Source organism: Miscanthus floridulus, chromosome 5 (assembly GCF_019320115.1).
Source record: "Miscanthus floridulus cultivar M001 chromosome 5, ASM1932011v1, whole genome shotgun sequence".
Classification (NCBI taxonomy): domain Eukaryota; kingdom Viridiplantae; phylum Streptophyta; class Magnoliopsida; order Poales; family Poaceae; genus Miscanthus; species Miscanthus floridulus.
The window spans coordinates 24,588,764-24,713,611 of record NC_089584.1 but is presented as its reverse complement, the minus strand read 5'-3'; the positions used below and the strand labels follow the sequence as shown (position 1 = coordinate 24,713,611).

General features: G+C 43.1%; 7 protein-coding genes, 1 non-coding gene and 1 pseudogene across 9 annotated transcripts; 3 read left to right on the top strand and 6 right to left on the bottom strand.

Annotated features, from left to right (window-relative positions):
• Positions 1 to 7,723: 7,723 nt before the first annotated feature.
• Positions 7,724 to 8,086, bottom strand: LOC136454422 (uncharacterized). Its single transcript, XM_066454853.1, has one exon. The coding sequence runs from the start codon at positions 8,084 to 8,086 to the stop codon at positions 7,724 to 7,726; it is 363 nt and encodes a 120-aa protein (XP_066310950.1).
• Positions 8,087 to 44,986: 36,900 nt separating this feature from the next.
• LOC136451801 (uncharacterized) lies at positions 44,987 to 47,262 on the top strand. The gene is made up of 5 exons (XM_066452483.1): positions 44,987 to 45,211; positions 45,310 to 45,360; positions 45,448 to 45,507; positions 46,747 to 46,818; positions 46,903 to 47,262. Exons 1-5 carry the CDS (start codon positions 45,058 to 45,060, stop codon positions 46,938 to 46,940), a joined length of 375 nt encoding a protein of 124 aa, XP_066308580.1. The 5' UTR covers positions 44,987 to 45,057; the 3' UTR covers positions 46,941 to 47,262.
• A 2,550-nt stretch (positions 47,263 to 49,812) lies between these two features.
• On the bottom strand, positions 49,813 to 58,944 carry LOC136449704 (1-deoxy-D-xylulose 5-phosphate reductoisomerase, chloroplastic-like). The gene is made up of 12 exons (XM_066449860.1): positions 58,574 to 58,944; positions 57,375 to 57,556; positions 56,952 to 57,038; positions 56,684 to 56,809; positions 56,536 to 56,598; positions 52,827 to 52,976; positions 52,565 to 52,632; positions 52,378 to 52,489; positions 52,193 to 52,297; positions 51,787 to 51,908; positions 51,054 to 51,200; positions 49,813 to 50,173 (listed from the first exon to the last, which is right to left on the bottom strand). Exons 1-12 carry the CDS (start codon positions 58,659 to 58,661, stop codon positions 50,005 to 50,007), a joined length of 1,419 nt encoding a protein of 472 aa, XP_066305957.1. The 5' UTR covers positions 58,662 to 58,944; the 3' UTR covers positions 49,813 to 50,004.
• Positions 52,984 to 56,522, top strand: LOC136449703 (uncharacterized; annotated as a pseudogene).
• Positions 58,945 to 59,634: 690 nt separating the features above from the next.
• Positions 59,635 to 60,991, top strand: LOC136451800 (protein ALP1-like). The gene is made up of 2 exons (XM_066452482.1): positions 59,635 to 60,276; positions 60,361 to 60,991. Exons 1-2 carry the CDS (start codon positions 60,035 to 60,037, stop codon positions 60,989 to 60,991), a joined length of 873 nt encoding a protein of 290 aa, XP_066308579.1. The 5' UTR covers positions 59,635 to 60,034.
• Positions 60,992 to 61,656: 665 nt separating this feature from the next.
• Positions 61,657 to 62,850, bottom strand: LOC136451799 (glutathione S-transferase T3-like). Its single transcript, XM_066452481.1, has 2 exons — positions 62,385 to 62,850; positions 61,657 to 62,304 (listed from the first exon to the last, which is right to left on the bottom strand). The coding sequence occupies exons 1-2, from the start codon at positions 62,838 to 62,840 to the stop codon at positions 61,939 to 61,941; spliced, it is 822 nt and encodes a 273-aa protein (XP_066308578.1). The 5' UTR covers positions 62,841 to 62,850; the 3' UTR covers positions 61,657 to 61,938.
• A 10,196-nt stretch (positions 62,851 to 73,046) lies between these two features.
• LOC136455803 (small nucleolar RNA R71) lies at positions 73,047 to 73,153 on the bottom strand. The gene has a single exon (XR_010759269.1). It is a non-coding gene; the product is annotated as a small nucleolar RNA R71 (small nucleolar RNA).
• A 24,671-nt stretch (positions 73,154 to 97,824) lies between these two features.
• LOC136449701 (peroxisomal membrane protein PEX14-like) lies at positions 97,825 to 104,412 on the bottom strand. 2 transcript variants are annotated; one of them, XM_066449859.1, is made up of 10 exons: positions 104,238 to 104,412; positions 103,108 to 103,307; positions 102,981 to 103,029; positions 101,942 to 102,126; positions 101,671 to 101,854; positions 101,420 to 101,569; positions 98,931 to 98,962; positions 98,799 to 98,844; positions 98,595 to 98,662; positions 97,825 to 98,411 (listed from the first exon to the last, which is right to left on the bottom strand). In XM_066449859.1, the coding sequence occupies exons 1-10, from the start codon at positions 104,269 to 104,271 to the stop codon at positions 97,977 to 97,979; spliced, it is 1,383 nt and encodes a 460-aa protein (XP_066305956.1). In that variant the 5' UTR covers positions 104,272 to 104,412; the 3' UTR covers positions 97,825 to 97,976. The 2 variants fall into 2 exon arrangements, with proteins under 2 accessions (XP_066305956.1, XP_066305955.1); XM_066449858.1 differs by having other exon boundaries at positions 97,825 to 98,414; positions 104,238 to 104,411.
• A 6,011-nt stretch (positions 104,413 to 110,423) lies between these two features.
• LOC136451798 (serine/threonine/tyrosine-protein kinase HT1-like) lies at positions 110,424 to 115,124 on the bottom strand. Its single transcript, XM_066452480.1, has 3 exons — positions 114,125 to 115,124; positions 111,786 to 112,241; positions 110,424 to 111,657 (listed from the first exon to the last, which is right to left on the bottom strand). The coding sequence occupies exons 1-3, from the start codon at positions 114,503 to 114,505 to the stop codon at positions 111,391 to 111,393; spliced, it is 1,104 nt and encodes a 367-aa protein (XP_066308577.1). The 5' UTR covers positions 114,506 to 115,124; the 3' UTR covers positions 110,424 to 111,390.
• Between the last annotated feature and the right edge of the window lie 9,724 nt (positions 115,125 to 124,848).

Genomic DNA, 124,848 nt, shown 5'->3' with positions numbered 1-124,848 from the left:
CTTTGCTCTAGCGTGGGCGAGAGAGAGCGGGGTGCGAGGGTGAAATGGAGCGAGCAATAGAGGCACGCGCCTTATCCCTCCACGCTGGCCTGACCAACTAGGCTGGTGCCAGCGTACGGCCACCACGCGGCGCGCCTAGCCTACCCTCGGTCGTCCACTTGCACCGGCATCGAAACGACATCAGGCCCCGATGAACACTATTGACAAAGCAATTTCACGCGATCGTTACTCCTAAATTGTTCATCCTTTGCAAAAACTTCTTTAACAAGAATTGTAAAGCTACACAAGATCTACAACTTTGATTAAATGAGTTTAGTCTAGATCGGCCTAGTTTACAAACTACAGCGCATCAAACACAAGTTCATTGAAACGGTAAACCAAATTTTCAAAGTCAAAAACAATAATTCTATTGCTACTTGTGGACTGTTTTTGAGCATGCTATGCACTGAATCAAGTCTTGACCCAAAAATAAAAGTTGTTACTCTAGTCAAGTACTATAACTTTGCTTAAGTGTGCACTACCATGCTAACACTCTATGATATAGTTCAACTTAGGTCAATCATGCAACTTGAAAATGATAACTTACACTATAACCATGACTTAGGGGCCAATTGGGTCCAAGTCATGAATACCAAAGTTGTTCCAAATGGCATTCTAAACATGTTAAAGGTACTCTTAGGGTCCCACAAAAATTTTATACATTGGTCACATGCAAACCCTAGCACATGTAAAGCATTTAGTAACAAACACATATGATATAAGCAATCATAGAGATAAATTTTGAGATGCTCATGCTCATGAATGATCAATGATACTTGTGCTCATACAATGCCAGTGCCAAATACATGCTTAACACCTAGGGTGTTACATGTTTGATCTTTGATGTCAAGTACTCAAATACCATGTATAGCACCAAATTACTAAGAATTATTAGATGCAGAATATAATGTGCTCCCCTGAGAGAAAAATCAATAGAAGCTCCCACCTGGTTTTTTTTATTTTTAACCTTTTTTAAAATCAAATTTTTTAAAATAGTTCCATTGTTTTTTATTTCTGAATTTAATCCGTTTGGCCACGTCTAAGTCCCTGGCATGACCAAAACATGCAGCCATGCCATATGTATCGTGAAAGCAGACCGTGACGCCTAAGAGGGGGCATGAATTAGGCAATTTAAAACTCTAGCTCTCAACTATGGCCTCTTTTTCTAACCTTAGCAAAACCTATGCAAAAGATAAACTATCTAAATGTGCAACTACGGTTTTGCTAGTGTGTTGCTATCTCTACCACAAAATGAGTTATGCAAATAATATAAATGCGGAAGCTAAAGAGTAAGATAGAGATATACAAACTCTCGTCAATGACTCTAGTATTTTTACCGAGGTATCAAAAAGCATACAAGCTTCCCCCTAGTTCTCGTTGGAGCCCCTCGCAAGGAATCCCTCACAAGGGCCAAGTTTTTGATCGGGTAATTCCGTGGATAGCCCCGGGCCTTCCCCACGAGCAAGTGGGTCTCTAGTGTGCCTTCCAGCAAGCCTCTCCCAGACCGCTCCCACCATCTTCACTATCAAGCTTTCGGCCGAACCGTTGTGGGTCTTGTTCCCTTTGGTACACGGTGACAGCCACACCACTAATGCGGTTGGTGTGATCTCACAAGGCGAGGCAGAGCTAGCCCAGGACATCAGGCGAGGTGGAGTCTACCCTTAGACGTCGAGAGAGGCGGAGCTAGCCCCTGGACGTCGGGCGAGGCAGAGTCTATCCTTAGACGTCGAGCAAGGCGGGGCCAGCCCCCGGACATCGGGTGAGACGGAGCCTGCCGTCGGATGTCGAGCAAGGCGGAGCCAGCCCCCGGACATCGGGCGAGGCGGAGTCTGCCCTCAGACATCGGTCGACACAGAGTCTGCCCTCGGATGTTGGGCAAGGTGGAGCCAACCCTTGGACGTTGGGCAAGGCGGAGTCTGCCCTCAGACATCAGGTGATGTGGAGTCTACCCTTAGACGACGGGCGAGGCGGAACCTACCCCCAGACATTGAGCAAGGCGGGGTCAGCTTGGGGCGGGGCCCATGGTCCCGATGGACGAACAAGAAGTGACCCGGTAAGCGATGTAGTCATGCTCTTGATTGTGCGAATGAGTTAGCATTCGATGGTTGTTAGCTCCTTCTCTTCGGGTACCCTAATATTGGTCCCCGACAGTAGCCCCCGAGCCCCCAGGCGATTCGAGCAGAATTGCCTGGGGGATTTTTGACTTGCTAGCGGGTGCGCGCGAGCACACCCGGTGGGTGTAGCCCCCAAACCTATGGAGGAATTGAGTACTCCTTCAAAGGGTTTTCTGAAAGAGAGGATTCTGAGGGCCCTAGCCCTCCATTGTTGCCCATGGCATGCCTTGACGATGTGATTTCTTCTTCACCGAGGTCGGACCCTTCGTGGGTATGGTCGTGAGATTTGGTGGTTGTTTAGCCGAATAGCTCAATTTGGATCCTGACATCCTGCTCATGGGGATCCGATCAGTGTTAGCCCGGCTGAGACTTGATCATGGGCCAAGACTCCCGTGAAGCTTGTGTGCCTGAGTTTTGGCCAATCTCGGGCCCATCCTTTGTCATAAGGGTGCCTTGGGACAGCCATCAAAACTGTTGATGGGCCAGCCCTTAAACTCCTGGGCCCAGCTGGGCTAGAGGAATGCTTTTTGACCTGTATCCTTTTGCTGGTAAAGAGTCCTAGTCTGCCTAGGGAGGCAAAATGTTAGGCATGACTTTAGAGGAAAAGGATAGGGATTGGGGGCGCATATCCCATGTGGTGTCATGGTGGTGAATCATGGCAAGTGTAGAGATCTAGGTGGATGGTTGCCTTCCTCGCATCCGTTGCCCCTATAAAACCAAAGGGTTCGCCCCTAGGGTTTCATACATTGCCTCCTTGCCTTTACATCTACAACCTCCACCGCCAATCACGTAAGCCTCCTGCATCTGCGTTTTAGCCATCATCGAATTCACATCCACCACTCCAATCCTCCAATGGAGCCATGTTGCCGCTCTGATATCACCCTCCTGTGCCTAGAGGGCCTCGTTCGCTGTGGTCTCCTTTGCGCATGGACCGCCATCGAGTTGTGGCGGCTTCCTAGCGATGAGGACACGCCATCGCCGCTCGATGGCTACGTCGTATCCTTCACTCACTTCCATGAGCGGGGATTCAGCACCCTGCCCACAAGTTTCTTTGTGGATTGCTATACTACTACAAGGTAGAGCTGTAGCATCTTAATCCCAACAGAATCCAGCACATTGCGGCGTTCGTCGCCCTATGTGAGAGGTTCCTAGGAATTATTCCCCACTTTGACCTGTGGTAGTACTTCTTCGCCATCACCCTCCTAAAGAAACAAGAGAAGAAGCAGGAGCTAAGCGTGCCAATGGCATATGCCAACATTCAGCTTTGCAACAACTACGTCAATGAGTATCCGCCGATGCGTCTGTCAACCTCCAACAACAGGTGGCATTCGCATTGGTTCTACGTCAAGAATGACGCAGCCACCCCCTTACCAGAGTTCACCGGTGCCTCATCGAAGAGGTCCTAGAATCGTGGAGGAGGTAGGGAGTCCCAAAGAAAGACAAGAAGAAAATCTAGGACCACCTCGCCGCCATAGCCGCTGGGGCATAGGGTCCTAGCGGTCCGACCAAGCCTACTCAAGGTTTGTGCCCACACATGGTGCCTCTAGTTTTTTAAACGTAAGGAGGGACCAGGCAAAGAAAATGTCTAGCGAATAGACACTCTCGCTAGCCCCCGAGCAATTCCTAACCCTCTGCCGTTGCTAGGGTCAAAAGCTCGGTAATGAAATTAATACGTAAAGTAAGCAAGTGAGAATGCTTATCTTTTAGCAGCGGTCTTGAGCTGTCCAATTGACCTGGGCACTGGTTTTACCTTGATGGTAAGTGTAGTGAGTACAGAAAGCTTCCCCCTAATATGAGCGTGACCCCGCTTGCTCCTTATCCGTTTCTTGTTAGTGGTCAAGCCATACGATCGACTTGTGTTACCTATTGAGACAAGATTTCCCTGCAAAAATAGAGGATGAGGATATTCCGAGCAAGAATTTAGTTAGGTAAATAGGCCAAGCGTTGAATTTGTGCAAAAATGGACGAGCTCTTTGTTATAGCAAATGGTTTTTTAGCTCTTCTCCCTCTTTTTATAAAACAGGTTTTAGTGTATTCCGGCCCTTCCCATAGTTGAGGTCATAAAGGCTGGGAGTGCTGGTGAGATAGCTCTGATCACGCCAGTGAGCAAAGGCACTGTAGCCGCTGGGGCATAGGTTTCTCGTAGTCCGCCTAGTTTTACTCAGAGCTTTTTCCCGAAAACCCATCTCCTAGGACTTAACGTATAGAGGGCAGGCATAGAAAATTTTTGTAGGATAAATGTACTTATATTAGCCCCTAGGTGAGGCCCGACCCCCTGGTATTTGCTGGGATCGAATGTCAAGAAGGATCGGGGAGTTTTGATAATGAAACTGATATGTAAAAAGTGTGCATTTATTAGGGTTAAAAGTGATGTAGTTGCTCGATGTTCCAGGCATTGGTGAAGACCTTGCCGTCGATGGTTTTCAGTTTGTAGGCGCCTGGCTAGAGTACCTCCATGATGACATATAGTCCCTCCCATGGTGGGGAGAGCTTGTGGTGGAGGACCAGGTCCCCAATGCTGAAGGCCCGACCCCACACTCGTCAGCTGTGGTACCGTCGCAACGCTTGCTGGTACTTGGTCGAATGGAGGAGGGTGACATTACGAGCTTCATCCAGCTAGTCCATGGTGTCCTCATGGGATGCCTTGGCTCCCTGTTCAGCGTACGCCCTAATCCTTAGCGCTCCATAGTCGAGGTCGGTTGGGAGGACAACCTTGGAACCATAGACCATGAAGAAGGGCGTGTAGCTGGTGGCTCGACTAGGGGTTGTCCTCAGGCTCTAGAGTACTGAAGGAAGTTCGGCGACTCAGCATGCACCGAATTTGTTCAACTGGTTGAAGATCCTAGGTTTGAGGCCTTATAGGACCATGCCATTTGCATGTTCCACTTGCCCATTCGTTCTGGGGTGTGCTATGGAGGCCCAGTCGACACGGATGTGATGTTCATCGCAAAATTAGAGGAACTTCTTCCCAGTGAACTATGTGCCATTGTCCGTGATGATGGAGTTCGAGACTCTGAAGCAATGGATGATGTCGAGGAAGAATAGCACGGCCTGCTTGGATTTGAGCACGGAGATCGGCCAAGCTTCTATCCATTTTGTAAACTTGTCAATGGTGACCAGCAAGTGGGTGTAGCCCCTGGGTGCCTTTTTGAGTGGTCCAACCAGATCAAGTCCCCAGACTATGAATGGTCAGGTGATGGGGATCATCTGGAGTGCTTGGGGCGGTAGGTGAGTCTACCGAGCATAGTACTAGCACCCTTCGTGGGTGCGTACGATTTGCTCGGCATCGGCTACCGTGGTAGGCCAGTAGAAGCCCTATCAGAATGCATTTCTGACTAGGGTTCGGAGCACGGCATGGTGATCATAGACCCCACCATGGATATCGCTCAGCAAATGCTTCCCCTGTTCGAAGGGGATGCGGCACTATAGGATCCTGGTGTGGCCTCACTTGTAGAGTCACCCTCCACAAGAACAAAGGACTTGGTACGACGTGCAAGCCATTGGGCCTATGTCCTGTCTATTGGTAGTGTGTCACAGAGGAGGTAGTTGAGGTAGAGCATTCTCTAATTGACTAGAGTGTCAGGCTCTATCGCTGGATCCTCTCCGAGCTCCATGACTTCAGAGCTGAATTTAGCCAATGGTTGTTCATTCCCTGGGCCGAGTTTGGACTGACCATCACCACCCTGTTCTAACTCCTTGTAGCGAACCAAGGACTTGTGCTGGTCACTGGCGAAGACACCCATTGGCACCGGCTCTCGGCTAGATGCAGCTTTCGCAAAGCGCGTCAGCTGCCTCATTGAGATGCCTCGGGACGTGATTGAGTTCAAGGCCATAGAACCTGTCCTCCAACCGTCAGACTTCTCGGCAGTACGTGGCCATCTTGGCATTGTGGCAACTTGACTCCTTCATGACTTGGTCGATGACCAGCTAGGAATCCCCTCGAACATTGAGGCGTTAGATGCCCAATTCGATGGCAACGCGTAGGCCGTTGATGAGCGCCTCATACTCGGCTATGTTGTTGGAGGAGGGGAAATAGAGATGGACCATGTACCTCATGTGTATCCTAAGGGGCGATACAAAGACCAGCCTTGTGCTGGCACCCTTCTTCATAAGCGAGCCATCGAAGTACATTGTCTAGTACTCTTGATCAACGACCGCTGGTGGCATTTGGACCTCAGTCCATTCCGCGACAAAATCAGCCAACACCTAGGACTTGATGGTTGTTCGGGAGGCATACGCAATGCCCTAACCCATCAGCTCGAGCGCCCATTTTGTGGTTCTCCTCGTGGCGTCCTAGTTTTGGACGACCTCACCAAGGGGGAAGGACATCATAACCGTCATTGGATGTGACTCGAAGTAGTGGCGTAGCTTCCTCCTAGTGATGAGGACAGCGTATAAAAGTTTCTAGATTTGGGGGTAGCAGGTCTTCGAGTCAGATAGGATCTCGCTGATAAAGTACATAGGGCGCTATACTTTGAGGGCATGCCCCTCTTCTTCCCGCTCCACTACCAGGGCAGCACTAACTACTTGTGTGGTGGCCACGATGTAGAGCAGAAGGGGTTCTCCCTTAGTGGGAGGAACCAGGATTGGGGCCTTTGTCAGGAGCTATTTAACCATGTCAAGTGCTTCCTTGGCCTCGGATGTCCATTCAAAGTGATCGACCTTGTTTAGAAATTGATAAAGGGGGAGACCTCATTTGCTGAGGCATGAGATGAAGCGACTAAGCACGATAAGGCACCCCGTAACCCGCTATACCCCTTTATGTTCTAAATCAAGCCCATCCTCATGATTGCTGAGATCTTCTTTGAGTTGGCTTCGATGCCACGCTCAGAGACAATAATACCAAGCAGCATGCCCCTCGGGACCTCGAAAACACACTTCTCGGGATTGAGTTTGATGCTGTTCACTCAGAGTTTTGCAAAGGTCTGCTCAAGATCAGCGACGAGATGGTTGGCCTATTTGGATTTAACCACGATGTCATCAACGTAGGCCTCAACGGTCTGCCCAATGAGGTCCCCGAAGCACCTAAGCATACAATGCTGGTATGTAGCCCCAGCGTTCTTCAGACCAAATGACATTGTGACATAGCAGAATGATCCGAAGGGGGTGATGAACGATGTTGCAAGCTGGTCAGACTCTTTCATCGCAATTTGATGGTATCCAGAGTATGCATCAAGGAAGCAGAGGGTTTCACACCTTGAGGTAGAATCAACTATCTGGTCCATGTGTGATAAAGGAAATGGACCCTTTGGGCATGCTTTGTTGAGACTCGTATAGTCAATACACATCCTCCATTTCCCACTCTTTTTTTGTACAAGAACAGGATTGGCCAACCACTCTGGGTGGTGCACTTCCTTGATGAATCTGGCCACCAAAAGCTTTATGATCTCTTCATTGATGGTCCTACGTTTCCCCTCATCGAAGCGACCTAGGCATTGTTTCATTGGCTTAGAGCCTAAATGGATCTTCATGGTGTGCTCGGTGACTTCCCTCGGGATGCCTAGCATGTTTGAGGGTTTCCACACAAAGATGTCTTTGTTGGCACAGAAGAAGTCGACAAGTGCGTTTTCCTATTTAGAGGAAAGCACGGTGCCAATGCGCACCACCTTGCCATCGGGGCTGCTGAGATCTATGAGGACCTCTTTAGAGCCCTCTATAGGCTCGAAAGACCCAGTCGACTTCTTGGGGTTGGGTGCTTCTTCGGTGACCTCCTTCTTGATGGCGGCGAGCTCTTCGGAGGTGACGATTGCTACGGTGTGATCGTAGCACTCGACCTCGCACTCATAGGCACACTGGAAGGAGGTGCCAACGGTGATGACCCTACCAAGGCCTGGTATCTTTTGCTTGAGGTAGGTATAGTTGGGGATGGCCATGAACTTTGCGTAGCATGGACATCCTAGGATGGAGTGGTAGGTTCCAGGGAACTCAACCATCTCGAAGGTGAGAGTTTCCATCCTATAATTAGACAGATCCCCGAAGGTAACGGGCAGATCAATCTACCCAAGTGGCATGGCTTGCTTTCCAAGCATGATGCCATGGAAAGGTGCTCTGGTTGGGCAGATGTGTGCCCGATCGATGCCCATTTCGTCGAGCGTCTTAGAATACAAGATGTTGATGCCACTGCCTCCATCCATTAGTATTTTAGTGAGCCGCTTCATGCCGACGATCGGGTCGACCATGAGCAGATATCTCCCTAGATGTGGGACGCTCTCTGGGTGGTCGGTCTAATCAAAGGTTATGGTAGACTCTGACCATCAGAGGAAGGCAGGTGTGGCTGGTTCGGTCGTATAGACCTCGTGGCATGTGACCTTCTAATAACGTTTGGAGTCATAGGCTACCAAACCTATGAAGATCATGAGGCAACCGTCTAGTGTTGGAAAGCCACCGTCCTTCCCCTCCATGTCGTTCATGGTGGGGTCAAGGTCCTTCCCATGCTCCCCTATGTTGGAGCCTCCGAACAAGAACCGCCTCATTAGGCTGTAGTCCTTGTATAGATGCTTAACTAGAAAGGCATGGTTCGGGTATGGCCTCTCGAGTAATTTTTTAGAATGGTTCGGAGTGCCCACCATAGGCTTCTGACCACCCTTGTGGTCAGCAGCGGCCACGAGCGAGCCCTCACACCATTGCTTCTTGTTCTTCCTTTTGGCAGAACGATTGGAGGCGCCTTCATCGGTGCCCTCATCCCGCCTTGCCTTGCCATTAAGAAGATCGAAGATCGCTCCGACCGCTACTTATCCTGAGGCATGGCTGGTGGCGATGTCTAGGAGTTCCTTGGTGGTTCGCAGGCCCTTATGTCCCAGCTTATGAACCAGAGACTTGTAGGTAGTCCTAGACAGGAAAGCTCCTATAACATCGACATCGACGACATTAGGTAGCTCATTGCACTATCGGGAGAAGCACCGGATGTACCCATGGAGGGTTTCATCAGCCTTCTATCGATAGTTCTTGAGGTCCCATGGGTTCCCAAGGCGCTTGTATGTGCCCTAGAAGTTCCCCACAAAGATCTCCTTCAAGTCTGCCCAACTCTAGATTCTGTTGGACGACAAGTGTTCCAACCACGCTCATGCCAAATAAACCAAGAACAGTGGAAGGTTGTGGATAATGAAATCATCATTATCCGCTCCACTGGCTTGGTAGGCAAGTCGATAGTCTTTGAGCCATAGTCTAGGCTTTGTTTCCCTAGAGTACTTCGGGATATTGGTTGGTGGTTGGTACCTAGGTGGGAAAACAGCGTTGAGGATGTGATGGCCGAAGGCCTGAGGCCCCAATTGGCTAGGGCTCGAGCTTCGATCCTTGCCGCTATCGTAGCGTCTGCCACGACGAGGATGATAGCCACGTCTGGCTCCCTCTCTTAGGTCATCGTAGGCACGTCTATGGGCGTTGAGGGTGTTGCATGTGTCATGGTTGTGGCTGAGATGCTGGCGCACCGAGACTGTGGTGTGCTGCCTACTTCCTTGTGGCTCCTAGTGGACCAATGTGTCCCTACCGAGGTGCTCTGAGGGCATGCGCTAGCTGCATTGAGCTTGCATCGCTGAGACAATGAGCTTTCGGCCTACTGCACCGCCGCACGCTCGAGTAGCATGCGAATCTCAGGGTGGGCCGATGGTCCTTGGGCGTCATGGCCTCTAGAAGACCATGGAGCAAGGCTGCCACACCGGTGATGTTCTGGCTTGCACAAGTGAAGCGAGGGAGGGCTTCATCGTTGGCGATGATCCTCTAGTTCACATCATGGGCCATGGCATGGGCACGCCCACCGACTCCATGACGCTTGATCTTCGATCGAGCTCCACACATTCCTGCTCTACCTAGAGTCGCGCTTCCTTGATCTCTTGGTGTTGGGCTTTCAATTGCTCCACCGACATGCATGGCAGAGCCACTGTCTTCCTCTTGGCTTCGTCATCGAGGTCATTTGTTGGGGTAGCCTCCCCCTCGCGGACGCTTTCGACGTGTCCCTTAGGGGTACCCGTCATGAAGCATTCACGAGAGGGGTGATGGCTACCCCTACTAGAGTCAGAGCCAATGGGTGATTTTGGCTCCTCGGCTAGGAGGTCATGGAAGGATTCCACGACGTGTTTGATCACCCCCACAAATTTGTCGTTCGTGGGAGGTGGAACCATGCGTTGAGCCACAAGGTGGCTAATGGTCGCCACGGTGTTGCAAAGACCAAATGGAAGCACTGTCGGGGCACTTTGTATGTGATGTTCCGAAGAGGGGTTCCCCTCCGGCGAGCCATGCCATGACATTGGCGTTAGAGAAAGCGAGGCGGCACGGGTCTTCCCTGGATGGCTAGGGTCCTAGGGAGACACCAAGCTGGAGCTCAAGCCTCCTAAAGTTGAGGCCGATGGAAGGGAGAGGTTGGATGGCGGCGTGAGCCAACGTCAACTCTCCTCCCACCATGGCAATGAAGTCCAGGTCCCCAAAGCGCACGTGTGCTCCCGAGACCTAGCTGATATTGTAGCTAGCCATCCGTGGCCTAATGTTAATGTCAGAACGCGCAAAGGTCCCCTACCTGATGTGCCAACTGTTGGTGTTTCGAGTAAACACCAACGAGTAAATTTGTATTATTGCGTGTTGGGCCTGAATGGTGTGCTAAAAGACACAAGGTTTATACTAGTTCGGGTAGAATATCCCTATGTCTAGTTTGTGGCTGTCGGTCGTGTTATTAGCACTGAAAGGTTCATAGTAGGGGTTACAAACGGGCGAGAGAGGAACAGGTCTCAAGTCTCTGATGGAAAGGTTGAAAGGACGCTAAGAGCTTGGTTGCTACTCATCTGTGTGTTATGTGATGCGTGATGTGTTCTTTTGATCCATCCCCTTAGTGGGGTGCCCTGCCTTCCCTTTTATAGACCAAGGGAAAGTGGGGTTATAGATGGGAAAAAGAAGAAAAACCAGAGGCAAAGAAGGTCCTTTGAAGGTGCCGGGTCTTCCTTTTCCTCTGAGCAAGCCCTGCTGACACGATAGATGGTGCCAGGGATAACTCTATGCTTAGAGTCTGTCCGATGATGATGCCATGCTCTTGCTTGATCAGCAAGTGGTCATGTCCCATCCTGCCCCGACGAGCGACATGATAGACCAGGGTGTTGATCCATGACCCTATGGGGAGCAGACGACATAGTGATTGCACGTTCATCACTATAGAGGATGTGAGTTTCCTCCTGGACCATAGTGGTTGTCGTATTCTTCCATCAGGATCCACGCCCGAGGCAAATGGTGGTGCCCACAACACTGTAAGATAAATGTTGGCGCCCACAATACTGTTTGGGCCCTGACATGTCCAGAAGGGCTTTAAAGCGCCTGTCTTGTCATATCCTGATGGTACTTTCCTACAGGCATATAGGGTATGGTCCTCGGTATTATGGTTGACTTGAGTGTCATGCCTTATCTGCGCACGTAGTTATGAAAGAGCAACGCATAGACGTCGGGTGAGGCGGAGCCAGTCCCCAGATGTCGAGCGAGGCAAAGTCTATCCTTAGACATCAGGTGAGGCAGAGCTAGCCCCTGGACATCGGGCGAGGCAGAGTCTGTCCTCAGACGTCGGGCGAGGTAGAGCTAGCCCTTGAGGGTCGGGCGAGGTGGAGCCAGCCCTTAGACGTCAGGCGAGGCAAAGTCAGCCCCCAGACATTGGGTGAGGTGAAGCCAGCCGCCGAACGTCGAGAGAGGCAGAGTCTGTCCTCAGACACCAAGCGAGGCGAAGCCAGCTCCCGGACGTCAGGCGAGATGGAGCCTACCCTCGGACGTCGGGTGAGGCGGAGCTAGCCCCCAGATGTCAGGTGAGGCGAAGTCTACCCTCAGATGTTGAGTGAGGCAGAGCCAGTCCCTAAGGGTCTAGCAAGGTGGAGCTAGCCCCTGGACATCGAGCGAGACAGAGCCAGCCCATGGACGTCGGGCGAGGCAGAGTTTGCCCTCAGACATTGGGCGACGTGGAGTCTGCCCTTGGACGTCGGGCGAGGCGGAGCCAGCCCTCGAACGTTGGGTGAGGCGGAGTCAGCTTGGGGCAGGGCCCATGGTCACGGAGGACGGATGATAAGTGACTCGGTAAGCGGTGTAGTCGCGCTCTTGATTGTGCAGATGAGTCAGTGTTCGATGGTTGTTAGCTCCTCCTCTTTAGGTACCCTAATATTGGTCCTCGACATCGGTCATCATCGATCGGATGCATCCGGTCACGTAGGCACCACTCTAGAACCTCTCTGGACTCGATCGGACGCTGCACTTTGTGCATCTGGTCGTCCACTGTGCTGTGTCCGGTCACACTAAAAATACTGTCATGACGATGAATAGTGTCACCGGTGCGTCCGATCACTGCTTCACTCAGCGTCCGGTCACTGCTGCTCAGCGTCCGATCACAGCTGAAAGCATCTAGGCCCCCAGTTGGATTTCGGTGATTAATGTCAATACAAGATTACTATGACTAACGTGTGTTTTGCAGAGGCAATTAAGTTAGGTCATGGTAATGGAGATCGATTGGGCAATCGAGGTTGTCATGCCCCTACGATGGAAATCGTTTCGGTTTTCAAAGGATGGACGACAAGGTTAAGGATAACTAGTTCTAAGTGTCGATTGAAGTTGGAGAGACACTTAGAGTAGTTTAGGACTTTGTTTTTTCCTTTGGCCGTACTATGAAGGGGGGTATGAACGGGTAGCTTGACCTAGTTGAGTCTAGTGAGTTAGGTGTGGTGCACACTTGTTAAAACTAGCTCTAGGTAGCTCCTATGAATGCCTAAGATCCTTTGGAGCAAACTTCATTCACATATGTTCGAAAGTTGGAAGTGAATGGAGGGTCAAACACTGACCGGACGCTGGCTCCGGTGCAACCGGACGCTGGCCGCAGGGTCCGGTCAGTTCATTTGACTAAGGTGATCAAGTCTGGTGTGACCGGACGCTGGAAGGTCATGTGACCGGACACTGAGGGCCAGCGTCCGGTCGACTCCAGTAAGGGTCCAGACTTGGAAAAGAGTGACCGGACGCGTCCGGTCAGTGTGACCGGACCCTGAGTATCCAGCGTCCGGTCGTTTCCAGTAAGCATCCAAGAGCGACCGGACGTGTCCGGTTGGTACTGATCGGACCCTAACAGCGTCCGGTCATCACTTGAATGCTGGTTCGCGGGTTGAACTGACCGGAGCGTCCGGTCATCACGACCGGAGCGTCCGGTCGTCCCACAGAAGCTCATAACGGTTAGTTTTTCAGGCTGCCTTATAAATAGAAGCCCCACTCGTGAGTGGAGTTACTTTTGCTTATTCCAACAGCTGAGAAACACGTTTGTGAGTGCCAAGAAGAGCAAGGTCCTAGTGAGGTGTTTGTGATTTGAGAATCCAAGAGAGTAGCCTCACTAGCAAATCAAGAGTAGCAAAGTGTGCATCCATCTTCTCATTAGGCTTCGCATGGTCAAGTGAGACTTCGTGCTTGTTACTCTTGGTGATCGCCATCACCTAGATGGCTTGGTGGTGATTGGGAGTTTGGTATTCACCCGGTGGAGCTTGTGGGTGACCCAACTCAAGTTGTGAGCGGTTTTGGGTGATTCACCGCGACGGAGTGTCGAAGAATCAACCCATAGAGAGCACTTGATCCTTGCGCGGATCAAGGGGGAGCTACACCCTTGCGCGGGTGCTCCAACGAGGACTAGTGGGGAGTGGAGACTCTCCGATACCTCGGCAAAACATCGCCGCGTTCCTTTCTCTCTCTACTTACTTTGAGTATTTACTTTGAGCAATTCAATACTTGTTTTACATCCATAGAATTGCTTGCTAGAGTAAGTTTGGAACATAGGTTGAGAGGTTGTTGTGCATTAGTTTGATACAAACACTTTTCTAGGCACAAGGGGTTAATTGGGCTATCCGTAGGATTTGATTATTGCAAGAGAATTTAGAATTAGCCCAATTCACCCCCCCTCTTGGGCATCTTGATCCTTTCAATTGGTATCAGAGCCTCGTGCTCACGTTTTTAAGCTTAATCGCTTAGAGCAAGATGTCTCACGGGGATGGACCTCCTCCTATCTTTGAGGGAAATGATTTTCCATATTGGAAAATCCGCATGGAGGCATACTTAGAAGCTCTAGATGTTGGAATTCTTAGAGCCGCCTCTCAAGGGTTTCCCGCACCTAGGAATGCCGCACAACTTCAAGGCGATGAAGTGAATTATGAGAAATGGAATGCAAAGGCTCGCAACACCATTTTTAGAGGCCTTTGCAAAGAGGTGTTCAATCGTGTAAGGAACCACAAAGACGCCCATGCTCTATGGTCGGACGTTTGTGCGCTCCATGAGGGAACCAAGAGTGAGCATGAGGAACGCTATCATCTTGTGATTAAAAAGCTAAATTCTTTTGAGATGTTTCCCAAAGAAAGTGCTAATGAGATGTATTCTCGATTAAATGTTCTTGTAGAGGAAGTCAATGGGCTTGGACTTACTCAAATGTCACCATCCGATGTTGTGAGAAAAATCTTGAGTGTCCTCCCCATTGATAAATATGGGCACATTGTGACCGTGCTACATCAAGGTGATCTTTCCACCGCTACACCGACACAAATCTTGGGAAAGATTAATGCTCATGAGATGTACATGCACATCACACCACAAGATGGCTCATCCTCTACAAAGAAGAAAGAGAAGGACTTAGCATTCAAAGCTAGCCAAGACAAGGGCAAAGCAAAACTTGAGTATGAGAGCTCAAGTGATGAAGATGATGAAGAGAGCCTTGCCCTCATGGTGAAGAAGACCACCAAGATGCTAAAAAGGCTAAATAAGAGTGGCATCAAGTTTGATGGCAAGAAGAAGAAGTTCTTCACAAGCTCAAGAAGAAAGCCAATCTCCGAGATGGATTGCTACAATTGTGGCGAACTTGGCCATCTAGCTCATCAATGCACAAAGCCCAAGAAAGACAAGTTCAAGAACAAGGGCAAGAAAGATGATTCAAGTGATGAAGATGAAAAGAAGAAGAACAAGCCATACAAGAAGAGAGATGGCAAAAAGAGGGACTTCTACAAGAAGAAGAAGAGTGGCAAGGCCTACATTGTCGGTGATTGGCTCACGGACATTGATTCATCAAGTGGATCATCCGATGATGAGAGTGACGATGAAAAGGTGGCCGCCATTGCTATTGATCTTGCATCTTCACCGCCACCATCGCCATCATCCTCTACACACCTATGCCTTATGGCCAAAGGTGAACGCAAGGTAACTAAGAGTGATGATAGTAGTGATGATGAACATGCTAGTGATGATGATAGTGATAGCGATGATGATGACTCACCTACATATGATGATCTTGTCAAAATACTAAGAAAATATACTAAGATCATTAGAAAGAGTAGAGCTACAAATGAAAAACTTGATGCTAAAAATGATTCACTCTTAGCTAAGTGTGATACATTAGAAAAGGCTAATGATGAGCTCAAAGAAACAAATGATTCTATATCATCCAAACTCAAGGAGCTCAAATCTTCTAAGAAAGAGCTTAAAGATAAAAATGATAAACTTGAGTGGGTGCACAATGAGCTTGTCACTAGTCACCATAAGCTAAAAGATGAATATACAACTCTAAAGATTAATTATGATACCCTTATTATTGCACAAGAATTCTTACCAAATGAGCCACATGATGCTACTAACCATGTTGTTAAGATTGATATAGCTACCTCATGTGATGATTTAATTGATGAAAGCATTGAGCATGGATATAGTAGCAAGGGCAAGCAAGTGGTTGAGTGCAATGACTATGATGAGTTTGTCAAGCTCAAGAGTGACAATGAGAAGCTCATGAAAGATCTTGAAGAGATGAAAAGTCATAACACCATTGTGCTAGAAACTCTTGATCATGACAAAGAGGTGATCCTTGAGAATGAGAAGCTAAAAGAAGAAATCAAGAAACTCAAGGAGGAGAAGAACAATGATATTCTCAAGGAAGAGAATAAGAAGCTCAAGATGGAGAAAGAGCATCTCAAGGTGGGATTGAGCAAGTTTGCTAGAGGCAAGCATCTCCAAAGTGAGCTACTCATGAATACCGTCATGAAGATGGATAGAAGTGGCATTGGATATATGGCAAGTGTAGAGAAGAAGAAGGCTCAAGTTCAACACCAACAATCAAAGCCAAAGCCAAAGCCAAAGAGATGTTTTGAGTGTGGACAAGAAGGTCACTTTGCTCATGAGTGTCAAACTCCACCACCACAACCCTTGCCCAAGCATGCTAGACCCTTTGCTTTCAATGCTCACTACATGCTTAGAAAAGATTCGAGTGGAAAGATGAAAGTCATGTTCTTAGGTCCCCCCAACAAGAGTAGGCCTAAGAAAGTTTGGGTGGCTAAGTCACTTGTTGAGAAGGTGAAGGGCCCTCAACAAGCTTGGATCCCTAAAGCTTGAATCTCTTGTGTGTAGGTGAACTACAAGACCGGTGGAAGTCATTGGGTTATTGATAGTGGTTGCACTCAATATATGACCGGTGATCCTCGTATGTTCACCTCACTAGATGAAGAGGTAGATGGACAAGAGAAAATAACATTTGGAGATAATTCAAAGGGCAAGGTTAAAGGATTGGGCAAAGTGGCAATATCAAATGATCATTCTATCTCCAATGTGCTCTATATTGCTTCATTGAGCTTCAACTTGCTATCCGTTGGGCAATTGTGTGATCTTGGCTGTCAATGCTTATTCACCGAGAAGGAGGTGGTTGTATCCAAGGTAGATGACAATCAAGTGATATTCAATAGATTTAGATACAACAACTTATATCTAGTTGACTTCACCTCCGAAGATGCAAACTTGAAGACTTGCCTATTCACCAAAACAACACTTGGGTGGCTATGGCATAGAAGACTTGCTCATGTTGGGATGAGCTCACTCAAGAAGCTTATGAAGAATGATTTGGTGAGAGGGTTGAAGGATGTGAAGTTTGAGAAGGACAAGCTTTGTAGTGCATGTCAAGCCGGCAAGCAAGTTGCAAACACTCATCCAACCAAAGCTTTCATGTCAACCACAAGAGTGCTAGAACTCCTACATATGGATTTATTTGGACCAACAACATACAAGAGTTTGGGAGGAAATCTCTACTGTCTTATGATTGTGGATGACTATTCAAGATATACATGGGTGTTCTTCCTTCATGACAAATCCGAAGTTGCATCTTGTTTCAAGAAGTTTGCCAAGAGAGCTCAAAATGAATTTGAAGTGAAGCTCAAGAAGATAAGAAGTGACAATGGCAAAGAGTTTGACAACACAAATATAGAAGCTTATTGTGATGAAGTTGGAATCAAACATGAAGTCTCCGCAACCTATACTCCTCAACAAAATGGTGTAGTTGAGAGGAAGAACCGGACTTTGATCACTCTTGCAAGGACAATGCTAGATGAGTACAACACCCCCGAAGCTCTATGGGCGGAAGCAATCAACACCGCATGTTATGCATCCAATCGCCTATTTCTTCAAAAGTTCCTTGTCAAGACTCCATATGAGTTGCTCAATGGGAAGAAGCCGGACGTCTCCTTCTTTAGGGTGTTTGGTTGCAAGTGCTACATCTACAAGAAGCGGCAACACCTAGGGAAGTTTCAAAGGCGTTGTGATATAGGTTTTCTTGTTGGTTACTCATTAAAGTCCAAAGCATATAGAGTATTTAATCATGCCACCGGCTTGGTTGAAGAAACATATGATGTGGAATTTGATGAATCTAACGGCTCCCAAGGAGCACATGAGAATCTTGATGATGTAGGTGACGAACCATTGAGGGAGGCTATGAAGAATATTCCGGTGGGAGACATCAAGCCAAAAGATGATGAAGATGATGTACAAGTCATTAATCAACCCTCTTCATCAAATGTACCACAAGATGGTGAAAAAGTTGGGAGAGTAGAAAATGAAGATACTCATATCTCCCATGAGCAAATGGTGGTACAAGCACAAGATGTTGATGCTCCACAACCTCCTCCTCAAGTGGTCAATAGAAGAAATACACCTCTCCTACAAGATCATCCACAAGATCTCATCATAGGGAGTCCAACAAAGGGGGTGATGACTCGATCTCAAAAACTTACCTCATTTATTGCTCATCACTCTTTTGTCTCTTGCTATGAGCCTACCAAGGTAGAAGAAGCTCTCAAAGATCTGGATTGGATCAATGCCATGCATGAAGAGTTGAACAACTTCACTCGCAATGAAGTTTGGAATCTTGAAGAGCGACCAAAAGGTGCAAGAGTCATTGGAACGAAGTGGGTGTTCCGCAACAAGCAAGATGATCAAGGTGTTGTTGTGAGGAACAAGGCAAGACTAGTAGCAAAGGGGTTCTCTCAAGTTGAAGGTTTAGATTTTGGAGAAACCTTTGCACCGGTTGCAAGATTAGAAGCCATACGTATCCTTCTTGCATATGCATCACATCATGAAATGAAACTATATCAAATGGATGTGAAAAGTGCATTCTTAAATGGCTTTATTAATGAACTAGTCTATGTTGATCAACCTCCCGGGTTTGAAGACCCTAGATATCCTAATCATGTTTATAGGTTGTCCAAGGCACTATATGGGCTTAAGCAAGCCCCAAGAGCTTGGTATGAGCGCCTTTGGGACTTCCTTATTGAGAAGGGCTTCACCATTGGGAAGGTCGACACCACACTATTCACCAAGAAGCTTGATGGGCATATCTTTATTTGTCAAGTATATGTTGATGATATCATCTTTGGATCATCAAATGAAGACTCATGCAAAGAATTTGGTGAATTGATGTCTAAGGAGTTCGAGATGTCAATGATTGGTGAGCTTACATTCTTTCTTGGTTTTCAAGTCAAGCAAATGAAAGAAGGCATCTTCATCTCTCAAGAGAAATACACAAAAGATCTTCTCAAGAGATTCAAGATGGATGAATGTAAGCCAATCAAGACCCCAATGCCTACCAATGGACATCTCAACCTAGATGAGGGAGGTAACTCGGTTGATCAAACTCTCTACCGTTCCATGATTGGTAGCTTGTTATATTTAACCGCATCTAGGCCCGACATCATGTTTAGTGTGTGTATGTGTGCTAGATTTCAAGCTAGTCCTAAGGAAACTCATTTAATTGCCGTAAAAAGAATCCTTAGGTATCTTAAGCACACACCAAGCATTGGCCTTTGGTATCCCAAAGGAGCTTTATTTGAATTAATTGGCTATTCCGATTCGGATTACGCCGGATGCAAAGTTGATAGAAAGAGCACATCCGGAGGGTGCCATTTGCTTGGTAGATCACTTGTGTCTTGGTCCTCCAAGAAACAAAATAGTGTGGCTTTGTCCACCGCCGAAGCGGAATACATTGCCGCGGGTGCTTGTTGTGCACAAATATTATACATGAAACAAACTTTACTAGACTATGGAATAGCTCTAGAGAAAGTACCTCTTTTGTGCGACAATGAAAGTGCGGTAAAACTTGCAAATAATCTGGTTCAACACTCTTGCACCAAGCATATAGATATCCGCCATCACTTTCTAAGAGATCATGTAGCTAAGAATGATATATCACTAGAAGGTGTAAGATCCGAAGATCAATTAGCGGATATCTTCACTAAACCGCTAGATGAAGCTACATTTTGTAGATTGCGGAATGAGCTCAATGTACTTGATTTTAGTAACTTCACTAAAAATTGAGCTTGTGTTGTCCCTTGCATTCATTGTAATATACAACATGTTTAATTTGTGGCAATGCATATAGGGCTTGTCTAACATGGTTAAGATAACCGCCGAAAAGCGTGTGAAGAAGCTTAACCTTGGATCAAACTTGACAAGCAACTAGATTTACTTACAAGTATTACATATGCATGAATGTTGTTTTGTCGTTTTGTTCCATTTGCCCTCTTGTTGCCTATTTTCTTAAAAAGAATTATAGCCTAAGGCAAAATATTTTGAAAAATATGAGGGTTTGAGAGAGGTCACTCACATCAGTCCCAATTGGTGTTTATTTGGATCTTATTCAAGTTGGGACTTGATTGGGAACAGGTAGCGCGAAGGAATGTTGAAGGATTGCTGTAAAAGGTGCACCGGACGCTGCACCGGACGCTGCAGTCCAGCGTCCAGTCAGTTCACAGGAGGTGAACTGCTGTTGAAGGAGTGACCGGACGCTGCGTCTGTGCGTCCGGTCAGAAAGGGCTCAGCGTCCGGTCGATCGGAGGATGACAAAGTTAAGCTGACCGGACCCTGCCTGCGTCCGGTCATGGACCACCGGACGCGTTCGGTCGCGATTCCAGAGGATTTGGACCTCTCTGGAATCGACCGGACGCTGGGTGGTAGTGTCCGGTCGCTACCATCGGAGCGTCCGGTTAGTGGATCTCGCGCGTCAAGGACTCTTTTCCCCTTTCCTTTTCTATCGCGTTTTGGGGGTTATTTATTCGAACCTTCGTTCTTCCTCCTTGACCTAGCCCGAGCCGCCGCCGCATCGCCACCGTGACCTGCGCCCAAGTCGCCGCCGCACTGTTGCACCGCCGCCTCCTTGCGCCTCACCTCGCGCCTGCGCCTCCGTACCGCTGTCCAGCCGCGCCGCCGCAGCCTCCCGTGCCCGCAGCCGAGCCTCGCGCCCTGGCCTAGCGCGCCACCAAGCCTCGTGGCTCGTCCCACGCGCCACCGCCTGCTCAGCTCCTCGCCGGCCTTCTCGCGCCCAAGCTCGTCGATCCACCATTGCCAGGCTGCTCGTTTTGCCCTATCCTCCCTTTGGTTGGTAAGGCGAGTTCTGCGTTTCAATCTTGATCTATACAATGGTGACCTAGATCAAATTCTAAATACATTGATTCACCATTGCATTCAGGGCGTTTGACCTAACCCTAATCGGTTCCGAGATCCCCCACGTAACGTCTTATCTATTCTCGGATCGCTGATCGTCAGGTAGAAAGCCACTCGATTCTATTTCGCATCTACATTGCTTTCTCTATTAGGGTGTCATATCTATTAGCAATATGGTATTTATTTGTATATCCATCTATTCTATCGTGCAGCGAGTCGGTTCCATTGTGGTTCAATTGGCAGTTGGCAGTCAACTTGGAGCCAAGCTCGCGAGTAAGGATCAAGGCCAAGCCTCGAAAGCGACAGTTTGACAGTTGATCTTCATCAGCGTCAGTTCACCATCTTGTCAGTTTAGATGGCTCGCACCAAGAATGTTGGTGGTGGCCCAGGTGAAGATGATCGGAGGCCCCCACCTCGTCAGCCAGCCGGATCCAAGGGCAAATCAACCAAGCAAGTAACATCCAAGAAGCAGAAGTACCCCGACGCAGAGACAGCCAGAGCAGCAGCTGTTGCAGAGGCCGCAGAGCGTGTCGAGAGAGGTGGCACCCGCAGCGGAATTGTCATTGCAGATCACCCAGTTTCACCCGCAGTCAGAGCTGCGATTGAGGAGGTTGAGCGTCGTCATGGTAGTCCAGCTAGGACTGCCACGTTTGCAGGACGACGGGTTGCCATTGAGGAGGGTCCGTCAGCACAGCAGCAGCCTCCACCAGCAGAGCCTCAGCCAGCCCAGGAGACTCAGGAGAGTCAGGAGACCGAGCCGGCACCTCAGCTACGCCACTCGAGTCGTACCAGTGCTGCAGTTCCACCGAGGCCAGCTACACGGCGCAGGGGTTCACGCCCTCCGCCCAGACCACAGGGTCCGCCTCCAGTGGTTCACCTCGACTTGAGGGCCGCTACAGCCAGGCAGGTTCAGCAGCTGCGGTTTGTTGAGTTTGAGGTTTGGTTCCCTCCGAGGAGGGATGAGAGAGCAGCTGAGGGGTTCTACACGCCACTGCAGGAGGATTTCTACAATGCATATCTAAACAGTGGGGCAGTGTTCAGATCACAGAGGGTCTGTCCGATAGAGTCCATTGTGGCAGCAGCCGGAGAGGGCATTCGGCAATACTTGTCATATTTGCCAGGACTGTCAGATCTGATTGGACGGACAGGGATATATGTACCTTCTTGGGTTCGTCAGTTTTATGCCTCGCTCTACATCGATCCTCATCACAGATTCATTCACTTTGCCTTCAACGGCAAAGACTATAGAGTGACGAGTAGCAGGGCCAGAGAGATACTGAGACTACAGGAGCAGCCTGTAAGGATGCATGAGGTTTGCTATGGACATCAGGAGCCACCCAGGCGTCCTCATGGAGGGTTGGTGCCCCCTACAGACTTAGTGCGCCATTGTTTCAAGGAGCTGTTTGGTGAGGGGTTGAGCAGGAACCCCAGTGACTTGACTCCTACAGCGAGGATACTAGAGGCCATCATCAGGAGGACATTGCTTCCCAGGTTGGGATACAGGGAGGGCCTGACTCGCTTACAGCTCTGGCTTCTCAATGCCATCATGCAGATGACGGTGTTTGACATCTGGGACCTCCTTCTTTCAGAGATGGAGGATACTATAGCTGAGGGATTCAAGGGTCGCAGGTAGCTTCCCTATGCTCACTGGATCACGTTCCTCATTCGTAGAGTTGTGATTGATAAGCCACCTGGCATGATGGATGAGTATACTGGTGCCACTACAGAGTTCCCAGCTTACAACCTATCACAGAGGATCAGACACGCCACTCCTCAGGCACCCAGTCAGCCTAGCCGTCGCCCCGATGTGCCAGAGTCTGCAGCTCAGCAGGACGAGATCATCAGAGGGATTGCAGCCACTGAGGAGGCGGAGCTAGAGGCACAACAGGAGGTGAGTGAGTACAGTGACAGCTCCGACGACGACTACCAGCCTATACCTCAGATGCCTCCACGCAGACACGATGCAGAGGCCGGTAGCTCCAGTTCTGCTCCACCTGCTCCACAGATAGACCCCGCTCTCATTGCTATTCTTGAGCGGATGCAGCAGGATCAGACACGACAGGCACAGGAGACAGCTACAAACTTCGCTCAGTTTCAGGCTCGTCAGGACGAGTTTCAGCGGCAGCAGCAGCTCCTTCAGCACCAGCAGTTACTTATGCAGCAGCAGCTCATGGGATTCATGCAGCATGTAGTGATAGCCATTGGGATTCCACTGCCATAGACTTCGCCCCAGCTTGCACAGCCTCCTACCACTTCAACGACTCCAGCAGTACAGCCCATCGGGCTTCAGAGTCAGGGACAGCCTCCAGCTCAGTTTACTTCACCTCCTGTACAGGTGTCTTAGTGGTTAGCCTCACCTAGTGTAGCCCCGCAGTTCACTCCTTATCACACGGGTTTCTCACCAGAGCAGACTTCCTCGCTATTCGTGCCTGAGTCGTCAGTCTCCAGGAGTCTTGGAGCATCATTTAGCGAGTTGACCGGCATGCCTACTCCGCCTCACATGCATACTGCCGGTCCGTCTACAGTAGCTCCAGCTATCATGACCACTCAGAGGCTCCCCTTGTCTGTCGCCTCGTCAGATCCTACGACAGACATACTTGCAGCTTCACAGGCAGCACCAGCCCCAGCTCAGACCCAGACCGCTTCAGCGACACTTCCTGCTTTAGAGGGTCAGTCAGTTCAGAGCTCAGGGTCAGATGATGATGGCGCCCAGTTCCACCTTGCTCCACGTACTTCAGCGCCCGACTCGTCCGCTGCAGCCCCGCCGACCGACCCTTAGGTTTTGGTGTTTGACGCCAAAGGGGGAGAGGGTTTGAGTATGTAGACGTAGAGGGAGCGAGTTTTAGGGGGAGCTAGTTATCTAGTATTAGCTTATTATATACGTTTGGAGTTTTATTTGTGTGATACACTATTACTTATGCATTCATGTGTTTTCTTGCATGCATACTATTATATATACATGTGATAGTGCTATCTACATGGTTGTGATATTTGACATGTGTGATTTCTACTTTGCTTTATCTATATGTCATATCACTTGTGGAATGCTCATTTGCTTTTGCTTCCGTGTTTTTACTTCGAAGCAAATGAGCTTTGTTATTTGTACTCATGCTTAATTCACATCCTTTGAGTACATTGTGTTGGCTTGGGTCATATAAGCTTGACTAACTCTTTTGTTCTTATTGACAAAAGCTTATATGAACCAAGCCCGTCAAAAACCTCACTCCATAACATACTCGAGGTGGTATTGTCATCAATCACCAAAAAGGGGGAGATTGAAAGCATCTAGGCCCCCAGTTGGATTTCGGTGATTAATGTCAATACAAGATTACTATGACTAACATGTGTTTTGCAGAGGCAATTAAGTTAGGTCATGGTAATGGAGATCGATTGGGCAATCGAGGTTGTCATGCCCCTACGATGGAAATCGTTTCGGTTTTCAAAGGATGGATGACAAGGTTAAGGATAACTAGTTCTAAGTGTCGATTGAAGTTGGAGAGACACTTAGAGTAGTTTAGGACTTTGTTTTTTCCTTTGGCCGTACTATAAAGGGGGGTATGAACGGGTAGCTTGACCTAGTTGAGTCTAGTGAGTTAGGTGTGGTGCACACTTGTTAAAACTAGCTCTAGGTAGCTCCTATGAATGCCTAAGATCCTCTGGAGCAAACTTCATTCACATATGTTCGAAAGTTGGAAGTGAATGGAGGGTCAAACACTGACCGGACGCTGGCTCCGGTGCAACCGGACACTGGCCGCAGGGTCCGGTCAGTTCATTTGACTGAGGTGATCAAGTCTGGTGTGACCGGACGCTGGAAGGTCATGTGACCGGACGCTGAGGGCCAGCGTCCGGTCGACTCCAGTAAGGGTCCAGACTTGGAAAAGAGTGACCGGACGCGTCCGGTCAGTGTGACCGGACCCTGAGTATCCAGCGTCCGGTCGTTTCCAGTAAGCATCCAAGAGCGACCGGACGCGTCCGGTCGGTACTGACCGGACCCTGACAGCGTCCGGTCATCACTTGAATGCTGGTTCGCGGGTTGAACTGACCGGAGCGTCCGGTCATCACGACCGGAGCGTTCGGTCGTCCCGCAGAAGCTCATAACGGTTAGTTTTTCAGGCTGCCTTATAAATAGAAGCCCCACTCGTGAGTGGAGTTACTTTTGCTCATTCCAACAGCTGAGAAACACGTTTGTGAGTGCCAAGAAGAGCAAGGTCCTAGTGAGGTGTTTGTGATTTGAGAATCCAAGAGAGTAGCCTCACTAGCAAATCAAGAGTAGCAAAGTGTGCATCCATCTTCTCATTAGGCTTCGCATGGTCAAGTGAGAGTTCGTGCTTGTTACTCTTGGTGATCGCCATCACCTAGACGGCTTGGTGGTGATTGGGAGTTTGGTGTTCACCCGACGGAGCTTGTGGGTGACCCAACTCAAGTTGTGAGCGGTTTTGGGTGATTCGCCGTGACGGAGTGTCGAAGAATCAACCCGTAGAGAGCACTTGATCCTTGCGCGGATCAAGGGGGAGCTACACCCTTGCGCGGGTGCTCCAACGAGGACTAGTGGGGAGTGGCGACTCTCCGATACCTCGGCAAAACATCGCCGCGTTCCTTTCTCTCTCTACTTACTTTGAGTATTTACTTTGAGCAATTCAATACTTGTTTTACATCCATAGAATTGCTTGCTAGAGTAAGTTTGGAACATAGGTTGAGAGGTTGTTGTGCATTAGTTTGATACAAACACTTTTCTAGGCACAAGGGGTTAATTGGGCTATCCGTAGGATTTGATTATTGCAAGAGAATTTAGAATTAGCCCAATTCACCCCCCCCTCTTGGGCATCTTGATCCTTTCAACAGCTGTCGACGCCTGGTGTTGCCGAGCACCGGTGCGTTCGGTCACTCATAGAGCTACATCCAGTCACATCTGCTAGGCTCGTTTCTTCGTGACCTTACATCCGGCTTGGTTTCAATCTTCGTGCTTGGACTTTACTTGACCTTGTATGTCTTCTATGCATCTTCACAAGTCTTTCTTGAGGTGTTGATTATCGGATCATCACGTCGCCTTCATCTAAGTCACGTCTTGCACCCTATTAAACTACAAAATAATCACTTACAAATTCATTAGTCCAATTTGGTTATATTGGTCATCAAACACTAAAATCCAAAGTAAATGGGTCTAGGGTCCATTTTTCTTACACATCAGTATGACACGATCTGCCACTGTGGACAACGATTTGCACGTGGAAAAGCTTAGCACGGCAACACTGTAGCACCAAACCAGCTAGACTAGCGTAGCAAACACAAACTTAGAAAAATTGTATCTTTTTTATATGATTTTGAATGAAGATGACGTTTCTATGAAAATTGTAACTCTCAATAAGATCTACAACTTTCTAGTTTTTAGTTTTTTTAATTTGAGGTCGCTAAGATGCTAAAAAAATTAAACAAAGTTTTAGCGTTCGTGACTCATATACTGCTGAAACTTTATTTAATTTTTTTAGCATCTTAACAACCTTAAATTAAAAAACTCAAAACTAAAAGGTTGTAGATCTCGTTGAGAGCTACAAGTTTTATATAAACATCATCTTCATCCGAAATCGTGTGAAAAGAATTCAAATTATCCAAGCCACACCAACGGGAGTGGTGCGACAAGTTTTTCCACGGGGAAATCGTTATCCACCGTGGCGGATGGTACCGCGCCGATGCATGTGACGCGGCAGTGTGTTTTGGCTGCGCCAGGGACTTACGCGCGGCCAAACGGGTTCGATTTGGAAATAAAAAAAGCAATTATATTAATTTTAAAAATTATTTAAAAAAGGTTAAAATTTTAAAAAAAAAATCCCACCCGGCCACCTCGCTGAGTTAGTCGTCGAAGTGCAAAAATCATCCTCGTCTTTTTTTTATCTATTCAGTAAGGAAAACTGCTACCTAATATTTTTTTATTTTCAATTAAAAGAAAGAATGTTCTGTACACAAGAGCAACAAAAGTAGAAAAAGTACAAGGCAATAAGGCCCAAAGGAGAAAAGAAACAAAAAACTAAGTGAAATTCTCCTTACAGTTGATTAGCGCAGCCTATCTACTTGGCTTGGCCTTTGTGCAAACATGGTCAAGCTCCTCCTTGAACTGTCTTTTCCAATTGTTGAGGTTGGCCTGTCCATTATCAAAGATTACTGCATTTCTTGTTACCCAAATGATCCAGCATGCCGTGATAAAAATTTCTCTAAAAATTGGACTTCCAAAGGATGTTCTGGCATCAATAATCATATCTAAAGGTAGCAAATTTTGGTTCCAACATATAGGGATGGTGGTCAGTTGGACTGAAGTGGCATTCAAAGAATAGATGCATGCTAGTTTCCTCACTATCAAAGTTACATAGGACACAATTGTAATTTTCTAGTTCCATGTTCTTACTCCTTAATAAGTTCCTTGGGTTGATTCTATCCCTAAGCAAGAGCCAAAAGAAAAACTTATGTTTATCAAGGTTGCTGGAGGCCCACATCCAATTGAAGAGTGGAGAGGATTCTGTGTGGCCAATCAAAATTTTATAAGCCTTCTTACTATTGTACTTGCATGATCCCCAAGAATAGCACCATATGTCCTTTGTATCTGCATTCCAAGTTCTCTGCTGAATGAGAGTTTGCACTTCTTCTAGCTGATTTGCAGCTTGTGTTGACAAGGGCAGGCTAAAAATTCTACTTACATGTTGATCCAGAAAAAATTGGATGGAACATTTCTTCTTTTTGGTAAAGGAGAAGAGTTGAGGGTAGAGGTCTTGAAGATTTTGATCTAACCATTTATCAGCCTAGAAAAGAACAGTCCTTCCATTGCTTGGATTACAGATGGCAAAATCTCTGAATTTATGAAAAAGAGTCATAATGTCTTTCCACCAAAAAGATCCAATTGGACTCCTAGCCTATGGTGGTGTCTGAGAATTGGAGTAGAATTTGGACCATGTCAGGGAGACCCAGGGTATTTCTGCCTCATTATAAAATTTGTCCAAAAATTTCATGAGTAAAGCACTGTTCTAACTCTTAATGTCAATAATACCTAGCCCACCTTGATTCTTTGGTTTACAGGCTGTTTCCCAGGCAGCAAGACAAGTTCCTCTAATGTTGATGTCACCCTTGCTCCATAAGCAATGCCTTCTCTAAATATCAATTTGCTTAATTACCTGAACTAGGATTTTGAGACTACACATGTAAAATGTAGGGAGAGCTGAAAACACAAAGTTCACTAAAAATAGTCTTCCATCATAAGATAAGTGTTTACTGACTCCACAAAGCCTTTTCTCAATCTTTGTCAAAATAGGTGTGAATTCTTGTATAGTAGGCTTAGTTAGTCCAAGTGATAGCCCCAAATATGTGAAGGGCATAGCTCCTATGCTGCAACCAAAATTTCTTGCTAAATGTATGGCCTTTTCATTTGTTAAGTTAATGGGCACCAAGAAAGACTTCCTAAAGTTCACATGTAAACCACTGGAATCAGAGAATGATCTTAATAAGCACTTGAGATTAAAAAGGGTTCTAGCATCTCCACACAAGATGAGAAGAGTGTCATCAGCATACTGTACAATTAGGAAGTCACCTCCAAAGGTGTCACTAAGAGGGTGCTTGAGGATGCCCATCTGTCAAGCTTTGTTGACAACAGACTATAGAAGATCAGCTGCTAAAACAAACAACAGGGGTGAGAGTGGGTCACCCTGCCTAACCCCTCTTTTACATTCAAATCCTTTTCTAGGAATACCATTTAGTAGAACAGAGGAAGTACTTGACCCCCAAAATGTTTTGAATCCAATGTATCCATCTTGAAGAGAATCCTATGTATTTAAGGATTTGCAGTATAACCTCATGCTCTAGTTTGTCAAAAGCTTTTTCAAAGTCCAGTTTGAGAATTATGACTTCCTTTTTTGAGTGATGACAGAGATGAAGAAATTGGAATGCCCATGCTAGACAATCTTGGATTGTTCTTCCCTTGATGAATCCATATTGATTGGTGTATACTAGTTGCAGGATCACAAATTGCATCCTAGCTAAAAGTAGCTTTGTGATGCACTTAGGGGTGTAATTTAGGAGAGGAATGGGCCTGTAATCATCAATTGTTTTAGGGTTGTTCTTTTTTAGGATTAGGGTAATGAAGGAGGAGTTCACACTCTTTAAGTCTGTATTCCAATGATAAAAATCTCTGAACAATCTTAGGAAGTCACCTTTGATTATATCCCAACTCTTTTTAATGAATAGTCCATTACCATCTGGTCCAGGGGCATGGTTGTTTGGCAGAGATTCGATGACAGCCTCAATTTTAGTTTGACTGAACTTAGTGTCTAGATGATCAAGATTATGCTCTATCAATAATGTGTTGAGATCATAGTGTATGTTAGAGAATTCACAAATTCCTAACCTTTGCTTATAAGATTCCCATAGCAAATTTGTCTTTTGTCCATGCTCTGTGACAACAGTACCATCAGGTTTTGTAAGAGAAAAAAAATGAAATTTCTCTTATGTGCTATAGTAGCCATAGTGTGAAAAAAGCTACTATTTTCATCCCCAAATTTAACCCATCTAACAGTGTTTCTCTATTTCCAGTAGATCCTTTTGGATTCCAGTAAGGATGCAAGGTGATCCTTGACCAGCCTTTTGAAGGCCTTTTCTAGATTCGAGAGTTGTCTTTGCTCCTCAAGACCATCCATGAGCAGTAGGACCCAATTGCAATTATAAATGAGCTTGCTTAGCTTAGAAAGGTTCTTGCTCCATTTTCTCAGACCAGCTCTAACATGTTTGAGCTTTGAAGACATATTTTTGGATGCATTGGCATATACTGGAGAATTATTCCAATGAAGAGCCATAGTGTTTAGAAAATTAACATGATCAACCCAATAATTTTCAAACCTAAAAATATTTGATTTGGGGATAGAGCTTCCAATGTGCAGCACATAAGGAATGTGATCTGAAATAGGCCTTGACAAAGGTTGTACATATGTAGCAGGATAGGAAAGGGTCCAACCAGAGGAAGTAAAAGCCCAATCCAACTTGACAAGGAGGGGATCAGATTGTATATTGGTCCAAGTGTAGCTTCTGCCATTGAAAGGTATTTCAACTAAATCCAAGTCAGAAATAATTTCATTGAACAAGTTCATTTCTGACAAATCACCTCCTGGTTTGTTCCTATTTTCAGGTTGCCTGATTAGATTGAAATCCCCAGCAAGTAACCAGTCATCAAACTCACTAGTGTCAAAGTTCATGAGCCAAGTGGCAAAAGCTTGCTTCTGATTGGACTGTGATGGGCCATATATGTTTGTAATATGAAATCATCCTCGCCTTGGCAGAAGGATTTGTTGGCTGCATCACAACTAGCATAGCTACAAACTGCTCAACGTGTCCTTAACAGCCGTTGGCATCACTAGAAGCCACCATCCTACCATGCCAGAAGCCCCGCCCAAGGCCTGCAACGTGGGAAGCTATCGACCTTGTGCTCGCTCCTACGACGCACACCGACACCCACGGTGGACAGCCTCAGGGAGAAGCTCATGGTGGCCACCCTAGCCACCACAAACGGGCGCCACCACCACCTGGAGGAGGAGCGGTGACTGTAGCGGTGTGTGTCTAACCATGGAGGCATAGAGGGAGCAGCCACGGTGTAGGGAGGTGGCAGACAGGACGGCGACAGAGTGAGCTATGATGTGCTGCTGCTTCTCATGCATGGTGTGCTGTTGCTGTTACTTCTCATCCGCCATGGTGTGCGGCTGCTTTGCGTGGGCACTAGCAGAAGCTAGGGCCTACGGTCTATTTTCTAAGGAAAAAGGGTCTAAATGTAAAAATACATACCATGCAGTCGTACCACATCAACAACAAATATCCGTATGGACCAGCGGTACACCATATAATACTATAATAATAAGAATAGAGATTTAGAAATACGTTATCAGAGTTCGTGACCTAACGACACCTCTTGACAAGTTCAGGAGCCACTTATACATTTAACTCTACTTTTTATTACGTATATCTAGACATAAAAAAAATCCGGTCGGTGGGGTATAGACCGCCCCCATGGCATTAGGCGCCTACCGGACCTAGGTTGTGCGGCACTCATAGCATGCACACACGGTCCACATGTCGGATCAGACTTGATAGGAGAAGATTCCCAGTCCCTGACCGAGAAAACCTCCCAAACCCTGCCTTCTGCAACGAGGGGTTTTTTCTTGACCCTAGCCTAAAATTTGCCCCAACCGAGGTTCGAACTCAGGACTGGGGGTGCCTCTAGAGTCACTAGACCAACTGGACTAGCATCCTTTGGCTATATATCTAGACATATTGTATACCTAGATGCATAGCAAAAGCTATGCACCTAGAAAACCCAAAACGACCTAAATTTGGGATAGAAGATAGTAACTACTTTTTAGAGATGGGCTTCCTTCAGATGTCCATCCCAGTTAATCGATTTTTAAAGACGGTCCCTTAGAATGTTAATAGAAAATTTTAGAGAGATGACCGTCTCTAAAAGTTGATTTCGGAGATGGACATCCTAAGACGACCACCTCTATGAATCTAAGACGGCCATCTTAGGATGTCCGTCTTTATAAATGATTAACAGAGGTGAATGTTTACATGGAGGTTCACTACTACAGAAACCATTTTTAGGGACGGCTCGTAACCCTTTGTAGGAGCGGTTTGGCTAGCCGCCCCTACCGAACTGTCTCTACAAATCATGCATTTATAGGGGTAGCTCGTATTACTAGCCGCCTCTACAAATATATTTATAGGGGCGGCTGTAGTACTAGCCGCCCCTATAAATCGATTTGTAGGGGCGGCTGTAGTACTAGCCACCTCTATAATACCTGTTTATAGGGGCGATTCAATCTAGAACCGCCCCTATAGTACGTTTTCCTGCCAAAAAAATTCAAATTCGACAAGAACACTGTTTGTTTTCACGTATTCCATCCAGCATTCGCGTTGCCGAATGCCCTGCGACCAATGTTCCAAACCATGTTCATGTTGCCGAACGCTCCATGACCAGCGTTCTGAACCGTGTTCACGTTGTTGAATGCCCCGCAACCAACGTTCCAAACCACGTTCGCGTTGCCGAACGTCCCACGACCAGCGTTCCAAACCTCTTAGACTACAAGCACAAGAGTATTATATAAACTACAATTACAAGTCCAATTCACAAGAATATATACAATCCATCATTAAATATACAAATTCCATACATATTGTTATCAATATCCTACAGCTAGCCTTTCAGTCTCACGAAGGTATTGGTACTGAGGATTTCTACCTAAGTCAGACTCTCGGTCATGGTAGGCACCTTTGACATGTACAATCTGGTCCAATATGAAGTTGCAAAGGTCATCGATGAGCTCTAAGAGTTGGTCATCCTTGTATGGGTCTCTTTTCATTCCTTTCTCTTCTTTCCACTATAAGAGAACAAGTTTCGGTTTAGTATTTCATACCATGTACAAAGTTTTTATACTATGGGTGAAGATGTTCAAACTTACCCTTAAGGGGTGTCTCCTATAGGCACCGGTGTTACTCATCATAGAACATATATAGTATCCATAATGTACACTCCTAGGCTTCTGCTTGGGGCACTGTGTATTTTGCATACAAAAATATTAAGTAATGCTTTTGACAGCCATGTAATGGAGTACTGAAGAAGTAAGTTACACTTACCGCACATAGTGTTTTTATAGCCAGCTTTTCCTTCCTTGCTGGATCATGCCTTCCATGATGATTAGTGACATAGAACCTAAATGCCCGGTTCGAATTATTTTAGCAAATACAACTTGTTAGTATCCAAAAGTGAACGTTACAAGTATGTATATAAACATATAAGCTAATAAGGATTGTCGATATGTATACGTCTTAAGAATTGATATGAAGTCTTTGTATGTCACCGGGTCCCTATCTATTGAATCAAAGACCCATGCCATGCTCCTCCCGACATCGACAGCTATACAAATCCAGTGGTTGCTGCATAGATTTAATCATAGAACTAGATAAGCTCTTTTACATCAAATAAAATATATCGAACAAAGCTTTAAGTATAGAGTTGAACTTACTCGAAGTTGTATGGTAGCCATATAGTAGAGTGTTGTTGGAGAGTTTTGAAATCCATGGCAATGTATGCCGCAACCTTAAGGGACTCTTCCCTTAGTTTTGTCGTACGGATGTGCTCTTTCTCCCAAAGAGTTTTTGCAGTAGCTAGCTCTTTGGCATCCAGTTTCCACTGTTTAGGGTAATTAAATTTTGTTTAGGCTATAGCTTGAGGGTCTAGATACCCAGCTTTCACACTTGGTATTTGTTTGACAATGTGCACTTGCATTCTACAAATCACGGCGTGGGTTAGTTACAACAAAATTCAAAGATTACATTCATATCATATCGGGAGGACAAGGACTTACAGGCACCACGTGCGAATTAGATTCATCTCTATTTCTCCCAGGTGAAAGCATGTGTGCATATCATTGAAGTCAAAGACAATTTTCCCAGCTGGGCTTCCAAATGTGCCGGTGGGGAAGCATGCTTGTATGAGGTCTATGTTTGTTGGGAGAACATGCAAGTACCAATCATGGAACCTTCTCATTCCAAGTGGTAGGCGCTGGATGTTCTAGTTTGGTAGGAAGGGCTTACCTCTTTCATATGTTTTTGAGCAATCCTTTGACCATTTGATGGCATCAACATTTGGATACTGCTTTGCAATTTGGTGGAGTTTGCTAGTGATGGCCTCCTCAGAACCCCATGATGGGACTTTTTTAACTTGGTTCTTAGGCTTGAACTGGTCATGGGAATACCACTTGGATACTGTTAAGACATCTTTCATTGGAACATAAATTGGCCTTATGGTGATTGGATGCTTCTTTCGAAGTTCCCATTTAGGCACATCCTCATCTTCTTGTGCATCACCTTCTTTAGGAGGCACTCGTTGTTCATGTATTGGCTGTGCTTGTTGAGAAGACTGTGGCATCTCATCATGCACTTGCTCGGTATGAGCTGAAGAAGGTTGTGGCATCTCATCAGGCACATGCTCGCTAGGAGGCGGGGAAGAATATGGCATCTCAGGAATGTGGTGGTCATAAGATGGTGAAAATATCTCCTCGACCTCAACAACTTGCTCCAAATTTGGGAGAGAGGGAGGCAGCGAAGAAGCAGTTAATATAATGTCCTATTTGTGCCAGAGGATAAACTACCCCATAACGTCTCCAAGTAACACCAGCCCCTCGGGAGTTGCGTAGTCTATCCTCCACTGCATGAACTCGGGCTTCATGATATGCACCTCGACCCTAGTGTAGTCCGACGATATCTTATTATTGTGGTGTAAGCCACCGGGAGGATGTGCCACACCCTTTGCCACCTCCATCACAGTGTTCTGCTGGTCGCTAAGAAACACCAAGGTGCAACTAGTTGGTTCTCGTATGCGATCGACAGGGGTTGTGGCTACAGTGGAACCTTGACTGCTAGGAACTTTTAGAGGGCTGCCAACTAATGTCAGTTCTCCCAGCGGCGTCACTAATATTCGTGGCTCCATAGACAATCCTTGCTCCTCCAGCGCCTTCGCAACTAAAGTCTTTACTTGGAGCTCAAGATTAGTCTCCCGGTCTCTGCCATGTTTCTTGTACATGTGCCTGTCCTCTTCGAATCCGTGCTTCTAGGTCATCCTTTTCCCTAGCCCCCTGGTGTAGCCTATGTGCTCCTTGTTTTCCAAGCCAAGGCTAAGCTTGTCCCTCTCTCTAGAAGGATTGAATAAGCCCTTCTCCTTGTCTTCAGTATATTTTAGTATCCTTGATATTGCCTCTTGGGTCTCTAGCTTATCAAACTTAAGATTACCGCCGAATGATTCTGTACTCCTCGCATATATCCAATTCCTTGAGCGTACCTTCAAATTCATCACATCGATATTCCCAGCAACTGCGGCCTCTTCATCCATCTTCCTAAATTGCTCTTCCTTGGCATAGTAGCCACCAGGGCCTAGATGATGGTGGTGTTTGTTCCTCTTCGCCAGCTCGGTATTACGGGCACTGAGCTCCAATGCCTTCGGTGAAGTCTTCTAAGTCACGAGCTCCTCCCATTGACTAAGAGTTATTTTGCTGAACTCGTTGAAGGGAGTTAACCCCTTTTGGATATACTTCTTGTTGAGCTCCGACCTTCAACATCGGAATGACTCTCCCATCATCCTGAAAGCATTTTTTTACCAGTTCTTGCTTACCCTCCAGAAATCTAAAATTGAGCTTCACTCGTCTATCCCATAGTTAATTCTTTTTGTTCTCTGGTACCTCTTTCTAGTTAGAGATTGCTAGGTTCAATTTATCTCTTACTAGGGCCCCGATCGTATTATAGAATTGTCCTCTTAATTTCTTCGACTCAAAAATCTCCCCTACTGGCCTGACCTCCATTATCACATAGCATGCCTTATCTGGATATAGATTTTCTTTTCTATCCCCTCATTTCCTCTTAGGCTTGGTAGTCGTGGTTGTGTCTTGAGGTTATGGAGCAGAGGCATCATGATCCGTCTTTGTGGTTGTTGCCTCTGCTCTCCTTTTCTCTACTCTGTCTTGTCCAGCGAGATGTCGCGGATGTCGACGTTATCTTTTCTAAGTTTTAGGAGGGACCTATATATACGATAGGTCAAAGTGTTAGCAGAGGTAACACAGCCAAAGCTTTAGCAAAATTTATAAGCTAAGGCTTTTTCCCTACCTCCTCGTTCGGGTCAAAATCCTTGTCCAAATCTTCCTCCGTTGGCCTCCTTCTGGCTTCACGTGGGAAAGGATCCTTAGGACTTACATATCCCTCTTCTAAGTCCTCATCATCATCATCATCAACTTCTTCACCTTCAGCAGCCTCTCCTACTCTTTCTTCTGCTCCCCCTTCCTCCTTGTCACACTGCTCCTGAGTAAGCATCACTTATAGATCCTTTTCTAACTCGTTATCGAACTGCTCCTGAGTAAGCTAGTCCTCTAGTGCTTGCTCCTCATAGGTTGGGTGCTCATCATGCTCGGGGCATCGGGCTGTACTGTCTGGTGTCCACGACATTATTTTGCGCTTTATTCTAATAGATGCAAGAAAGTGTGCTTTAGGTACGTGAGAAGGTATAAGAAATAAAAAAGGTCTATAAACCAAAGTAGTTCTATAAAACAATAATATATAAAAAAACAAGTAGTAGCAGTGGTAGAGGCCTTAGAAACATGTCAATCATCATCTGATCTTGAACTTGGAGCATCAAGGCATCATAATAGAGAAGAGAGGAGAAGGTAATGTAGGGGCGGCTACTAATGATGCCAAGTTCCTCACAAGTTCTTGATCATCAGCTCATATTCCATATAATGTATAGACATGGACAATTTCATCATCGACAAAATAGAGAAGAGGAGAGGAGAGGGGAGATTTGGCAAAAAAAAACCAACAGCTGCTTAGCAAACATAGAGCAGCAGTTGATAGCAAAAGATAGGACAACAAGTCCTAGGCGAGTCCTAGGAGATTTGGCAAAAAAAAAAGCAACAGCAGCCAACAGTTAGTAGCTAGAAGTAGCAAGTAGTAGTAGTAAGGAGAAAGTAGTAGAGTAGAGTAAGTGTAGCAGTAGAGTGGAAGTAGTAGAGTAAGAGCAGCACTTAGGAGTAGCAAGTAGTAAGAGGAGTAGTAGGAGTAGTAAGAGGAGTAGTAGGAGTAGTGGTAGGAGTAGTAGTAGTAGTAGTAGTAGTAGTAGTAGTAGTAGTAGTAGTAGCAGCAGCAGCAGCAGCAGCCACTACACACCAGCATTATATAAGCAAAAAAACAGAGAATGAGTGGTAGTAGTAGAGTAAGAGCAGCAACCACTTAGGAGTAGCAAGTAGTAGTAGTAAGTAGAAAGTAGTAGAGTAGAGTAAGTGTAGCAGTAGAGTGGTAGTAGTAGAATAAGAGCAGTAGCCACTTAGGAGTAGTAGTAGGAGCATCACTAAAAGAAGAGCAGCAGTAGGAGTAGCAAGTACATGGAGGAGGAGTAATATGAGTAGTAAGAGGAGTAGTAGTAGGAGTAGTAAGAGGAGGAGTAGTAGGAGAAGTAGTAGGAGTAGTGGTAGTAGTAGTAGCAGTAGTAGTAGTAGTAGTAGTAGTAGTAGTAGTAGTAGTAGTAGTAGTAGTAGTAGCAGCAGCAGCAGCAGCAGCCACTACACACCAGCAGTATATAAGCAAAAAACAAAGAAGGAGTAGTAGTAGGAGTAGGAGTACTAGTAAGAGTAGTGGTAGGAGTAGTAGTAGTAGTAGTAGTAGTAGTAGTAGTAGTAGTAGTAGTAGTTAAGTAGTAGTAGTAGCAACAGCCACTACACACTAGCATTATATAAGCAAAAAAATAGAGTAGTAGTAGGAGTAGTAGTGGTAGGAGTAGTGGTAGGAGGAGGAGTAGTCCAAGAAAATATCACAAATATAGTTAACAGTAGAAACCGGCCAATGTGAAAACATAGGAAATCACTTAGTGCTATAAGCAAAAGGCAGAAATTAGTAGTAGTAGGACAGTAGTAGAAGTAGTAGTAGGAGCAGTAAAATTCACAAAAGAAAGATCGGAGTATAACAACTTGATAGGCTACTACATACTTGAGCATAAATGATTATATTAGTATCAAAATGACTAAGCATGTAATGACTTCTGACAAACAGGTACCAGTGCTCAGGAGCCTAGAGTATTTGGCATGTTACTACATAACAGGCAGCTACATGACACAAGACTATGGCTACTACACAAGAGTTAAACACTTTAGAGACCTCGCTTATGCAGTATCCTTCCTGCCTTATTACTGGAGAGCCATGTAGGTATATAACCCCTTAGTACCACTCACCACAAAAGAATAATGTTATTTTGGACATTGACATGCTCTCCAAAAATTTATATTCAAATAAATAATTTAATTGTAGTGTAACAATAGAACCAAATGATATATAATATTATTACAGTACTTCTAGAGATACATCTTCTACTTATATGATTCTCATGTTTTAAACATGAAAATTTAGAAACATATCAATAGTCATGGTTTCAAACTATACTTATTTCAAAAATAACAACTTTTTCCATCTGGAGGAAGTAAGATTGAACATGACGACATGATAGTGCACTGACCTTCGAGAAGGATGGCGATGACGGACGATGAGTGAGGCGGTGGCGGTGGAGGAGCGCCCGAGAGCGACCCCCATGTCGACATCGGTGAGTTTGGTGGTCGAGGTCGGAGAGGGAGTGTTGGTGGTGGGGACACAAGCTAGAGCACGTGGCCAAGCCGACGGAGCTCAAACCCTAGCCCCGATGGCCTACGGAAAGGCGGCGGTTGGGGAACGGAGACAGTGGTGGTGGAGGAGCGCCCGAGAGCGACCCCCGCATCGATGTCAGCGAATTCGGTGGTTGAGGTCGGAGAGGGAGCGTCGAAAACCCTAGCACCGTCGGCCAGGTGCAGGGAGGGGGGGTGGGTGCGGGGAGGGGCACGGGCATCGGGAGAGGTCCGGGGGTGCAGAGAGGGGGCGTGGGCATCGGGAGAAGTCCGGGAGGCGGCGTCGGTGGGGCGCCGGGGAAGGAGTGGGCAGCCTAACGGCGTCAGAGGAAGAAGAGAGCGCCCTACAGGTTTTCACCCGTGCACCCTTGTATTTATACCCAGGCCGATTTCTAGGGGCGGTTCCTGATCCAACTGCCCCTATAAATACATTTGTAGGGGCGGTTCCTGATCCAACCGCTCCTACAAATATTTTCTATTTTTTAAATTATTAATTCTATATTTTTATATCACAAAACACAAAGTAATATAAAAACAATTGTATATATGCACAAATATAATGTTTTGTATTATTCTATATATGCAGAAATATATATAAACAATTATAGTCAAAACAATATAGAAAACAAAAAAACAAAAATTAAAAATTTGAATTTTAAAACTTCGACTATAATTTTATGACATTAAATGAAATAAAATGAAAATATTGTAAACATAAAAGTTGCATAACCTATCAACATGTATAACTTTTATTTTGGTCATCTTGTCATGTGACTTTGTTTGAACGATTGAAAATTTGAAATTCAAATAATTTCAACTTGAAACAAAATTTTGAAAGAGTAAATGATTTCAGATGAAAAACTCATGAGTATCAAAGTTGTAGAACTCATCAATATGTACAACTTTTATGTTGATCATATTTTCATTTGACCAAATTTGAATAGTTGAAATTTTAAATTTTAATAAATAGCAACTTCAAACAAGATTTTGAAACCTTAAATGATTTCAACAATAAAAGTCTTGAACATAAAAGTTGTTGAACTCATCACTATCTACAACTTTTATTTTGGTCACTTCTTCATGTGACAAAGTATTAGTAAATATTGTTCATAAATTCACATATGACTCAGTTTTATGAACTATACGAGAAACATGTTGATTTATGAACAATGTTTACTATCACTTTGTCAGATGAAGAAATGATCAAAATAAAAGTTGTAGATCTTGATGAGTTATACAACTTTGGTATTCATCACTTTTTAGTTGAAATCATTTAATGGTTGAAAATCTCATTCGAACTTGTTATTTTTTTAAATTTAAAAATTTGAAGTGCTCAAACTTTGTCAAATGAAAAGGATGACCAAATCAACACACTAACTTGATAGGGCATGATTTTAGAAAATTTTAGGAAAAAAACCATCACATTTGGAGTTAGTATGAGGGAGAAAGACTAGTTATAAATTTTACCCAGAGATTAAAAAGAAAAATCACAACTGTTTATGATGATCAATGATGAACAAGTGTGATTTCTCTTTTTAATCTGTGGCTAAAACTTCTAACTAGTTTTTCTCCCTCATACTAACTCCAAATGTGATGGTTTTTTTCCTAAAATTTTCTAAAATCATGCTCTATCATTTTAGTCTAGTCATCTATCTTTGTCACTAATTTTGAATAATTCAAATTTTGAATTTCAGAAAATGACAGCTTCAAACCTAATTTTCAAACACTAAATGATTTCAGCTGTAAAGGTGATGAATATAAAAGTTGTATAACTCGTCAAGACCTCCTACTTTTATTTTGGTCATTTCTTCATTTTATAAAGTGTTAAGTAATTTCATAAAGTTTTAGTAGTAATAGAGTGGTTGCTCAAATAGATTCATTTGGATGTTGCAAAGCGTAGTCTCACACACATGAATAAATGTAGTCTCACACACATACAAAAATATATAGTCTTACACACATAAATAAATATATAGTCTCACACGCATGCATAAATGAAGTCTTACAAACACACACTTACACAAATACTCCACGTTCAACAACTAGCTAGCCCGCTATAACGACTTTCCCCTTAACACCTTTTTGTTCCCATGGCAATATGTCTTTGGGTAGGTTCTTTTCCACAACACTGATCTTCTTAGGAAAGTCTGTGAATAGCGGCATCTCATTGTAGTTATTGTAAGCTTCAACATCATCTACGCCATCAACTCCAATAATGTGCTGTTTCCCAGAGGCAACCACGTGCTTTGTCTTTTTCTTTCGGGGGGAGGTTACTTTGTGGGTCAGACATATAGAAAACTTGTACGACACGTGAAGCGAGTACCTAAGAATCATCTTGGTAGCCTAGATTCTTGAGGTCTAGGACTCTCAGTACGATCTCGTTCAGTTGGTGTTGTTTGATCCAATGACATCAAAACAGGGCCACCGTTATATCACTTCCATAGTCAAGTTCTCATATCTCTTTAATGATACCAAAGTATTGGATTTTTCGCCCCAATCCATCGAGAGCCTCTATTCAAACGCCATTGTTTTGGTTCACATATTTACTATCCTTTGCATGGGTATAATACGTATACCCATTGATATCATAAGCATTCCAAGATATCACTTGTCTCGATAGCCCCTCTGCCAACCTAATAATGGTAATAGAGTCTATGGTTTCTCCAGGCGGTATGTTTTGGTCATTCAACCATGTAGTTAGTCGTTGCTTATGTTATTTCATGACTCAATCATCCGAACAGCCATTTCTCTCCGCCATAATGATAGCCAAGTGTTCATCAATGTACGGTTGCATCAGTTGTGTACTCTGCAAGACACTGTAATGCGCCTGACTCACCTCTTTGTAATCATGGTCGATGAACACTTTTCTACCACTGGTGCCCTTCCCAGCTAGCCTACCCTTGTGACAAGATATATATTAATATAAATCTAATATAATTACATGAAGCATACAAACACACCATGGTAGAGGAAAATTAATTAATAGTCCATTTATCCATAAATAATTAAAATACATATTTATTGATTACAATAAACAATTTCAAAGACAACAATTAGCAACAATTATACTTTACCCAATATCTTTCATATAAACCCTAGTCCAATTTTATCAAACATAAATTTACAAAAACGATATTAATAAAAAACCAAACCATAGATCTAGATCTACATACACATGAAACATGCATAAAACTAACTAATTATTCACTAAAATCAAGAAACATGGACCAAATAATGGTATGACCTTGTTCCCCTCCCTAATTTACCCTAGTACATTTAAAACTTAGGTCTAATTTGCTTCATAAGTAGCTCAAGCACCATAGAAGAGAGAGAAAAACAAAACTTTAATTACTCACTAACCAACCATTGAAACTTCAAAAAGAAGTGTGGAATAGCATTTTCTTATCTTCTACAACCTCTCCACTAAAGGATTTGAGACTAAAATCTTTCCCCCTTAGTAGAGCAATTTTTGGAAGGTGCCCAAGGCCTCCCCACCTTTTTTCATGGGTTGGAGTGAGTGACCTGAGGAGGAAGAAGGTGCTGTAGTTGTGCTATATGTGGGTCATTTGTAGGGGCGACTGGTGATTAAGCCACCCCTACAAATCAGAGGTATTTTATATGAGGGCATTTGTAGGGGCGGCTCAATCACCAGCCACCCCTACAAATAGAAATGCTGGGGGCGGCTTGTGAGTGAGTCGTCCTTATAAATCAGACCTATTTGTAGGGGCGGCTCATATCACCAGCCGCCCCTGCTGTTCCATTTGTAGGGGCGGCTGGTGTCTGGGCTCCCGAGCACATTACTATAGGGGCGGCTCCATCATCAGCTGCCTCTATAAAAAAATCGTCCCGTTGCTAAAAATCATTTTTACGTAGTGGTTGTCTGACCATTTATGGATGAGGTCTTTAAATATGTTTATTTCTGTTAATTGGAGAGGTTATAGTAGTGCTTGACATTCTTGTTCTGTTGTCAAAAGAAATTTTGTCCACTCTAATAGCCAGAGACAACAACAAAGAAATTGAAGCGTTTATGCCCAACACTGGGCCAAAAGGTAAACTCTACACTTTGAAACATGTTCATTCATTCAAACTGAATCTCTTGCAACTAAAACTCTGCACTTGACACTTGTTTGAAATAATTTACATGATATATGTGTTCTTGTATAGAGGTATTGAGGGGAATTACCACACTCCTTCGTAGAAGGCAGGGACGGATCCAGAAAAATGTTTAAGGGGCCTTTTTCAACCCCTAGATAGTTCTAGCCTCTCCTCAAGGTGCATCCATGGCAAAAACTCCTAGGGGGCCTAGAGGCTCCATGGGTCCGAAGGCCGTAGGGGGGCTAGAGTCCTACCCCACCGCTGGACCCGTCCCTGGTAGAAGGTGTTTTCATAGTAGATCGACTACTTGGTCTAGGGGGTTTTGAACCTCATGTGACATAATTAATAAGTGTTAAGGATCTAAACATGTATTTGGAAGTTTGGAGACATAGATGACGTTTTGAGCCAAGATTGAGGACAAGGGTTGCATTTTAGCCTGCACATGATGTCTATGTCAATGGCTTAGGGTGGCAAACTCTATATTTGTTGCAATTGCTCAACAAAACATTTCTAGTAAAATTAGCCCTAGTGTTAAAGTATTTTTACTTATTTATTTTATTTCCTTTTTTCCATTGAAAGTGGAATATAAATTACATTAACTCAAATGCCGCTAGACCGTGCACATCCAGATAGTTAATACATCACCGTTAAGAAAAGACTGTAGAATAAAGGTATACCCTGTCGCATGACACTGACAGTTAATGTATATGCCACTAAATTATATTGTGTAGGGTTAGAAGATGAAAGGAAACTAAGACAATACATATAGTTGTGTTTTTAAATAAAAATATATTCAATTGTTTTCACCTATCTTGGCAAAGCTAGTATTTTTCAATCTTCTTTTATTATTTTTCTTATCTTTTTCCATCAACAGAATAGTTCTCTTTTTCCTAGCTAAGAGCATCTCTCTTTCTTAAACACAGTCTCTAAATCATTATTTTTGCATAGTGGGTATCTAGTATAGAGGATGATAATATTTGAATATCTAACTAAAGAAGTTGTTAGAAAGGAGAGCATTATATTTATTTCTCCAAGATCTCTATTACTATTAATAAGGAAGGATATAGAGAGAGACTCTAGAAGTTGCTCTAAATACGTTGCTCATACGAATTGAAGTATCAACTTTAGGGTCTATTTGAATCCATTAGACTAGCTTGCTAATTTTTAGTAGGAGGTCGTTTGGATCAACCTGCTAATAATAGGTGGTTGGGTAAGGAGTAGGGCCTTGTATCCATTAACAACTAAAATTAGTACTAGTAGATCTAGATAGACCGCTAATTATTAGTTGGAGAGTTGCTAACTATTAGTTTTATTAACATGCTAGAGTTGCTACCAGGTGCTAATAGTTGATATTCACCTTCAACTCATCATCCAATCACATATTAGCAGGTGGGTCCAAACAATCCCCTACTAAAAATTAGCTTAGTAACTATTAAGACCTTATTTGGCAAGGTTTTTCCACCGGCTTTAGGAGCCGTTTTCTGCTAAACGGGATCAAATGAAATGGCTTCACTGGTGAAGTCCATAAAAACATGCTCTCACAGTGATTTGGGATGGGATGGTGCAAAAAAAAGTGGCTTCTCCAGCTCCTCTTCCAGACCCCTAAAAACATGCTCTCACAGGAAAGCCGTTTTGCCTAACGGTTTACCAAAACGGCTTCAGCTCCACCGGTGGTGCTGTTCATGGAGCTAAAGCAAAAAAAAAAATGACTTCACTAGTGAAGTGAAACTCTATCAAACGGGACCTAACTATTAGCTAGCTAATTTTTAGTGCTAACCATGGATAGAAACTAAGCACTTAAATGTGTATACAATCTGTTAGCACCTATTTTTAACTCTAAACCAACTATAAAACTTGCTATAGAACTATCTTCTGGTAAATTTTTATGTTTATATTGTCTTCCATTTTTTCAGCAAATCAAAAGTTGCCACCTCACATGTCACACACAACAAAGATAAAACAAAAATAATACGTCACATGACAGCTTCTGGATATCTTCCAATTTCATAAATCAAAATCTAGCATGATAAAAAAAAAGACAGCACATATACAACATGTATAGGAACAGCCAATACGAACATACAGCCAATACGAACATACAGCACAAGTAACCGACAGATCCGCCGCCGCCGACAGACGGCTGCCGCCAATAGCTCCGTCGCCCGCCGGCAACACCGCAGCAGCCCTCGACAACTCGCAATATGAAAGGAGAGCAACACAACCTAGAGGGGCCCGTGCAACAGAAGGCAAAGGGCCATTGTCATTTGCGTGAGCGTGTACAAATAAATGAAAAAACAAACAATTACACGAATCTTAGCAAACATCTGGGCCATACAAAAGTCGAAGATAACAGCATCAGAAATCTGCTAGCAGATATTTAGAAACTCCGCAAAAAAATGCATCTAGCACAGTATCACATTTTAGTATCTTAAGTTTGACTAATTATAAATAAAAAGTATCTATGTCTATGATATCAAATAAATACCATTGAATTAATTACGAAATGTATTTTTATAATAAATTAATTTAAAGCTATAAATGTGAATATTATTAACTAGAAACTTGGTTAAACGTGAACCACTCTGATGGTACGGAACCCACAGTTACGTTTTTTTCCGGGATGGAGGTAGTATTAGTTAGCAGCCTCCTAACTAATTTTAGTTATATTATTTAGTGCTACTAATAATGAATCTAAACAGGCCTTAGCAGACCGATCTTGCGGCTATTGGGCCGGGAACCAAGACATGACGACATTAGAGAGTCATACTCTGAGACGAGAGAACACTTACTTTTTGATAAAACCCCTGGCCTCTAGAGAAATTGCACACATATCCCTGCCCCTCGCTAGCGCCTTCCGCGAACCGAAGGCTCCCGCGACTACCGCGATGTCCGCCATGGAGACCGACATCAACGCGCCGCCGCCGCCCGCCCCCGCTGGCGAGGGATCATCCGCGGCCGGTCCGTCCTCCTCCTCCTCCCGCAAGCCCAACAAGCGCTTCGAGATCAAGAAGTGGAACGCCGTCGCGCTCTGGGCATGGGGTACGTCCGCGCGCCCGTCCATCCGCTCTAGATTTTCCTTCTTGTAGATTGGAATTTGGATCCCGTCTGATCTGTTTGTGTCCTTTGCACCGGAGCAGATATCGTCGTCGACAACTGCGCCATCTGCCGCAACCACATCATGGATCTATGTAAGTTTCGGGTCCGATAGGTTCAGTGCTCGTTAGGGTTTGAGATCTATGATTAGGGGTTTGAGCTCCTTAATTCGTTGGGTGCAGGCATCGAGTGCCAGGCGAACCAAGCTAGTGCGACCAGCGAGGAGTGCACTGTCGCTTGGGGTACGAATCCAATCTCCTAGGGTCTTCTTACCTATCTTCTTTGTTGTATCTTACTTTTTGTCTGTTGCCACTTGCCACTAATTTTATGTTATCGGTATGTCTCCTCATGTGGAATGAAAGAATTCACTATCAATTATTTTGCACACTAGTTCTGGCATACGGTTGCTCATTGTGGCATCTAGTTTTCGGGAATCTTACACCAATCTATGTGTAACTAGCAACTATGGTTAGGGCATTGTGGCATCTAGTTTTCGGGAATCTTACACCAATCTATATGTAGCTGGCAACTATGGTTAGGGTATGACACACAAAGATTGCAAAATATAGATTTTCTGTGCTCTTTCCAAAGATTCTACTATGTTATCTTGATTACATTAGTCTGGTGAACTGTGCAGTATGAACAATTTGTTTCATATACAGAGACACTGGAGCTGTTATAGTTATAGTACTTTAGGAACTCAAAAATTGCATACCTCTTTCCCATCTCCAAATTTTGATGTGGCTGGTGAACTGTATATGAAACAACTGAACACTGGTTTTTGTTTGACATACCTAATTGCCTCTTTAGATGAAACTTATCCTACTGTAGATTACATATGAAGCTCAGATTACTTAAACAGTGTTTAAGTGTTTGTATATCTTTTGAGAAAAATATTATCAATGTACTGCTCTCACATTTAACTAAATATAAGTGATAGGTGTGTGTTCCATAACTTACCATTGCCAGACTTTTTATATCTGTATAAATCACAGCATGATTGGCAAATAAAGGTGCAACCAGTAATTAAACATATACACTTAATGTGTCAGTCCCTGCAGATGTGTACTACATTCCTATCTGGATTAAGGCTGTTGCAAGCCCATTACGGCATTTGAAGCAGCACTACATGCTCTTTTTGTGCTGTGTTCTTTGCAGCCTCTTGTGTGTTCCTTGAACGGACCACTTGAGCAGAGGCCAGTGAACTTCTCACCATATTGTGGCGTTGTCAGTAGAAAATAAGCTCGCCCATGTTTACAGTTGGAATGATGACAAATGCTGCTTGGCTAAAAAATAAAAGGAATGGGAAGCTCAAGCATGTACATTTTTGTACTGAAGCTTCTTTATATTTGCCTGTACAAACCAATAGACATTGGAATATGTTGGACCATGTGTTCTACATGGTTCTTTGCCGCAGCTTCACTGGGTCTAACAAGGTGTCCTTCACTGGGTCTAACAAAGGTGTGTTTTGCGTACTGCAGGTGTCTGTAATCATGCTTTTCACTTCCATTGCATCAGCAGGTGGCTTAAGACTCGCCAAGTGTGCCCATTAGGTAGTTGCAGTTCTGTGTTGATTTGATCCCATAGTTCATTGTTTTGGGCATTGCATTACTCACGATCAACTTTTTATCTTGCAGACAACAGTGAGTGGGAGTTCCAGAAATATGGCCACTAGTTCCTGGGCACCCTCATGTGATGTTGGGGCTTGCTTCTGGCTACTGCTGCAACTCAAGTGTTTTTGTCTGCCAAACAGCTCCATCTTTTACTGCTTTGGATGCTTGCATGTATCACCGATCAATTATCACTAGTAGTACGTCCACCTTGGACTCTATGTGGATGATTCGTTAAGAGGATAGTAGGCCCATTTTATCAGTGTTATATGTGGATTTTCATAAGTGAGCTTGAATTGTGCTGTGGTACCATTTTCTATAGTCTGGTGTGTTTTTTTTATCCGTGTCTGACTTGATCTCGACTTTGAATGAAGTGGGTTTGTCTTTCGGCTGCATGTATATAATTGTATATAGGTTACAAAATGTAGCGTACGATATCCTGAAATTATGTTGGGCACTCTATCCTGTCTTGCTAGTGATAACCTGTTTTGGTGATGTCCCCATCATATGTAGCACCTTAGCTTGTGTTTGGCTCTAGGGTTGAAGTGGATTGAACCTTTTTTTTTTTTTTGAGTGTTTGGTTGGTTCAGGGAAGAGTAGTAGTGGCCTAGTGGGTTGAGGTCGTCCCATAGAGAATATTGTCTCTAGGTGTGGGTTCATCGGAGAAACACCTCCCTAATGTTTGTGACCACGGCGTGCGGAGTAGGAACAGCGGCGGCGGGCTGCGGAGTAGTGCCGGTGGCCGCGCGTGCACGTTGGGGGTGGTGGGCCGCGCGGTGGCGGCAGGCTGTGCGTGCGCATTGGAGGCGGCAGTCCGCGAGCAGCGCCGGTGGCCGCACGGCGTATTGGAGGTGGGTGAGCCGCGCGGCGGTGGCAGGCCACGCGTGTGCGTTACAGGCGGGTGGTCCACGTGGTGGAGCAGCGTCGATCGCCGCACGTGCGTGGAGGAGCAGCGGCCACGCCCACGCGTGCGCGCTCCCTGCGGCAAGGAAGAACGAATTGCTGATCCCCATGTTTAATCCCTCAGCCCAGCACTTCGAACAAAAAAAAAAAAAAACGGCGTGGCTAGCGCCCGAACATCCGGACACTAGCCTCTGTTCGGATGCCCACGCCTGCCCTGCTGCGTTGTCCTTGTTGCACCTCACCTAGGTGTCCTCCCCAGCGTCAAGCACTCATCTGCATGTCCTGCTTCCTTAGTCTCGCATGTGCCAGGAGTGACAACATTTTTTCCTCCGCATGCACGGTTCCCACGAATGCGCTCCACTCATGAAGAAATGGAACGGCGCCCGCCCTGCATGCACGCCCGCCCACGCAATGCCGCATGCAACTGCTACGCCTGCATGGCGTGCACGTACGCATGCAGCTGCGTGCCAGTGCCCTTTGATGCGCATGCTGGTGGAGACCGTGCCACATGCCTGTTGACACGTCACACTCCCGCTTCTCTTGCCGCATACGTGGGGACCGCTACGCCCACGAGGACCCTATGCTTGCTAATGTTGCAACATGAAAGCACTTCTGTAATATACGTCTGAAACAAGTGAAACATTTACAAATATATGTTTGTGACATACGTGTATAGTAACAACAACATCCAGATAAACATACTTGTAACATACGTCTGAAATAGATAAAATATTTTGAATAGACGCTTGCAACATATGTATGAAATATATGCAACATTACAACATATGCAACATCTAGATGAAACACTTGCAACCTAGGTCTGAAACAGGTGAAACATTTGGAACATACACTTGCAACATAGGTCCGAAACAGGTGAAACATTTGAAACATACACTTGCAACATATATGCATGTATAACCACTGCAACATATGCAATATCCAGATAAAACACTCGTTCGAAAACAGCTGAAACATTTGAAACATACACTTGCAACATATATGTATAGCCGTTGCAACATATGGAACACAAGATCTACTTTTGCAACATCCAGATGAAACATATGCAACATACATCTGAAACACATAAAACATACTGTTGCAACATGTGCTCATCTACTTGCTGCCGGCTGCCGCCTAATGGAGGCTGGTTGACGCGGCGCAGTGGAGTGCAGCGCGAGGCGCGTGCGGCGTGCGGCGCGAGGTGGTCCAGTGTGACCGTGCGGGGGCACGAGGTGCAAGGGCGCACGGCGTGAGGCGGAGGCACAGGGGCACGCGCGTGAGGCGCGGGGCGCACGTAGCGCGAGGCGGGTCCGGTGCGATCGTGCGAGGTGCAAGGGCGCGCGGCGGGTCCGTCCCGTCCGTCTGTCCGGACATCCTGATAGGAGCATTAGCGAAAAAAGGATAGATCTAACCCCCGAGGACTACCATGAACCTTTGGTTCGCACTGTGACGAGGAGGGGGGCGTGCTCTCTCGCCTCGCTACCATGAACCTTTGTTGGCACTCATCTTACCTAGAAATGACAAAATGAGTACTCTCTTTTTTGTCAGAAAAGAATGAAAATCTCGATTCCTGATGAGTTAGACAATTTAAAGGTTGGCTAGATTTATAAAAAAAAAAATAGCATCAACATCAACATTTATACTTAAAATAAGCTTATTATAATAAAAATAGATTCAATAATTAATCGAAGAAATGTTAGTATTTATATATACATTTGATTAAATTTAGGGTTGTTTGATTCTTTGGGAGAGGAGATTTCCTCTTTTTTTTTTTGAATCTGATGAGTGGATGAAGTGGATCACAATGTAAGATTTCTGGGGCTCACCAAAAGAGCGAGTTTGGGTCTCATGCTAGTGCTCACCACGCCAAGCGAGAAAATGGAACAAGGTGCAGAGGTGATGTCGGGCAGGGGCAGCTGTGCCTGAGCATTTCAAAATGCTGTTCAATCCTACATACGGAGTACTATAAAAACTCCACCGAAAGGGATGCATCTGTTTCCCACTCGAATTCGAACACTTCACCCATAAAAAAAATCACATGGAACTGATGCTTTTTATTCATGTAGAGGCATGATTTACATTCAGGAGGGCGACCTAGATGTCCCCTAATGCTTCATCTAGCTCCTGAAAATCGAACATGGAAACAGGAGCCACACACTTCATATCTTAGAACTCCTGTATGTACACCGTCGTCGTGACAATATGTAGGAGTATATCTACTTATTATTATGCAGGGACAGGGCTCAGGCCAGAAGATGGTTGTAGGCTGGCTGCATATCTCCTCGCCCACAGATCATAATGGATGATCTCCTCCAGTGACGGGCTTGTTACCAGCTCGTTCCGATGCGCATCACATGTAAGCTCCACCGCCTTGAATATGTCCAGGTAGCTAATCCTGCAAACCAAACGAAAAGGTCAACTGACTTCCTTTGTATGAATATCAATATGTAAAGGATGATTGCAAATTAGTTCTTTCTTTCCCTCTGATGGACAACTGGCTGTAGTTACAGAACCTTCTCCTATTTGAACTAATTGTGTAAAACAATGTGCTTATGCCATGATGAAGTTTTCTCCTCTATCAAATTCTGGAGCATGGTGCTTTACCTCAACAAGTTGAGTGCATAAATCAATATCTTCTCATGCAGAGAAAAACCCGTCTCTATGACCGACACCCTATCCCAATAACCAAACCATCATATTGGCAATAGTAACAGCAGGCAGACCATTGTTAAGATAAAGTACTTAAAAGAGTGAAAAGCACCAGTGCCCTGAACTTTTCCCTGATCCTCACGTAGGCCCATAATAAACTCTCAAAGTGAGGATCGGGTTCACACCAGGTTCACTCTAGGTTCTCTCTTGGTAGTGCATTCACTCAAACCTTTCCCTTCGAGAGTTTATGGACCTAGTTGAGAATCCAGGAAAGGCTTTAGGACCCTCAGTGTATTTAATTTGTATTTATTTAAACAAGGAAAGATAGTTTAAATCAAGATTCTATAGCTATTCTAATCCATAATGTAGGCTCAAAAGGTGCTTGAGAATAATATCTTTAAGGACATACATTCTCGTCCCAACTCACTTTTCTAAAGTAAAGCGCAGTAGATGTCCATGGACTTTGGTTAGCCCAAAGTTTTTTTTTCATTGCAGCAATTAGCATAATGTATCTCGCCTTAAAATTTGCAGAATATTTCACAAACCAAATCAAAAGATGACATAAAATATGCAATGATCAATCTAGAATAAAGCAGGCAAAAGTTGATATGCGAAAAGAATCATACTGTTCATCAATGAACAACTCCACAGCCTTCTCATTAGCAGCACTCAGAACTCCTGTCATGGTGCCCCCAGCCCGCCCAGCTGCATACGCTAGGTCCATTGATGGGTACTTTACATTGTCAGGAGCTTTGAACGTCAGTGAACCCAACCTGTATTGACCAATTGGAACTTAAATCTGAATGCTCAAAATCTGTTAGCATGGAATGCTTACTATTTAAGAGATTGTGCGAAGTTTAGTTTCATAACACGTTTTTGTTTTCTTAGCATCCTTAATGAAGTATGTTCATGTTTATCAACCTAACTATTGTTACTACTTGGTTATTACTAAACCAGAAGTGGGTTAGTCAACCAGCTCAACTCATACATATAACTATTCAAAAGGACACCAGAATTGCAATGAGTTTGGGTCAAGGTCCAAGCTTGATGGGCTGTTCGGAAAATTCAGTTGAAGTACAGTCACATATTTGTTTCCTAAAAATTATGAGGTGGTTGTCATAATATTTGCTGGCTCAAAACCCAAGTCAGATGCATTCACAAATGCACACACCAACAGCTGACTAAGGTGCCCCTGACACATACAGATCTATCAAGTATTGCCATCATATACCAGTAGCTTATTAGAACAATCCCATACTGTAATCAAGAAAAATAAGACTTGAATTCTTGGCGGTCATTTCCAAATAAAAGCATCAGCTGTACTGCAAAAGTAGCACAGGAGTAGTGAAGATGTCATACTTGCAAAGATCCAGGCGGGGCCATGTGACCTCAGAGCAATAGATTCTATCTGGCCACGATAAGGTGTATAAGATTGGTATCCGCATATCCGGCCATCCCAATTGAGCTAGGACAGATGAATCCTGGGAAAATAGAAGAACATGAATGCTAAAGACAATACTAAACCATATGTAAAGACATTACAGAAACAATTCTGCATGTAGCATAACGACCTGAAACAATCATAAACTTGAGATTCTGCTCAGATGCTGGCATGCACTAATACAAGAGAATGAGGTGGAAATGAAAATATGCAGCATAGGAGGATTAAGCGTGGATATGTTTCAGTGTACAAAGCACTACATCTGGGCAGAATATCTCAACATGTGCCTTTTAGTAAGGCATATGACCATGGTTTAGGGCTCACCTGGGTTTCAACCATAGAGTGTATGATAGACTGTGGATGAATCACAATCTCAATGTCATCATATTCAGCACCAAATAAATAATGTGCTTCAATAACTTCTAAACCCTACAAGACCATGTTGTCACTTTAGTGTGTATATAATCAGTATGGATTAAATATTTTTTTTAAATGGAGCTCTAAGACACCTTGTTGAATAAAGTAGCAGAATCTACTGTGATCTTCTTTCCCATATTCCAGTTTGGATGCTTTAAAGCGTCAGCAACTTTTACATCTTTCAGCCTGTCAACTGGCCAGTCCCTGTCATGATCAATTGATATGAGATGGATTCGTATGTCTCCAGAAGTACATATAACACATAAGGGATGGACTTGCCTGAAAGCACCACCTGATGCAGTTAGAATAATGCGACGAAGTGCTCCTTCGGACAAGCCTTGTATGCACTGGTACAAGGGAAGCAGACTCTAATAAGCAAAGAATGCCATAAAACATGAATGCATTGCCACATTATTTCAAGTTCAGTATTGTTAGTTCGTTTAAACACCCAAGCCAGTACGTATCTTTGCCAACCTTACACCAGACATGCATAATAATAAAAAAGATAGCTGCAGCAACAAATAAACATTTTGTGAGATACCTGAAATATTGCAGAGTGCTCAGAATCAGCAGGAAGAATTTTCACATTGTGTTTGTGTGCAAGGGGAAGCACGAAAGGACCACCTGCAATAAGGGTCTCTTTGTTTGCCAATGCTATGTCTTTACCAGCTTCGATTGCAGCAACTGTAGGCTAACAGAACAATACAAAGTTACCAAGTCAGCTATATTCACTGAAAAAATTGCTCATTTATTTGGGTGCACCATACTGCACCAATTTACATAAAGTTCAAATTAATATGGAAATAAAAAATATAATATTAAGATACTCGGCAATCTAAAAGTATCACCACCTAGTGATGATGGTCCTCCACTTATCCTGATAGGCTGATACTGCACTATAATAAAAATAGGGGGCCATGGAACTCGGTTCTCAGAAGATACAAAATATGGCACTATGGAAGGCAATAGGACAATGACATATATACCACTACCAATTGCTTTTTTGCATCGAATTAGAGATGCCAAAGATGCCTATCTATGTCTGGCAATGAAGTCAAGATTTATCTTCATTCTATACATGATATTGTGGTAAAATTACCTGTACTCTATTTTAACACCTTCTAACTGTATAAATATAGCAACCAAAATAGTTAAAATTCGTAGACAATTTTTCTGAAAGGCAGGAGCTCTGCCGCTCAATTAAGTATAGGAAAGAGAGTGTTTTATGTACACATGGCACCAATTGGGCCAATCACACCGGTCCTAGGACCAAAGTAGATACACCCCTCCCGCCGTCAGTTTTTTCACCCCACAAAGGATCCATGATTGATGAAATACAAGTGTGTTCACAAGGAAAGATTTATGCAGCCAAATGACATCAACACAAAGCCTTAATACAAGTGTCTTCGCTCAAGAATTGATTGGGTACGTGATGGGGACGCCAACACAAAGCTTTTTCAACTCCATGCCCGTCACCGCAAGAGGAAGAACTTCATTGGCAAGCTAGTTTCTGGTGACCATATCTACACCAAGCATGAAGACAAGGCAAGATTGATAGATGAATTCTATGAGGATTTGCTCGGGGAAAACATAGACAGAGAGCGCACTATCAACCTTGATGAGCTTGGGATCCTCTCCCATGATTTGGCTGATCTCGAGCTCCCTTTTACTGAGGAAGAGGTGTGGAAAACAATCAAGCAGCTGCCTCCGGACAAAGCGCCCGGTCCAGATGGTTTTACTGGCCGCTTCTACAAGACCTGCTGGCCGGTTATAAAAAGTGATATTATGGCTGCAGTTTCTGCTGTGTGGAGTAGGAGATTTGCTGGTTTTGAGGTGCTTAATGCAGCCTACATCACTCTTCTACCTAAGAAGGAGGAAGCTGAGCAACCAAGAGACTTTCGGCCTATCAGCCTGGTACATAGTTTTGCTAAGTTGATCACTAAAATGCTGGCAAATCGGCTTGCATGTCGGCTGCAGCAGATGGTGTCTCCCAATCAAAGTGCTTTTATAAAGGGGCATTTCATACAAGATAACTTCATGCTTGTTCAGCAAGCAGCAAGATTTCTCAATCAACAAAAGCAGCCCAGAATTCTATTAAAATTAGACATATCAAAGGCCTTTGATTCAGTTTCTTGGCCCTTTTTGCTTGAGGTTTTACAGCACTTAGGCTTTGGCCAGATTTGGAGGGACATAATCAGTGGGTTACTCTCCTCCTCTTCTACTCAAGTGATGTTGAATGGGATACCTGGGGAGCGTATTTCTCACCGACGAGGATTAAGGCAAGGTGACCCGTTATCACCCATGCTTTTTATTCTAGTTATGGATGTGTTGGGGCATATGGTAGCCAAGGCAGCCGCTGATGGTATGTTGCAGCCACTATCGTCTCGAGCTCTTCAACATCGTATATCCCTCTATGCGGATGATGTGGTTCTTTTTCTCCGCCCAGAGGCAACGGATATTACTGTCACAATGGGCATCCTCCAACTCTTCGGTGAAGCTTCAGGTCTCAAAACCAATTTGCATAAAAGCAATGTGTTGCCAATCAGGTGTGGGAATACAGAAATGTCCTTGGTACAGGAACTTCTCCCTTGTGCTCTCATGGATTTTCCTTGCAAATATTTGGGGTTGCCCCTCTCTCTCAAGAAGTTAACTAAGGAACACATCCAACCTATTATAGATAAAATAGCTGATCAGCTACCGGGATGGAAAGGAGATCTCATGACATGGACTGGACGAAGAATTCAGGTGCAGTTTGTCCTCACTGCCATGCTTATTTATTTGGTAATGGCAATTGATTTCCCGCCATGGGCTATTAAAGCCGTGGACAAGCTTCGGAGAAGTTTCCTTTGGAGGGGCCGCAAAGATGCGTGTGGAGGACATTGTCTTGTGGCTTGGGGAAGGATGAGGTGGGTTTGGCTGAAAAAAACTGAGCCTCATCGTCCATGGGCAGCCCTCCCTATTCAAATCCCGGACCAAGTTTATTCCTTCTTCTCAGTAGCTGTTGTATCGGAAGTGGGCAATGAGAATCGCACTTTGTTCTGGACTGATCGTTGGATCCATGGACAGTGTATTGCTGATCTTGCACCTCGACTACTAGAAGCCATCCCAAAGAGAAGGGTGAAGCGACGTACTGTCCAGGAAGCTCTAAATGGTCGCAGTTGGGTTTTGGATATTAAGGGAACCCGCACTGTTGGTGTTATTGTGGACTTCCTCCATCTCTGGGATTTGCTGTATAACTTTGAGTTAGAACCTGATGTCGAAGATGTCCACATATGGCAATTTTCTGCTAGTGGGCAATACTCAGCCAAGTCTACCTATGAGAGTTTCTTCCTGGGATCTACTCAGTTTGGACCATATGAGAGGATCTGGAACACCTGGGCACCGCCCAAATGCCGTTTTTTTTCCTTTGGTTGGTGGCCCACAATCGGTGCTGGACGGCAGATCGCCTTGCGCGTCGTGGGCGGCCTCATCCTGAGCAGTGCCCTCTCTGTGACCAGGAGGATGAGACTATTAACCACCTCCTTGTCTCCTGTGTCTTTGCTAGACAATTTTGGTACCTTCTTCTAAGACAGGTCGGCCTCCACTCCTTGTCGCCACAGCCTTCGGATACTTCCTTTGATAGCTGGTGGGAAAAGGCTAGTGGAGCAACAAGTGGATTGATACAAAAAGGTCTCAACTCTCTCATTGTGCTTGGAGCTTGGACTCTTTGGAACCACCGGAATCATTGCATTTTTTATGGTATTACCCCTAACCTTGGTGGTGCTCTCACCCTTGCTGGAGAAGAGCGCCAGTTGTGGAATCTAGCAGGAGCCAAGGGTCTGTCTTCCTTGACAGCCCCTCTTTTTGGTGGTTAGCTTAGTGCTAGTGTTTGGTCGTCCTTTGCCCTTTTTCAGGCGCGAATGTAATTCCTGGGTTTGTGTGGGGTTGTGTGTGGTGTGTGTTGTAGGGCTCTAGCCCCTTTCATTCTTCTTAATATAATGAGACGCGGCTCTCTTGCGTTTTCGAGAAAAAAAAAAGAATTCAGAACGACAGCTTTCTGTTTTCTTAAAAAAGCTTCCTATAACCACAGCTTAGTGCAGATAAATTTATTAACCTAACAACAGGAAAATATTACATATAAGCACATAAATATCATTTATACACAAACATTTTATAAATTGTTAGGAAGTATTATTGCAACATTAGATTCTTGGAACACCCAACATAAAGGAAAGCACAAAGAGAAATATGCTAAATAGAAGGGGCATTACCTTCAGCCCTGCACACCCTACTATCCCTGTGACAACTGTAACTGCATCTGGGTGTCGAGCAACCTATTACTCAAAAGTTGAATATTTGAGAAACTTTCAGAGCAAACCTTTAGTTATTCGCAGACGAGGATCATAAGAAAAGCCTTACTTCTATGACACCTTGCTCCCCAGGAATAATTTCTGGCTTCTCTTCGCAATCAGCTAACGCTTCTTTTAGTTCATCAACTAATGCTTCGTTTCTTACAGCAACCAACTTAGGTTTGAATGTTTTGACCTGTAGTAAATTACATCCAGAATGCTCAAATGAGTGCATAGTTTTTGTCTTACAAGCTTAATGATCAAATGAGTGCAAAATTCTCTTTCAAGCTTGAAAAAAAGGGCAAAAAGAAAAGAATCTACTCAAAACATCACTGTACCTGATCAGCTAGAAGCGTGACATTGGATCCAGCAGCAAGAGCAACAACTCTGAACTTATCAGGATTCTCAGCAACAATGTCCAATGTCTTTGCATTATGTAAAAGATGGAATATTAGTGCTGAAGAATATCAGTGTCTCTAGTTTCATACCTATCATAAGGTAAATGTAAGAGATGGCGATTAACATCAAACAAATTGTTACAAGCAACATGTTGTTTAGACTTGACCTGAAGCCCACAAGTTACAGATCTGCATGCAAAAATCTAATGTAGCATGCAAAATATACCAATTCTACTGTTTCCAAACAGATGCATGAATTCACTAAAGTTTGATCTATCAACTACCAACATTATCTGCACAGCTAACACAGCAATGTTATGGAATGACAAATTTCATCCATAAGTCTTCGATTAATCCCTTTACCTGTGTTCCTATGGAACCAGTTGATCCAACAATCGAGATAGGCTTTGGGCCATCCCATGACCTCCGGCCAGGCTCAGCAACAGCTCGCCCAGGCCATGCTGGTGGTGGAGCCTGTTGCATAGAACAGCATGTCCTTCTCAGTGAAATAGCTTGTTTGCCCTTCCTTTGAAAGGTAAAATCCACTACAATGAGATAGATCAAAGTAAGATTAGAAAACAACACTAGTAACCAGATTTTACACTAGAAATAAGTCTCTATGGCTAAGAAAGACCAGTGCAATACTACAATATGGTCCATAAAGTGGACGAGTTTAAACCCTGAATTATTGACCTGATTTAACCAATTTTGTAAACATTCATGTAAACTTCAATACCATGTGCACCGACCAGTTAACATAACCGGGCGTTACAAGACAACGGTGCTACCACCTCAGCACCTCTGGATCATATCAAATCACTAGAAAGTATAAACTGAATTGGAATCTGTGAGGAATATATTCGAAGAACAGTATATATTCCAACGGCTGAAGTAGCAAAAGGCAAGTTGAGGCCCATATATTTCGGAATTTAATTCACCCAGGTGAGGTGATGACGAAAGAAGCGATTCGAGACACACGTAAGAAGCGATTCCAGACACAGAAAAGGCCGCATAACATTCTGGAAATCTCGGCCCTGTAACTCGCGTAGCAAAAAATTCTATGTTTTATCTCAGAAGAGTAAAGGAACTACAGTATTAACTTTTTCTTCAGAGAACCAGAAAAATTCTGCCTTTTAGGATGTCAAAATCATAACAGTTATTAGAATCAGAGTTTGCAACTTTACAATGACTATACCCTCCGAGGCTCGCAGCTCCCATGCACTCTACATGGAGACGGGGCCCAACCATACTAGTAATGTTTCCTATAATGGTAGACGAGGCATAGCCGCCAAGTGGGAAGAACGATGAACAACAGGACAGCACAAGGACCTCCTAGTCTTTACAGAGCGACACATAAAAATTCGCGGTGACACACATCGCAAATCGCTTGGAATGGAACCCAGAAATATCAAACTAAATCGATGGGAATGGGGTCAAGAAGCATCAAACTGGCCAGAAAACACGGGACGGCAAAGTCGAGTGCATCAGGCCGGAAAAGCAAGAAGATAAGCTCATGCACCGATCGGGGAAAAAGGAGGCACCGAAAGAGGAAAAGATCCAACCTTTGTGCTGGACGAAAGGTCCCCTGCTGGAGTCGAGGAAGGAGACGGCGCTGAGCTCCCCCCGGAACGACGCCTTGAGTGCAGCCATCCCGGCTTGTTGGCGAGGCTGTGGTAATGGCCGCGGAGCGAGGAGGCGGAGAGGGAGGGGAGCGGCGGTGGTGGCCGTCGCCGAGGCCGAAGCGGAAGCGATGGTTGCGACGGGATGGACGGAGCGAGATTGCGCCTGGTGAGTTTTATAAACAGAGGACGGAGGAAGGGATGTGTGGAGGGAGAAGTGGAGATAAGAAGACGAGATGGGAATCTGAGAGTCCTATGATCTATGGATGCCACCGCAACCGGCCGATGCCCGCCCGCCTGCTCGCTCCTCTCAGCGTGGGATTTTGTATTCCTCGCTTTGTTTGTGACTTGTGAGTAGTGACTCAGGAGCGTGGACACACAGACAGTCGGCTGGTGATAGTGGCTATAGGGTGCCTTCTGGCCAGTCAGTCACAGAGTCACCACACATGGACTGGGATAACCCTGCCAGTCAAATTTTTTGCCATGTTTGGTTGCCTTTTTGGCTGCAGTTTTGCATCTCAAAAGCCATAAACCAACCAAATGGCTTCCACTCAAGAGTTTCAACAAAAACAATTTTGGCTAGTACAATTTTCACATTACCTTCAGGGCTGCTTTCAGCGATTGTGGGGGTGGAACTTTGCACGAAAATTACCCAACTACCGCGGGTTATGATGCATGTTGGTTATAAGCACCACCGCCTTGCGGGCGGTCACGAGCTTTGCCGCCACGGGGCAGGCAAAAGCTCCACCGCCGTACGGACGAGCGCGAGCACTGCCTCTCAGGAATGAACGTCGAAGGGTGCTAGGTCAGGCGTGAGTAGCCGGAGATCCGCTGGGAGGAAGAAGAAGAGGCGGGTCCGCTCATCAGTGAGAGAGGGAGAGTGTTGAATGGGAGAGCTATGGATGACATGTGAGATCAGCTCGTGAGATAGGCTCACATAAGTTTTTCCATAAGGACAACTGTTCAATCAAACAACTTTTAGATTTCTCAGTCATTTTAGAGCATCTCCAAGAGTTTGGTATTTTTAACTTGGCAAATCTTGTGATTTGGCAACTCCAAAAAGATTTGGCAAGCTAAAAAAAGAACCCCTCTCTAAGAGTCTCCTATTTTTAACTTGCCAAATTGAAAAAAGAAGCCCCACAATCTATATTTCCCCCCGCACGCAACTAACCCTTCCTGTTTTTCGCGCGAAGGACGCCGCCACCGGTCTTTTCATCGTGCATGTTGCAGCCGAGCTTCCCCAGCCGGCCAACAAGTTCTCCCAGCCGGCCATCTCTTCCTCCCTGCCGGCCCTCTCCTCCACCCAGCCGGCCATTTTCGTCTTCCAAATCGGCCAGCAGATCTTTCCAGCCTCCTGCAGAAGCTTGAAGGCGTTCTTGATCCATCAACCGCCGCCCAGGAATCATGCCTTTCAAGAGATCCCTTGTACAGAGAGAATTGGATGATTCATCATCAGATGACGATGACTACATGATATTCTCAGCTGCTCGGATTATGCATACTTATTCCAATACCAAAAGGAGTCACGGTGGCTCTGTCCTTGGCCATAGAGTTATTTATCGTGATAGGGAAGGCGGCCACAACAGGATGTTTCAAGATTATTTGGCGGTTAATCCAACATACGGCCCTCAAATATTTCGTCGAAGGTTGTTGTTCTTTCACTTTAGAATGGTTAGTAGTATGTGTTTAATTATTATTCGTGTTGTTAAACTTTAGTTTGTTTGCTTCAGGTACGGGATGTCTAGGGAGCTATTCCTACGCATAATGAATGTTGTTGAAGCACACGATGATTACTTTGTGCAAAAAAGGAATGCGGCCAATGTACTTGGATTGAGTTGCTTCCAAAAAGTCACTACCGCATTTCGTATGCTCACTTATGGGGTTCCAGCTGATGCTACAGATGAGTACGTTCGCATTGGCGAAAGTACTACACTTGAGAGCCTACGTAGGTTTATTGCTGCAGTTGTTGATATTTTTGAAGATGAATACCTGAGATATCCCAATGAGACTGACACAGCACGCTTACTGGCACTCGGTGAGCAAAGAGGCTTTCCTGGAATGTTAGGGTCAATCGATTGTATGCATTGGGCATGGAAGAACTGTCCAGTAGAAAAACAAGGTCAGTACAAGGGGCATGTGGACAAGCCCACTATGATTTTGGAGGCTGTTGCTTCGAACGACCTTTGGATATGGCATGCCTTCTTTGGAATGCCTGGGTCTCATAATGACATCAATGTCCTTCACCAGTCTCCTTTGTTTGCAAACTTGGCGGAAGGTACAGCTCCACAGGTGAACTATACTGTTAATGGGCATGATTATACGATGGGTTATTATCTTGCAGATGGTATATACCCCTCATAGGCTACTTTAGTGAAGTCCATCACTATTTCTATGGGGAACAAGAGGCAATATTTTGCCAAAGCGCAAGAAGCAGCGAGGAAGGATGTCGAGAGAGCTTTTAGGGTTCTTCAATCTAGGTTCGCCATTGTTCGAGGACCAGCTCGCATTTGGGACACAGAGACAATAGGAATGATCATGAGGGCTTGTGTGATCATGCACAACATGATTGTTGAAGATGAAGGATTCGTGGACCCTGACGAGCATTTCGATTACGGTGGTGAAAATGTGCAACCTGCTCATGGCCAGGCTACTCGTACACTTGATGAATTTATTGATGCACACAAAAGGATCAGAGACAAGGAAACACATGTGTAGTTGAAAGAAGACCTCATCGAACATCTTTGAAACCATTATCCTGATTTATATTAGCTACATAGTAATTTTATTTAATTGTGCTAGTGGGATCTAAAACTTAGACCAGTGGGATAGCTATCATCTTGAAGCCACACATTGACACATGAACGTTGGCGTCAGATGTGTTCATGTTCAGAACAGTCAATACTAAGCAGTTGTATAATTGTGCTAGTGGAGTCTTGAAACTCAAAGAGCTATTAGCTATCTAGGTACATAGTAATTTTATTTAATTGTCAAATGAATTACATACTGATCCATAATGCTTCTGCTGAATCAAAAAAGGTTCTGCTGAATCAAAAAAACAAGGAAACTAAAGTTTAATAATTCCACAACTCAAATGACAAGAACTAAATTTAATTTACCAAATGCCTAGCGACAATCTTCTGCTGCATCATCTCGTAGTATTGACGCTGCAGCGGGTTGAGGGAAGTAATGTCGATTGACATTATTTCTTTTTCCTGTTTAATCAAGTTAGCTTCAGCTTTTTTTTCTTCATTTGACACTCGCTTCTTCTCTAGCTCAAGTGAAGCCATGAACCTCTCCTGTTTTGCCTTCTATTTTTCCTTGTCGAAAGCCTCCTTCTTTGCCCACATCTTGTCCAATGGCTCCATGCAAGCTTCGCCACCTCCTCGCCTAAGAGCTTCTTTTGCCTTCTTTATCCCCTGTGGCCTTTTCCGTGCTTCGGTTTCTGGAGCAACAACCTCTATGACTTCTTCATTGTTGGAGGCTTCTACATCCCTTGGCCTGGACACCTTGGTGGACTTCTGTTTTTTCTTGCTTGCTAGTTTCTCTAGCTCGGCAAGTTCAATCCTCTTGGCTTTCCACTTGTCTTCCTCCTTCAATATGTTCCAACAATGTATAAGAGTAAATGACTTGTTGTCCTTGTCTAATTCCTGGTACATCTTGGATGCTTGTGAAATCTGTACAGGGAATTTGTCAATGTATATATCATTTTCAAATAAACCAAATTTAAGTAAAAGATTCAACACATATTGTGTACCTTGTCTTGGATAGTTGTTCCACTTTGATTCCTACGCTCAATCGCCTCATAGCAAGAACAATACTTGTTCACTTGAAACTGAATTGTCAGCCACCTATGCATAATGGAACTCTCTGTCCTCAAAGCTACAGTTTTCTTGTGTTTCTCAAAGAAAGCATGAACTCTACTCCAAAACGTGGAACGAGATTGATTTGCCCCATTAATGGAATCTATGCTAACGTTCAACCAGCCTGAGCATACAACTTCGTCTTCCTTACAATGAAATTTTTTTGCCCTCTTCGATCCCTTTGTACTGCGACTTGGCTGCACTTCCACATGAACTTCTTGAACTTCAAAAGGAAGGTCATGAATACTCTGAGTGTCTTGTGTGATCGGAAAGTTGAGGTCGTCCAAACCAGCAACATCACCATCACCTCCATTTAGAAGAATGTCTGCCAAGAATCCATCTCCTTCCATTCCAACGAGTCTACAAAAAGAAAAGAAAAAATACAAATAAGAAAAATACAATTTGTAATAACTGGGTCAGAGTGGCCTTCTCTTTTTCCTTATCTCAAGGTCCTTAACCAATGAATCTGTAATAACTGTAATACACATTGAATCCAGCTTTCTGGTTTTGTGGACAGATTACCTACATGTACAAAGAGTAAATTACAAGTCCTACATGTACAAAGAATTTGTGCTAATAGGCTTCTAGGGTCCATACCTCTGGGAATCGGTAAGCTGGCTAATCGGAAAACATTGTATCTAGGCAACAACCAGTTCAATGGTTCTTAGAATATAGAAAATTCCATCTATCCCATATCGGTAATTTACATAACGGAACTCTATTCAACAGGAACAGGAGCTCAGTCAAATTCAACATGCAGTATAACTGAACAAAATGAACAGAGATCATACTGGAACATCGGCGACGGGAATTAGAGGGAAGGTAGAGGGGAGATCGTACCTGACCCTAGCGAGCACCTCCCGGCGTCGATGATTGGGGCTTCACGCGGGAGAAGGATCCGAGAGCAACGACGATGGCTTCACGCGGGAGAAGGAGGGGCGCGACCTGGCTTCGCGCGCGCGGGAGGAGAGGCGGCGCGACGGCTTCGCGCGCACTGGAGAAGGAGGGGCGCGAGAAATCGCGATGGCAACTGAGTGCGCGCGCGTATATTTGCGCGTGCGGAGGAGGAATTTGCCAAGTTGCTATTGATGCCAATTTGTTTTGCCAAACTGTTGGAGGCCATTTTTTCTTGTTTTGCCAAAATTATATGGATGCCAAGTTGAAATACCAAACTCTTGGGGACGCTCTTAGAAGCCACAACCTAACAAACACGGCCAAAAGCTGCTCGGCGGGGGTGCTGCGTCCGCTCCCTGGCACGAGCTAGCAGATCCGCACCATCCGCGCTCCCCCCTCTTCTGCGAGTGCTCAACTTGCTGTTGCTTCTTTCTCGTCGAGGTGGTTAGTGTATTTCTGGTTGCTTTCACAAACATGTATCATATATACTGCATGAGTGAATACAGGCGCAATTGATGGATGGATATAATAATAATATCTGTGAAGACGTTTGGTTGTCTCTATAGGTGGATATGCGTACTCTTCACCAGAGGATGACATGTGAACCAGCATATGGGTGAATGCACCGCATCCAACCAGTCAAGATGGACAGTGAAGCTCATTTTGAGCGTATCCACTAGGCCCGAATGAGGATGCAATTTTTGCATCCGATCATGCAGGCTTCACTGGTCATTCACCCATGTTCGGATACGCTCAAACTGACATATTAAGGCGAAACAGAATGAGGTTGTATTTTTGTTGGATCAAGTGAATCGACATGTTCAGGTGGGATTTTCTCTGGAAGGGAGATGATCCTAAAAAGGTCAGTAAGGTGTTGACGGTAGTTAATAATCATTATAAACCGTCAATATAACATGCATAAGGGCATAAATATAATCACCAACAAAGGTCTAGGGGTTTAAACTAACAAATTCTATAAGTTTTGGTGAATTTATATTTTCTGCAGGGTTTATCCAGAAAACCGTTAAGGTGGACCTACATGTCGAAATTAATCGCGCTTATCCACAGCGAAACGGATACCAGAAAACTCGAGAGGACTCCACACCAAAGTGGAGCCCGAGTGGCTGCTAGGTGGGGCCGGCCAGGCCGCCCCGCCTTTGGACCCACCTGTCAGACTTCGCGTCACAATGTCGGTTCTCCACCGTCTCCTAGGTTGCATATACACCGTCCTTTAAGGCGATTTGATCTAAGGACTCACGTTGGACGCTTCGGTCTATATATACCAGCCCCTGCCACCCCCTGAGGCATTGCATAAGTCATTTGAGAAGACAAAAACCCTAATCATCCTCAGAGCTCCATCAATTCTAGGGCATAGCTAGTTAGGCTAGGTCTAGAGGGAGGCAAACAGGCTTCGCTTGGATTCCCCATCGTGTCAAGAGCATGGTTTGGTATAATCTTTGTACTCTCTCTTTTGTATCCTCATTACTTTTATATGCTAGTTATAATTGTTATGACAATATTAGTATTCATCTTATTTATGTTCTTCGTTATAATGTTCATCGTCTACTTTGATTATATGCTTAATATAGTTGGATTATCATCATGTTCATACATAAGTTCATATAGCGCTCACTCTAAGATACCATGGGTGAGTGGTCGACATTGTGTAAGCGTGGTGCTTATACGTTGTTTACTTGCGGATACACCCTATATTCCAGACCATGTGGTAGATCACAGATGTGACACTCCCGTTGAGTCCTTTGTAGTCCACTCCCCGAATATAGGCTTGCAAGTAGGATGCGGTTACGACGGAAGACAAGCTATGTTCTTAATCTTCCTTAGTAATATCCTTTATGTGTAGATATGAAGATAATCTTAGCAATAATTACTAGGTATAATTGCACTAATCATGTATGCTTTGACTTGTAATTAAGAATAACTTAGTAATTATTCCTCTAATATTCTACCTGACCATGCTAATGTCATAGAAAAGAGTACTCTGAGTGATTTATCATTGATCAATACTTATCATATATATATATATATATATATATATATATATATATATATATATATATATATATATATATATATATATATATATATATATATATAGGGAGAGGCTATTCATTAGCCGGCTACAAAATAAGTTATTCTGTAGCCACCTCCATTTACTATAATTTTATATACTAATTTACCATAATGTCAATACATATTTACGATAGTTGGGTTACTATAACACATGGGGATATTTACCATAACATTATATTAAACCACTTAGTAAGGAGTTACTATAATCTCGTAAATTAACATAGTAATTATCATAACTCAAAGTGGCTACAGAATAAGTTATTCTGTAGCCAGCTACAGGATAGTAGTTCTATATATATATATATATGACTTACCCCTGTTATGAGTAGAATATTGGTTATGGTTTACTTCTCCATCAATAGTATAAGTTATCAATACATGTCCATACTAGACCTTTCCTGTGGTAAAAATATAAATAACGATACCTGAAATACTCTTCGATGAAGTTCTACAATGGTATATTGTCTATGCGCTTGCAGATCCTTTTTATTCATATATTTATATATTCTTTCTAGTCACATAAAATGATAAAGAACTGCTTAGTATTATTCTAGTAGTGATGCTATGTAGTACCAACAAGCATCTCTGACATCATCACTAGGGATGACAACATAGTAAAGAAATGTTAGGAGATATAGATTTATAATAGGTGACTACTAAAATAAGTGACAAGTTAATAAATACCAACATATGGGCACTGCCTGGTCAAATGGCATGTCACCTGTCGCCCAAAGGACAAGGGAGGCTTAGAGTCACTTATCTAGAATGCTTCACGAGAGCATTGAGAGTAAAATGGATGTGGTTCAGCTGGAAGAACTCAGAGAGGTCTTGGATGGGGCTAGATATCCTGTGCGACAAAACAAAGACTATGGCAAATTTCTGGCTCTCATCATGGTTGCATGACAAAGCATGAAGAAACATTGCCCCAAATCTATACACAAAGGCGATAAAAAAATCACAATACAGAAGATCCTTCGCAACAACCAATGGAATAAACACATTCTACCAATCTCAACAGATACTAAAATCAAAGAATTTGTAGCGCTATGGGAAAAAATTGTAGAGGTGCTAAGGAACATAGATGATGAGGACCAAATCACGTGGAGATGGACTAGTGATAGAGAGTACACAACAAGAAACACATATAACATTCAATTCATTAGAAACTAAAACAAGTTAAGAATTAGTTCTATGGCGCAAAATGTCATTTTTCCCTTGGAACTTATTGCATTGCAAAATCCTTACGACAGATAATCTCCAGAAAAAGGCGGGCATAATGATCCTATATGCAAACTTTGCAACCTTGCCCAAGAAAATCCAAAACACCTTTGCAAAGATTGTAGTTATACTAAACAGGGTTTTGAACATTTTCATTGGGTGGTTCAACTTAGCCACAATTAGCAATGCCAACCATCAGAGCACTATTTACACATGTTAGAGAAGATGGAGTCAAATTTTGAAAATAGATCAAAGGAAGGAAATTGATGGCATCATCGTCTGTTTCTGGTTGAATATATGGAAGGAACGGAACAGAAGAAATTTCCAACATGAAGAAAAAATGGCTAGATGAAGTGGCTTTCTTGATTAAAGATGATATATACAGTAGTATCAACTAGCAAAAGCTCAAGACTAAAATGTCTAGCCATCGGGACGAATGTTACCTACTACATGAGAAGAAGGTGTTGCACCATGTGTTGTTTTTAGTTGTTTTCAAAAGGCTTAGTTGGCACAGAGTTGTGTTCATTTGGTGTCCTCTAGTCGAGAGATGTTGCTCACAATGTGTCTCTCTTTTCATATATGCAGTGGGTTGTGTTTAGTTGTGTGTCTACCCCTCAGAAGGAGGAGGCATTTAACTTATATCTATTGTTTTTTTATTGCTCGTTTTTTCTACTAATATAAATTCAGCAAATCTCTTGCCGACCTGTCAAAAAAATTACAAAATGCATGCCTACTTAGTAACAATATCTTTTAAAGCTAATAAATGAAGATTGATTATGGCAAGAGTTTCTTAGGAAGAAGTCTCTTAAAAAACAAAACAATTGGTGAAGTTCAATGGAAATTAGAAGATTCACACTTTTGGTAGAGCCTTATGAAGGTTAATGACAACTTCCTGGATCTATCCACTTTTAATTTTCACAATAGCATCCAAATTAGGTTCTAGGAGAATAAGTGGTTAGAAAACTTTACTCTCAGATAATAGTATGCTTCTTTATTATATAGTTATGAGAGAGAGAAAACATTTTTTGGTTGCTCATGTACTCAGACTTACACCTCTTAGTACATCTTTTGGAAGGACGTTAGTGAGAAACAAATTAATTAAGTAGAAGTGTAGAATGAGTTGGTTGCTAAAGTTTTATTTTTGAGATTGGATGACCATCAGGATTCCATCAAATGGTCCCTCACTAACCAAGGAATTTACACGGTGCAATCAATGTATGATATCAGGTAAACCAAACTGCTTTGCCTCTAAATATATCTCTTTGGAAGTTGAAATTTCCCCCTCATAATCAAAACATTTGTTTGGTTCTTGCTAAAGGGGGTTATTTTAACAAAATTAAAATCTCCTGAAGAGAAATTTGAAGGGAGATGATAAATTTTGTTTTTTAAGTAACAAAGAAACCATAAAACACCGATCTTTTAAATGCCATGTTGCAAAAATTTATTTGGGGTCATTCAAGTTGCGTTTGATTTACAATCATCAAGTAACATGGCAGATTTTCTAAGAGTTTGGCTTTAAAAAGTAGACCCGAAAATACAATCTCAAGTTTGTATGAGAGCAAGTGCATTATTTTGGTCTACTTGGCTGTATTCGTGTTCAAGGCTAGAGATAACCTAGGACCTAATTGATTTCATACATATCACTTAGACTCAGTTGATTTCATATATCATCAAATAGGGTAATTGTAGTGTCGAGATGGTGGACTAGAGGGGGGTGAGTAGTCCTTTCTAAAATTAATTACGCTGGCTAACCAAAATAAATACAGAATTAAAACTATCGGTCTAGCCAAGACTACACCCCTCTATCTAAGTTCACAAGCACCTTATAAAGATCCTAATTAGGCAACAAAGGTGCCGGGCTAGCTATAGCTCACCTAATCAATGCTAGAAGCAAGGTCACACAAACCTATGCAACTAGTACTCAAGCAACCGGGGGAGCTCCTACACAATCTAGTAAGCAAAAGCATAAAGCTCCTAAGCTCACTAGCAATGCTCGACAACAAGGCTACACAAGCCAAATTAGAGAGCTCAAATTACTTAGCTACACAAACTAAGCAATGTGACTAACAAGGCTACTCAAGCCAATTAGTCACACAAGGGAGCTACTTCTATGCTACACAAGCAAGAAGGTAACTAGCAAGCTATACAAGCTAACTAATTACATGAGCAACTATGCAAGCACAATATATATAAAAGTAAATACAAGCTTGTGTATCTGGATTGCAAACCAATGGGAAAATAATGACACGGTGATTTTTATCATGAGGTTCACTTGGTTGCCACCAAGCTAGTCCTCGTTGTGTCGACCGCTCACTTGGTGGTCTGGCAGCTAATTGGCATCACCTGCCAAGCCCATACATTGGGTACTGCAAGAACCTACCCCAAAAGTGAGGGTAGCTCAATGACACAGTCTACTAGAGTTACTCTTCGTGGCTCCCGCGGGACGAGCACAATACCCCTCACAATCACTTCTTCAAAACACCGCACAATCTTCTTTGCATGCTTCAATGGAAACCACCACCAAGCCATCTAGGAGGTGGCAACCTCCAAGAGTAACAAGCACCACCCGCTTGTAACTCGATCACCTAGTGCCACTTGATGCAATCTCTCAATGCAATCGCACTAGAATCACTCACTTGCAATCGATTCGGACTCTTGCAAGCACAAGTGAGTTAGAGGGCTCTCAATTCAAGCACACACAAGAGCAACACATCCCCAAGGTGCCCAACCTCTCAAAAGGTCGGCCACCATCTCCTTTTATAGCCCCAAGGGCTAAAATAGTCATTACCCCCTTCATCCTGATTTCTACGCACTGACCTGACTTGCTGCTATAGTGACTGGACACGTTCAGTCCAGAGTCCAATCACGCTGCGCTCGCCAAGTGTACTAGCTATTTGAATGTTACCATTGGGCGCCAACGGCACCCACCATGTGCAAACCAACTCCGTGTCTGGTCGATCGATTGAACTCACCATCACTTAGCGTCCGGTCGCGAATAGAGAGGCACTAGTGAGGTTTTTCATCGACCGGACACGTCCACCAAACTTGCCACAGCGTCCGGTCACTCTGCCTTAGCATTTCTAGGCCTAGAACAGTGGCACAGGCGCGTTCGGTCATGCCCTAGTGTCAGCATCCGTTCGTAGCCACTAATTAGCCCTCACAGGAACACTGGCAAGACTCACTGGTACTAACCGGACTCGCGTCCGGTCGTAGCGTCCGGTCACTGAATGTTCATTGCTAGAATGACTATAACTGTTAGCTCCAAAGTCCGATTTCGATGATCTTGGACATTTTGGAAAGCTTATGCAGAGGGATACACATCCCACATGCATATTTAATCCAAAGCACAATCGATCAACATATAATTCCAATCCAAGAACCATTACTTCTCTTTTTCAACTCAAATTTCTCCAAAACTTCTCCAACTTCTTCTCATTTGCAAATGTGCCAACTCCACCAAGTGTACACTATCATGTGCAAGTGTGTTTGCATTTTCACAACCATTTTTCAAAGGATTAGTCACTCATTTCACCACACCACTCGATCCTAACACGTATGCAAAGTTAGATCGCTCAAGTGGCCCTAGATGACTGATATGCAAATAAGTTTGCCCCTCTTAATAGTGTGGCCACCTATCCTAAACCCGATCATAAACTTCTCTACACACCTATGACCAGTGAAATAAAATGCCTTACAAATATACCTTTGCCTTGCACATTCTATTCTATCTCCTCCAATGTTGATGTAACACATGCACCAACCTTGATCAACAAATGATATGATCCACTTCATATCATCACGTGACCTTATTGGTTCATCGATCTTGACTTCACTTACTCTTCACCGTTGCCTTCGCCAATCGACGCCAAGTCTGGCTCAAGCTTTACCGCCATATGGTCCATCGCTCTAAAGCCTCCAACTTGCCCTTCACGCTTGCAATAGGTCCATCAAGCCAAGTCTTGTCTTGATCTTCTCCACCTTAGTCACATGACTCCATGTCATGTCTCATATGCAATGAGCTCCTTCATCACATGTGTGAGCCTTGTAACAAATCCAATCCATATTCACCGTCATGGCATGAGTTGCTCGCATAAGTGTACCTGTGGAATAATCACCTATGTATCTCACATTTAAACACATTAGTCCACCTAGATTGTCACTTAATTACCAAAACCAAATATTGACAGTAGTTAACACCCATCATAAACCATCAATATAATACATGAATATGATCATCGACATAGGTTTAGGGGTTTAAACTAACAAATTACATAGGTTTTGGTGAATTTGTGTTTTTAGCAGGGTTTATCTAGAAAACCATCAAGGTGGACCCAAATATTAGAATTAATCACGCTTATCCACGATGAAAACACCTCCAGAGGACTCTAGAAGGTAAACCACCGAAGCGGAGGGCAGGTGGCTGCCAGGTGGGGTCAATCGGCCTGTGGGCTCACCTATCAGCCTCTATCTTGCTACGTCGGTTCTCCACCATCTTAGGGATTGCATCTACGTTGTTCTTTCAATTCAGTTTGATCCGAGGGCTCAGGATTGATGCTCCCCCTATATATACTAGCCCCTACCACCCCCTAGGGCATAACCCTAATCATTGATCACATCATCATCCAAAAATCCTAATTAGAGAAGAACCTCAGAGCTCCACAATATTCTAGAGCATGGATTCCTGATCTTGTCAAGAGCATGGTTTGGTATAGCCCCTGTATCCTCTCTTGTATCCTTCATTATTCATATGTTTGCTACAATTGATTCGACATTGTTCTTAATATTATTCATGTTCCTAGTTATCATGTTCATCGTTTACTTTGATTATATGCTTAGTATAGCTAGATTATCATTATATTCAATCATAAATTCGTATAGTGCTCGCTCTAATGTACACAGGGTGAGTGGTCGATATTGTGTAAGCGTGGTGCTTATACGTTATTTACCTATGGATGTACCCTATATTCTGGGCCATGTGGTAGATCGTGGATCTGACACTCCCGTTGAGTCCTTTGTAGTCCACTCCCCGAATATAGGTCAAGTAGGATCTAGTTATAAAGGAAGTCATGCTCTGTTCTTGATCTTTTTTAGTAATATCCCTTATGTGTAGATAAAAAGTTGATCTTAGCCATGATTATTAAGTGTAATTGCACTAATCATCATATGTTTTGACTTGTAATTAAGAATGACTTAGGAATTATTTCTCTAATATCTACTTAGTCATGCTAATGCCAGAGAAAGGACTATTCTGAGTGTTCAATTATCAACTATAAATGATCATTTATCATATATTTATCATATACCCTATGACTTACCCCTATTATGAGTAGAAGCTTGGTTATGGTGTTATCTCTCCATCATATGTATAAGTTATCAATATATTCCAATTGCCAGTCCTTCCATGTGGTAAAAATATAAATAACAATACCTAGAATACTTTTGGATGAAGTGCTATAATAGTATATTATCTGTGCACTTACAGATCCCATCATATACATATTTGCATTCTTTCTAGGCACAATAAAATACTTAAGTACTTCTTAGTGTCATTCTAGAAGTGACACTAGAAAGTACCAACAAGCATTTTTGGCATCATAGCTAGGGATGACAACTTAGCAAAAGTGATGATAATAAATGTCAACAACATTAGGTGGCTACTCAAACAAGTGACATGTTCATAAATACCAACAAACATTTCTGATGCCATTGCCAGGGAAGGTAGCTAGGAAAAAAGGAATATTGATAAACTTTTACTTATTGATGTGATCGAGGAAACCATTGACCCCTGCTCAAATAGGCTTACCCTTGTTCTATCTACTTTTATATCTTATGTAGGGTAATGTATGACCGGTTTTGACCTTCTGACAAACTACGTTGAAAATCTAGAAGCACTACTCAGGAGGACTAAGGCTAAAGTTAAGAAAGTTTCAACTTTAGAATCAGAAGACAACCAGACAAGGTGGAGCTTAACACCAGTTTTTGAAGCCATGGCTAACAAAACTCTTCGTGAATTCTCTACTCCAACTATGATTGACATCCGTACTTGATCGGCGATCAATATTGGAGACAATGCTTTTGAGCTTAAGCCAACTCTCATCAACATGGTGCAAGCTAGCCAGTTTTGTGGAAAGGCACATGAAGATGCGAGTGCTCATCTCCAATACTTCCTGGAGGTTTGCAGCACTTTCACCATCAAAGGAGTTACCAGAGATGCCATTTTACTTTGCCTCTTCCCATTTTTAATTTTGGGGAGGGCGAAGCAATGGTTCTACGCCAATAAAGATAGAAATACTACATGGGAAAACTGCTCCACTATCTTTCTAGCAAAGTTCTTTCTCACGGGCAAAACCAATGCCCTACGTGGAAGAATTTCAAGCTTTTAACAACAACATGATGAATTTGTCCCTGAGGCATGGGAACATTTTCAAGACTACATATCAGAATGTCCTCACCATGGGATAGAGGATTGGCTACTCATGCAGACTTTCTACCATGGCTTGACAAACATCACCCATGAAAATAAGGATGCCACTGCTGGAGGTGCATTTTATCACTCACAATCGTGCAAGCAACAGCTCTCGTGCAGAAGATGGCCTCCAACCAAGGCTGGAATGAAGAACGTCTTCAAACCCGCAAGAGAGGTGGAGATATGCATCAGGTCAAGGAGGTAGACATGTTGTCTACCAAGATAGATCTGCTCATGAAGAGGCTTCAAGAGCGAGCCAATGAAAAAGAAAGAAGTCATGCACATTCATGATTCCCGCATGACGTGTGAAGAGTGTGGCAACACTGGGCATTCAGGGAAAAACTACCCTGAAACCCAAGAGAATGTGAACTTCATCAACAACAACTATCGTTCTCAATAGAATCAAGGATGGAATCAACAACAGAGGCCAAACTACTAAGGTAATTACCAAGGTAACTATCAAGGTAATAATTACAATAATTTTAATAACCAGCCATCTTTGAGAGATTTAGTTTCTAGGCAAGCTAAAATTATAGAGGGCTTATCTAGAAAACTAGCTTTCAATGATAAAATCCTAGAAAACATAAACAATAGAATGGATAGCTTCTCCTCAGCCATTAAAAACAAGCATAGCTTTAATAAAATAATAGAATCACAAATAGCTCAGCTGGCGGCCGTTGTTCCTTCGACTGACAAAGGTAAGATTTCAGGGTAGCCAGAAGATCTCGAAACTATAAATTTTGTCAATATTCACAATGCTGCAGGATGCTACATAGAACAATTGATAGGAAGATGGGAGGATTATTCCTTGCCCATCATGAAAGGAGATCCAGAAAGACCTATCATCCCCATAGCTATTGGACCTCACATATTCCAAGAAGCCGTTTATGACTTCAAAGCGAGTGTGAACATCATACCAAAGGTAATCTATGATAATATTAATGGAGATACTTTGTTGTACACAAACATACGTTTACAGCTTGCAGATCAGCCACTCTGCTACCATAAGGGAATTCTTAATGACATCTATGTACGAGTTGGACAGTCATACGTACCCATAGACTTTGTGGTTATAGAAACAGGTAGAGATCTAAGGGCACCCATTATTTTGGGCCGACCTTTCCTGAGCACCATAAAAGTCATCATCTACGCGGACAGTGATAAGATCTATTTCACAATCAAGGATAGAAAAGGAGAAGTTTACTTTCAAGAATCGTATACACCACTCTCCTAGTCATCCATAGATGGCGTATCTGCCCGAAGAGAATAGTAACCAAAAAAGAAACAACCGAAGAAGGAAGAACAAGGCCAGGCAACCAAGAGAAGAAGTCAAGATGATCAATACACTTCGATCAGAGTACGACCACCTCCTCGCTTCACCATTCCTTACCAAGAAGGAAGATCCTGGCGTACTGATGATCGAGTATATAATTGGACAAAGAATCTTCCACAACACCTTCTGCGACATTAGATTGGGTGTCAACATAATATCCAAGGTAACATATGACTATTTGTTTGGTGATAAACCTTTGTTTCCTATATATATGCAATTGCAGATGGCAGACCAATCAATCTAATTTCTGGAGGGAATAGCAAAGGACATCATGGTAAAAATACAAGATTACTATGTTTCAGCCGACTTCATGATTCTTAACATGGGAGAAGAGGAAGAAGACATACCTATCATCCTTGGAAGACCGTTCCTCAACACTATGAACGCGATCATCTACATCGGATCGAGACAAATCCACTTCCAATTCCCTAGACAAAAGGTATGATGTTATTTGAATAGTTATGCAACTTATGAGCAGGCAAAGAAGACTCTCTCCAAGAGAAGACGTCGATCAACTCAATGCCAGACGAATCTACTCCCCAAGAATGAAGAAGTAGAAGCTGTGAAAGATGAATCTACTACACCGAAAACAAGTCCACAGACCAAGCATGTCTGGAAAGAAAAGGTGACAGCATCATCAGAATCACCGTCACAAGAGGTGCAACCATCAAGGTCTCCATCTCTGAGACTGATCGATGCACCTAAAGAATGAAGGACTCATCAAGCCCTGTTCGGAGGACTTAAAACACTAAACCTTCGCTAGGAGGTAAAATCAGTAGTTATCCATATTTACTCTTTCATATAGCATGAATTATTTTTACTTTAGCATATTTACTTTTCTATATTATCATTATATTAGAGAAGAAAAATAAAAATTCCATTACTGCATTATAAATCTTAAAGCCCCATGTGAATACTTTTCACGGTGTGTAAATACCCGCAAGAATATTCACTGTGGTGGCATAAAAATAAGAATACCATGCATCTAGTTATATTCTGCATCTAGTAGAAATTAGAAAATCCAAAAATATTAGATAAACATCCTGCTGAAATTGTGCCAAATCAAAAAACTTTCTAAAACCTCAAGAACAACTAACCCCTAAACGGATGACCGCTAACCCTTTTCATCCCAATCCGTTCCACGAGTTTTTAGTGTTCTTGTTGGTATTTTGCAGGATGATGCACATGATCAAGAGCTTCACCTAGTCATGTTCATCTTACTCCACTAGAAGTACATCGTCCCGAGCCGGCTCCAACATGAACCAACCACTAAAGCCTTTGGATAAGAGGAAATCAACTTCCTGATGGACAAGAAGGACATCCGCTGGTGACACCGCTCTGAAAAGGATCACACAACTTCAACATCTGACCACGACAACAACCAACTTGGGGGAAAGGCATTTCCTGTGTATCTAGATAAGTATTTCTTTTCCTTTTGTTCTATTATTTCTAAGTTTGCTTTATAAAAAAAGATGCATAACTGAAAACAAAATAAAAATTTATTTTAGCTAGTTATACATATATTAGTAAGATCTTAAAAATGAAAACCAAATAAAAAGTGTGTGTCTAGTTTTCTGTTTTTAAGAGCTGAATAAATAAAAAGGACTCTAAGAATAATTTCTTGAATGGAAATGATGAATAGTTGCTTTGTTGTAATTTCTTTCAAGTACCTAGTTTTTAGCCTTGAATTCTCCTGAGTTTTGCATAAGACTATTTTGATGTAAGAATTTACTCTAAACTTGAAACTCGTAGGTAGCATATGCTTGATCTAAGTCTAGGTAATTGATGGATATGATATGAGAAGATCTGAGCTGCTGTTTATCTTGTTCCAAGTGATACTAAAATTCTGTAGATTTATCTTTTGAAAAGCATAAAAATGCTACATGATGAGTTCCTATATGACAAAGCTTGAATTCTTACCAGAGCTAAATATGTTATTTAGGCTAGGAAAACTTTCACTCATATATGTTGTTTGTTTTGCATTGAGTTTAGTCAAGCTTTGTTGACCCTTATGAGAGGTTTGTCATGCTCTTAAAATCAAGATCACATACACACCACCCACATATGCACTACTCCTATATTGGGGGTAGGCTAAAAAACATGCCATTCCATCTAGATCCACCAAAAAATGTTTTACTCCTACACTGGGGGTGAACACAAAAACATGTCTGATAGGATTTTCCACCAAATAAATGATCCAAGTTCTTGTTGCTATATCTCAAAAGTTTTATTATAGAAAAGAAGCAAGGGCTATCCAAAAGTTATTCATAAAAAAAGAGAAGAAAGAGTTAAAAAATGGATAAGTGTCCGAGATATCTAAAACAATGGGTACTTTGATGCCCGCCTGAAAAAAGGGAAATGAATAAGATAGCCCATGTTCTCTTGCAAAAGATTTTTAAGTTCAAAAGAGAGATATGTTTTCAAGGAGTATAGTAGAATTAGGTTAGCCACCATATATATCCACCATACATCTATACACATGCACATCTTAACTTAATTGTACGACTTAACTCTCTTTGGATCCGAGGTTTGATTTTACAATATATGTATTGCAAGTATGCTCTGTCATACTATTTCTATTCCTATGAGCTCCACATAAGCCTTAGTTGTAGGAAGGAAGATAGGCATAACATCTTTATTGCCTTGGTGAGGATCCACAAATACCACATATATTGAAAGACTTGAGAGTGTCATACAATGGAAGCTCTTAGCTTTATTTTAAAATCCATAAAACTCCAGAATAATGGTTGAGCAAAGAATTTGAGACATAGTGCTTGACTTGATCATTCTGTCTTTCAATTGCTCACGACTCAAGTGAAGGCTAAGAAGCCCCATGGTTAAAGATAATATGGGTGAGTTTAAAAGTCAGAATAGTTTGTTCTAATCCAGAGGAGTTGCTATAATATTTTCAAAAATCTTAAAACTCCTGATTCATTGCTGAGTTTAGCATTGCTCAGGGACGAGTAAAGGTTAAGCTTGGAGAAGTTTGTTGACGGTAGTTAACACCCATCATAAGCCATCAATATAATGCATGAATATGATCACCAACATAGGTTTAGGGGTTTAAACTAACAAATTCTACAAGTTTTGATGAATCTATATTTTTAGCAGGGTTTATCTAGAAAACCGTCAAGGTGGACCCAAACGTCAGAATTAATCACGCTTATCCACAATAAAAACAACTCCAGAAAACTCTAGAAGACTCTAGAAGGCAAACCACTAAAGCGGAGGGTAGGTGGCTAGGCCCACCTGTCAGCCTCCATCTTGCTACGTCAGTTTTCCACCGCCTTAGGGATTGTATCTACGCCGTTCTTTGAAGTCGGTTTGATCCGATGACTCATTATTGACGCTCTCCCCTATATATATACCAGCCCCTACCACCCCCAGGGCATAACCCAGATCATTGATCAAGTCATCATCTAGAAACCCTAATCAGAGAAGAACCTTAGAGCTCCACAATATTTTAGGGCATAGGTAGCTAGGTTAGATATAGAGGGAGGCAAGCTTTGCTTGGATTCTTGGTATAGCCCCTGTATCCTCTCTTGTATCTTTCATTATTTGTATATTTGCTACAATTGATTTGACATTGTTCTTAATATTATTCATGTTCCTAGTTATCATGTTTATCATTTACTTTGATTATATGCTTAGTATAGCTAGATTATCATTATATTCAAGCATAAGTTTGTATAGTGCTTGCTCTAATGTACACGGGGTGAGTGGTCGACATTATGTAAATGTGGTGCTTATACGTTGTTTATCTGCGGATACACCTATATTTCGGGCCATGTTGATGAGGACATCACTACTTCGTCGCATACAAGCCAAGGAGACGAGAAGGTCTAGCATGGGCGTACAATTCATCTTTTTCATGGTGGAGGCCCAGTCCAACTGAAGTTGGAGCCTATCTCGGGTTTCAGGACCAGTCTGCCTTAAACTGGTCACCGAGGATGCACCCGGACTCTGTTTTCGATGATCCACATATGGATGGAAAGCTAATTTGATAAGGAAGCCAATCCAAGTGGTCTCACATCAAAAGTTGTTCGGAATCAATAGGAATCTGCTAGGGTGCCACAAGTTAGCATCCAAAATCTACCAGGGTGCTGTGACACCGTCTTTTGGTCCGTTGGACCGTGTACCATGTTTGGGCCCATTAGGGGGTGCGTCCAGGGGGTGACGCCTAAGACTCTATAAATACCAGCCGTCGCTCTCCTTAGGGTTTGGGTTTTGTTTAGTTCTTGATTTCCTCGTGAAACAGACATCATTTTGCTGCAACTGTGCCGCCAAGGCTGCTTGCTGTGAACTAGGGCCCCAGTTCTTGATCTTGTTCGCCTGTGGCAATTAGTCCTTTTGAATAAAGACTTGAACTCCTTCTTGATTTTATAAGCCTCATATTTATTTGCAATTTCAGATTGCATTCATCATGTTCTTGCTTGTGTTCTCGATTCACTTGTAGAAAAGTCTTCTCGACGAGGTCAATCACGTTCGCGTGGTTGATAACAAATGGAGCAGTGGTGTAACGGTTGTGGGGGTCCAAATCAATCTTGGTTCGAAGCCTAGATCGTGAACATCAAGTCTCCACCAATCGACGCTATCATACTTTTTGGAAGATCAGGCCATGTCTACATCAAGTGGTATCAGAGACCTTGTTGCCCATTAGGTATAACTTTGTTTTCCCCTTTAGATTGTTACTGTTTTTGCATTACCTATAGTCCACAAAAAGCCAAAAAATATACATCGTCACATATTCCTTGTCCTATAGCCTCATTGTGTCGTGCAATTTTGTCTCTGTTTCGTGTTGTTGAGTTTGTGCCCTAGGTCAAGTTCTGGTTGCTGGTTTTAGATCATTTTTTAGTCCAGTTTGTGTTTTCCCCTTTGTTTTTCATCATAATCCATGAACATCTCCAAGTCTTATTGAGTTTCCTTTGTATCCATCAAACCCTAGTCCACACCATCTAATTTTCTACACTTGTCTTTACTATTTCCATCAAATCATTGTTGTCGTGACCAATTTTGCGCGCATTGTTCCCGTTTTATCCTCTAATTTGGAGTGTGTTCGTAAAACTGATCTAGTTTTCGCATACGAACTCGGATTTCAACGTTCCATATATCAAAATTGATCAGAAAAAATTTTGGATCCATCCATCCCCTGCATTGTCAAGGTCAAAGATTTTTATTTTGGTCAAAAAGTGGTCACAAGATCCTGTTTTTGTGGTCACAAGGTTTTTGTCGATTTCGAGCACGTCTTCTAGAAATTCTACAGGCCACATCTTTCACTTGTTTAAGCTCATATTTTCTGTGGTTACTTCTTTTGTGCTCCTAAGTGAAGAAAAAATATCCAAAAAATAAAAAGAAAAAGTCAAAATTTCTCAAAAAACAACGACAACCCAAAAAATAGAAAAAAGATAGGGGCAAAAGAGGAACAATACCTAGAGGAGTACATAGAGAGTGCCATTTGAGCTGTGTTTGCGTGTGCTGATTTCTACCTTATTCTTAATCATATTCTTGCTATTCACATCACTTAATACATCTGGTACTTGGAACGTGAGTAGGCCAGCAACTAAGACAAGTACTTGGGATATTTATTCAGCTTTGCTATTCAGTTACGAATTTTGTTATTCCTTGCTACTATATTGTGCCTGTCCAAGCTCCACTTTCTTCTAACCAAGTACAGGTTCGCTTTACAACTGTTACACTCAAGCTACAACGGTATCACAGTCACCGACCAATTACACCGTCTGTTGCTTTGGTAAGAACACTTGTAAGACCGTGGTAAGACGCATGAGAGTTGAGTGCCTTATTTTTTCTTGTCCACAACCTAAGTAGTTGGTAGGGATAATACTATTTGTGTTGTCTTTTCCTTTCTACTAACCATGTCAGGAAAAGCCGGAGGCAGTGGCCAAGGAAATGAGGGTGCACCTATAGATTTCAATGACTGTGTTTCTAAGAATAAGCTTCGTGTCGTTCTTGATGACAAGTTTAATGAGATCCTTCAACAAATCACCAATTTGGCCAAGAGGATTGAAGATGTTGAACAACGACATCCTGAACCACGTCCTGAAGATGATGATGATGATCTCTCTGAGGAGGACGATGGCGACGCAGAGGCTGAAGCCAAAGCTCAATGACGTGCTGAGGATGCACGTAACCATAATCGGTTGAACTTTAACCGACACAGTATGGGAGGTAACAACTAAGATAATAATGATCCTTTCTCTAAAACCAAGTTTAAGATACCTCCTTTTTCTGGTTCTGCTGATCCTGAAGCATATTTAGATTGGGAGATGGCTGTAGATAAAAAATTTAGCTCCCATCAAGTACCTGAAGAATATAGAGTTAGACTTGCTACTAGTGAGTTTACTAGTTTTGCTCTTTTCTGGTGGAATGATATTTGCAATAATGCTAATGCTGCTCAATTACCTCAAACCTGGACTATACTTAAACGACGAATGAAATCGAGATTTGTTCCTCCATACTATCAATGTGATCTGTGATTAAAACTACAACGTTTAAATCAAGGTAGTAAAACTGTTGAGGAATATTATCAGGAACTTTTAATTGGTCTAGCATGTAATAACATACAAGAGGATAATATGGATAAGTGTTCTAGATTTTTAGAGGTTTACGTCGTGAAATACAGGATGTTCTTGACTATAAAGAATGGACTAGATTTTTCCAATTATATCATTATGCTATTAAAGCTGAACGGAAAATACAGGGACGACAACCTAGGCGATCCATGACTCCATCCGTGACTCCATCCATTCCTTCACGTCCAACCGAGGTGAGTAAATTTTCTAATGTGCAGACACCACCAACGCCTGTAAAGAAGAGTTCTCCTATCACACCTCCTACCAGTGGATCTGCTACACCTTCCTCTAGCAGCTCTTCTAAAGTTGTGTGCCACCGCTGCAAGGGCATGGGACATATTGCTAAAGAATGCCCCAGCAAACGCGCATATATTGCTACTGATGATGGTGGGTATGCTAGTGCTAGTGATAGAGAGAATGAATTTGTACTTGCAACTGATCTTTATGCAGATAAATTTGCGGATAGTGTTGAAGATCCTAATGAGGTAATTGATAGTGTGGCATACACTATAGACTACAAATCAATCCTTGTTTAGCATGTTTTGAGTACACAAGTTGATCCAGTAGACAAGCTACAACGCCATAATTTGTTTCAAATGTTCCTCATTGTCAATAATTTTCGTGTTCGTGCTATAATTGATGGAGGGAGCAGCAATAACTTAGTAAGTTCTGAGCTTGTCAAGACTCTTGGTTTATCTACACGTGCTTTTCCACATTCATACCATGTTCAGTGGTTTAATAATAGTGGTAAGGCAAAGGTAACACAATCTGCTCGTGTGCATTTTTCTATCGAGTCATACTATGATTGTGCTGATTTTGATGTTGTGCCTATGCAAGCTTGTTCACTTTTGTTAGGCTGCCCTTGGCAATATGATAATAATGTTCTACATCATGGTAGGCAAAATAGATATACTTTTATATTTAAGAGAAAGACCATTGCTTTACTTCCTTTAACACCTGCTGAAATTGTGCAATATGAAAAGGAACTTGCTGAAAAGAAAAAGAAATGCCTTGATAAAGACTCTAGCAAACCATTAAATGAACCTTCAAGTAACATGAAAGAAGTTTTATTTGCTCTTAAATCTGTTCTTGTTGTTCATGATGAACCATGTTATGCTCTAACTTGTACATCGCCTATATGTCCACTTGGTCCTACTCCTAGTGCTATGCCTCTTGTTGGTACTAACCTTTTGTAGGAGAAGGAGGATGAATTCCCAGCAGGGAAACCACAATGGCAGCCACCTTTGCAAAGGATGGGGCACCAAGATGAACGTCTTCTTCCAGAGCCATCGTTGCTGTCATCCAATGGAGGAGGCGATCTACTTTAGTCGAGGACGACTTCAATTAAAGAAAGGGAGGATGATGAGGACATCACTACTTCGTCGCATACAAGCCAAGGAGATGAGGAGGTCTAGCATGGGCATCTAATTCATCTTTTTCATGGTGGAGGCCCAGTTCAACTGAAGTTGGAGCCCATCTTGGGTTCTAGGACCAGTCTGTCTTAAACTGGTCACCGAGGATGCATCCGGACTCCATTTTCGACGATCCACATATGGATGGAAAGCTAATTTGTGAGGAAGCCAATCCAAGTGGTCTCACATCAAAAGCTTTTTGGAATCAACAGGAATCATGGTCACAAGTCAGCGTCTAGAATCTGCCAGGGTGCTACGACACCGTCTTTTGGTCCGTTGGACCATGTATCATGTTTGGGCCCATTAGGGGGCATGTCCAGGGGGTGACGCCTAAGACTCCATAAATACCAGCTGTCACTCTCCTTAGGGTTTGGGTTTTGTTTAGTTCTTTATTTCCTCATGAAACAGACATTGTTTTGCTACAACTGTGCCGCCAAGGCTGCTTGCTATGAATCAGGGCCCCAGTTCTTGATCTTGTTTGCCTGTAGCGATTAGTCCTTTCGAATAAAGACTTGAACTCCTTCTTGATTTCATAAGCCTCATATTTATTTGCAATTTCAGATTGCGTTCATCCAGTTCTTGCTTATGTTCTCAATTCGCTTGCAGGAAAGTCTTCTCGGCGAGGTCAATCGTGTTCGCGTGGTTGATAACCAACGGAGCAGTGGTGTAATGGTTGCGGGGGTCCGAATCAATCTTGGTTTGAAGCCTAGATCGTGAATGTTGAGTCCACCAATAGACGCTATCATACCTTTCGGAAGATCGGGTCTTGTCTACATCACATGTGGTAGATCACGGATGTGACACTCCCATTGAGTCCTTTATAGTCCACTCCCCGAATATAGGTCAAGTAGGATCTAGTTACGAAGGAGGTCATGCTCTGTTTTTTATCTTCCTTAGTAATATACCTTATGTGTAGATATGAAGTTGATCTTAGCCATGACTTACCCCTGTTATAAGTATAAGCTATTGATCTTAGCCATGACTAATCAACGTATGCTTTAACTTGTAATTAAGAATGACTTAGAAATTATTTCTCTAATATCTACTTAGTCATGCTAATGTCATAGAAAGGAGTACTCTGAGTGTTCAATTATCAACTATCAATGATCATTTATCATATATTTGTCATATACCCTATGACTTACCCCTGTTATAAGTATAAGCTTGGTTATGGTTTATCTCTCCATCATATGTATAAGTTATCAATATATTCCAATTGTCAGTCCTTCCCTATGGTAAAAATATAAATAACGATACCTGAAATACTCCCGAAAGAAGTGTTATAATGGTATATTATCTGTGCGCTTGCAGATCACTCCATATACATATTTGCATTCTTTCTAGCCATAATAAAATACTTAAGTACTTTTTAGTGTCATTTTAGAAGTGACGCTAGAAAGTACCAACAAACATTTCTGGTATCATAGCTAGAGATGACAACTTAGCTAAAGTGATGATAAGAAATGTCAACAATATTGGGTGGCTACTCAAACAAGTGATATGTTAATAAATACCAACACCAAACTAGGAACCTTTCAGTAATGTCAATGAGTGTTACTTTAAACTATTACTTGTAAGTACATATATAGGTGTGTATTTAAAAGAAAGAATAATAGATTGAACAATTTTGTCAATAATAATTAATTAATTAGTCTACTAATTTGAGGACAAATGTTTGCAGTTTTTATAATTTCTACAAGGTTTATTTGTTTCTATAGCACGTGTAATGTAGATTGATGTGTGGAGGCTTTAAATAAATATCTATTTTGCAGTAGTTTTCCGCGTTGCCAATTGAACGTCAATCGAGATAGATCGGGAGGTGTATTTAAGAAAACTGACAGCTTAGTGCCTAATTATTTGTTTATACTACCTAGATAAGCAGCTAGCTCACATGATTGAGATCCTTAGGTGGACTAATGTCTAAAATTTAACTGGACATGTTCTAATTAAAAATTAGGTGAGGCTTGATTAGGTGGCTTTGCAAGAACTAGGGAGGAACACAAAGTTATTTACTCTAGGCTAATTAAACATATATTAAAATTTTGGAAGATCAACTTTTCCAAATGGATATAAGTCAAACAAAAGTAGACAATGATATATATAAACATCCATAATATTTTCTCTAAGATAAAGTATTTCCATTGATAACCACTAAACAATTAGGGGCTTAAGTGTTTATGCCCTCATTTTTTAAGCGAAATGGTGATTTTGCCTCGATTTTTAAACTTTGTGATTTTACTCTTCGTTTTCGAACCAAACGAAGAACTTTGTGATTTTATCCCTGTTTTTAAGCGAAATGGCTGAAATTCAGTTAACGGTGTTAATTTTTGGATGAATAAACAAGTTTTTCCATGTGATTTTATCCCTGTTTTGTTAGAGAACTTTGTGATTTTATCCCTATTTCAAGATTATAGTTTTGACATATTTTGTAGTGATGTTGACAACAAAATTAGGCAGAAGTTTATGTATTCTTTTATTATTATAAATTTGGGCAAAAGTTGTAAAATTTGGACAACACTAATGCCAAAATTCACAAACACAATTTATTATCATCAAACCATTAGAGATGTCATGTAGCCACCAAGATGGCCGCGCGTCGACGGGGCTAGGTCGCAGGGGCAGGGATGCCGCACGCCCAGCCGAAGGGGTAAACGGAAGCTTCAATTCAAAATTATGAGGGGCAAAGTCACAAAATTAGAAATAGCATGGGAAAAATCACTATTGCACTCTAGAGTCTGGAGTAAGGGTTAGAAACACCAAATTTCCAAACAAACAAGTAAGTAACGATGTGATGCAAAGGTAGACAACAAATATTTCATAATACACTTGTTCTTCTCATTTTATTGTACTAGCTAGCACTTATGAAACAGGATCCGTGACTGGGCACATACAGTAACCGACACACGCAATATTCACGGGCGATGAAAATGGGAGCAGCACTAGACAAGGTTAAAATAGGAATATTCAGCCATTCCACCCCTGATTTGATTTGATCGCAGGCAGGCACTAGGCATGCGAAAGCCGTGGTCGAGCACACCACAGGAGGCCGAAGGGGACGACACCTAACAATTGGGTGATCCGGAGCAAATGCCATCTTCCTGCCGCCACTCACTACTCTCCGTCTGTCCATCTCCATACTCCCATGTCCGTGTCCATGGATGTACTACGTTAGTGCTCCCAGCTAGCATGATTAGAGTAGAGGATTAACTAACCTATCTATCTAGGGCATGTCGTGGATCCAATCCACTGCGTGCGTGCAGTGGCTTGGCATGAACCGAAAGCATGGTGCCTTTTTGGCTGGCTTCAACGATGAAAGAGTAGGATTAGGGAATACTCAATAATTATTATGTTGAATCAGCATTTATATATATAGGCATTGTGGGAGGCTAGGCAGGCCCATATGCCATATTATATTCCAACACTCCCCCGCAATCTAAATTGGGAGCACCACGAACATTGAGACTGAACCTAAACTCCGTGAACACGGACGTCGGCAAACCCTTGGTGAAGATATCAGTGTACTGGGACAAAGTGAGAACATACAGGACATGGAATTCACCGAGGGCGACTCGTTCTCTAACAAAGTGCAGGTTGATCTCAATATGCTTGGTTCGCTGATGCTGAACCGGGTTGGTGGAGAGGTAAACGACGCTGATATTATCGCAGTAGACCACTATAGCACAATGGAGTGGGCAGCGAAGCTCTATCAGAAGTTGGCGCAACCAGCAGACTTTGGCAACTCCATTCATGACTGCTCGATACTCCGCCTTTGCACTGGACCAAGACACTGTAGGCTGATGCTTGGACGACCAGGAGATGAGATTGTCCCCAAGAAACACCGCATAACCCGAGGTGGATTTGCGTGTGTCAAGACAGCCCGCCCAATCTGCATCGGTGTAGACAGTGAGATCAGCTGGAGAGGTCCGGTGGAGGTGTAGACCGAGATCCAATGTACATTGAAGGTACCGGAGAATGCGCTTCAGAGCGCTCAAATGAGGTTCCCGTAGGTCATGCATGTACAGGCAGACCTACTGAACAGCATACGCAATGTCTGGTCTGGTGAAGGTGAGGTACTGAAGAGCCCCGACAAGACTGCAATACTGACTTAGATCAGCGACTGAAACAGCATCAGCAGAAAGCTTGGAGTGAGTGTCCACAGGAGTACTGCTCGGCTTGCAGTGACTCATACCGACGTGGTCTAGAATGTCCAGCATGTACTGTCTCTGAGAGAGAAATAAACTGTCACCTCTGCGCTGAACACTAACACCCAGAAAATGGTGAAGAGGCCCCATGTCTATCATGGAGAATTCCTGGCGAAGTGCTACGATAATCCGATGGAGGAGACTCGGAGACGATGCAGTGAGAACAATATCATCAACATAGAGTAAATGAAAAGCCATGTCAGCACCTTTGCAGTAGATGAACAGCGACGTGCTGGACTTGGCCTCGACAAACCTGAGTGAGGTAATGTGAGAGGCGAAGCGACTGTGCCAGGCGCGAGGAGCTTGCTTCAACCCATAGAGTGACTTGTTCAGGCGGCAGACATAATTGGGCTTGGAAGACTCGACAAACCTAGTTAGCTGTGCATAGTAGACTGTCTCAGTCAAAGTGCGATGGAGAAATGCATTCTTCACATCAAGCTGGTGAATCAGCCAGGAGCGAGACAGTGCCAAAGTGAGTACCATCCGGATGGTCGCTGGCTTGACAACTGGACTGAATGTCTCATCATAATCAATGCCCGGACGCTGTGTGAAACCGCGAAGCACCCACTGGGCTTTGTAGCGGTTAAGAGAGCCATCTGACTTGAACTTGTGACAAAAAACCCACTTGCCGGTGACAAGGTTGACGCCAGGAGGGCAAGGCACCAAGGTCCAGGTGTCATTTGCCTGCAAGGCGTCAAACTCAGCTTGCATAGCAAGATGCCAAGCCAGATCCAAAAGAGCGGCATGGACGGATGAAGGTACTGGAGTGGTAGACGAAGCCGTCATGTGGAGATTAAGGCGATCCACGGGTTGCCGAAAACCGTCCTTGCCACGGGTGCGCATGCTGTGTGCATTAGTGACAGGAACGATCACATCTATGGTCGTGGTGGTGGTGTGGCCGGTGGTACAGCCGGCACTACTGGCAACAACCTGGGACGCTGAGTCCATAGGGGCAGCAGCACCAGCCGGACCATTGGTAGGGGCGCCAGCTGAGGGGGCCACGGTAGCACCAGACATCTGGGACGCTGAAAGGTCCTTGTGTGGTTTTGGTAATTGAGTGACAACCTAGGTGGACTAATTGTGTTTATGTGAGATACACAGGTGATTAGTCCACAGGTACACATGTGTGAGCAACATATGTCATGAAGGTGAAAATGGCTTGGAGATGTTACAAAGCTCACACATGTGATGATGAAGGAGCTCATTACACATGAGACATGACATTGAGTCATGTGATCAAGGTGGAGAAGATCAAGACAAGACTTGGCTTGATGGACCGGTTGCAAGCGTGAAGGGCAAGTCGAAGGCTTTGGAGTGATGGACCGCGTGGCGGTGAAGCTTGAGCAAGACTTGGCACCGATGGACGAAGACAACGGTGAAAAGCAAGTGAAGTCAAGATCAATGAACCAATATGATCATGTGATGATATGAAGTGGATCATATCAATGTTGATCGTGTTGGTGCATGTGTTGCATCGACGTTGGAGGAGATGGAATGGAATGCGCAAGGCAAAGGTATAACCTAGGGCATTTCATTTCACCGGTCATAGGTGTGTAGAGAAGTTTATGACCGGGTTTAGGATAGATGGTCGTACTATCAAGAGGGGCAAACTTATTTGCATATCGGTCATTTAAGTGCCACTCGAGTGATCTAACTTTGCATCATCACTAGGATTGAGTGGCGTGGCAAGTTGAGTGGCTAACCCTTTGGGAAATGATTGTGAAAAGCTAACACACATACACATGGTGGTGTACACTTTGTGTGTTAGCACATTTACAAAGGAGATGAAGTTGGAGTTGATGTGGATCAACTCGGTGAAGAAACAGAGATAAGAAAGGTCCCACAAAGTGGACCGGACTCTGGTAACGCAGTGATCGGACGCTGAGGCTCAGCGTCTGGTCAGTAGTGGCAGATAGCATGCAGCGTTGGTCAGTCAACCGAACATTGGCTCTAAAAGTGACTGGATGCTGGAGGCAGTGTCCGGTCCTGTTGTCGGACGAAGCAGTGTCACTGGAGAGTGACTGGACGCTAGGGGCTGTGTCCAATCACGTCCGACCGGACGTGTCTGGTCGGGGTCCGTACCTTACTATAAATGACCAGACGTTGAGGGTCTAGCATCTGGTCAGTTGAAGCTACTGCGTCTGATCAAAAGATGACCATTGAGATCAGAAGAATGCCATTGAACGCAGGTGACACGTGGTTGTCATCGGGCGATCGGATGCTAAGGTCCAGCGTCTGGTCAACCCAACCGGAGCGTTCGATCGGCCTGACTTTTGCCTAGTGAAGGGGTAACGGCTAGTTTAGCCCTTAGGGCTATAAATAGAAGTGGCCCTCGGCCATGGCTGGTGCTAAGCACCTTGGGGGACTTTGTGTCCATGCTTGAGAGTGCTTAGGAGCCCTCCATCTCACACAAACTTTATAGTGATCATCTGATTGTGTGAGTGAGCGATTCTAGTGCGATTGCATCATGAGGTTGCATCGAGTGGCACTAGGTGATCGAGTTACAAGCTGGTGGTGCTTGTTACTCTTGGAGGTTGCCACCTCCTAGATGGCTTGGTGGTGGTCTCCGTGGAAGCCCGCAAGAAGCTTGTGCGGCGCTCCGAAGAAGGGCTTGTGAGGGGCATTGTGCTCGTCCCGTGGGAGCCACGAAGAGCAACTTTAGTAAAGCGTGTCATTAAGCTACCATCACTTCCGGGATAGGTTCTTGCAGCGCCCGACGTGCAGGCTTGGTGGGTGATGCCAATTAGCCGCCGAACCACCAAGTGAGCGGTCGACACAACGGGGACTAGCATGTTGGTAAACACATGAACCTCGGGAGAAAAATCATCGTGTCAACCTTGTTCTTCCTGTTGGTTTGCATCCCTGTTACACAAGTTTGCGATTACTTTCATATACATTGAGCTTGTGTTGTTGCTTTTGTAATTAGTTAGCTTGTGTAGCTTGCTAGTTACCTTCTTGCTTGTGTAGCATAGAAGTAGCTCCCTTGCGTGGCTAATTTGGTTTGTGTAACCTTGTTAGTCACATTGCTTAGTTTGTGTAGCTAAGTAATTGCGCTCTCTAATTTGGCATTGGTTGCCTTATTATTGAGCATTGCTAGTGAGCTTAGGTGGCTTTGTGCTTTAGCTTACTAGCATGTGTAGGAGCTCCCTTGTCGCTTAAAGTACTAGTGGCATAGGTTTATATGACCTTGCTCCTAGAATTGGTTATGTGAGCTCTAGCTAGCCCGATACCTTTGTTGCTTGATTAGTATCTTTGCAAGGTGCTAGTGAACATAGATAGAGGGGTGTAGTCTTGGCTAGACCGATAGTTTTAATTCTGCACTTATTTCGGTTAGCCAACGTGATTAAGTTTTAAAAAAGGACTATTCACCCCCCTCTAGTCACCATCTCGACCCTTTCAATTGGTATCAGAGCTAGGTCTCTCATTTGTGGTCTTCACCGACCTGAGAGGATGGCGGCTTATGGGCTAGATGTTGATTGTCCACACATTTTTGATGGCACACACTTTACACGATGGAAAAATTGGATGATATGCAATTTTAAGTTTATTTGCCCTCAAATATGGTGGATGGTAGATGTAGGCTTTTCTCATGTGTTGGATGAAGATAATCTAACTCAAGCACAAGAGAAATGCCTAGATCTCGACATCCAAGCTACTAACATCATGTATAGATCTTTGCATGATTGTATATTTGGAGAGATCATCATGAAGACCGCCCATGAGATTTGGAGTTATCTCAATGAGAAATATGGGACGGTCTCCGATAATGATGATGAGTCCAAGATAGAGGCACATGAGTGTGTTGAGCATAACCACAATTTAGTGATTGTGGAAGATTGCTCCACCTCATGGTCAAGTGATGATAATGATGATCGATCTACCACAAGTTCACTTGACAAGGTTGATGATAATGCCACAAGTGTTGCAAGTGATGATGCTACCCCATGCACACTTGATGGTGATGATGGTTCATGCTCAAGCCATGATGAAGATGCTACTACAAGCTCTCCAACTACATGACCACATTGCTTCATGTCACAAGGTGACACCAAGGTAACAAATGATAATGCGGTTGATCATGTTGATTCATATGATGAGCTTGTTAGTAGACTTGCTAGCATGACCATGTCTTTAGAAAATGAGAAAGCTAAAACATTGAAATTAGAAAATGAAAACTCATTTCTAAAGAACTCTTGTGAAGAACATAAGAAATTACTTGATGCTTATAATTTTCACATGATGAGCTAAAATTGAATCATGAGACACTACTTGCATCTCATGATGAATTATTAGAACAACATGCTTCTCTCATTAAAGTGTTTACAAAGAAACTTAAAAATAATGAGAGCTCATCACACGGATCAAATGATAAATTGCAAAATGTTGCTAACCCTTGTGATGTAGGCAAGAAGCATGTATCCACCTCTTGTGATGATTTATTAGATATGCCATGCTCTTCACAATTAGATGTTTGTTCTACTTCTATGTCTTGTGAGACTAACCTTTTGAAGGAGAACAATGAGCTCAAAAATGAAGTGAAGAAATTGAGCAACAAGCTAGAGAGGTGCTACAACTCAAAAGTCACCTTTGAGCACATGTTGAAGACTCAAAGAAACTATGGTGACAAGTGTGGCCTTGGCTTCAAGAAGAAGATGACAAAGGGCGAAAGAAAGATGAAGAAGCTACAACAAAGAAAGTTTTCTCATACCATGTGCTACCGGTGTCATGAAGCGGGACACCTTGCAAATGGTTGCCTTAACATTGAGAAGCTCAAGAAGATAAAAGAAGAAGAGAGGCTCAAGCATGTAAAGTGCTTCAAGTGCCGCACTTGGGGTCATCTTACCTCAATGTGCCCAGCCAAGCAATTGGTGAAGCAACAAGTGAAGCCTCAACCAAAGCCACAAGTTGAGCAAGAGAAGACACCCCAAGAGCAAATCAAGATCAACCATGAAGATGGTGGTGATTTGATAATAAAGAAGAAGAAAACAAGAAGGGGTGGAAAGGCAAGGCATCCAATGCAAACTCAAGATGCCAAGATGATGAGCAAGAATGAAGATGAGAAGAAAGATTATGCTCACATCAAGTGCTTCAAGTGTAAAAATGTGGAACACTTTGCCTCTAAGTGTCCTACCAAGTTTGAGAAGAAGGCTCAAGCAATCCATGAGAGGCAAGGCAATGAGAAGCGCCACATGAGCAAAGAAGAGAAGGCTCAAGCAAAGAGAAAGTGCTACTCATGCCAGGAAAGGGGACACATGGCACATTCATGTCCCCTAGGTGATATTTCTAAGCCTATTTTAATTATTGATAATAATATGCTTAGAAAGGATGGTGATGGTACCTCTATGGTTGCTATTGCAAAACATCCCGCTACTCATACTAAGGCATTGCCTAAGTATATTGCTCCTAACCTAAGAGGACCCAAACTTATTTGGGTACCATCAAAAAGTGGATGATTGATTGTAGGTACTATTGGTATTGGAGACTTGATTCAATTGATCTCGTATTGATCATCATAAGTTGAGTCAAGTTAAGAAGCTTAGTACACATCCAAACCCAATGCCATGACAAATTGAGTGAAGTCCAAGTGCTACAACATACAAGTGTCATATTCAAGTTGTGATGATTTATTGGATTATTTGATGGCTTGCAAATAATTGAGTTGAAGCTTGCTAATTGGATGATCATGAGCTAACCAAGGTATATCTCTTGTTGATCATTTCATTTGGGTGCATATGAGTTGATTAAATTGGATAAATATGCAATGTTGCTTGCTATAAGTTGATTGAAGGGATAATTGCTTAGTAATCAAGTTTGGTTTGATTTGTGTTGGATAAGTTTATAAGATGACTTTTAGTAAGTGGTTTGAATGGATATATGTCTTATGGAAGTATTCAAACAAGTTAGTTTCAAGTTTGATTCACATTTGATGAAGTATAGCTCAATTGTTGAAATCTGTCCTATAATTGAGAATCTGAGCTAGCTGTGATCTTAGCCATATTTGAGTAATCAAAACCTATTGGATTGGCATAAAAATTGGTGTACATGCTCTAGACTTATGGTATAAGATGCTGTACAATTTTCATGAGAATTGGATAAGAAATGCTTCGGTTTTGGAGTGGATCTTGTCAGCTATAGTGCAGCAGTTTTCAGCTTGTAGCAGTGGTGGAAGAATTAATATATGGCAGCAATCTAGAAGTCAAATGAAGTTCAAATTTTTACAGCTGCTAGATAACTTAGTAAAAAACATCTCCACCAAATTTCATGATATTTGGATTTGTACTTTGGGAGATATGCTTATTTCTTTGAATGGTACAAAATCTATCAGAAAAGTGACAAATGTTGGATTGATCTAGAGTCACTTTGATTGAAAGGTTCTCAAGTTGGAAACATGTTTACAAGTGTTTGAGGTACCAAAGTTTGGTTTTGAGATGATCTAGAAGCATGATAAGATATGAGTAAAAGGCCATTTGATTGTGGAGTGTACTTTGCACACCTTTGGTACTCAAGATGAAGATCAAGATCAAACTCAAGATGAAGTTGAAGTTGAAGTTTAAGTTCTAGTGACTATTGGAAATCATTTGGTAGAAAGAAAAGGACTTAAACAAGAAGAAAGAAAAGGACTTAAAGAAGGAATCAAGGTTACTCACCAAGTTAAGTCCATCACTTGGATCAATCAATCAAGTTATTTCAAGTGAGTGTCAAGAATGATTCTTGGAGAGAGGTCACTTCTCCCTAGTGTAGGGGCTTGCCGCCTATGTGTAGGTGAACCAAGTGTGGTACTTGGAAGGCTAACATGGAAGTGGTGATCCGAGGAACATTTGAGATGCTTAGTTGAAGTAATCAAAAGGGTTGATCAAGAAAAGTAAGCAACACCCAAAAGAGAGCTAGTCATGATATTTCAAATGGTATTCTCAAATTGATGCTCTCATGCAAGCGAAGATCAAAAGATAAAGCAAGACAACCACAACAAGAAAGTACACTTGATCATAAGTGATATTCACTTCATATGGGTGAAGAATAAAATTCAACATGATATCTATTGGTCTTCACCAAGCTTAAAATTGGACTTCACATTGCTATTGGAGTAATGAATTGGAATCTATATGACTATCCTCTACTCCAACATAGCAAAGGTATCATTGTAATGTGCATGATCATTTCATCCCTTACTAGTATGCAGTTAGTGCATATAGTACATGCTTCATAGGATCATGCATAACAAATAAAATGCTTAAATTCATAGCCTATCACTATTGTTTGAATGATTACTTGATCTAGTGGTTAGTACATGAATTTGTTCATGAGCTAGTAAACCCAAGTACTTGATTTAATTTGGATTGCTAAAAGGTGACAAGTACAACATTGGCAAGATAACCCTTGCAAGAGGTGTGAAGAAGCTTGTCATTGGTTCAAACCAGACTTGGAAGCTTAGGCAAATCAATTTAGTTCAAGTCAATCATAGAAGCTCATGATAGTGATAAGAGTACAAGCACAAGACAACAATGCAAATGAATATCTAGTTTGTATGTTTCAAGTGGTATCTAGACTCAAGTATTTTATCAAGAATCTACAAATGATGTCTAGATCAACTCACAAGTGATATCCTATAAATGGTACTCATAAAGATAGCAAATGTTAAAGAAATGGTCTTTATTGATAAATCAAACAAGTGGTTCCATACTAGAAGATTCTTTCAAGTGGTATCTACTTCATACAAGTGGTATTACATCTATATATGATATCAACCATGAAAGACGATGGTTCCACAAGTGATCCTCAACTTTAAGTGATCATCAAATGAAGAATGCATCCCTCAACTACAAGAGCTCAAGTGTATCAAATGGATGACCCATGCTATCACATAGGGGGAAGTGTCTCACCAATTGATATCAAGATCAAAGATCCTATGTGTGGTATCTCAAGAAGCCCTACACAAAGATTCAAGTGATACGACTTTCAATTGGTATCAAATTGGTATCTACAAGTGGGGTCATTCCAACAATCAAGTGATGTCCATCAAAAATATAAGATTCAAGCCTCAACCATCTACCCCAAATGCATACCTTTGCATCAATGAGAAGCACACCTTTTATGGAAATTGATGACAAAGGGGGAGAGATTGTACAAAGATATGAAAGCTTGATTGAATGGGGGAGAGATTAAGATTGTACAAGGGGAGAGATGAGATATAAAGGAAATAGAGGTTGGACATGAACATAGACAAAGAGGGAGCAACATTAAAAAAAAGAGATGGATCAAAATTCTTAGACAAGAGAATCACACAAGTAGGGGGAGCAAGCTCATGAACTTTGATTGATTGCATTTGATATGTGCATATTTGCTTGCTTGCATTGCATAAGTTTTCAAATTCAATATGCATGCTTGTGTGGTGTATGCTAGTTGTAGAACTAGAATAATGATTTGATAACTAGCATGCTTAGGATGATAGCTAGACACTTGGTATGCTTTTCAAGTAATGCTAGTACCTTGGTTTTAATGTTGATCTCACAAGGTATCTAGTGCTTTTATTTCCAAGTGATATCTAGCTAAGGATGAACTTAAAGGTGCAACTCTAATTGGTACACGCTTCAAAGGTTTATTCTATATATCTTAGCATTATTTGGTAGTAATTACTCTCCCACAATTTTAATCTATGCATATGTGTGACCTTCAAATCAAACACTCTAGCACATATGTAGGGGGAGCTAATACTACTATCTCGGGTTTGTGGTACTTGTCCAAAATCATTTCATATGGTAAAATTGCTTGGGCAAGCAACATGAATCCAAAAGAGCTTAATTTCCATATCTTTGTAGAGTTGTCATCAATTACCAAAAAGTGGGAGATTGAAAGGTCCTTGTGTGGTTTTGGTAATTGAGTGACAACCTAGGTGGACTAATTGTGTTTATGTGAGATACACAAATGATTAGTCCACAGGTACACATGTGTGAGCAACATATGCCATGAAGGTGAAAATAGCTTAGAGATGTTGCAAAGCTCACACATGTGATGATGAAGGAGCTCATTACACATGAGACATGACATTGAGTCATGTGATCAAGGTGGAGAAGATCAAGACAAGACTTGGCTTGATGGACCGGTTGCAAGCATGAAGGGCAAGTTGAAGGCTTTGGAGTGATGGACCACGTGGCAGTGAAGCTTGAGCAAGACTTGGCACCGATGGACGAAGGCAACGGTGAAAAGCAAGTGAAGTCAAGATCGATGAATCAATGTGATCACGTGATGATATGAAGTGGATCATATCAATGTTGATCGTGTTGGTGCATGTGTTGCATCAACGTTGGAGGAGATGGAATAGAATGCGCAAGGCAAAGGTATAACCTAGGGCATTTCATTTCACCGGTTATAGGTGTGTAGAGAAGTTTATGACTGGGTTTAGGATAGATGGCCGTACTATCAAGAGGGGCAAACTTGTTTGCATATCGGTCATCTAAGTGCCACTCGAGTGATCTAACTTTGCATCATCACTAGGATTGAGTGGCGTGGCAAGTTGAGTGGCTAACCCTTTGGGAAATGATTGTGAAAAGCTAACACACATACACATGGTGGTGTACACTTGGTGGTGTTGGCACATTTACAAAGGAGATGAAGTTGGAGTTGATGTGGATCAACTCAGTAAAGAAATAGAGATGAGAAAGGTCCCACATAGTAGACCGGACTCTGGTCACGCAGTGACTGGACGCCGAGGCTCAACGTCTGATCAGTAGTGGCAGTCAGCGTGTAGCGTCGGTCAGTCGACCAGACGCTGGCTCTGAAAGTGACTGGACGCTGGAGGTAGTGTCCAATCCTATTGTCAGATGAAGCAGTGTCACTGGAGAGTGACCGGACGCTAGGGCTGTGTCCGATCACGTCCGATCGGACGCGTCCGGTCAGGGTCGGTACCTTACTGTAAACGACCGGACGCTGAGGGTCCAGCATTCGGTCAGTTGAAGCTGCTGCGTTCGGTTAGAAGATGACCATTGAGATTGGAAGAATGCTATTGAATGCAGGTGACACATGGCTGTCATCGAGCGACCGGACGCTAAGGTCCAGCGTCCGGTCAACCCGATCGGAGCGTCCGGTCGGCCTGACTTTTGCCCAGTGAAGGGGTAATGGCTAGTTTAGCCCTTGGGGCTATAAATAGAAGTGACCCTCGGCCATGGCTAGTGCTGAGCACCTTGGGGGACTTTGTGTCCATGCTTGAGAGTGCTTAGGAGCCCTCCATCTCACACATACTTAATAGTGATCATCCGATTGTGTGAGTGGGCGATTCTAGTGCGATTGCATCGTGAGGTTGCATCGAGTGGCACTAGGTGATCGAGTTACAAGCCGGTGGTGCTTGTTACTCTTGGAGGTTGCCACCTCCTAGACGGCTTGGTGGTGGTCTCTATGGAAGCCCGCAAGAAGCTTGTACGGCGCTTCGGAGAAGGGCTTGTGAGGGGCATTGTGCTCACCCCGTGGGAGCCGCGAAGAGCAACTTTAGTAAATCATGTCATTGAGCTACCCTCACTTCCGGGGTAGGTTCTTGCGGCACCTGACGTGCGGGCTTGGCGGGTGATGCCAATTAGCTGCCGAACCACCAAGTGAGCGGTCGACACAACGGGGACTAGCGTGTTGGCAAACACGTGAACCTCGGGAGAAAAATCATCGTGTCAACCTTGTTCTTCCCGTTGGTTTGCATCCCCGTTACACAAGCTTGCAATTACTTTCATATACATTGAGCTTGTGTTGTTGCTTTTGTAATTAGTTAGCTTGTGTAGCTTGCTAGTTACCTTCTTGCTTGTGTAGCATAGAAGTAGCTCCCTTGCATAGCTAATTTGGTTTGTATAACCTTGTTAGTCACATTGCAATGTCAACTCTGCAGAAGTGCCGTCCTCTGCTTAAGGAGATGGATCAAGGTGACTGCTACGATCATCGGATGGCTACTACTCTGCTCTCTGACAGTCTACGATATCTAAAAGCTAGTATGTTTATAGGATAGCCGGTTCTGCTCTTTTCCTTCACTGCCCAAAGGACGTTTCTTTCCTTCTTGGTTTGTTTTGGCGCTGGTATCCCCAGCTGAACTCTGTAAACCCATATTGTTTTCTGAAAAGCAGAGTTATTCTCTGTTAAAAAAAAAAAACAGGTGTAAAGTTGATCACTTTATATATCTCCATACAGCTGCAGTTTCGTACACGAGACATACATCAACAAACATATGCAGATGCATACATACACACAGCCACACAGGTGCAAGATCCTATCAAAGAATCAAATCAAAGGGCGCCCAAAAAGCTTCACTCAAGCGGCTTCCTGCTGCTGCTCTTCACTCCCACCAATGCTGCTGGCATTAGCAGTCATGGCACCACCATCGCTTGGCAACTCTCCGCCAGGTGCTTCGGGGGCACCGTTCACGTGCTCTGTTGTCGCCATGGCAGACTCCGATGGTCTCGGAACATCAGTACTCAGGCGCCCATCGCCCGGCTGCTGCAGCTGCTGCCTTGGAGCCAACCTGACCTGCCGGATGGTAGCCGCAGCCTCTGGCATGATGACGCCTGGTGGCTGCGGGGCAACCCAGCGGCGCTGGAATTCTGCTGCAACAGCTGCCGGGTCATCCATGGCATTGCCAGCATGGTGATTGGAAGAACCCACTTGGTAGCTGCCCCATGTGCCAGAGCTCAATCGGTCCTTGCTTGTCTGTGGCTGGAATCCATACCCACCGGGCCTCTGCACGCGCTGCTGGAATCACAAAATGTCACATGATTCAGTGTAATTTGCCACCAGATTAGTTTATTTACTCAACACTGCTGTAGGGGCAACAAGAAAGTTATAGCTATGGTGGACAAGGTGATGTATGATGCTCAACACAAATGTGATAATCAAAATTAACTATCATAGTATGGCCACATGATTGCCTACCTCAGAGTAGGATCCTGGAAATGGTCCATAAGAAGGTTCAGCAGCTAATGGCATGAATGAGTTCCTCCCTGTTCAAGATAAACCATGAGTCTATGAATGAAGCGACAACTGTGACAGGCAAGAACATTTGGTCGGGACCTAAAAGAAATATCTTTGGCAGGATCGCAGTGAGTTTGGTGGCTCAAGCTCAGTACAGCCCCTTACCTGGGTCAAAACTGTTGTTTGGTGGCGTTGCATACATATTAGTTTGCTACAAATAGAAACACTGTGTGAGAGAGAAGAAAATAATATAATTTGTGAATACTGACAGGAAGGACTAGAAACTGCAAGTCATACCTGAAAAGCTCTCCCTTGATAGTCAATTGGCCCTACACAGAGAAATAATAGCAATGTGGTGAGAGCCGTTCTAATGCAAATAGTTGTTACTTAATACCTCAATGCTAAACCTAGAGTTTTAAATATTTTAACATAAGCTTTTGGTGGCAGATTTTCGTTTTCAGATGCGTGCCCGTAGGGATAAACAAGCTAAGATTGAAAGAACAAAGTGGTGGAAACTGAAAGGGGAGACGTCAGAGGTATTTAGGGAAAGGGTTATCAAAGGGGGCTCTTGGAAGGAAGAAGACGACATAAACAATATGTGGGACAAGATGGCAACCAACATTCGGAAGGTAGCCTCAGAGGTGTGTGGAGTAACCAAAGGAAGGGGACGTGAGGCTAAAGATACTTGGTGGTGGAACGAGGAAATCCAAAGGGCTATTAAGGAGAAGAAAGAATGCTATAGACGCTTGTACCATGACAGGAGTGTGGACAACATAGAGAAGTATAAGGTGGCAAAGAAGACTGCAAAGCGAGCTGTAAGTGTGGCAAAGGGTAGAGCGTACGAGGATGTTTACCAACATTTGAGTACGAAGGAAGGAGAGAAGGACATTTATAGGATGGCTAGGGTTCGTGAGAGAAAGACACGGGACTTCAACCAAGTTAAGTGCATTAAGGATGAAAGGGAGCATCTCTTGGTAAAGGAGGATGAGATCCGACATCGATGGCAAGAGTATTTTGACAAATTGTTCAATGGTGAGAATATGGACACAACCTTTCAGTTGGATGACTCTTTTGATGACACCAATAGGCGCTTTGTGCGGAGAATCCAAGAATCTGAGGTCAGAGAGGCGTTGAAAAGGATGAAAGGAGGTAAGGCGATGGGACCGGATGGTATCCCAATCGAGGTGTGGAGATGCCTCGGGGACATAGCTGTAGTATGGTTAACCAAGATGTTCAACCATATTTTTCGATCGAACAAGATGCCTGATGAGTGGAGGAGAAGTATATTGGTACCGATCTACAAGAATAAAGGAGATATTCAAAGTTGTACAAATTACCGAAGAATTAAGTTGATGAGCCATACTATGAAGCTATGGGAGAGAGTTATCGAGCATCGCTTGAGAGCAATAACGCGGGTCTCTATGAACCAATTTGGTTTCATGCCCGGAAGGTCAACCATGTAAGCCATTTTCTTAATAAGACAAGTTATGGAGCGGTATAGGGAGAAGAAGAAGGACCTACACATGATTTTTATTGACTTGGAGAAGGCTTATGATAAAATACCAAGGAATGTTATGTGGTGGGCGTTGGACAAACATAAAGTCCCAACGAAGTACGTCGGGCTCATTAAGGACATGTACAGCAATGTTGTGACTAGAGTTCGAACAAGTGATGGAGACACGGATGACTTCCCGATTAGGATAGGACTACATCAAGGGTCAGCTTTGAGCCCTTATTTGTTTGCTTTAGTGATGGATGAGGTCACAAGGGACATACAAGGGGACATCCCTTGGTGTATGCTTTTCGCGGACGATGTAGTGCTAGTTGATGAAAGCCGGACAGGAGTGAATCAGAAACTGGAGTTATGGCGAGAGACTTTGGAGTCCAAAGGTTTTAGACTTAGTAGAACTAAAACTGAGTATATGAGATGTGACTTCGGCACTACTACTCGGGAGGAGGAAGATGTTAGTTTGGAAGGTCAAGTAGTGCCTAGGAAGGATACCTTTCGATATTTAGCATCAATGCTACAGAGGGACGGGGATATTGATGAAGATGTTAGCCATAGAATCAAAGCAGGGTGGATGAAGTGGCGGCAAGCGTCTGGTGTCCTATGTGACAAAAGGGTACCACAGAAGCTAAAAGGCAAGTTTTATAGGACGGCGATTAGACCTGCTATGTTGTATGGTGCAGAATGTTGGCCTACGAAAAGACGACATATTCAACAGCTAAGTGTCGCGGAAATGCGTATGTTGCGTTGGATTTGCGGTCATACAAGAAGGGATCGAGTTCGGAACGATGATATACGTGAGAGATTAGGGGTAGCGCCAATTGAAGAAAAGCTTGTCCAACACCGGTTGAGATGGTTTGGACATGTGCAACAGAGACCTCCAGATGCACCGGTGCGTAGTGGAATCCTAAGTCAGGATAGTAACGTGAGGAGAGACAGAGGAAGACCGAAGTTGACTTGGGTAGAGGCAATAAAAGGAGACTTGAAAGGATGAAATATACCCAAAGACTTAGCCTTAGATAGGAGTGCTTGGAAGACAGCTATTCACGTGCTTGAACCTTGATTGCTTCTGTTGGGTTTCAACTCTAGCCTACCCCAACTTGTTTGGGACTTAAAGGCTTTGTTGTTGTATATGTAGATGGTTCAAAACTACCAGCAACTGAGATGAGAATAACCACCATATCAAAAGTTCACAGCATAACGTGCCCTAAATTTCTAATATAAGGAAACTATCTCTGCAGTTCAGTATGATGAGTCAATTATTAAGTTTGATGCTGACCATTCCATGGCGCAGGCTGAACATGCTCTTCCAATTGGTTGCGCCGTGAAAACTGATTCTCCCTGATATGATTTAAGGTCTCATTCAATGATTTAAACACATTTGCTTGTGATTCAAATGCTTCTGTTAACTTCATAAGCACCTTCCTATCTGTAAAAAGGAGAGTTAAATCATTAAGGTAACACAATACAAAAAAATAATGGCTACTGTACTGTCAAATATGATAAATTATCAAAAACAAATTCTGAAACCTTCATCTTTTGAAGCAAGCACTTCTTGGTTGGTTCTAGCAATATCAGAAAAGGCTGACGTAGAAACTTTTATGGCTTCCCTAATTTCTTCACAAAGTTTGGAAGCAAATTCATCGTTTCCATTTTCATCTCCTTCAGCAACAACTCTACGGGTCCAAGATTTTAGACTAGGGATGAACAATTTCTGAGAAAAACATTCATGGAAATAAGTTCAGCATCGGACATAATTTTCAAACAAAAGTTTAGGCCTTCACAGAATCACCAGATGTACCTTGAGGGTTATAGCAGCACTAGCCCCTAATCCAAGAAAAAGACCTGCACCAAGGAGTGCGTTGACCCAGCTAAACTGCGCATTTGTATGTGGGGCAATAGGTCCAACAGTGGCAGAGATAGTAGCTGCTTGTGGTTGAACTTCTGTATAAGGCTGCAGCGCAACAGATTGACTGGGATTGTTTGCTGAAGGAATAAAAGAAAACAAGACAGTTACTAAGAACAGAATACATCTTCAGTCTATGGTAAAACTCGCAGCACAAACTTCGGAGTGCTTTGTATGAACTATCATCATCATCAACAACAACAACAACAAAAACGCCTTTTAGTTCCAACTACCAAGTAAGCTGGTTAGGGTAGATTTGAAACCAACATGAGCCACCAACAAAAGGGAAAAAGAAAGAAAGAAATATATACATAAGGCATCACTAATAGTGATATTATTAGGGGATCTACTAAAGACTGTTTGTGGTTTAGTTATGTGAATAGCTGATTTCCATGCACTCCTATCCAAGGACAATTACATCCTTGAAAAGGAAAAGAAAAATCATAGCTCGATCAACCTATAGATACATCAAGTATTTGAAATAAGTTAGTCTCTCATTGGAGAAAGAAAAATAAGTTGATCATCAGTGCTATACATGACATAAGAGCAACTGCAACCGAGGTTCCTTGGTTGTAGTTGCTCTTATGTCTTGTATAGCACTTGTCAAACTGTGAAAGTATCTTCATCAAGCAGAAACAGTTACTAGAATTTTCACTAGTGTTATTTGTTTGTCAGTTATCCTGCCAAAGCATAGAAAACAGGAAGTAAATCTTCCTTGTTCAGGTGAAAAAAAAATGTGCAAATCAAGCTTCGATAGGATTTCTTATAATTTGGTCAGCTATTTTGCAATCAATTTAACAACAATAGTATACTGATAACTGGGGCTGACCATAATCAGAAGATCCTAATAATAAAAATCAGAAAGAAATAATAATGTCTAAAAAAATGAGATGGTATCACAGTAATCCACACCATATCTAGAACAACAGGCTACCTTGTTGCGTACTAGCAGCCGCAGCATCAGTTCCATTTGTCTTAGGGTCCTATAAGGCATTAAGCTAGTTAAGAAACACTTTCATCTAGGGTAAACAGTAGGGGGTAGCAGGAAAATAAAATCTTACAGGAACCCTACGAAAGGCCTCATCAATTTCTTCACTTGTAAGGCCTTTCTTTTCCAGGAAGGAACGCCTGTGAAATACTGGAGAACCCTTCACTCTCGGATGTGAAAGAAACTTCACAGCATTCTGTATGTAATCCTCCCTCATCAGCTGTGGAGCTTGAATTACAAGATTATCGAAGGATTCATTCCCACCAGAACCACCTGCAGGATCAGAAAATCAGAATGTACCATTTTGTTTTGAGATCAGGGCAAGCATAAGCACAGTAAGTTGCTAATAAGAGAACAAGACAAACCCTCAGAACTGCCATTTTGTCCACAGCATTTCATTTGCAGAAAGCTGCTTACAAATTTCAAATATGAATTAAGTTTTGTCCCACCTACCACTTAAATCTATTGAATTTTGTTTAGAACCCAGAAACGCAATAGTTCAAGTTTGGTTTGACGCCTTTACAATCTAATTTCCAGCCTCGCCAAGTGTCAATAACCTGCAGCCATTAGGCTGCATCCACAAAAGGGCGCGCCTTGCATCAATCACCTGGTGCAAGATGCTAGAGCATCCATTTTGTAGATTACTCACAGTTTGAGTCGCGGTCTCCTCACATTGCACAGGCGAGGGTAAGGCTTGCCACTAATACCCTTCCCCAGACCCCGCACAGAGCGAGAGCTCTCTGCACTGGGTACGCCCTTACTCTTTTTTGAGGGAACCATTTTGTAGCTTACTCTTGAAAGAGCCAAGTAAGCGGCATCAATCATTCATTAACCAAGTAAAGAGCCCTGATAACTAGCAAAGAACTCTCTCAGGACCAATAAGCACGAAGATATATCCTCGAATAGCTCAGAAATCCACTTCTCTGTACACCAATTCGACGAATTGGACGAATCACTAGTCTCCTACTCCTTCCAGCCGGCCGCCGCAGGACCCCCATCAACGGCACAGGCACCAAACCCTCGCCACCGCTAATACTCGACGAGGATCTCCGTATAATTCGCGCCAAAGTGTTACCGATGAATTTAACCAGGGGTAAATCAACCCGGCGCCAGAGTCGCCACAGCTTGGCTCAAGAATCGCACGGAGAAAAGACAAAAGGAAAGGTGTTTTAAACAACTGACGAGAAAGGAAAAGAGTCTGACCCTGTGGTGCGGAGCTGGGAGACTGCTCCGCCATCGGAGAACCTCAGTACAGGTCACAGAGCGGATGGACGAACAAGGGAACTCTCGAGTCTCGACCTGAGAGACACGGAATCGGACGACGACGACGACGCGCTAGAGTATGACCGTGCGTATGTCAGGTCAATCCTGGGATGATGTGTGTTCATCACATGCCTTTTATCTTCTGGTTTTCTTTCAGGAAAAAAAAAATATTCTGGTGCCTACGGCACTTTCCATGTATTTTCTTTCTTTTTTTCAGAAAAGAAAAATAGAAAATGGGGATTCATGCTTTTAATGTTCCAATGCCTTGTACTCTTGTGTTGCCATCTGGATTCTCAACAACCTTGCAACACTAGTATAGGTATTAGGACTATGGAGAAAAATAAATTAAACTGTCAATATTGTTTTATAAAATTTGGCTAGGTCATTAGACAAAAATATATATTTATAATATTGTATAATAGTAATAATATATAAATATGTGTAATAATTTTTTTGTCCGTCTAGACTGCATAGAGCTCAACTTAAGTTTACCATTGTCATTTGGAGGGTGGAACCGGCAAATGAGTCTAGTAGTGGCTCTTTCTTTTTCTACCTTCATTTCTTCTTGCTCTCTCTTTCTCTCATTTATTCTTTCCTCTTTCTCAAAAAATGGGGAGGCGCTAAGAGGAGAGGCTCCATTGTAGGGTGATAGGAGGGGCTCTAACCCTTTGCCCTAGTGTTGGATCTGCCTCTAAGCATCTTGTTGATCCAAATTCAATAACGCCCTACTTTCATCTTTAACCTCTTATCTTTCCTTGTTCATGGGCTACGGGGAAGGAAAACGGTGACGTTAACTAATTTTTTTTATATCAACATTTGTGATTGTAGAATTCATTAAGTTTGTGAAAGAAGATGAAGTGTGTTTTCCAAGTCTACAGAGGCAGGGAAATCAAATTTGTATAAAATGTTCACGTACATGTTGCGCTTGTATAGTAGCATAGTGCCTTGAATGAGGCAATATGTGTTGCGCTTGTATGGATGGCATAGTGCCCTGAACAAGGCAAAAGTCATGGAACCGTTGGTTAAACAAGGATGAAATAACGGTTTCATCTGACAAAAAGCTCATGCACCAACCGGGGCCCGTTCACTTCACTGAAAAAAAACAAACCGAAATATTATTTCGACTAATTAATTGTGAGAGAGAAACACTGTTTCAATTAAAAAAACAAGCTAAAAATGGATTATAAGATAATCGAACGGGGCCAGCAAGCTGGATGCATTCTAGCTAGCGAGGGACTATGAACATGTACGTTCCCACAAGCGAAATAAACCAGTAGAGGGAGAGGAGTAATAGCTTGCGATGTGAATTTTAGTAGCTCTAAAAGTTTGTGCCATATAGATTGACCTTTATGGCCGAAGCCAACAAGGCAGTGATCTGCATTGATGAGGGTGTTTGGCATTATTTCTGCTCCTATTTTTCTAGCTCTGCTTTACGAACTCCACCATAGAGTAATTTTACCGTGGAGTTTATGGAGCAGGTGGTACTGTTTGGCATACAGGTCTGCTCCAGCTCTAGGAATGGGTTGTTTTCATGCAAATGGTCCATTATGCCCTTGATTGAAATTGCACTTGATATTTTCCTAGAAAAATAGAAAACAAATGATAGAACATTAACAGAGGCCATAATTCAAATATAAATAATTGTCCCATAAAATTTAAATGATAGAAAATTAAACAAAGGCTATATTTCGAATACAAATAATTGTCCATACGTAAGCACAACGACTACGATTCTAGCCCCAAGCAAGAGAAAGAGCGGTGGCCAACTCATCACGGAATACATCCATAGTAGGAGCGTTGGGTTTGGTAGTAGACCTATTTGATGGCGCTACGTATTTGTGATACCTTTCTGGGATTGTTGGAACAAAATTTGGATCGCGATCGAACCGAGCAAAGTCCAAGTCGACACCATCATGCTCACGAATGAAGTTATGAAGCACTATAGTAGCCACAACAATCATTTTTTGCTTGTACATCAGGTACAGAGGCATCTTGTAGAGAATCTGCCACTTCATTTTGAGAAGTCCAAATGATCTCTCAGTAACATTACGGATAGAAGAGTGAATGTGATTGAATCTTTCCTTAGGAGTCTTCGGTTCCATTTCTCTACGCCACCCGGGAATATGATACCTCTCACCCTTATAAGAACAAAGATAGCCAAGACGATTAGGATATCCTGCATCAACAACCTCCTGGACATCCTCCTCCTTTCCAACATTGTGTGCATCAACAGGTTCACTATGGAAGTCGCCCCCTCCACCACCATTTTCATTGTCCACATCAAAAGGTTGTTCTTGTGAATCAGGAATAATCGGATTATCACTCATAGGATTCCAATGATCTGCATCCTCATTTGTGATGTCCTTAAACATATCATATAGCAAATCCTCATTTTGGAGAGTTTTTTTTTCTAAATTTTACACTCCCTGGAATTTCCTACACATATATATACCACATACATAAGTACATTAACCTTTGGGGGAAAATTTGAGATGTGATGGATTGAAAAAATTATATAGTACTCACAGTTTTGGCCTTCTTCCACCACTCGTTATCCATTGAAATTGTCCCCCGTGCATAGTTCCAACCTGTACTTGTTTGCCTCCTCTTCAATTTTTGCCAAGAAGTGAAATCATTCTTTAACTTATCCCACTTGTTCTTTATTTGCGTCTTCGACAACTTGATTCTAGTAAGCCGTAGGAACCTATCGGATACCTCGGTATAACCTACACAATTCAAATGCGTGTTTGGACGATCCCCCTTCCTAACTTGTTCAGCCATCAACTCACAAACAATTGTCACATTTGAATCAGTCCATTCCATTTCATCACCTTGACCATATATGTTACAATAATACGTTCAAGCATTGCAGACAATCTACTGTGACATGATTTCTATTTTCTGAATATATGAAAGGATTGTACAATCAACAATCAACACAAACAAATCAATACATACTCATCCTTCATCTTTGCTGGTGCTGCCCGCTTCCTTCCAGTGGCCACTAGAGCTTTTGCCGGCTTGCGGCAGTGCCCTGGACTCCAGCGCCCTGGGCGACAGTGGCCACAGTGGCGCTTGGCCGGCTCACAGCAGCAACCTGGGCGCCGCCAGTGGCTTGCCCGCCAATGCACGGCCCTAGGGCGCGCCGTAGGACACTTGTGCCGAGGGAGCACCGTACGAGGCCGCGCGCCGGGGGCATGCTGAAGGAGGATGGAGGTATGGGCGACGTAGGAGGCCAGAGCATGAGGCGCGTCGTAGAGGGGCGGACCTGGGGGAGCGCCATAGAGGGGCAGACCCGGCGGCGTCACGGCTGGAGGAGGACGAGGGAGGCTGACTCTGGGCGCCGGTGCAGGAGCAGGACGCTCAGAGTTGGAGAAGATGTGCTGCCCGAACACGACCTCATCCGGAATATGTCCATCGTCTGGAGCATCCGAGCCATCCATGGCGTCGGCGGCCTAACCCTAGAAGAGGACACCGGCGGCGCTAGGGAAGAGGAGAGGGGCGGTGTGCAGGGGAGGAGTCGAGTCGCGACTTTTTTCATGGGCGGCGTCAGGAGGGGAAGGATTAGGGGAAAGTACCCGTGATTAATGAGTGGCAAGGTGGGTAATTACGTCACAACTCTATGTGGGAGTACAAAACTCCAAAAACTGGAGTACCTCTAGAGAAAAAAACGTGGAGTTGGCCTCTAGCTCCACTTTTTTTTGTGAAGTGGAGTTCGTGGAGCTAGAGGTGTTAACGCGGAGCTGGAGCGGAGCAGTCCCAAACACCATAGCAAACAAAGGAGACTTTGGGTACAAGGAATTTATCTTGGGATCTAGATGCTAGACTGGATGGTCACGCCTAGGCCTATCCAAAAATCTCTCAGCCAATGGCTCAAGTAACCTTCTTTCAAATTAAGTTTCAAACTTAGTTGTAGAAAACCTTAATTGGATATTGTAAATTGTTTTTGGTAAATTCTATAATGATATTATATTTTCGAACTAGCTGTTGAGATGTTTGTAAGATGTTATTAGTATATTACAAAGTGTTTTTGGTAATTCTGTAATGATATCATATATTAGAATGTAATATTAAGGAACTGTATGTTAAGTGAGACCACCAAAATGGTACAAACTCTGCTGCTCAAAAGCCCACCCTGAATCCCTTTCAAAAAATAAAAAAAATCCCACCCCGAATCCAATTTGAAATCTAAATTCACAGCACACCGACCTCGTGCTGATTAACAAGCGCCCCATGATTTTGACCTTTATTTTAATAGAAACTTTATAGTAATTGAAAAAATAATCATTCATTCGGATAGATCGAATGGTTATAAAATAGATAGACCTGAGAAACTTTAAGTTAAGGACCGGAACATAAAATCTGTGAGCTAGGAACTAGTTTTAAATTAAATTCCAAGAACACAATAGCACTTTCACGTCTCAGGATTTCTGGCATGGCCCGACCCATTCAAGCCCACTAACCATATATAGGTGCAGCCAAGATCTGATTCGTATTTGGTGGTGGCTGGAGTTGCGAGGGAGGCGGTGATGACCAAGATCGGCAATGGGAGGAGGCAGGCTGCCGAGCCCCCTACCGGCCAAGCGCTTGAGCTGTATGCCCCTAGTCGGTGGAGAGCTCCTGCAAACAGCCCTCCCCACAGATCAGTGCGGCTTTCTGACGTGCAACAGAGAGGAAAAGAGATATCCCACTAAAATGACTAAACTACTCTTAATTACCTTTAATTACCATACGTTTATCTTCTCAGATCACACGGTAAAAATAATTCCACGGAGAGAAACCCACTTCCTCCCAAGAACAGTAACAAATCTCTTAATTTTCAGAATACTCACGCTATTTTGCGAAATCCTTTTGCCTTTCGGAGGGGACTTTTGTGATTGAGTCAAAGGCGGACATATTACATTTGCTGATTATATATATATATATATATATATATATATATATATATATATATATATATATATATATATATATATATATATTAGACAGCTATAAAATAAGTTATTTTGTAGCCACCTCTATTTACAATAATTCTATATACTAATTTATGATAATGTCAATACATATTTACGATAATTATATTACTATAACACATGGGCATATTTATCATGACATTATAGTAAATCACTTAGTAAGAAGTTACTATAATCATGTAAATTAACATAATAATTATCATAACTAAAAAGTAGCTATAGAATAAGTTATTCTATAGCCAGCTGCAGAGTAGTGTGTGTGTATATATATATATATACAGTTTCATTTCAAGTTCTCTATTTATTGGGTTCCTGACTGCCCCTATGGGTGAGGAAGAAGCTGGAGGCAAGGACGACGACAGTAGAAGCCGAGCTTAGGCGGCGGCGAAACAGGAGGAAGTCCATCCGAACAAACTCAAACACGTTGTAGAACACTAAAGACTACTACTATTAGAGGAGGTCCGACAGAAGGAGGGGGGGGGGGGGGGGGGGGGGGGGGGGGGGGGTGGAAGCTCGCAGCGCTGGGACTTCTCGGGAAGGTTTCGAACGGAAGGGAAAACGAACTCGCATCGCATGGTTGGGCACTGGAGGTAGTTGAAGGATGAACCATGCTCGCCATGAGTGGGATTCTAGACTCAAAGAATGAAATTAAAAATAGAAAATAAATAAAGAAGGAGAATCATGAATCACCGATCCATTCCTGTAGCCCCATTATTACATATTGTCTCTCTTGCATTGTTTTCTTGTGTACCAAAAATATTCTAAGACTTGTAGCATTTGCATCCTATCAGAATATTACACTTCCCATGGATACACCCGTTGTCCTTGCAACAACGATTGCAGTCGCCTCGAACCAAGCACGTTCCGATGCAATACAATCCAGTATGGACGCACGACTCAACTTGAGCATTTGTCCCCAAATTCTCCTCTGCGTCGTAGGCATGTTAGTTTTTTGCTTTTTAGTTAGATGATTGATAGACATTTTAACAAACATGGGGAGCATATGACTTACGAGAGCTTATTAGTAAGATGGTAAGCATGAGGAGGAACATCTGGCAAAAAGTTTGTTGCCTCTTGGTGCTGCCCATTTTCATCATCATGTTTCAATTGGCAGCCAAGATAGGTATGTTGAACAAGTGTTTTGGTTACATATCGTATCCTTCCACTCTCTCCACCAATTTATAGGCCAACAATGCTTGACAAAAGGATTGTATAAAATGCTTGAATGCGTCTATATACAATATATTGCATACAACAATGCCTACAAATTATCTAATCAAGCAGTAGCAGTCATTTAAGAGCATCTAATCTAGAAGTAGCTATTATTCATGTAACATCTATATGAGTTGCTATTATTTATGTAACATCTATATGAGTAGCTATTATTTATATACCTTCCTAAATTAGGTTGCCATTATTAGTTTTCTCATAGGAATACTCCTAGTCATTATTAGTTTATTTTCGCATATCACACAGCTGAAAAATTTCAGAGAAACCCACCATTCCTCCCAAGCACGGTAACAAATCTCTTATTTTAAATTCTTTAATTTTCAGAATACTCACTATTTTGCCAAATCCTTTTGCCTTTTGGAGGGGACTTTTGTGGTTGAGCCAAAGACGGACATATTACATTTGCTGATTTGCCTCTTAGTATATACAAACTGTTTTCAGTCCCAAGTTTTCCATTTCAGAAACAAACACCAATCGATTCATACTTTACTGCCTGCCCACGCATTTGCAATGGGTATGATAGCAGCTGAAAGTAAGAAGCACGAACACAATTGAGGGAAGAGCTAAATTATATTACATTTACTGAGGCTTTCATGTTTTCCATCACCAAAAGCAAATGGCATCCATAGATAATAACCGGAAGCTGCCTGCCTGCCTGCCTGTCATCTCTACATTACTCAAGGCATCAATGACGGAAATAATTTACCACCACCAAGGAGAAAAAGAGAGTAGAAACTAACGCATAGCCACCAAGGAGAAAAAGAGAGCAGAAACTAACTCATAGCATGCTAATGCCGCATAATAGAGGGCCGGCGCGCGCATATAGAAAACAAAGAAAGTCAAAAGGGGGTGCATATTGTACACGGCATCGATAAGGCAATATCCCAGCCTCATACTTTCAGTGATGCAGACCTTCGCATGGAGCGAGGGAAGCACCAGAGAAGGCTCTGACGATGATGGTGGTGGTGGCTGTGGTGCGGAGGTGGTATATATGACAAGAAGAATGACGGATCCTCATCGAGGGCTTCTTTGTAGCTCTCGAGGATCGCCACGATGTCGTCAAACTGAGGTCTTTTGTCAGGGTTGGTCGCCCAGCACTGCATGATCAGGTGACTTATTGCCACAGGGCATGAAGCAGGCAGTGGCGGCCTTGCATTCTGCACAAGGTTTACTAGTTATTAGAAGAGAGGCTGATAGATGAATCTCAACGTTATGCAAAAGATCTTTCATGTGCATATGTGAACACACGGAGATAAACATCGCGGTGGTGTATCAAGAACCATACCTTCAGGGCAACAGCGACAGCAGCCTGCTCTGGAGTCATGTCGCTGAACGGAACCAAAGCGGTCAAAATCTCCCACATGACGATTCCAAAGCTGTACACATCCACTTTCCTAGTATGATGTTTCTCTTTGATCATTTCTGGAGCCATCCACCTGTAGGTTCCTGTAAACCCCTTGCCCCTTCCACACTGTGATTCCAAGCATGAAATCCCGAAATCTGCCACTTTGACTGACATATCTTCTCCCAGAAGTATGTTCTCTGATTTCAGGTCTCTATGAAGTATACCCTGGGAGTGTAGGTAACTCATTCCGCGAGCGATATCTAAAGCTAATTTCAGCACTAGTTTGAGGGGAACTGAATGAGGTTCCTGCTGATGTAGATATTTCCTAAGGGAGCCCCCAGCCATGAACTCGGTGATGATGCAGAATACTGGTGGTTTCTTGCATGCTGCAACAAACTGCAAAATTTAAGATATTAAGTGGTATTCCATATCAAGTAGAGTTTAACAAAATGAGCCACACACTATTGACTAGCTCAAGATGCAATATAAGACAGTATAAAACAGTTAATGTTTAAGTTATCATATGCAGGCATGTCACTTGAGTTAATATAAGCAAATGTATTTTCATGATATGTTCACTGAGAAGAAGGTTCTTGCCGAGATTTGCCAGACATTGGAAAAAAAATGGAATTGCAACTTGCATAAATATCATTCGACTTCTGAAGCTTACTCAGTTATGTTGGTTCCGTAAAGCAACCTTTTTCCATGTGACTTCTAGGTGTCAAGTGAAAAAAGGCAGGCACTTTGTAAAGCAAAAAGTTAAGACTGATGTTTACTTGTACATGAACTATCCCTCTCTGCGTCAATTCTCCGTTATTTATAGCTAGCAAGATGTGCTTTTTTTCTACAAGAGCATCCAACTAAGCTTGGATGTTAATGTTATCCATGGTCCACCTTCTATTTCATGAAGACACCATCATTTTCATAACTTGCCAGCCAAGCATCTAATGCCATCACCTATGGTGCGGTGCAGCAGATAGCATGACTGATCAAGCAAGGATAGCAATCTCAGTATAACCATTGTCTCAGGATCTCTTCACCCAACATCTTCACAATGAAGCCAATACACATCCTTCCAGCAAAAAGGTATCTTAGACAGTGATTGAACTAATCAAATTAATCTAAATAATTAGTTTTTTTGTAGCACTAGTGTATAAAAATATTCAGTTATTACAACATCAATGCTATTGCATAAAGATAAATCCCTCTCCCCAGCTAAATCAACGTTTTCCATCAAACAACTTCTATAATTGAAGCAGCGCTTACAGAGATTTCGATGTAGTTAATTATTCACATGTACTGATGCAAGATTCCAGTAAATAGTAGGACAGATAGCGCGACTAGAAAAACATTCAGAAACAAATTGACATCATTTTACAAAAGTACAAAGTGCTATTACCAACTAACCGCACTACTTATGGATAGAAAAGGGTTGGTTACAAAAGATGAAAAAGGGCATAATCGAGAAGATTTGTCTTTTCCTGAACAATCCTACATCAAATTGTATATACTTGTCAACAATTTCACTATCCCAAATATCAATTTCATACTGTCCATAGAAAAAGTTGCCTCCCAGTTTGTCAGGTTACGGTGTAGGTAAGCACAAATAGCCTCACTCCACAACTATCTTATCTTCACCCCTGTCCCTCCAATCCAAGCAAAGCATAAAGGTTTTCACTTTAATGTGAAGATCAGTTAGCCTAACAACTCCTACAGCCTAATGCACGGATATAAAGGACCAATAAAGGAACAATGACGTGGGACGGGCAATTTCAACTGAAAAACGTGTTCAAACAAATAAAAATTCAGCACTTCATACAGAGATCAAACCAAGAACATAACAAGTATCTTGCAAACACATATACGCCGGACTTTTCATCCTTTTTTCCGTTTCATCAATTCAGTTTCTAAATCAAGGATTCTTATAAACAGAGATTACCGAGTACCATGCAGTGGTTCGGAGGCAGATCCTCCACCGACAGCTCAAGAAATGAACATCTGGGACAGGGATTCAGCGCAGACATAGATTTATTTAGGCTGGACTGGACGAAATGCACAAGCAATTGTTCCATGCCTTGGGTTAAGAGTTGCCACAAGATTCCCACTTATCCGAGGCAGAGTTCATTACACTGGTGGCACAGACAAAAAGATATGACCCAGAAGTACTAAGATGTCATCTCATACTCTACTAAGTCCATGTCAAGAATAATTGCGCGGTAAAGTAAAATATCTTTTTTTTTAAAGAAAATATGAAAAGAATCAAAGAAATGAGTTCATACCGAGATGATGTTTGGATGGTGGAGGCGAAGGAGGAGCGCGACCTCGGAGGCGAACTGGCGCTCTAGCTCAGCGGCGAGCGCGGCGTCCTCCTCGGGCTGGCTGACCATCTTGATGGCCACCTCGCGGCCGGCGTACCTGCCGGAGTAGACGCGGCTGTGCCGGCCTGACGCAAACTTGCCCCGGATCTCCAGCTTGGACAGGTCGGCGCTCCACAGCTCCTCGCCACCGCCCCGGATCCTGGCTCCCGGCGGCGCTACGAGGTACTTGGACCACGACACCGCCTTCTTGTACTCGCCCAGCGACAGCCGCCGCTCCAGCCGCCTCCCCGGGCCGCGGCCATTGCCGCCGCCGCTCTGCTTGAAGCACTGCAGGCTCTTCATGTGCCCCCAAGATCGTAGCTTTCTGAGGAGGAGAGTTGGGGTGGATCTTTGGTTGAAGCAATGCGAACGAACCGAAGCGTCTGTGCAGATTTTATGGCAGACTCTCCGGTTCGTGGAGATTGGTAACAGAAATCTCGCACGTCGTGAAAGCCTCGTAATAAAGTCCAAACTTTATGGCAGCACCGGAAGAGGCGGATTTGGGCTGGGAAAAGATTGGATTTCTGGTATAGCAGGGACAGGGATATGTTGGATTGATTTGTGGTGCCTACATTTCTCTCACTAACTGGAGCTGTACTTGCTCAGAGCGCCATGAGATGGAGAGATTCAATTCCGAAAGAAGATTACGCATGGGGCTGGAAATGGAGGGAGAGGAAGATGCAAAGCAGATCGTTGCGGTCGGGGCTGGGACAGAGGAAGAGCGATGGATGGGCTTGCTTGGAGTTTGTTTTCGGGTGGAGAGAGAGAGAGAGAGAGTAACATGCGTTGCAATTCAAGGGAGTTTTGTTAAGAGAGAGAAGATGGAAGAGAGGCAGACAGTGACCTTCAGCTGAGGCTGAAATTGGCGTACTGCCACCACCGGCTGGAGGCTGCAATTGCGAGAAGCCGGGAGTGGGAGCCTCGGATGATTATCCTGTTACGGTTTCTACTTGGGGTAGCAAAAACGAGATGAAGTACACATTTCCGTACGGACACAGGGCGGAACAGACGTACATTAGGATATCTAATCAAACAGAGAAAATTGCGTCTCTCGTCAGTTTTCTTTTTCCAAAGCTTCTTCTCAGATTTGATTATAGAGGTCTATTTGCTTTACGGTGTACTCTCTGTCACTAAATATATGTTGTTTTTGTTTTTAGCAATAATTTTAACTAAATATATATTAAAATATATTAATATTTATGATACATAATTATTATTATTGGAAGATCTTTGAATCTAGTTTTTTAATAAGTTTATTTGGAGATATAAATGTTGCACGTATTTTCTACAAATCGAGTCAAAATTAGCGCACACACACCAATAGTGATAAATATTTAGAGACGAAGGGAGTAGCTCCCACTCGGCCTCTTTGGAACGCATGAATTTTTTTAAAAAAAACTATAGGAATTTCATATTAATCAGTTTATACAAAAAATGTAGAAATAAAAAAATCTGTATTCCAAAGAGAACCTAAAATGTATGAATTTTGATGTACTCAGTATATGGAAGTAGTCCATCCTTATTGTAGTCCGACAAAATTATTCTATAAATTAAAATACATATGTTGCAGACTGATTTTGGGAATAGATTTTAGCTGCGGCTTCATACGAAGATAACGATCAGCATCTATTTCCTTACCTCCTACTCTCTCTGTCCAGAAAAGAATGTAACTATGGGTTACGTGTCAGCAAAAATAGTTCACATTTAACCAAGTTTCTAGTAAATAATATCCATATTTATGGCTTCAAAATAATTTATTATGAAAATACATTTCGTAGTTAATCTAATGATACTTATTTATATCATAAATATTTATATTTTTTTATCTATAATTGATAAAACTTAAGATACTAAACCATGCCACTGTACTAGAATTACATTCTTTCCGTACACTCTTTCTTGGAAGTTCACCCTCAATGCACCACCAATGAACAAATCTTTCCACATCATTCAAATCACGGTCATCAAGCACCAAGGCAACATGGTAGGGCCGCCCAAAAATGGCTATTTGATTCTTTAATTAAACTATATAGTACAATGATGGTTGCATTTGTTGAGTCCTAAGAGCATCTCCCAGAATCTTTCTAAAGCTCACCCTCTGAATTATTATTTGAGGAGTCATTTACATAAAAAAATATTTTCTATATCTTCTCACTCTCTAATAATTTTTATATATCTTAGGAAGTCATTCTCGTTTTTTATATTTAGATAACCAATTAAAGAATATGTTGGAGAATTTTTCCTTTTTACCAAAATCTCTATTCCTAAGAATTCAGAAGGACATAGAGTCTCTCGGAGTTACTCTAACGTCCTAATCAAATTACTTATTATTCTTCCTGGGGATTAGTATTGAGTTAGAAATAGGTTCCAACTCGATACCCTAGTAGATTATAGAGTGAAAAAAGATCTTGGTCTCATGGTCGAGTGGCTATCATGGAAGAGCCATCCCGTACGTTGTGTTCTCCGATCCTTTTCTGCCTCGTTACGAATGTGAGAGCAACGCAAGAAGACAGTTTGGAACTTGGAAGAAATGTAGAACCAGCAAAATTTTCATGACAGGGTCATCAAGTCATTTGAACCATACGTTATCGCATACAATATTATAACTGTAAACATATATAATAATAAGCTCTCTGTACCTTTTTACCTATCTCTATAAAATCGCGCTGGTTAAATTTTCTTAAGTTTAACTAAGTTTATAGAAAATATAGCAACATTTGTTATGAATTAGACTTTGTTTGGAGTTCCCTTTTGCTTCTGGCATGACATACTTTTCTAGATGCATATATTTTGTTATGAATTTAGATATACAATATGTATAAATACTTAATAAAAGTTGTGTATGTGAAAAAGCTAAAAGAACTTATAAATTGCAACGGAGTAGTATCTCGTTCGATGAATCCTCACTGGCAGCGGGTAGGGTTGCAGCTGTCCTGTAGCTAGCTCCTAAAAGCAAGTGCCACATGCTGGCAGTGGCATGGCTTGAATGATATTATGATACCGACGGTGGCGCCCGGAGCCCAGTCCAGATATGCAATGGTTACATTACACGCACGATGATCAAATTGTTGACGTAGCACCCTCATTAACGATAACAATAGCATTGGGATTGCTCGATGTAGACTATTTTGTGTCCAGTTTTTAAGACTACACCACATCTCGGAAACAAATGGATATAAACCCTCGCGCTGAGGCGATTTTTATTTTTATTTTTAACACTTTTTTAAACTAATTTTAAATCTAACACTATTTTATTTTTTTTCTCAAAACTAGCACTTTTGCCCGCCCCTATTTTCCTAGCACGGCGAAACGCCTGTGCCGCACCATGCATGGTGGCGCGGCGAGAGGGATGACGTGGCGATGACCGGGGTGCTGACCGGTGTCGATGCGGGACCCACGGGATACACCACAAGGAAGAGAGAAGATCTAGTTTGATTAGGATTCCTCCCATGTAATCCTAGTAGTAATACTACCCTGTAATCCTACTAGTACTCTACATGGTAAACTGACTAGGACTCTAGCCTCCTGACTATATAAAGGAGGGCAGAGTTCCTAGACAGGACATAAAAAAACATAACGCACAACATAACACTTCACAATCAAGCCAACGCAAAGGCTAACGCCGATTGGACGTAGGGCTATTACTCGATCAAAGATCGAGGGTCCGAACCAGGATAAATCGACCGTCTCTTGCATTTACCGTCGAGTTCTGCATACGCCGAAGCCCAAACATACTGCCTCGGGTACCCCCGTGGCAGGCTATCGGTGGTGAAACATCGACAGCTAGCGCGCTAGGTAGGGGCTTTCGGCGACTTTGCATCCGAGAGCTCGACAGACCTCGACAACATGATCTTCTCAACAGGATCAACCTTCATCTTCGGTTCATGGATCTGCGAGGCAGGTGACAATGGCAAGCTCCAAAGCTGTCTCCTCAAAAATTCGGATCACCATGAAGACCATTCTATTTCGGCGACTACGACAGATCAACTTGCTGGAAGATTCGCGCAGCTCGCGATGTCCAATCCAACTCAGATTTCGCGACTTTGCGCATCCGACTCAAACTCAGGTTCCGCATCCGAAATGGAGTATTACCCAAGTTCTTTCGAGAAACCGAGTTCTTTTCCGATGGGGCTTAAGAACGCGGCCTTGGCCTATCAAGAATACAACTCAGAGTACACTCAGAGTCTTTTCAAGAAGTCGGGTCCTTTTCCGTTCGGACTCCACAACATGGCAACGTCTTATCAAACACGGCCCGAAGGATTCCTCGATCCGGTGCTTAGAATGCCACTGAAAGGAGCACAGGAAGGTCTCGTGTTAACTATAACATCTTAAGACTGCATCGTCCACTGGCCAGGTTCCGCTCCTGAGGATAGCGGCACCTAACTAGTCAACAATACGACAACAGCAATTCTACCCTACCAAGAAGGAGACTCAATCTGCGACCTTGAAGCCTCTACTAAAGTTATCAACTACTCCGACAGTGTGGAAACCGACGCCGATAGCGGAGCAATTCACGCACGAGAAGTATTCATGGTTCGCCGTCCTCGATCACCATTGGTCCCCCCAGAAGCGCCCGACGTTAGGTCATCGGATGAATCTGAGTCCAACATATCACCCTTTACCCAGGGGCACGATGGTGAGACCGAGAGTCAGAGGCAAGCCAGAGAGAGAAAGAACAAATTGAAATAAGGACGTCAACGCCGTGCTAGGCAGCGCAAGGAAGCTTGGATCAGATATGAGTCAGATCTAGCCGAGTACAATAGAAGAAAATCAGAGCGAGAGGTCGAAGAAGGACAAGCGGCGAATACACCCTACGATAAGATCCGAGAAGCACTATAAGAACTCAGGGCGACTTCACATCCTAGTGAAAAATAAGAACAGCTCTGGGACTTTCTCCGATCAATAGTACTAAGGACACACGACGGAAGGACCCGCTCAAGACTACCTACCAGGTCAACATCTCATGAGCAGGAAGATCAAAATCAAAGGAAGTCCACTTTCGAGAGACTTGGACCAAGTGAAAGTCACAATAGAGAAAGTAGAAGAAACCATAGTCAAAACGACCGAGTCGAACAACCAAGAAAGGTCAGAAGCAAAGCACCTACTCGGACAACCATGCGAAACTACTCTCACCAAGATAACAGTTGGCAAGAAGGGGGTGCTGAATCAGAATACACAGAAGCCAGAACGCACGATAGATTCCCCTATTTTGTAAACAGACTTGCTTCAATACGACTGCCTCACAAGTTCAAGCCGTCCAACCACTCCAAGTATGATGGCAAGACCGAACCAAGGCAGTGGCTTTGGCCGGAGGAGACGATGATATCAAGACCTTGTTCTTTCCCATGGCCCTAGAAACCATGCCCCTTCAATGGTTTGACAAATTGAATTCAGGATCAATCAGAAATTGGGAGGACTTGCAAAGAGCTTTCTTTGAAAATTTCACGGGTATCATTACACACCCAATCACCCACGCAGAGTTAAAAAGACTCAAGCAGAAAGGAGGTGAAAGTCTCAGAAATTACTATCGACGATTTGGCGAACTACGAGCTCAAGTACATGACATCACCGGACAAGAAGTAATTGAAGCTTTCTCTTATAGAATCATGGCTAGGTGGCAATTTCAAGATTTCTGTAAAGAAAACCCAAGAAACAATGAAGAATTCAGACGAACAGTAGAAAAGATGATTACTACAGAGGAAAAGACACGAGAAAGGTTCTCGGATAGAAACAACCGAGACAACCTGGACAAGCAAAATCATCGAAACAACAGACATCAGGAAAGAAAACGTGGACCAGACAACACCATAGTGGTGACTGACAAATCAAGGAAGTTTTCCAAGCCCAGAAGGTATGACGACATTGAAAACATGCGTTGCATCTTGCACCCTAAAGGAAATCACACCATCGGAGATTGCTACACCTTCAATGATCGATACACAAGAAAAGATAGTAAGGGGAGCATCAAAGAAGACAATTAGAAAAAAGAAGAAGACAACCTCGAAGACAAGGGATTCCAAAAATCTAGGGGGGCAGTAGCAGTGATCTTTGCTGGGGTTCTAGATTCTAGAAGCAAACATCAAGAAAAGCTAGCGTTACGAACCATCATGGCAGCAGAACTGGCTACTCCAAGATATCTCAACTGGTTATAGTATCCAATCTAATTTTCAAGAGAAGACCAATGGACTAGCATAGGAAACGCATGCCATTACCCACTGGTTCTAGATCCAACTATTGCTGGTATGACTGTCACAAAAGTACTAATTGACGAGGGAGCCGGACTCAACATCATTTTTTCAGAAACTCTAAGGAAGATGGAACGACAACTCATCGGGATGATTACACCAACAAGCATGCCTTTTATGGCATAGTACCTGGCAAGGCAGCAATGCCACTTGGACAAATCACTCTACCGGTTACTTTTGGGACTCCCTCGAACTACCATACAGAGTTCATCAAGTTTGAAGTTGCAGACTTCGATTCATCATATCACGCAATCCTCGGGCGCCCAGCACTAGCAAAATTCATGGCGATACCGCATTATCCGTATCTGTTGCTTAAGATGTCAGGGCCTAATGGTGTCCTTTCTCTTCGGAGTGATTTGAAGCGCGCTTTTGACTACGATGTTCAAGCAATCCAAATTGCAGCAAAAGCACAAGCCGCCGATGGAAGAAAAGGAATAGCCACTGTCGTAGCAGAAATGAGCCCAGAAGAGCTAGAGATACCGGCTAAAAAACCCAGCATCCTCGCACCACCAAAAGAAACTGACGTCAAGCAAATCGACCTGGGCACCGGTGATCCCTCCAAAACAGCAACCATCAGCGCCCACCTCTCGGCAAAATAGGAACTCACGCTCACCAACTTTCTTTGGGACAACAAAGATATCTTCGCTTGAAAGTCGACCGACATGCCAGGTGTCCCAAGAGAGTTGGCTGAGCATAGAATTGATATCAATGAAGGCTCTAAGCCTGTAAAGCAATGACTACGATGATTCTCACCCGACAAGAAGGCAGCAATTAAAAAAGAAATCACAAAGCTAATGGCAACCGAATTTATCAGAGAAATCCTCCATCCAGATTGGCTAGCAAATCTAGTTTTAGTATAGAAAAAGAATACGGACGAGTGGCACATGTGTGTTCACTACACAGATCTCAACAAACACTGCCCAAAAGATCCGTTCGGGCTACCACGCATTGATCAGATAGTTGATTCAACAACAGGATCTGCCCTATTATCCTTCCTTGATTGCTATTCAGGATATCACCAGATCACATTAAAGGAACAAGACTAGACCAAGACATCTTTTATCACTCCATTCGGTGCCTACTGCTACAAAACTATGTCATTTGGACTCAACAATGCTAGTACCACTTACCAAAGAGCTATCCAAATGTGCCTTGGTGATCAGATCGGCGAATACATAGAGGCATACGTGGATGACGTAGTAGTAAAGACAAAGAACCTAGATACACTAATTGAAGACTTATAGCAAGCCTTCAAAAACCTAAAAAGATGGAGGTGGAAATTGAACCCAAACAAGTGTGTATTCGGTGTTCCTTCGGGACAACTACTCGGATTCTTGGTCAGTCATCATGGAATCGAAGCCAGCGCTAAGCAAATTTGAGCCATCTTAGAGACGGGCCCTCCTCGAAGTGTCAAAGATGTGTAGAAACTAACAGGCTACATGGCGACCCTCAATTGTTTCATATCAAGACTGGGTGAAAAAGGGTTACCTTTCTTTAAACTGCTAAAGAAGACAGACAAGTTCGAGTGGACAGAAGAAGCCAACGAAGCTTTCAAGAAGCTCAAGGCATACCTCACCTCCTCACCTGTTCTCACACCTCCAAAGAAATACGAAGACATGATGCTGTACATTGAGACAACTTCTACTGTGATTAGTACAATGTTGTCGTAGAAAGAGAACAAGAAGGGCATGTATATAAAGTACAACGCCCCATATACTACATCAGTGAAGTACCGTTAGAATCCAAAATCCGGTACCCGCATGTGCAAAAACTACTCTACGCCCTCCTGATCACTTCACGCAAGCTTCGCCACTATTTTGAAAGCCACAAGATTACCATGGTGACAGATTTCCCACTCGGAGACATCCTACACAATAGAGACGCAATAGGGTGCATATCTAAGTGGGCAGTTGAACTTGGTGCTCTCAATATTGATTTCACCCCATGGAAGGCAATTAAATCTCAAGCCCTGGCCGATTTTGTTGCTGAGTGGACAGAAATTCAACAACCTATGTCAAATACCATCCTTGATCATTAGAAGATGTACTTTGATGGATCACTCAAGCGAAGAGCTAGAGATACCGGCTAAAAAACCCAGCATCCTCGCACCACCAAAAGAAACCGACGTCAAGCAAATCGACCTAGGCACCGGTGATCCCTCCAAAACAGCAACCATTAGCACCCACCTGTCGACAAAATAGGAACTCACGCTCACCAACTTTCTTTGGGACAACAAAGATATCTTCGCTTGAAAGTCGACCGACATGCCAGGTGTCCCAAGAGAGTTGGCTGAGCATAGAATTGATATCAATGAAGGCTCCAAGCCTGTGAAGTAATGACTACGATGATTCTCACCCGACAAGAAGGCAGCAATTAAAAAAGAAATCACAAAGCTAATGGCAACCGGATTCATCAGAGAAATCCTCCATCCAGATTGGCTAGCAAATCTAGTTTTAGTATAGAAAAAGAATACGGACGAGTGGCATATGTGTGTCCACTACACAGATCTCAACAAACACTGCCCAAAAGATCCGTTCAGGCTACCACGCATTGATCAGATAGTTGATTCAACAACAGGATCTGCCCTATTATCCTTCCTTGATTGCTATTCAGGATATCACCAGATCACATTAAAGGAACAAGACTAGACCAAGACATCTTTCATCACTCCATTCGGTGCCTACTGCTACAAAACTATGTCATTTGGACTCAACAATGCTAGTACCACTTACCAAAGAGCTATCCAAACGTGCCTTGGTGATCAGATCGGCGAATACATAGAGGCATACGTGGATGACGTAGTAGTAAAGACAAAGAACCCAGATACACTAATTGAAGACTTATAGCAAACCTTCGAAAACCTAAAAAGATGGAGGTGGAAATTGAACCCAAACAAGTGTGTATTCGGTGTTCCTTCGGGACAACTACTCGGATTCTTGGTCAGTCGTCGTGGAATCGAAGCCAGTGCTAAGCAAATTCGAGCCATCTTAGAGACGGGTCCTCCTCGAAGTGTCAAAGATGTGCAGAAACTAGCAGGCTACATGGCGACCCTTAATCGTTTCATATCAAGACTGGGCGAAAAAGGGTTACCTTTCTTTAAACTGCTAAAGAAGACAGACAAGTTCGAGTGGACAGAAGAAGCCAACAAAGCTTTCAAGAAGCTCAAGGCATACCTCACCTCCTCACCTGTTCTCACACCTCCAAAGAAATACGAAGACATGATGCTGTACATTGAGACAACTTCTACTGTGATCAGCACAGCGATTGTCGTAGAAAGAGAACAAGAAGGGTGTGTATATAAAGTACAACGCCCATATACTACATCAGTGAAGTACCGTTAGAATCCAAAATCCGGTACCCGCATGTGCAAAAACTACTCTACGCCCTCCTGATCACTTCACGCAAGCTTCGCCACTATTTTGAAAGCCACAAGATTACCATGGTGACAGATTTCCCACTCGGAGACATCCTACACAATAGAGATGCAATAGGGTGCATACTAAGTGGGCAGTTGAACTTGGTGCTCTCAATATTGATTTCACCCCATGGAAGGCAATTAAATCTCAAGCCCTGGCTGATTTTGTTGCCGAGTGGACAGAAATTCAACAACCTATGTCAAATACCATCCTTGATCATTGGAAGATGTACTTTGATGGATCACTCAAGCTAGGTGGAGCTGGTGCAGGCATTCTCCTCATTTCTCCAGATGGAAAACAACTCAAGTATGTCCTTCAGATATTATGGCAAGCTACAAACAATGAAGCAGAATACGAATCCCTCATTCACGGGCTACGAGTGGCAATTACCCTCGAAATCAAGCGTTTACTCGTATATGGCGATTCGGCAGTAGTCATCAATCAAGTCAACAAAGATTGGGACTGCACCAAAGAAAACATGGGCGCTTACTGTGCAGAAATATGAAAGCTCGAAAAACATTTTCAAGGATTAGAAATTCTACATGTCCTACGTGATTCTAATATTGCGGTAGACGTCCTCGCCAAGCTTGGATCGGATAGGGCAAAGGTCCCACCCGGTGTATTCATAGAGGAGTTATCAGCTCCCTCTATCAAACAACCCGGTGAGATAACCCCTGAAATCTTAGCTGAAGGCACCTAGATTTTGGTAATCACCACCTCATGGACCCATGTCTTTATTGATTATATCAAAGAGAATAAGTTGCCAGCAGATAAAGAGGAAGCTACCTGAGTTGTTCGTAGAAGCAAGAACTATGTCCTAGTAGGGGACAAGCTCTACAGAAGAGCCGCATCATCAGGAGTACTCCTAAAATGTGTCTCATTTGAAGAGGGCAAAGAGATCCTAGACGAAATACACTCAGGTTGCTGTGGAAATCATGCCACCTCAAGAACACTGGTCGGCAAGGCATTCCGCACCAGGTTCTAC

Coding starts and splice junctions, on each gene's coding strand:
- LOC136451799 (XM_066452481.1), bottom strand. CDS start 62,840: ATGGAAGGAGATGGATTCTTGGCAGACATTCTTCTAAATGGAGGTGAT. Junction 62,305..62,384: donor GAACAACTATCCAAGACAAG/GTACACAATATG, acceptor TTCCCTGTACAG/ATTTCACAAGCATCCAAGAT.
- LOC136451801 (XM_066452483.1), top strand. CDS start 45,058: ATGTCCGCCATGGAGACCGACATCAACGCGCCGCCGCCGCCCGCCCCC. Junction 45,212..45,309: donor CGTCGCGCTCTGGGCATGGG/GTACGTCCGCGC, acceptor GCACCGGAGCAG/ATATCGTCGTCGACAACTGC. Junction 45,361..45,447: donor CAACCACATCATGGATCTAT/GTAAGTTTCGGG, acceptor CGTTGGGTGCAG/GCATCGAGTGCCAGGCGAAC.
- LOC136451800 (XM_066452482.1), top strand. CDS start 60,035: ATGCCTTTCAAGAGATCCCTTGTACAGAGAGAATTGGATGATTCATCA. Junction 60,277..60,360: donor CCTCAAATATTTCGTCGAAG/GTTGTTGTTCTT, acceptor TGTTTGCTTCAG/GTACGGGATGTCTAGGGAGC.
- LOC136449704 (XM_066449860.1), bottom strand. CDS start 58,661: ATGGCTGCACTCAAGGCGTCGTTCCGGGGGGAGCTCAGCGCCGTCTCC. Junction 57,557..58,573: donor ACCTTTCGTCCAGCACAAAG/GTTGGATCTTTT, acceptor ATCTCATTGTAG/TGGATTTTACCTTTCAAAGG. Junction 52,633..52,826: donor AGCACTCTGCAATATTTCAG/GTATCTCACAAA, acceptor CCCTTGTACCAG/TGCATACAAGGCTTGTCCGA.
- LOC136449701 (XM_066449858.1), bottom strand. CDS start 104,271: ATGGCGGAGCAGTCTCCCAGCTCCGCACCACAGG. Junction 101,570..101,670: donor GCTTGCTTCAAAAGATGAAG/GTTTCAGAATTT, acceptor TCCTTTTTACAG/ATAGGAAGGTGCTTATGAAG. Junction 98,963..101,419: donor TCAGCCTGCGCCATGGAATG/GTCAGCATCAAA, acceptor TTCTCTGTGTAG/GGCCAATTGACTATCAAGGG.
- LOC136451798 (XM_066452480.1), bottom strand. CDS start 114,505: ATGAAGAGCCTGCAGTGCTTCAAGCAGAGCGGCGGCGGCAATGGCCGC. Junction 112,242..114,124: donor ACCATCCAAACATCATCTCG/GTATGAACTCAT, acceptor TAAATTTTGCAG/TTTGTTGCAGCATGCAAGAA. Junction 111,658..111,785: donor CTGTCGCTGTTGCCCTGAAG/GTATGGTTCTTG, acceptor AACCTTGTGCAG/AATGCAAGGCCGCCACTGCC.
- LOC136454422 (XM_066454853.1), bottom strand. CDS start 8,086: ATGGTTGAGTTCCCTGGAACCTACCACTCCATCCTAGGATGTCCATGC.